Below are 144,179 nucleotides of genomic sequence, written 5' to 3'. Positions count from 1 at the left end.
GAGAGCCCATGGGTGCCGTAGGAAGTGTCACATCATGCCAGAGATCCCCTGTTTTTGTTAGAGATGATCAAGGAGGGCAAGAAATGGTCAGACAGGCCACTTCCTTTAAGGAATCTTCGCAGGTTTTTGCCTGCCATATGAGTTCTGTTATACTCACAGACACCATTCAAACAGTTTTAGAAACTTTAGGGTGTTGTCTATCCAAAACCAATAATTATATGCATATTCTAGTTACTGGGCAGGAGTAGTAACCAGATTAAATCGGGTACGTTTTTTTTATCCGGCCTTGCAAATACTGCCCCCTATCCCCAACAGGTTTTAATGTAATAACCATGTTTCAACAGACAAGCTGTCTTCATCAAGGTATAACGACTAACAGAAGTCCATCCACTTAACAAGAAAAGGAGAGCTCAGATAATGGAATAACCATGTTTCAACAGACAAGCTGTCTTCATCAAGGTATAACGACTAACAAAAGTCCATCCACTTAAGAAGAAAAGGAGAGCTCAGATAACGTAATAACCATGTTTCCACAGACAAGCTGTCTTCATCAAGGTATAACGACTAACAGAAGTCCATCCACTTAAGAAGAAAAGGAGAGCTCAGATAACGTAATAACCATGTTTCAACAGACAAGCTGTCTTCATCAAGGTATAACGACTAACAGAACTCCATACACCCTTTTGGTTCCATCCTAAATGGCACCATTTCCCCTCTATAGTCCACTACACTCTTAGGAAAAAAGGTGCCAAAAGGGTTCTTCTGCTGTCCCCAGGTAGAACCCTATTTGGTTCCAGGTAGAACCCTATTTGGTTCCAGGTAGAACCCTTTTGGTTCCAGGTAGAACCCTTTTTGGGTTCCATGTAGAACCCTTTTTGGTTCCAGGCAGAACCCTTTTTGGGTTCCAGGTAGAACCCTTTTTGGGTTCCATGTAGAACCCTCTGTGGAAAGGGTTCTTCATGGAATGCAAAAGAGTTCCACCAGTAACCAAAAAAGAGTTCTTCAAAGGGTTCTCCTGTGGGGAAAGCCCAAGAACCCTTTTAGCTTCTTGATACCATCTTTTTTTTCCTAAGAGTGTACTTTTGACCAGGATCTATAAGGTTCTTGTCAAAAGTAGTACACTAAGTAGGGAATAGGGTGCCATTTGGGACAGTGACCGTTTATACTGTACTGTACTGATCTTTCATCTTCAGATCTTTTGTCTATACCATTTCCTGTTCAAACTTCAGCCCATTCATGTCAGCGTTAAAGTGGATGCAGCCAAAAAATAAAATATAAATGTTCTTGTCAAAAAGCCAAAACATTTCTCTCTTGCTGGACGTGCAGCTCTGTGTGGATTTACAGGGCTTTACGAAGCTGTTAAACAGGGTAGAGTAGCTAGCTAGTTGCTCTTTATGACATAAAGCCCAGCACCATACTACAACATACAGCCCAGCACTATACTATAACATAAAGCCCAGCACTATACTACAACATTAAGCCCAGCCCAGCACTACACTACACCATAAAGCCCAGCACTATACTACAACATAAAGCCCAGCACTATACTACAACATAAAGCCCAGCACTATACTACAACATAAAGCCCAGCACTATACTATACTACAACATAAAGCCCAGCCCAGCACTATACTACAACATAAAGCCCAGAACTATACTACAACATAAAGCCCAGCCCAGCACTATACTACAACATAAAGCCCAGCACTATAGTACAACATAAAGCCCAGCACTATACTACAACATAAAGCCCAGCACTATACTACAACATAAAGCCCAGCACTATACTATACTACAACATAAAGCCCAGCCCAGCACTATACTACAACATAAAGCCCAGAACTATACTACAACATAAAGCCCAGCCCAGCACTATACTACAACATAAAGCCCAGCACTATAGTACAACATAAAGCCCAGCACTATACTACAACATAAAGCCCAGCACTATACTACAACATAAAGCCCAGCACTATACTATACTACAACATAAAGCCCAGCCCAGCACTATACTACAACATAAAGCCGAGAACTATACTACAACATAAAGCCCAGCCCAGCACTATACTTCAACATAAAGCCTAGCACTACACTACAACATAAAGCCCAGCACTATACTACAACATAAAGCCCAGCACTATACTACAACATAAAGTCCAGCACTATACTACAGCATAAATCCCAGCACTATACTACAACATAAATCCCAGCACCGTTGCAACGTTGAGGTGATGAACTGACCTTTAACTTGGTGTTTAACCATCATGCGGTAACCACGGCAGGAGACAGGGTGATTAATGGCTCAGTGACTCTGTGACAACCCCCTGCTCATTCCCCTGGCGTCCTCCTAGAATTCATCACAGTGCTGTGTAGTACCTCTCCTCAGTCAATCAGTCAGTCAGTCAGTCAGTCAGTCAGTCAGTCAGTCAGTCAGTCAGTCAGTCAGTCAGTCAGTCAGTCAGTCAGTCAGTCAGTCAGTCAGTCATCACAGTGCTGTGTAGTACCTCTCCTCAGTCAGTCAGTCAGTCAGTCAGTCAGTCAGTCAGTCAGTCAGTCAGTCAGCCAGATGTATTCATCACAGTGCTGTGTAGTACCTCTCCTCAGTCAGTCAGTCAGTCAGTCAGTCAGTCAGATGTATTCATCACAGTACTGTGTAGTACCTCTCCTCAGTCAGCCAGATGAATTCATCACAGTTCTGTGTAGTACCTCTCCTCAGTCAGCCAGATGTATTCATCACAGTACTGTGTAGTACCTGTCCTCAGTCAGCCAGATGTATTCATCACAGTGCTGTGTAGTACCTCTCCTCAGTCAGCCAGTCAGCCAGTCAGTCAGTCAGTCAGTCAGTCAGTCAGTCAGTCAGTCAGTCAGTCAGTCAGTCAGTCAGATGTATTCATCACAGTACTGTGTAGTACCTCTCCTCAGTCAGCCAGATGAATTCATCACAGTACTGTGTAGTACCTCTCCTCAGTCAGCCAGATGTATTCATCACAGTACTGTGTAGTACCTGTCCTCAGTCAGCCAGATGTATTCATCACAGTACTGTGTAGTATCTCTCCTCAGTCAGTCAGATGTATTCATTACAGTACTGTGTAGTACCTCTCCTCAGTCAGCCAGATGTATTCATCACAGTACTGTGTAGTACCTCTCCTCAGTCAGTCAGTCAGTCAGTCAGTCAGTCAGTCAGTCAGTCAGTCAGTCAGTCAGTCAGTCAGTCAGTCAGTCAGTCAGATGTATTCATCACAGTACTGTGTAGTACCTCTCCTCAGTCAGCCAGATGTATTCATCACAGTACTGTGTAGTACCTCTCCTCAGTCAGTCAGATATATTCATCACAGTACTGTGTAGTACCTCTCCTCAGTCAGTCAGTCAGTCAGTCAGTCAGTCAGTCAGTCAGTCAGTCAGTCAGCCAGATGTATTCATCACAGTGCTGTGTAGTACCTCTCCTCAGTCAGTCAGTCAGTCAGTCAGATGTATTCATCACAGTACTGTGTAGTACCTCTCCTCAGTCAGCAAGATGAATTCATCACAGTTCTGTGTAGTACCTCTCCTCAGTCAACCAGATGTATTCATCACAGTACTGTGTAGTACCTGTCCTCAGTCAGCCAGATGTATTCATCACAGTGCTGTGTAGTACCTCTCCTCAGTCAGTCAGCCAGTCAGCCAGTCAGTCAGTCAGTCAGTCAGTCAGTCAGTCAGTCAGTCAGTCAGTCAGATGTATTCATCACAGTACTGTGTAGTACCTCTCCTCAGTCAGCCAGATGAATTCATCACAGTACTGTGTAGTACCTCTCCTCAGTCAGCCAGATGTATTCATCACAGTACTGTGTAGTACCTGTCCTCAGTCAGCCAGATGTATTCATCACAGTACTGTGTAGTATCTCTCCTCAGTCAGTCAGATGTATTCATCACAGTACTGTGTAGTACCTCTCCTCAGTCAGTCAGATGTATTCATCACAGTACTGTGTAGTACCTCTCCTCAGTCAGTCAGTCAGTCAGTCAGTCAGTCAGTCAGTCAGTCAGTCAGTCAGTCAGTCAGTCAGTCAGTCAGATGTATTCATCACAGTACTGTGTAGTACCTCTCCTCAGTCAGCCAGATGTATTCATCACAGTACTGTGTAGTACCTCTCCTCAGTCAGTCAGATATATTCATCACAGTACTGTGTAGTACCTCTCCTCAGTCAGTCAGCCAGTCAGTCAGTCAGTCAGTCAGTCAGTCAGTCAGTCAGTCAGTCAGTCAGTCAGTCAGTCAGTCAGTCAGTCAGATGTATTCATCACAGTACTGTGTAGTACCTCTCCTCAGTCAGCCAGATGAATTCATCACAGCTCTGTGTAGTACCTCTCCTCAGTCAGCCAGATGTATTCATCACAGTACTGTGTAGTACCTGTCCTCAGTCAGCCAGATGTATTCATCACAGTGCTGTGTAGTACCTCTCCTCAGTCAGCCAGTCAGCCAGTCAGTCAGTCAGTCAGTCAGTCAGTCAGTCAGTCAGTCAGTCAGTCAGTCAGTCAGTCAGATGTATTCATCACAGTACTGTGTAGTACCTCTCCTCAGTCAGCCAGAGGAATTCATCACAGTACTGTGTAGTACCTCTCCTCAGTCAGCCAGATGTATTCATCACAGTACTGTGTAGTACCTGTCCTCAGTCAGCCAGATGTATTCATCACAGTACTGTGTAGTATCTCTCCTCAGTCAGTCAGATGTATTCATCACAGTACTGTGTAGTACCTCTCCTCAGTCAGCCAGATATATTCATCACAGTACTGTGTAGTACCTCTCCTCAGTCAGTCAGTCAGTCAGTCAGTCAGTCAGTCAGTCAGTCAGTCAGTCAGATGTATTCATCACAGTACTGTGTAGTACCTCTCCTCAGTCAGCCAGATGTATTCATCACAGTACTATGTAGTACCTCTCCTCAGTCAGTCAGATATATTCATCACAGTACTGTGTAGTACCTCTCCTCAGTCAGTCAGTCAGTCAGTCAGTCAGTCAGTCAGTCAGTCAGTCAGTCAGTCAGTCAGTCAGTCATTCAGTCAGTCAGCCAGATGTATTCATCACAGTGCTGTGTAGTACCTCTCCTCAGTCAGTCAGTCAGTCAGTCAGAAGTATTCATCACAGTACTGTGTAGTACCTCTCCTCAGTCAGCAAGATGAATTCATCACAGTTCTGTGTAGTACCTCTCCTCAGTCAGCCAGATGTATTCATCACAGTACTGTGTAGTACCTGTCCTCAGTCAGCCAGATGTATTCATCACAGTGCTGTGTAGTACCTCTCCTCAGTCAGTCAGCCAGTCAGCCAGTCAGTCAGTCAGTCAGTCAGTCAGTCAGTCAGATGTATTCATCACAGTACTGTGTAGTACCTCTCCTCAGTCAGCCAGATGAATTCATCACAGTACTGTGTAGTACCTCTCCTCAGTCAGCCAGATGTATTCATCACAGTACTGTGTAGTACCTCTCCTCAGTCAGTCAGATATATTCATCACAGTACTGTGTAGTACCTCTCCTCAGTCAGTCAGCCAGTCAGTCAGTCAGTCAGTCAGTCAGTCAGTCAGTCAGTCAGTCAGTCAGTCAGATGTATTCATCACAGTACTGTGTAGTACCTCTCCTCAGTCAGCCAGATGAATTCATCACAGTACTGTGTAGTACCTCTCCTCAGTCAGCCAGATGTATTCATCACAGTACTGTGTAGTACCTGTCCTCAGTCAGCCAGATGTATTCATCACAGTACTGTGTAGTATCTCTCCTCAGTCAGTCAGATGTATTCATCACAGTACTGTGTAGTACCTCTCCTCAGTCAGCCAGATGTATTCATCACAGTACTGTGTAGTACCTCTCCTCAATCAGTCAGTCAGTCAGTCAGTCAGTCAGTCAGTCAGTCAGTCAGTCAGTCAGTCAGTCAGTCAGTCAGTCAGTCAGTCAGTCAGTCAGTCAGATGTATTCATCACAGTACTGTGTAGTACCTCTCCTCAGTCAGCCAGATGTATTCATCACAGTACTGTGTAGTACCTCTCCTCAGTCAGTCAGATATATTCATCACAGTACTGTGTAGTACCTCTCCTCAGTCAGTCAGATGTATTCATCACAGTACTGTGTAGTACCTCTCCTCAGTCAGCCAGATGTATTCATCACAGTACTGTGTAGTACCTCTCCTCAGTCAGCCAGATGTATTCATCACAGTACTGTGTAGTACCTCTCCTCAGTCAGCCAGATTCATTCATTTCCATTGAGATGGGACAGTAAACAGTGACAGGTAGATGTCTGGAACTTGGCAGTCTGGGATTCCAACAGAACGTCCAACTTCCTGTTAAAATAGGGCCGCAGCACCAGGATAATAAAATCAGATATACGACAGCCTTCACCTACAGAGCCACGGAGCCACCAGCCCGCCGGCATTCACCCAGCCAATCGCTCACACGCATTGGTTCACCCAGCCAATCGCGCACACGCATTGGTTCACCCAGCCAATCGCTCACACGTGGGGCGCGCTCGCAGAAAGAGTTGCTGACAAAGGAATTTGCTTCTGCTACAGCCTTAGTTTTAAAGATATAAGGCGTTGAGGAGGTGACTTGTCGTTAGTACAGTCACACAGAAAAACAAGCAGCTCTGCTAAAGGTGAACGCGTCACGGTTTATTTACACTTCACCGAACCAGGAAGTCTCATTGGGGTCAGATGACCTCTTTCCCAAAGGAGACTTGGAGGGAAATATGTGTCTCTAATATGGTCATACATTTGGCAGGAGGTTAGGAAGTGCAACTCAGTTTCCACCTCATTTTTGTGGGCAGTGTTGCACATAGCCTGTCTTCGCTTGAGAGCCAGGTCTGCCTACGGCGACCTTTCTCAATAGCAAGGCTATGCTCACTGAGTCTGTACATAGTCAAAGCTTTCCTTAAGTTTGGGTCAGTCACAGTGGTCAGGTATTCTGCCACTGTGTACTCTCTGTTTAGGGCCAAATAGCATTCTAGTTTGCTCTGTTTTTTTGTTTATTCTTTCCAATGTGTCAAGTAATTATCTTTTTGTTATCTCATTATTTGGTTGAGTCTAGTTGTGTTGCTTTCCTGGGGCTCTGTGGGGTCTGTTTGTGTTTGTGAACAGAGCCCCAGGACCAGCTTGCTTAGGGGACTCTTCTCCGGGTTCATCTCTCTGTAGGTGATGGCTTTGTTATGGAAGGTTTGGGAATCGCTTCCTTTTAGGTGGTTGTAGAATTTAACAGGTCTTTTCTGGATTGTGATAATTAGTGGATATCTGTCTAATTCTGCTCTGCATGCATTATTTGGTGTTTTACATTGTACACAGAGGATATTTTTGCAGATTTCCGCATACAGTCTCAATTTGGAGTTTGTCCCATTTTGTGAAATTTTGGTTGGTGAGCGGACCCCAGACCTCACAACCATAAAGGGTGATGGGGGTGTCTCTCTCTCTCTCTCTCTCTCTCTCTCTCTCTCTCTCTCTCTCTCAAGCAACGTCAGCACAAGAACTGTTTGTCAGAAGCTTCATGAAAATGAAAGCCTAAGATCACCATGCACAATACCAAGCGTCGGCTGGAGTAGTGTAAAGCTCACAGCCATATTGGACTCTGGAGCAGTGGAAATGCGTTCTCTGGAGTGATGAATCACGCTTCACCATCTGGCAAAATCTTTGAAATTGTTGCATGTATCAAGCCTGTTTCAAAATACAACACTGCCCCTTTAAGACATAAAAAAATCTCTTTACCTGACTCACTTTTCAAAGATGTCTAGAAATGTATATGTTTTGTGGTCTTGTAGGAAATCACTCCTCTAATGTTGACTACAAATTATTTATAAATGGGCTAATAACTCACTAACTAGCAAAGGATATGAACAGAATGTGCACACGTGGCTACATGCAGCTCTCGCTTTGATCTCTAAACAAATACATCTACTCACGACCGCTCATGCTGTAAACACAGTCCAGTTCAAAGTAAATGGCACAGATCCATATATGGCAATGGTCTATTTGCATATAGGCCTACTGCAGATCTGATTGGTTATTGTGCACAGGTCTGTGTAGAGTACAGGCTGAGTAGTATGTGTCAATGCAATTGAATCCTACTCTGATGTGTTCTTCCTACAACAAAATCTCTTGTATAGTTGGTTTTTGTTTTGGAATGTTGCATTGAAAGTGGCAAATATTGTGTTGATTCGATCACAATTGCCACAGTAAAGGGAAACGTTGATAGTGCTGGCAGGGAAAACTCTAGAACAGTGGTCACCAACATTTTCAGAGTCAATATCACTTTAAATAAAAATGCAAGCTGAGATCTCAAATCAAATCACATTTTATTTGAATACAACAAGTGTTTGTTGTATTGACCTTAACGTGAAACATCAACCTGTTAGGGCTAGGGGGCAGTATTTGCACGGCTGGATAAAAAAAATGTACCCGATTTAATCTGGTTACTAATCCTACCCAGTAACTAGAATATGCATATACTTATAATATATGGATAGAAAACACTCTAAAGTTTCTAAAACTGTTTGAATGGTGTCTGTGAGTATAACAGAACTCATTTGGCAGGCAAAACCCTGAGACATTTTCTGACAGGAAGTGGATACCTGATGTGTTGTATTACCTTTAAACCTATCCCATTGAAAAACACAGGGGCTGAGGAATATTTTGGCACTTCCTATTGCTTCCACTAGATGTCACCAGCCTTTACAAAGTGTTTTGAGTCTTCTGGAGGGAGATCTGACCGAACAAGAGCCATGGAACGATGATGGCCCATTAGACACCTGGCGCGCGAGTTCATGTTGGGTACCCTCGTTCCAATACGTTATAAAAGAGTATGCATTCGTCCACCTTGAATATTATTCATGTTCTGGTTAAAAAAGGCCCTAATGATTTATGCTATACAACGTTTCACATGTTTGAACGAACGTAAATATATTTTTTCCCCTCGTTCATGACGAGAAGTCCGGCTGGCTTAGATCATGTGCTAACAAGACGGAGATTTTTGGACATAAATGATGAGCTTTTTTGAACAAAACTACATTCGTTATGGACCTGTGATACCTGGAAGTGACATCTGATGAAGAGAATCAAAGGTAATGGATTATTTACATAGTATTTTCGATTTTAGATCTCCCCAACATGACGTCTAGTCTGTATCGCAACGCGTATTTTTCTGGGCGCAGTGCTCAGATTATTGCAAAGTGTGATTTCCCAGTAAGGTTATTTTTAAATCTGGCAAGTTGATTGCGTTCAAGAGATGTAAATCTATAATTCTTTAAATGACAATATAATATTTTACCAATGTTTTCTAATTTTAATTATTTAATTTGTGACGCTGACTTGACTGCCGGTTATTGGAGGGAAACGATTTCCTCAACATCAATGCCATAGTAAAACGCTGTTTTTGGATATAAATATGAACTTGATAGAACTAAAAATGCATGCATTGTCTAACATAATGTCCTAGGAGTGTCATCTGATGGAGATTGTAAAAGGTTAGTGCATCATTTTAGCTGGTTTTATGGTTTTGGTGACCCTGTCTTTGAATTGACAAAACATTACACACAACTCTTGTAAATGTACTGTCCTAACATACTCTAAATTTATGCTTTCGCCGTAAAACCTTTTTGAAATCGTAAAACGTGGTTAGATTAAGGAGATGTTTATCTTTCAAAGGGTGTAAAATAGTTGTATGTTTGAAAAATTTGAATTTTAACATTTATTTGGATTCAAATTTGCCGCTCTTGAAATGCATCTGCTGTTGATGGAGTGCACCACGGGTGGCACGCTAGCGTCCCACCTAGCCCATAGAGGTTAAGTTACTTAACTTACTTACAAGCCCTTAACCAACAGTGCAGTTCAAGAAGAGTTAAGAAAATATTTACCAAATAAACTGAAGTAAAAAATAATAAAAAGTAACATAATAAAATAACAATAACAAGGCTATATACAGGGGGTACAGTGTCAATGTGGAGGCTATATACAGGGGGTACCGGTACAGAGTCAATGTGGAGACTATATACAGGGGGTACAGAGTCAATGTGGAGGCTATATACAGGGGGTACCGGTATAGAGTCAATGTGGAGGCTATATACAGGGGGCACCGGTACAGAGTCAATGTGGAGGCTATATACAGGGGGTACCGGTACCGAGTCAGTGTGGAGGCTATATACAGGGGGTACCGGTACCGAGTCAGTGTGGAGGCTATATACAGGGGGTACCTGTGCAGAGTCAGTGTGGAGGCTATATACAGGGGGTACCGGTACAGAGTCAATGTGGAGGCTATATACAAGGGGGTACCAGTACAGAGTCAATGTGGAGGCTATATACAGGGTGGTACCGGTACCGAGTCAGTGTGCGGGGATACAGGTTAGAGGTCATTTGTACATGTAGGTAGGGGTGAAGTGACTATGCATAGATAATAAACAGCGAGTAGCAGCAGTGTACAAAACATTGTAAGACTCCAACCATCTGTCTCCTGTGTCTGCATTTGGGTCTCGCCTTATTACTAGTGGCCATTTGATTAATTGTTCAGCAGTCTTATGGCTTGTGGGTAGAAGCTGTTAAGGAGCCTTTTGGTCCTAGACTTGGCGCTCCGGTACCGCTTGCCGTGCGGTAGCAGAGAAAACAGTCTATGACTGTGGAGGCTGGGGTCTTTGACAATTTTTAGGACCTTCCTTTGACACCGCCTGGTGTAGAGGTTCTGGATGGCAGGAAGCTTGGCCCCAGTGATGTACTGGGCCGTACGCACTACCCTCTGTGGCGCCTTACGGTCGGATGCCGAGCAGTTGCCATACCAGGCGGTGATGCAACCAGTCAGGATGCTCTCGATGGCGCACTTGTAAAACTTTTTGAGGATCTGGGGACCCATGCCAAATCTTTTCAGTCTCCTGAGGGGGAAAAGGTTATGTCATGCCCTCTTCACAACTGTCTTGGTGTGTTTGGACCATGATAGTTTGTTGGTGATGTGGACACCAAGGAACTTGAAACTCTCGACCTGCTCCACTACATCCCCATTGATGTTAATTGGGGCCTGTTCGGCTCGCCTTTTCCTGTAGTCCACGATCAGCTACTTTGTTTTGCTCACATTGAGGGAGAGGTTGTTGTCCTGGCACCACACTGCCAGTTCTCTGACCTCCTCCCTATAGGCTGTCTCACCATTGCCGGTGATCAGGCCGACCACTGTTGTGTTGTCAGAAAAATGTATGATGTTATTGGAGTCGTGTTTGGCCACGCAGTCGTGGGTGAACAAGGAATACAGGAGGGGGCTGAGCACGCACCCCTGAGGGGCCCCAGTGTTGATGATCAGCGTGGCAGATGTGTTGTTGCCTACCCTCACCACCTGGGGGTGGCCTGTCAGGAAGTCCAGGATCCAGTTGCAGAGGAAGGTGTTTTGTCCCAGGGTCCTTAGCTTAGTGATGAGCTTTGTGGGCACTATGGTGTTGAACGCTGAGCTGTAGTCAATGAACAGCATTTTCACGTAGGTGTTCCTTTTGTCCATGTGGAAGAGGGTAGTGTGGAGTGTGATTGAGATTGTGTCATCTGTGGATCTGTTGGGGCGGTATGCGAATTGGAGTGGGTCTAGGGTATCCAGGAGGATGCTGTTGATGTGAGTCGTGACCAGCCTTTCAAAGCACTTCATGGCTACTGACGTGAGTGCTACGGGGCTGTAATCATTTAGGCAGGTTACCTTCGCTTCCTTGGAAACAGGGACTATGGTGGTCTGTTTGAAACATGTTGGTATTACAGACTCAGACAGGGAGAGGTTGAAAATGTCAGTGAAGACACTTGCCAGTTGGTCCGGGCATGCTTTGAGTACACGTCCTGGTAATCCGTCTGGCCCCGCGGCTTTGTGAATGTTGACCTGTTTAACCTCTATGGGCTAGGTGGGACGCAAGCGTCCCACCCGTGGTGCACTCCATCAACAGCAGATGCATTTCAAGAGCGGCAAATTTGAATCCAAATAAATGTCAAAATTAAAAATTTTCAAACATACAACTATTTTACACCCTTTGAAAGATAAACATCTCCTTAATCTAACCACGTTTTACAATTTCAAAAAGGTTTTACGGCGAAAGCATAAATTTAGAGTATGTTAGGACAGTACATTTACAAGAGTTGTGTGTAATGTTTTGTCAATTCAAAGACAGGGTCACCAAAACCATAAAACCAGCTAAAATGATGCACTAACCTTTTACAATCTCCATCAGATGACACTCCTAGGACATTATGTTAGACAATGCATGCATTTTTAGTTCTATCAAGTTCATATTTATATCCAAAAACAGCGTTTTACTATGGCATTGATGTTGAGGAAATCATTTCCCTCCAATAACCGGCAGTCAAGTCAGCGTCACAAATTAAAAAAAATTTAAATTAGAAAACATTGGTAAAATATTATATTGTCATTTAAAGAATTATAGATTTACATCTCTTGAACGCAATCAACTTGCCAGATTTAAAAATAACCTTACTGGGAAATCACACTTTGCAATAATCTGAGCACTGCGCCCAAGAAAAATACGCGTTGCGATACAGACTAGCCGTCATGTTGGGGAGATCTAAAATCGAAAATACTATGTAAATAATCCATTACCTTTGATTCTCTTCATCAGATGTCACTTCCAGGTATCACAGGTCCATAACGAATGTAGTTTTGTTCAAAAAAGTTCATCATTTATGTCCAAAAATCTCCGTCTTGTTAGCACATGATCTAAGCCCGCCGGACTTCACTTCATGAACGAGGGGAAAAAATATATTTACGTTCGTTCAAACATGTAAAACGTTGTATAGCATAAATCATTAGGGCCTTTTTTAACCAGAACATGAATAATATTCAAGGTGGACGAATGCATTCTCTTTTATAACGTATTGGAACGAGGGTACCCAACATGAACTCGCGCGCCAGGTGTCTAATGGGCCATCATCGTTCCATGGCTCTTGTTCGGTCAGATCTCCCTCCAGAAGACTCAAAACACTTTGTAAAGGCTGGTGACATCTAGTGGAAGCAATAGGAAGTGCCAAAATATTCCTCAGCCCCTGTGTTTTTCAATGGCATAGGTTTAAAGGTAATACAACACATCAGGTATCCACTTCCTGTCAGAAAATGTCTCAGGGTTTTGCCTGCCAAATGAGTTCTGTTATACTCACAGACACCATTCAAACAGTTTTAGAAACTGTAGGGTGTTTTCTATCCATATATAATAAGTATATGCATATTCTAGTTACTGGGTAGGATTAGTAACCAGATGAAATCGGGTACATTTTTTTATCCAGCCGTGCAAATACTGCCCCCTAGCCCTAACAGGTTAAAGGTCTTGCTCACATCCGCTACCGAAAGCGTCAGTCATCCAGAACAGCTGGTGATCTCGTGCATTCTTCAGTGTTGCTTGCCTCGAAGCGAGTATAAATGGCATTTAGCTCGTCTGGTAGGCTCGTGTCATTGGGCAGCTCGCGGTTGGGTTTCCTTTTGTAGTGCATAATAGTTTTCAAACCCTGCCACATATGGCGAGCGTCAGAGCCGGTGTAGTACGATTTTGATCTTAGTCCTGTATTGGCGCTTTGCCTGTTTGATGGTCCATCGGAAGCGGGATTTCTTATAGGCATTCGGATAAGTGTCCCGCTCCATGAAAGCGGCAGCTCTAGCCTTTAGCTCGATGCGGATGATGCCTGTAATCCATGGCTTCTGGTTGGGATATGTACATACGGTCACTGTGGGGACGATGACTGAGGTGCCATTGGATGAATCCCGGAACATATTCCAGTCTGTACAGCTCAGATTTTTTTTTACATGACTTAAAAAAATGTAAGCCTATGCAACATTAACCAATTAAAAACAGTACTGAAGCAATGAGGTTTGTGCAGTAAGCTACAGGCCCAATACATTATCACCGCATACTGGCTTTGCTTGAATTGCCCTGCCAATGCATTGTTGTTTGGAACATTTAAAATAATATTTCAACATTTGTGGTAGGCTATATGATCACACCGGTAATAGATCCTTTGTTGTATTACTTGTGAAGCACAGCTGAGTGAACATACATTTAAATCATTTAATTTTTATTTTACTGAGCTGATGGTGCCTGCATCTGATGGTCAGTCTCAGCGGAGGGAGACGAGCAGCAGACTGAGGGTCCGTCTCTCAACATTTCTCCGTTCTCCCTTTCGTCCGCTGACACTGACCCAAAAGGGCCACCGTCTTCCAGCTGATGGCGAAAACTCCCTCATGCACCAATTCATATTGTTACTCCTATGAACTGAGAAAGTTAAATATTCCTCGATATTAAAAAAAAGACCCAAGCCGCTAATAACAACAACAATACAAGCCTATAGATACACTTTCCTACTCGTTCATTACTGCTGCAGTGCTTGTTGTAGCGCTGAGTGGAAATAGGAAGAACACGCATTTTATGGGTTATAAAAAGTGTTGAATACAAAGTCTTGACTGTGCTGTGTCGTGTCTTTGGGTCACCATTAAACTGAAGACATGTTTATCAATTAACTCCCTGTAATTATTATCACGCGATTAAACTGATTAATCGTTTAATTGTAATTAACTAGGAGATCGGGGCACCAAGGAAAATATTCAGATTACAAAGTTATAATTTTCCTAATATAACTTTCCTACATTATAACATTATATATTATATTCTATTATAGTATAGGCCGATTATCTTCTGGTTTAAATGGTGTATTTTACCTCGCGTCCAGTCTCATTCCAAACATCGTAAATTGTTGTATCTGCACGAACCCAGTCTTTACTAAAATCATCCATACATCAATTGTCTTAAAATCATTTATTTACTAAACTAAGTAATTCACAGAAAGCATACAAACAGTAATTATCGTCACAAAGAATTGGTAGAGTAATGTGCCCTAGTGGTCTAAACAGGCCTGGCTGGTGTCTTGTTAACAATGGGTCATAAAAAGTCAGCTGAGGAAGCACACAGAGTTCATTAATATTAACAATTGATATGCTAAACCTTTGCACATGAACGCTCACTCATTCGGGAACAATTGCAATCAATATATATTTACGCTCAGTGTGTCGTTGGGATCCTTGTTGGAGCGTCGTTCTGTTGGAGAGTTCTCTCTCTCTCTCTCTCTCTCTCTCTCGGTTAGAATGGATTTTTCAAAGCGACATTCATTAATGTCATCATAGAATGGATGTTTCGTTGGTCTTCGTGTTCAATGATATTAATTAATAGTCTGCAGCTAAAAATTATATCAAAGACTTGTTCTTATTCTGTCAGTATCAATAGTCTAAAAGTTAACCACGTGGCATAGTTCACTTTCAGTAGAGTACTTGGATGGTCAAACCTATTGGCCAACTCGCAATGGAGTGGAGGCCTGGTCTGTTAGTGTAACAGCTGTCTTCTGTAGAAATGGACCAAGGCGCAGCAGGTATGTGAATACTCATCTTTAATTAAAATAAAGAAGTAAAGCATCCACTTAACAATGCAAACAAAGTGACAACAGCTACAGTTCTGCAGGCTAGAAACGCAGTGCAAAAACAACCACCCACAACCCCAAAGAAAAACACACACACCTATATAGGACTTCCAATCAAAGGCAACTATACACACCTGCCTTCAATTGGAAGTCCCAATCATCCACCCAACATTTAACCAACACAAACATGCCACGTCCTGACCCCAAAACTAAAACACTAGCTCCATCTGCTGGTCAGGACGTGACAGTACCTCCCCCTCAAGGTGCAGACCCCGGAATGCACCTACCAACAAAAAAAACCAACACAAAACCCATAAACAATAACCCTAAAACAATAAGGGAGGGAAGGGAGGGTGGCTGCTGTCACGGACGGCACTGTGCTACACCCTCCCTCCCCAACCCACCTATCCTGGAGGTGGCTCAGGTGCAGGGCGTGGACCTTGCTCAACCGTCGGCGTAGCCCACTTCGGTGGCGCTGCTAGCTGCGCCGGGCAGATGGGCCACTTGGGCTGACCCTGGCAGACGGACCACTCGTGCTGGGCCGGAGGACAGGAGGGCCCCTCGGGCTGGGCCGGGGGACAGGAGGGCCCCTCGGGCTGGACCGGAGGGCAGGAGGGCCCCTCGGGCTGGACCGGAGGGCAGGAGGGCCCCTCGGGCTGGACCGGAGGGCAGGAGGGCCCCTCGGGCTGGACCGGAGGGCAGGAGGGCCACTCGGGCTGGACCGGAGGGCAGGAGGGCCACTCGGGCTGGACCGGAGGGCAGGAGGGCCACTCGGGCTGGGCCGGAGGGCAGGAGGGCCACTCGGGCTGGGCCGGAGGGCAGGAGGGCCACTCGGGCTGGGCCGGAGGGCAGGAGGGCCACTCGGGCTGGGCCGGAGGGCAGGAGGGCCACTCGGGCTGGGCCGGAGGGCAGGAGGGCCACTCGGGCTGGGCCGGAGGGCAGGAGGGCCACTCGGGCTGGGCCGGAGGGCAGGAGGACCACTCGGGCTGGGCCGGAGGGCAGGAGGACCACTCGGGCTGATCCTGACAGGCCGGGCACCCTGGCAGATCAGGGCAGGCGGGCACCTCTGGCAGAACAGAGCAGTCCGGCCACTCTGGCAGAACAGGGCAGTCCGGCCACTCTGGCAGAACAGGGCAGTCCGGCCACTCTGGCAGAACAGGGCAGTCCGGCCACTCTGGCAGAACAGGGCAGTCCGGCCACTCTGGCAGAACAGGGCAGTCCGGCCACTCTGGCAGAACAGTGCAGTCCGGCCACTCTGGCAGAACAGGGCAGTCCGGCCACTCTGGCAGAACAGGGCAGTCCGGCCACTCTGGCAGAACAGGGCAGTCCGGCCACTCTGGCAGATCAGGGCAGTCCGGCCACTCTGGCAGATCAGGGCAGTCCGGCCACTCTGGCAGATCAGGGCAGTCCGGCCACTCTGGCAGATCAGGGCAGTCCGGCCACTCTGGCAGATCAGGGTAGTCCGGCCACTCTGGCAGTTCAGGGCAGTGTGGCCACTCTGGCAGTTCAGGGCAGTCTGGCCACTCTGGCAGTTCAGGGCAGTCTGGCCACTCTGGCAGTTCAGGGCAGTCTGGCCACTCCGGCAGTTCAGGGCAGTCTGGCCACTCCGGCAGTTCAACGCAGTCTGGCCACTCCGGCAGTTCAACGCAGTCTGGCCACTCCGGCAGTTCAGCGCAGTCTGGCCACTCCGGCAGTTCAGCGCAGTCTGGCCACTCCGGCGACTGTTGACTGGCGGGCAGCTCCGGCGACTGTTGACTGGCGGGCAGCTCCGACGACTGTTGACTGGCGGGCAGCTCCGACGACTGTTGACTGGCGGGCAGCTCCGACGACTGTTGACTGGCGGGCAGCTCTGACGACTGTTGACTGGCGGGCAGCTCTGACGACTGTTGACTGGCGGGCAGCTCTGGTGACTGTTGACTGGCGGGCAGCTCTGATGACGACTGTTGACTGGCGGGCAGCTCTGAGGACGACTGTTGACTCCTGATGCGTGGGGCAGGTATTGGACGTACCAGCCTGGAGACACGCACCTCCATGCTAGTGTGTCTAGCGGGAAACACCGGACCGAAAGGGCGCACTGGCGGTCTTGAGTGCAGGGTTGGCATCACCCCTTCCGGCTCGATGCTCCCCTTGCCCTGGCACCTGCGGGGCGCTGGTACTGGGCGAACTGGGCTGTGCGTCCGTATAGGCGAGATGGTGCGCACCTCAGCGTAACATGACGCCCTCCACCTCGTACGCACCTCCCTGTAGTCACGGGTAGCTGGCTTACGGCTCCTCCCTGGCCTGGCCAAACTACCCGTGTGCCCCCCCTCAAAAAAATCTTGGGGCTGCCTCTCGGGTTCCCTTAGCTCCCTTAACTTGTCCGCCCAGAATTTTCTTTCGTCCTGCCAGGTCCATTCCTCCATTTTCTTCTCCTGTGGCTTCCTCCTCTTCTGCTGCTTGGTCGTTTGGTGGGTGGTTCTGTAACGGCTGTCTTCTGTAGAAATGGACCAAGGCGCAGCAGGTATGTGAATGCTCATCTTTAATTAAAATAAAGAAGTAAAGCATCCACTTAACAATGCAAACAAAGTGACAACAGCTACAGTTCTGCAGGCTAGAAACGCAGTGCAAAAACAACCACCCACAACCCCAAAGAAAAACACACACACCTATATAGGACTTCCAATCAAAGGCAACTATACACACCTGCCTTCAATTGGAAGTCCCAATCATCCACCCAACATTTAACCAACACAAACATGCCACGTCCTGACCCCAAAACTAAAACACTAGCTCCATCTGCTGGTCAGGACGTGACAGTTAGAAAGTAAATCAGGGTATGGTTTTATAGTGAACATAGAACAGGCTTGTCACATGACGCCTGGTCCTGTCTGTGTCCCTGGGGGCGTGCCGATGACTGAGTTAAGCTTGGTACAGAAATACAATTCTATCACATTAAGCTCTCTGGGCTAGGCGGGACGAATTCGTCCCACCGACGTAACAGCCACTTGCAGCCTGTGGCGCGATTTTCAAAACCTTAAAAATCCTATTACTTCAATTTCTCAAACATATGACTATTTTACAGCTATCCTGTTAGGGCTAGGGGGCAGTATTGACACGGCTGGATAAAAAACATACCCGATTTAATCTGGTTACCACTCCTACCCAGTAACTAGAATATGCATATACTTATTACATATGGATAGAAAACACCCTAAATTTTCTAAAACTGTTTGAATGGTGTCTGTAAGTATAACAGAACTCAAATGGCAGGTCAAAACCTGAGAGATTCCTTTACAGGAATCTTTACAGGAATGGCCTGTCTGACCATTTCTTGAACTTGTTTTCCATCTCTATCATTTACTAAGGATCTCTGCTCTAACGTGACACTTCCCACGTCGTCCATAGGCGCTCAGAGCCCGGGAAAAAACAGAATGTCGTCATTCCAGCCCCAGGCTGAAACACATTATCGCCTTTCTCAAGTGGCCGATCAAGGGACACTGGCTTATGCGCGTGACCCCGACCGCCCCCGCCTTTGGGATTTTTTCCTCTGTTTGCCGAAAAGGAGATTCCCTGTCGGAATATTATCGCTTTTCTACGAGAAAAATGTCGTAAAAATTTATTTTAAACAGCGGTTGACATGCTTCGAAGTACGGTAATGGAATACTTAGAATTTTATTGTCACGAATTGCGCCATTCGCGTGACACTTCTTTACTATTTCGGATAGTGTCTGGAACGCACGAACAAAACGCCGCTATTCGGATATAACGATGGATTATTTTGGACCAAACCAACATTTGTTATTGAAGTAGCAGTCCTGGGTGTGTATTCTGACGAAGACAACAAAAGGTAATCAAACTTTTATAATAGTAAATATGATTATGGTGAGTGCTAAACTTGCCGGGTGTCTAAATAGCGAGCCCGTGATGCCTGGGCTATGTACTTAGAATATTGCAAAATGTGCTTTCACCAAAAAGCTATTTTAAAATCGGACATATCGAGTGCATAGAGGAGGTCTGTATCTATAATTCTTAAAATAATTGTTATGCTTTTTGTGAACGTTTATCGTGAGTAATTTAGTAAAATGTTAGCGAATTCCCCGGAAGTTTGCGGGGGGTATGCTAGTTCTGAACGTCACATGCTAATGTAAAAAGCTGGTTTTTGATATAAATATGAACTTGATTGAACAAAACATGCATGTATTGTATAACATAATGTCCTAGGGTTATACAATACATGCATGTTTTGTTCAATCAAGTTCATATTTATATCAAAAACCAGCTTTTTACATTAGCATGTGACGTTCAGAACTAGCATACCCCCCGCAAACTTCCGGGGAATTCGCTAACATTTTACTAAATTACTCACGATAAACGTTCACAAAAAGCATAACAATTATTTTAAGAATTATTGATACAGACCTCCTCTATGCACTCGATATGTCCGATTTTAAAATAGCTTTTTGGTGAAAGCACATTTTGCAATATTCTAAGTACAAAGCCCAGGCATCACGGGCTCGCTATTTAGACACCCGGCAAGTTTAGCACTCACCATAATCATATTTACTATTATAAAAGTTTGATTACCTTTTGTTGTCTTCGTCAGAATGCACACCCAGGACTGCTACTTCAATAACAAATGTTGGTTTGGTCCAAAATAATCCATCGTTATATCCGAATAGCGGCGTTTTGTTCGTGCGTTCCAGACACTATCCGAAATAGTAAAGAAGTGTCGCGCGCATGGCGCAATTCGTGACAATAAAATTCTAAATATTCCATTACCGTACTTCGAAGCATGTCAACCGCTGTTTAAAATCAATTTTTACGACATTTTTCTCGTAGAAAAGCGATAATATTCCGACAGGGAATCTCCTTTTCAGCAAACAGAGGAAAAAATCCCAAAGGCGGGGGCGGTCGGGTCACGCGCATAAGCCCAGTGTCCCTTGATCGGCCACTTGAGAAAGGCGATAATGTGTTTCAGCCTGGGGCTGGGATGACGACATTCTGTTTTTTCCCAGGCTCTGAGCGCCTATGGACGACGTAGGAAGTGTCACGTTAGAGCAGAGATCCTTAGTAAATGATAGAGATGGAAAAGAAGTTCAAGAAATGGTCAGACAGGCCACTTCCTGTAAAGGAATCTCTCAGGTTTTGACCTGCCATTTGAGTTCTGTTATACTCACAGACACCATTCAAACAGTTTTAGAAAATTTAGGGTGTTTTCTATCCATATGTAATAAGTATATGCATATTCTAGTTACTGGGTAGGAGTGGTAACCAGATTAAATCGGGTCTGTTTTTTATCCAGCCGTGTCAATACTGCCCCCTATCCTAAACAGGTTAACATCAGTACATAGCATCTCAATGTATTACAAATAGCTTTATCCTTCTTAATACATTTTATACAACCATGTGGATGCAAGTCTCATAGCTGAGGCTATTATATAAACCGTTTTATGGTAATATGGCTATATTGTCTCTTCTGAGTATCACAAAATTGTACCAAGCGGACCAGTTCGTAGCTGGATTCTTCACCAATCTTCCATACCTTCTCCAGAAAACAAATGTCACTCGGTTCCCCAATTCTGTGAGTTGGAAGAATTTCCTGTGTCTCTCTCTATGGGCCATGTGGCCAGAGATTCTTCTCTGGAATTTTACCACTCCTTCACACAGGGACTGGGTGGGGGAAGGTAGGTTGGGGGATGGTGCAAGGGGGGAGGGGGTCAACTGTCCTCCCTGTACTCAAAGAGGCCAACGTCATGACAGCTGAGTGAGAAATTAAAACATGAACTTAGTCATAAAAACAGTATCAACTTTGCTGTATTCGTTGACAGTCTCTCCGTAGTCGTGGTTTTAAACGTTTTGAAATCTCACAGTATCAACTCTGCTGTATCTTTCTTTTATGCCAGCTACGTTACTGCAGACACGGTCATCTGAGCCATCCGATTGGCCAGCGGTAGGCCTATAGTAAGGCAGAGTTTGTTCTTTCAGACACATGAAATGCTTCAAAATGGCAACTATTTTCCTACCCGGTGCGCAGGTGCACCTACTGCCAACAGCCCCCCCCCCAAAAAAAAAATAGGAACACAAGGCTTTATCATTGTTTTTATTTTTACAGAAATGTTTGGCTATCGACTAGGAATGCCTTGGAGATGGACCAGTGGATCGTGATCGACTAAGAATGCCTTGGAGATGGACCAGTGGATCGTGATCGACCAGTTGGTGACCACTGCTCTAGAAAGTTCAGTGAAGCTCAATCTCATGCTCTTCTCTGTGGGCTGATATTTCCGCAGTTTAGAGGGAACATCGGTAGTTGGTGCCAGGCGCACCGGTTTGTGTCAAGTACTGCAACACAGCTGGATTTTTCACGCTCAACAGTTTCCTGTGTGTATTAACCTCTATGGGCTAGGTGGGACGCTAGCGTGCCACCCGTGGTGCACTCCATCAACAGCAGGTGCATTTCAAGAGCGGCAAATTTGAATCCAAATAAATGTCAAAATTCAAATTTTTCAAACATACAACTATTTTACACCCTTTGAAAGATAAACATCTCCTTAATCTAACCACGTTTTACGATTTCAAAAAGGTTTTACGGCGAAAGCATAAATTTAGAGTATGTTAGGACAGTACATTTACAAGAGTTGTGTGTAATGTTTTGTCAAGTCAAAGACAGGGTCACCAAAACCATAAAACCAGCTAAAATGATGCACTAACCTTTTACAATCTCCATCAGATGACACTCCTAGGACATTATGTTAGACAATGCATGCATTTTTAGTTCTATCAAGTTCATATTTATATCCAAAAACAGCGTTTTACTATGGCATTGATGTTGAGGAAATCGTTTCCCTCCAATAACCGGCAGTCAAGTCAGCGTCACAAATTAAATAATTAAAATTAGAAAACATTGGTAAAATATTATATTGTCATTTAAAGAATTATAGATTTACATCTCTTGAACGCAATCAACTTGCCAGATTTAAAAATAACCTTACTGGGAAATCACACTTTGCAATAATCTGAGCACTGTGCCCAGAAAAATACGCGTTGCGATACAGACTAGACTTCATGTTGGGGAGATCTAAAATCGAAAATACTATGTAAATAATCCATTACCTTTGATTCTCTTCATCAGATGTCACTTCCAGGTATCACAGGTCCATAACGAATGTAGTTTTGTTCAAAAAAGCTCATCATTTATGTCCAAAAATCTCCGTCTTGTTAGCACATGATCTAAGCCAGCCGGACTTCTCGTCATGAACGAGGGGAAAAAATATATTTCCGTTCGTTCAAACATGTCAAACGTTGTATAGCATAAATCATTAGGGCCTTTTTTAACCAGAACATGAATAATATTCAAGGTGGACGAATGCATACTCTTTTATAACGTATTGGAACGAGGGTACCCAACATGAACTCGCGCGCCAGGTGTCTAATGGGCCATCATCGTTCCATGGCTCTTGTTCGGTCAGATCTCCCTCCAGAAGACTCAAAACACTTTGTAAAGGCTGGTGACATCTAGTGGAAGCAATAGGAAGTGCCAAATCATTCCTCAGCCCCTGTGTTTTTCAATGGGATAGGTTTAAAGGTAACACAACACATCAGGTATCCACTTCCTGTCAGAAAATGTCTCAGGGTTTTGCCTGCCAAATGAGTTCTGTTATACTCACAGACACCATTCAAACAGTTTTAGAAACTTTAGAGTGTTTTCTATCCATATATAATAAGTATATGCATATTCTAGTTACTGGGTAGGATTAGTAACCAGATTAAATCGGGTAATGTTTTTTTATCCAGACGTGCAAATGCTGCCCCCTAGCCCTAACAGGTTAAACATTTTTGGGGGGGATGAGTGCAGCAGTTTCCAAATGTTTCATTGAATTTGTGATTCAATTTGAAGTTATTTTCATACAGTCTAAAGCAAGATAGCACACCTGATACACACTCCTAATGCCCCTTCCCCCTCAGGAGGCTGAAAGGATTTGGCACGGGCCCTCAGATCCTTAAAAAGTTTTACAGCTGCACCATTGAGAGCATCTTAATTGACTGCATCACCGCCTGGTATGGCAACCGCTTGGCATCCCACCGCAAGGCGCTACAAAGGGTAGTGCGTACTGACCAGTACATCACAGGGGCCAAGCTTCCTGCTCTCCTGGATCTCTATACCAGGCGGTGTCAGAGGAAGACCCTAAAAATTGTCAAAGACTGCAGCCACCCTAGTCATAGAATGTTCTCTCTGCTACCGCACGGCAAGCGGTACCGATGGACCAAGTGTGGAACCAACAGGACCCTGAACAGCTTCTACCCCCAAAGCCATAAGACTGATAAATATTTAGTTAAATAATTAACTGCCTTGCACTTTTTTGACTCATCACATACGTTGCTGCTACTGTTTAACCTGTTGGGTCTAGGGGGCAGCATTTGCACGTCTGGATAAAAAAAATGTACCCGATTTAATCTGGTTACTAATCCTACCCAGTAACTAGAATATGCATATACTTATTATATATGGATAGAAAACACTCTAAAGTTTCCAAAACTGTTTGAATGGTGTCTGTGAGTATAACAGAACTCATTTGGCAGGCAAAACCCTGAGACATTTTCTGACAGGAAGTGGATACCTGATGTGTTGTATTGAGTTTAAACCTATCCCATTGAAAAACACAGGGGTTTAGGAATATTTTGGCACTTCCTATTGCTTCCACTAGATGTCACCAGCCTTTACAAAGTGTTTTGAGTCTTCTGGAGGGAGATCTGACCGAACAAGAGCCATGGAACGGTGATGTCCCATTAGACACCTGGCGCGCTACTTCATGTTGGGTACCCTCGTTCCAATACGTTATAAAAGGCTATGCATTCGTCCACCTTGAATATTATTCATGTTCTGGTTAAAAAAGGCCCTAATGATTTATGCTATACAACGTTTGACATGTTTGAACGAACGGAAATATATTTTTTCCCCTCGTTCATGACGAGAAGTCCGGCTGGCTTACATCATGTGCTAACGAGACGGAGATTTTTGGACATAAATGATGAGCTTTTTTGAACAAAACTACATTCGTTATGGACCTGTGATACCTGGAAGTGACATCTGATGAAGAGAATCAAAGGTAATGGATTATTTACATAGTATTTTCGATTTTAGATCTCCCCAACATGACGTCTAGTCTGTATCGCAACGCGTATTTTTCTGGGCACAGTGCTCAGATTATTGCAAAGTGTGATTTCCCAGTAAGGTTATTTTTAAATCTGGCAAGTTGATTGCGTTCAAAAGATGTAAATCTATAATTCTTTAAATGACAATATAATATTTTACCAATGTTTTCTAATTTTAATTATTTAATTTGTGACGCTGACTTGACTGCCGGTTATTGGAGGGAAACGATTTCCTCAACATCAATGCCATAGTAAAACGCTGTTTTTGTATATAAATATGAACTTGATAGAACTAAAAATGCATGCATTGTCTAACATAATGTCCTAGGAGTGTCATCTGATGGAGATTGTAAAAGGTTAGTGTATCATTTTAGCTGGTTTTATGGTTTTGGTGACCCTGTCTTTGACTTGACAAAACATTACACACAACTCTTGTAAATGTACTGTCCTAACATACTCTAAATTTATGCTTTCGCCGTAAAACCTTTTTGAAATCGTAAAACGTGGTTAGATTAAGGAGATGTTTATCTTTCAAATGGTGTAACATAGTTGTATTTTTGAAAAATTTGAATTTTGACATTTATTTGGATTCAAATTTGCCGCTCTTGAAATGCACCTGCTGTTGATGGAGTGCACCACGGGTGGCACGCTAGCGTCCCACCTAGCCCCAAGAGGTTAATATCTGTCAATTTAATCCTAATTAAATGTACATATCTACCTCAATTACCTGGTAACCCTGTACATGCACTAGGTACTGGTACCGTGTGTATATAGCCATGTTATGACCTGGTACTTCCTGTATATAGCCATGTTATTACCTGGTACTTCCTGTGTATAGCCATGTTGTTATCTGGTACTTCCTGTATATAGCCATGTTATTACCTGGTACTTCCTGTATATAGCCATGTTATTACCTGGTACTTCCTGTATATAGCCATGTTATTATCTGGTACTTCCTGTATATAACCATGTTATTACCTGGTACTTCCTGTATTTAACCATGTTATTACCTGGTACTCCCTGTATATAGCCATGTTATTACCTGGTACTTCCTGTATATAGCCATGTTATTACCTGGTACTTCCTGTATATAACCGTGTTATTACCTGGTATTTCCTGTATATAGCCGTGTTATTACCTGATACTCCCTGTATATAGCCATGTTATTACCTGGTACTCCCTGTATATAGCCATGCTATTACCTGGTACTTCCTGTATATAATCATGTTACTACCTGGTACTCCCTGTATATAACCATGTTATTACCTGGTACTCCCTGTATATAGCCATGTTATTACCTGGTACTTCCTGTATATAGCCATGTTATTACCTGGTATTTCCTGTATATAGCCATGTTACTACCTGATACTCCCTGTATATAGCCATGTTATTACCTGGTACTCCCTGTATATAGCCATGTTATTACCTGGTACTTCCTGTATATAATCATGTTATTACCTGGTACTCCTTGTATATAGCCATGTTATTACCTGGTACTTCCTGTATATAGCCATGTTATTATCTGGTACTTCCTGTATATAGCCATGTTATTACCTGGTACTTCCTGTATATAGCCATTTTATTACCTGGTACGTCCTGTATATAACCATGTTATTACCTGGTACTTCCTGTATTTAACCATGTTACTACCAGGTACTCCCTGTATATAACCATGTTATTACCTGGTACTCCCTGTATATAGCCATGTTATTACCTGGTACTTCCTGTATATAGCCATGTTATTACCTGGTATTTCCTGTATATAGCCATGTTACTACCTGATACTCCCTGTATATAGCCATGTTATTACCTGGTACTCCCTGTATATAGCCATGCTATTACCTGGTACTTCCTGTATATAATCATGTTACTACCTGGTACTCCCTGTATATAACCATGTTATTACCTGGTACTCCCTGTATATAGCCATGTTATTACCTGGTACTTCCTGTATATAGCCATGTTATTACCTGGTATTTCCTGTATATAGCCATGTTACTACCTGATACTCCCTGTATATAGCCATGTTATTACCTGGTACTCCCTGTATATAGCCATGTTATTATCTGGTACTTCCTGTATATAGCCATGTTATTACCTGATACGTCCTGTATATAACCATGTTATTACATGGTACTTCCTGTATTTAGCCACGTTATTACCTGGTACTCCCTGTATATAGCCATGTTATTACCTGGTACTTCCTGTATATAGCCATGTTATTACCTGGTACTTCATATATATAGCCATGTTATTAGCTGGTACTTCCTGTATATAACCATGTTATCGTTTCTCATTGTGTATTTCTGATTATTTTTATAATTACGTGTTTTACTTCTCTATAATTGTATCTATTTTTCTTCTCTCTGCATTGTTGGTAACGGCCGGTAAGTAATAATTTCGCTGTTCTACACCTGTGGTTTACAAATCATGTCACAAATAAAAGTAATATTTTATTTTTATGGATAGTGTTTTGTGTCGTAGTTGAAAGGGCAACATCACAGAGAAGCTGATTAGTGGGCAGAATCCCAAATGGCACCCTATTTCCTATATAGTGCACTACTTTACCCTACAGCCCTATTCCTTATATAGTGAACTAATTTATACTACATTGCCTACATAGAACTCTACTGTTGACCAGAGCCCTATTCCCTATATAGAACACTACTGTTGACCAGAGCCCTATTCCCTATATAGAACACTACTGTTGACCAGAGCCCTATTCCCTATATAGACCACTACTGTTGACCAGGGCCCTATTCCCTATATAGAACACTACTTTAGACCAGGGCCCTATTCCCTATATAGTGCACTACTTTAGACCAGAGCCCTATTCCCTACATAGTGCACTACTTTAGACCAAGACCCTATTTCCAATATAGAACACTACTTTAGGCCAGAGCCCTATTCCCTGTATAGTGCACTACTTTAGACCAGAGCCCTATTCCCTATATATAGGCATATTTCAGCCATATCACGACATATCAATCCCATGGATCATCTATAAGGTAAGGCAGGTGGGGTTCTGTATGGATCATCTAAAAGGTAAGGCAGGTGGGGTGCTGTATGGATCATCTATAAGGTAAGGCAGGTGGGGTGCTGTATGGATCATCTATAAGGTAAGGCAGGTGGGGTGCTGTATGGAACATCTATAAGGTAAGGCAGGTGGGGTGCTGTATGGATCATCTATAAGGTAAGGCAGGTGGGGTGCTGTATGGATCATCTATAAGGTAAGGCAGGTGGGGTGCTGTATAGATCATCTATAAGGCAGGTGGGGTGCTGTATGGATCATCTATAAGGTAAGGCAGGTGGGGTGCTGTATGGATCATCTATAAGGTAAGGCAGGTGGGGTGCTTTATGGATCATCTATAACGCAGGTGGGGTGCTGTATGGAACATCTATAAGGTAAGGCAGGTGGGGTGCTGTATGGAACATCTATAAGGCAGGTGGGGTGCTGTATGGATCATCTATAAGGTAAGGCAGGTGGGGTGCTGTATGGATCATCTATAAGGTAAGGCAGGTGGGGTGCTGTATGGAACATCTATAAGGTAAGGCAGGTGGGGTGCTGTATGGGACATCTATAAGGTAAGGCAGATGGGGTGCTGTATGGATCATCTATAAGGTAAGGCAGGTGGGGTGCTGTATGGATCATCTATAAGGCAGGTGGGGTGCTGTATGGATCATCTATAAGGTAAGGCAGGTGGGGTGCTGTATGGATCATCTATAAGGTAAGGCAGGTGGGGTGCTTTATGGATCATCTATAAGGCAGGTGGGGTGCTGTATGGAACATCTATAAGGTAAGGCAGGTGGGGTGCTGTATGGAACATCTATAAGGCAGGTGGGGTGCTGTATGGATCATCTATAAGGTAAGGCAGGTGGGGTGCTGTATGGATCATCTATAAGGTAAGGCAGGTGGGGTGCTGTATGGAACATCTATAAGGTAAGGCAGGTGGGGTGCTGTATGGGACATCTATAAGGTAAGGCAGATGGGGTGCTGTATGGATCATCTATAAGGTAAGGCAGGTGGGGTGCTGTATGGATCATCTATAAGGTAAGGCAGGTGGGGTGCTGCCTGCGATGTCTAAATTATAATGTTCAAAACCATTCAACCTGGCCTCAGCTCTCTCTTTTGATTTCTCTCCTGTGCTGAAATAGTTTGTATCTCAAATGGCACCCCATTCCTTATATAGTGCACTACTGTTGACCAGAGCCCTATTCCCTATATAGTGCACTACTGTTGACTAGAGCCCTATTTCCTATATAGAGCACTACTGTTGACCAGGGCCCTATTCCCTATATAGAACACTACTGTTGACCAGAGCCCTATTCCCTATATAGTGCACTACTGTTGACCAGAGCCCTATTACCTACATAGTGCACTACAGTTGACCAGGGCCATAATCCATATGTATAGTGTACTACAGTTGACCGGGGCCCATAGGGAATAGGGTGCCATTTGAGACACACACTCAGCCACTAGGATTTCCGTTACCATGACAACTGCGTCACGCAGCAGGACATGGGCGAGACAGACAAGCCTTCTAGGAATGTCCAGAACAGAAAAAACATAGTTGATATGTGTACAGTGTGTCTGCTCTGACACATACCTTCCTAGCTGAGTGGAGGAAAGACAAATTAACCAGGACGGAGAGAAAGGAAAGGAAAGACGGACGACTCCAAATATTCCCTCAGCTGGAGTATGGAACATGCATGTTGTTGTGTGTTGGTGCTATAAGACTGAATCAATGAAACCCAGATTACTGGGGTTTATGGTATCACTGGGGTTATGGTATCATTGGGGTTATGGTATCACTGGGGTTATGGTATCACTGGGGTTGTGGTATCACTGGGGTTATGGTATCACTGGGGTTAGGGTATCACTGGGGTTATGGTAACACTGGGGTTAGGGTATCACTGGTGTTAGGGTATCACTGGGGTTAGGGTATCACTGGGGTTAGGCTAACTCTGGGGTTATGGTAACACTGGGGTTATGGTATCACTGGGGTTTTGGTATCACTGGGGTTTTGGCATCACTGGGGTTAGGGTATCACTGGGGTTAGGGTATCACTGGGGTTAGGGCATCACTGGGGTTATGGTATCACTGGGGTTAGGGTATCACTGGGGTTATGATAACACTGGGGTTAGGGTATCACTGGGAAGGGTTATGGTATCACTGGGAAGGGTTATGGTATCACTGGGAAGGGTTATGGTATCACTGGGAAGGATTATGGTATCGCTGGGGTTATGGTATCACTGGGGTTGTGGTATCACTGGGGTTATGGTATCACTGGGGTTAGGGTATCAATGGGGTTATGGTATCACTGTGGTTAGGGTAACACTGGGGTTATGGTATCACTGGGGTTAGGGTATCACTGGGGTCAGGGTATCACTGGGGTTATGGTATCACTGGGGTTAGGGTATCACTGGGGTTAGGGTATACTGGGTTTTATGGTATCAATGGGGTTATGGTATCACTGGGGTTAGGGTATCACTGGGGTTATGGTAACACTGGGGTTAGGGTATCACTGGGGTTAGGGTATCACTGGGGTTAGGGTATCACTGGGGTTAGGGTAACTCTGGGGTTATGGTAACACTGGGGTTATGGTATCACTGGGGTTTTGGTATCACTGGGGTTTTGGCATCACTGGGGTTAGGGTATCACTGGGGTTAGGGTATCACTGGGGTTAGGGTATCACTGGGGTTAGGGTATCACTGGGGTTATGGTATCACTGGGGTTAGGGTATAACTGGGGTTATGGTATCACTGGGGTTATGGTATCGCTGGGGTTGTGGTATCACTGGGGTTAGGGTATCACTGGGGTTATGGTAACACTGGGGTTATGGTATCACTGGGGTTAGGGTATCACTGGGGTTAGGGTATCACTGGGGTTATGGTATCACTGGGGTTATGGTATCACTGGGGTTAGGGTATCACTGGGGTTATGGTATCACTGGGGAGGGTTATGGTATCACTGGTGTTATGGTATAACTGGGGTTAGGGTATCACTGGGGTTAGGTTATCACTGGGGTTATGGTATCACTGGGGTTATGGTATCACTGCGGTTAGGGTATCACTGGGGTTATGGTAACACTGGGGTTATGGTATCACTGGGGTTAGGGTATCAATGGGGTTAGGGTATCACTGTGGTTGAGGTATAACTGGGGTTAGGGTATCATTGGGGTTATGGTATCACTGGGGTTAGGGTATCACTGGGGTTAGGGTATCACTGGGGAGGGTTATGGTATCACTGGGGAGGGTTATGGTATCACTGGTGTTATGGTATAACTGGGGTTAGGGTATCACTGGGGTTATGTTATCACTGGGGTTATGGTATCACTGGGGTTATGGTATCACTGCGGTTAGGGTATCACTGGGGTTAGGGTATCACTGGGGTTAGGGTATCACTGGGGTTGTGGTATCACTGGGGTTATGGTATCACTGGGGTTAGGGTAACACTGGGGTTATGGTATCACTGGAGTTAGGGTAACACTGGGGTTATGGTATCACTGGGGTTATGGTATCACTGGGGTTAGGGTATCACTGGGGTTAGGGTATCACTGGAGTTAGGGTAACACTGGGGTTAGGGTATCACTGGAGTTAGGGTAACACTGGGGTTAGGGTATCAATGGGGTTATGGTATTACGGGGGTTATGGTATCACGGGGGTTAGGGTATCACTGGGGTTAGGGTATCACTGGGGTTTGTGTATCACTGGGGTTATGGTATCGCTGGGGTTATGGTATCACTGGGGTTATGGTATCACTGGGGTTATGGTATCACTGGGGTTGTGGTATCACTGGGGTTATGGTATCGCTGGGGTTATGGTATCACTGGGGTTATGGTATCACTGTGGTTCTCTCTGCCATTCAGACAACATGATGGTTCTACTGTGGTTCTCTCTGCCATTCAAACAACATGATGGTTCTACTGTTGTTCTCTCTGCCATTCAGACAACATGATGTTTCTACTGTGGTTCTCTCTGCCATTCAGACAACATGAGGGTTCTACTGTGGTTCTCTCTGCCATTCAGACAACATGATGGTTCTACTGTGGTTCTCTCTGCCATTCAGACAACATGAGGGTTCTACTGTTGTTCTCTGCCATTCAGACAACATGATGGTTCTACTGTGGTTCTCTCTGCCATTCAGACAACATGATGGTACTACTGTGGTTCTCTCTGCCATTCAGACAACATGATGGTTCTACTGTTGTTCTCTCTGCCATTCAGACAACATGATGGTTCCACTGTGGTTCTCTCTGCCATTCAGACAACATGATGGTTCTACTGTGGTTCTCTCTGCCATTCAGACAACATGATGGTTCTACTGTTGTTCTCTCTGCCATTCAGACAACATGATGGTTCTACTGTGGTTCTCTCTGCCATTCAGACAACATGATGGTTCTACTGTTGTTCTCTCTGCCATTCAGACAACATGATGGTTCTACTGTTGTTCTCTCTGCCATTCAGACAACATGATGGTTCTACTGTGGTTCTCTCTGCCATTCAGACAACATGATGGTTCTACTGTTGTTATCTCTGCCATTCAGACAACATGATGGTTCTACTGTTGTTATCTCTGCCATTCAGACAACATGATGGTTCTACTGTGGTTCTCTCTGCCATTCAGACAACATGATGGTTCTACTGTGGTTCTCTCTGCCATTCAGACAACATGATGGTTCTACTGTTGTTCTCTCTGCCATTCAGACAACATGATGGTTCTACTGTTGTTCTCTCTGCCATTCAGACAACATGATGATTCTACTGTGGTTCTCTCTGCCATTCAGACAACATGATGGTTCTACTGTGGTTCTCTCTGCCATTCAGACAACATGATGGTTCTACTGTTGTTCTCTCTGCCATTCAGACAACATGATGGTTCTACTGTGGTTCTCTCTGCCATTCAGACAACATGATGGTTCTACTGTGGTTCTCTCTGCCATTCAGACAACATGATGGTTCTACTGTGGTTCTCTCTGCCATTCAGACAACATGATGGTTCTACTGTTGTTCTCTCTGCCATTCAGACAACATGATGGTTCTACTGTGGTTCTCTCTGCCATTCAGACAACATGATGGTTCTACTGTGGTTCTCTCTGCCATTCAGACAACATGATGGTTATACTGTGGTTCTCTCTGCCATTCAGACAACATGATTGTTCTACTGTGGTTCTCTCTGCCATTCAGACAACATGATGGTTCTACTATACTGTGGTTCTACTCTGACACATTTAATTTAGGAAACAATTTGAGTGTTTTGATTGACTGCCTCAGGTGAGATGTCACAGAGGGAGGGAGGGAGTTAGGGAGGGAGAGAGTGATGGAGCGAGGGAGAGAGGAGGGAGAGATGGAGGGAGGGAGGGAGGGAGGGAGAGAGGAGGGAGAGATGGAGGTAGAGAGGAGGGAGAGAGGAGGGAGAGGAAGAGATGGAGGGAGGGAGGGAGGGAGGGAGGGAGGGGAGAGAGAGATGGAGGGAGGGAGGGAGGGACGGAGGGTGCGAGAGAGTGATAGAGCAATGGATGGTGCGAGGGAGGGAGGGAGGGAGGGAGGGAAGGAGGGAGAGAGAGATGGAAGGAGGGAGGGAGGGAGAGATGGAGGGAGGGAGGGTGCGAGAGAGTGATAGAGCAAAGGAGGGAGGGAGGGAGGGAGGGAGGGAGGGAGGGAGGGAGGGAGGGAGGGAGGGAGGGAGGGAGGGAGAGATGGAGGGAGGGAGGGAGGGAGGGAGGGACCACATAGTTCAACCACCTAGAGTCTCGGACAGCAAAAGTACTGTTTTTTACATGTTTTATTTTAAATTCTCCATCCCTCACCGCTGCAGGGGCTTCAGAGTGAAATCCTAAATTAGACATGCCTGCTACCTGGCATTAAGAGTGTCTGTGTCTGCAAGGGGAGACAGGAGAAACAAGATAGGAGGGGTACTCTGGGGAGACAGGAGAGTTAAAGGAGTTAGGATGGGTACTCTGGGGAGACAGGAGAGTTAAAGGAGTTAGGAGGGGTACTCTGGGGAGACAGAGACAGGAGAGAGGAGATAGGAGGGGTACTCTGGGGAGACAGGAGCGTTAAAGGAGGTAGGAGGGGTACTCTGGGGAGACAGGAGAATTAAAGGAGTTAGGAGGGGTACTCTGGGGAGACAGAGACAGGAGAGAGGAGATAGGAGGGGTACTCTGGGGAAACAGGAGAGAGGAGATAGGAGATTTACTCTGGGGAGACAGAGAGAGTTAAAGGAGATAGGAGGGGTACTCTGGGGAGACAGGAGAGTTAAAGGAGTTAGGAGGGGTACTCTGGGGAGACAGGAGAGTTAAAGGATATAGGAGGGGTACTCTGGGGAGACAGGAGAGAGGAGATAGGAGGGGTACTCTGGGGAGACAGGAGAGAGGAGATAGGAGGGGTACTCTGGGGAGACAGAGAGAGTTAAAGGAGGTAGGAGGGGTACTCTGGGGAGACAGGAGAGTTAAAGGAGTTAGGAGGGGTACTCTGGGGAGACAGGAGAGTTAAAGGATATAGGAGGGGTACTCTGGGGAGACAGGAGAGAGGAGATAGGAGGGGTACTCTGGGGAGACATGAGAGAGGAGATAGGAGGGGTACACTGGGGAGACAGGAGAGAGGAGATAGGAGGGGTACACTGGGGAGACAGGAGAGAGGAGTTAGGAGGGGTACTCTGGGGAGACAGGAGAGAGGAGAGAGGAGATAGGAGGGGTACTCTGGGGAGACAGAGACAGGAGAGAGGAGATAGGAGGGGTACTCTGGGGAGACAGAGACAGGAGAGAGGAGATAGGAGGGGTACTCTGGGGTGACAGAGACAGGTGTTATCCTCTAAACAGCATTGGAAAACACTCCTAACAGTTTGCAGCATCGTAAATAGCGACCAGGATGGTGTCCCAAACAGCACCCCCATAAGGCTCTGGTCAAAAGTAGTGCACTATATAGGGAATAGGGTGCCATAGGGCCCTGGTCTACAGTAGTGCACTATATAGGGAATAGGGTGCCATAGAGCTCTGTTCTACAGTAGTGCACTATATAGGGAATAGGGTGCCATAGGGCCCTGGTCCACAGTAGTGCACTATATATAGGGAATAGGGTGCCATTTGATATCCATCCTAGTTTGCATTCAGTATTTTGAAGTAATGTTGGAGTTAGGGAGGCGGTCATTTGGTTGGTGACAGACTTACGTTCTACCAACGTCTCAGCGTCGACATACGGACGCACACATGCTAGCAGGCACCCACACACAAACACAAACGCACACACACACACACACACACACACACACACACACACACACACACACACACACACACACACACACACACACACACACACACACACACACACACACACACACACACACAAACACACACACATCAATAGACTACTATATCACAGAATGATAATCGTGTTATTAACAACAGCCCTCGTAGCTCTGTTCAACGTTGTTTATGATTAAGGATGTGTCATGCCCTGATCTGTTTCACTTGTCTTTGTGATTGTCTCCACCCACCATTCAGGTGTCACCCGTTTTCCCCATTAGTCCCTGGGTATTTACTCCTGTGTTCCCTGTTTGTCTTGTTGCCAGTTCGTCTTGTCTTGTCAAGTCAACCAGCGTGTTTTTTCCGTGTTCCTGTTTTTTTCTTATCTCTCTGTTTGTTAGTCCTCCCGTGTTTTGACCCTTGCCTGCCTTGACTCTGAACCCGCCTGCCCTGACCATACTGCCTGACCTGACCTCGAGCCTGCCTGACCTGACCTCGAGCATTCCTGACCTCGAGCCTGCCTGCCCTGACCTCGAGCCTGCCTGACCTGACCTCGAGCCTGCCTGACCTGACCTCGAGCCTGCCTGACCTGACCTCGAGCCTGCCTGACCTGACCTCGAGCCTGCCTGACCTGATCTCGAGCCTGCCTGCCTGCCCTGACCTCGAGCCTTCCTGCCCTGACCTCGAGCCTGCCTGACCTGACCTCGAGCCTGCCTGACCTGACCATCGAGCCTGCCTGACCTGACCATCGAGCCTTCCTGCCCTGACCATCGAGCCTTCCTGCCCTGACCTCGAGCCTTCCTGCCCTGACCTGACCTCGAGCCTGCCTGACCTGACCTCGAGCCTTCCTGACCTGACCTCGAGCCTTCCTGACCTGACCTCGAGCCTTCCTGCCCTGACCTCGAGCCTTCCTGCCCTGACCTCGAGCCTTCCTGACCTGACCTCGAGCCTTCCTGCCCTGATCTCGAGCCTGCCTGCCCTGACCTCGAGCCTGCCTGCCCTGACCTCGAGCCTTCCTGCCCTGATCTCGAGCCTTCCTGCCCTGACCTCGAGCCTGCCTGCCCTGACCTCGAGCCTGCCTGACCTGACCTCGAGCCTGCCCTGACCTCGAGCCTTCCTGCCACTCTGTACCTCCTGGACTCTGAACTTGTTATGATATTTTGCCTGTCCAAAACCATTCTCTTTCCTGCCCTTTGGATTATTAATAAATATCAGAGACTCGAACCATCTGCTTCCCATGTCTGCATCTGGGTCTCGCCCTGTGCCCTTATAGGATGTCTAAGATATTATATACAGTCCTGTAAAAACAGAGATAATCATGTTATTAACAACAGCCCTCATAGGTAGCTCTGTTCAACACTGTTCTGATTAAGGATGTCTAAGATAGTATATACAGTCCTGTAAAAACAGAGATAATCATGTTATTAACAACAGCCCTCATAGGTAGCTCTGTTCAACGCTGTTCTGATTAAGGATGTCTAAGATAGTATATACAGTCCTGTAAAAACAGAGATAATCATGTTATTAACAACAGCCCTCATAGGTAGCTCTGTTCAACGCTGTTCTGATTAAGGATGTCTAAGATATTATATACAGTCCTGTAAAAACAGAGATAATCATGTTATTAACAACAGCCCTCATAGGTAGCTCTGTTCAACACTGTTCTGATTAAGGATCTCTAAGATATTATATACAGTCCTGTAAAAACAGAGATATCCAGTGGTGGAAAAAGTACCCAATAGTCATACTTGAGTAAAAGTAAAAGTCACCCATTAAAATATTACTTTGAGTAAAAGTCTAAAAGAATTTGGTTTTAAATATACTGAAGTATTAAAAGTAAATGTAATTGCAAAAATATAATTAAGTATCAAAAATAAAAATGTAATAATGAATCATTTCAAATTCCTTAAATTAAGCAAACCAGTGGCACAATTAGCCAGGGTGCACACTCCAACACTCAGACATAATTTACAAAAGAAGCATTTGTGTTTAGTGAGTCCTCCAGATAAGAGGCAGTAGGGATGACCAGGGATGTTCTCTGTTTAGTGAGTCCTCCAGATCAGAGGCAGTAGGGATGACCAGGGATGTTCTCTGTTTAGTGAGTCCTCCAGATCAGAGGCAGTAGGGATGACCAGGGATGTTCTCTGTTTAGTAAGTCCTCCAGATCAGAGACAGTAGGGATGACCAGGGATGTTCTCTGTTTAGTGAGTCCTCCAGATCAGAGGCAGTAGGGATGACCAGGGATGTTCTCTGTTTAGTGAGTCCTCCAGATCAGAGGCAGTAGGGATGACCAGGGATGTTGTCTTGAGAAGTGCGTGAATTGGACCATTGTCCCGTCCTGCTAATCATTCAAAATGTAACGAGTACTTTTTGGTGTCAAGGGAAATGTATGGAGTAAAAAGTACATTATTTTCTTTAGGAATGTAGTGAAGTAAAAGTAAAAGTTGTCAAAAATATGAATAGTAAAGTAAAGACCAGATACCCACAAAAAACGACTTAAGTAGTACTTTAAGGTATTTTTTACTTAAATACTTTAACCACTGGAGCTATAGTAATGCTATAAAAACTATAGTGTCCAAAGGGTTCAGATTACTTCCTGGTCAGGTCCTATGGTCAGGGATAACTTTGTGCCCTAGTTATAGTGTCCACAGGGTTCAGATTACTTCCTGGTCAGGTCCTATGGTCAGGGATAACTTTGTGCCCTAGTTATAGTGTCTACGAGGTTCAGATTACTTCCTGGTCAGGTCCTATCGTGAGGGATAACTTTGTGCCCTAGTTATAGTGTCTACGAGGTTCAGATTACTTCCTGGTCAGGTCCTATGGTCAGGGATAACTTTGTGCCCTAGTTATAGTGTCTACAAGGTTCAGATTACTTCCTGGTCAGGTCCTATGGTCAGGGATAACTTTGTGCCCTAGTTATAGTGTCTACAAGGTTCAGATTACTTCCTGGTCAGGTCCTATGGTCAGGGATAACTTTGTGCCCTAGTTATAGTGTCCACAAGGTTTCAGAGTACTTCCTGGTCAGGTCCTATGGTCAGGAATAACTTTGTACCCTAGTTATAGTGTTCACAAGGTTCAGATTACTTCCTGGTCAGGTCCTATTGTAAGGGATAACTCTGTCTTCATAACTTCACTATGTAATCCAGGCAGTGTGTTGGTCCAGTGTGGTCCCCTTGCATTGCTGATTCAGGCATAGATTAGCATAGCCTGTAAAGAATTGGTGTGATCACTAATACAGGCTATACTAATTAAAGCCAGAATCATCAAACCTGTCTTCGTAATGTCTTCATCAGCAGCTCTTCTTCTTCAATGCAGATTTATTAAAATACAATGTGACTTAGATTCAAACAAATATGATATTGACATAAGTTTTTTAAAAAACTGTTTGTTTTCTGTACAAATGCTTAAGACAAAACATTAGCTGAAATAACTGGAAATATAGGCTATAGCTTTTCTATGTTTCAGAATATTGTTCTTGAACAATATATTACAGTTTATGAAACAGTACACCATATGCTACTCTTTACCCTCTCATAACAGCTCAGTTTGCCCAGTCTATTAAAATGTCAGCACCTAGATTTAAAAAATAAAGGTATTTCTACTGTTTACTCTACCCCACCTTGAACTTTTGTTTCATATTTGATTGACAGCTGAATATTATGTGTGTATATTTCTTTGGAGAAGGGTCAACAACCCCTCAGACCATAGAGACTTATTGCATTTTCTGGTAGGGGTGGGAGGAGAGAAGAGGGGGGGTAGGGGAGGAGAGAAGAGGAGGGGTAGGGATGGGAGGGGAGAAGAGGAGGGGTAGGGGTGGGAGGAGAGAAGAGGAGGGGTAGGGGTGGGAGGAGAGAAGAGGAGGGGTAGGGGTGGGAGGAGGGAAGAGGAGGGGTAGGGGTGGGAGGGGAGAAGAGAAGAGGAGGGGTAGGAGAGGGAGGAGAGAAGAGGAAGGGTAGGGGTGGGAGGAGAGAAGAGGAGGGGTAGGGGTGGGAGGAGAGAAGAGGAGGGGTAGGGGTGGGAGGGGAGAAGAGGGGGGGTAGGGGTGGGAAGGGAAAGGAAAGGAAAGGAGGGGAGAGGAGAGGAGACGAGGGGAGAGGAGACGAGAAGCAAACTAATAAGAAGTAAAGGAATGGATGAAGATGAAAATAACTTCTGCTGACAAAGCAGAATTCAACATCTAACAGGACCTGTAATGCCAAGAATCAATGGCTCCTTTTTCATCTGCCTTTCTGGGCTGCAGGCCGTGCCAACGATGGGGGCACGCAGCCTTTCTGGGCTGCAGGCTGTGCCAACGATGGGGCCACGTTGCCTTCCTGGGCTGGCCAGCACACACACACGCACACACACACACACACAATCACACACACACAGCCGCACTTCTCTCGCTGGGAAGACTGTCACACAGTCACCGGGCCACCTGTTCATTTGAATCATGAAAGAGTCTTCATAACAGCCTAACAATGAAGGGGGATGAGTTTTAAAATCCACCACAGATTGTGATGTATAATGTATTATCAACTAGCCTACTGTTGATCAGAGTCATGTACTGAATATTTAGCAGGAGAACCCTATGAACAAAAGCATTAGCCAATCATCTTTGTTGCAACCTAGTTTGTAGGACAGGATACAACAGGCATCTGCCTCTAACCCTAGGAAGCTCTTTGCCACCTTCTCCTCCCTCCTGAATCCTCCTCCCCCTCCCCCCCCCTCCTCCCTCTCTGCGGATGACTTCATCAACCATTTTGAAAAGAAGGTCGACGACATCCGATCCTCGTTTGCTAAGTCAAACGACACCGCTGGTCCTCCTCACACTGCCCTACCCTGTGCTTTGACCTCTTTCTCCCCTCTCTCTCCAGATGAAATCTTGCGTCTTGTGACGGCCGGCCGCCCAACAACCTGCCCGCTTGACCATATCCCCTCCTCTCTTCTCCAGACCATTTCCGGAGACCTTCTCCCTTACCTCACCTCGCTCATCAACTCATCCTTGACCGCTTGCTACGTCCCTTCCATCTTCAAGAGAGCGAGAGTTGCACCCCTTCTGAAAAAACCTACACTCGATCCCTCCGAAGTCAACAACTACAGACCAGTATCCCTTCTTTCTTTTCTCTCCAAAGCTCTTGAACGTGCCGTCCTTGGCCAGCTCTCCTGCTATCTCTCTCAGAATGACCTTCTTGATCCAAATCAGTCAGGTTTCAAGACTGGTCATTCAACTGAGACTGCTCTTCTCTGTGTCACGGAGGCTCTCCGCACTGCTAAAGCTAACTCTCTCTCCTCTGCTCTCATCCTCCTAGACCTATCTGCTGCCTTTGATACGGTGAACCATCAGATCCTCCTCTCCACCCTCTCCGAGTTGGGCATCTCCGGCGTGGCCCACGCTTGGATTGCGTCCTACCTGACAGGTCGCTCCTACCAGGTGGCGTGGCGAGAATCTGTCTCCGCACCACGTGCTCTCACCACTGGTGTCCCCCAGGGCTCTGTTCTAGGCCCTCTCCTATTCTCGCTATACACCAAGTCACTTGGCTCTGTCATATCCTCACATGGTCTCTCCTATCATTGCTATGCAGACGACACACAATTAATCTTCTCCTTTCCCCCTTCTGATAACCAGGTGGCGAATTGCATCTCTGCATGTCTGGCAGACATATCAGTGTGGATGACGGATCACCACCTCAAGCTGAACCTCGGCAAGACGGAGCTGCTCTTCCTCCCGGGGAAGGACTGCCCGTTTCATGATCTCGCCATCACGGTTGACAACTCCATTGTGTCCTCCTCCCAGAGTGCTAAGAACCTTGGCATGACCCTGGACAACACCCTGTTGTTCTCTACTAACATCAAGGCGGTGACCCGATCCTGTAGGTTCATGCTCTACAACATTCGCAGAGTACGACCCTGCCTCACACAGGAAGCGGCGCAGGTCCTAATCCAGGCACTTGTCATCTCCCGTCTGGATTACTGCAACTCGCTGTTGGCTGGGCTCCCTGCCTGTGCCATTAAACCCCTACAACTCATCCAGAACGCCGCAGCCCGTCTGGTGTTCAACCTTCCCAAGTTCTCTCATGTCACCCCGCTCCTCCACTCTCTCCACTGGCTTCCTGTTGAAGCTCGCATCCGCTACAAGACCATGGTGCTTGCCTATGGAGCTGTGAGGGGAACGGCACCTCCGTACCTTCAGGCTCTGATCAGGCCCTACACCCAAACAAGGGCACTGCGTTCATCCACCTCTGGCCTGCTCGCCTCCCTACCTCTGAGGAAGCACAGTTCCCGCTCAGCCCAGTCAAAACTGTTCGCTGCTCTGGCACCCCAATGGTGGAACAAGCTCCCTCACGACGCCAGGACAGCGGAGTCAATCACCACCTTCCGGAGACACCTGAAACCCCACCTCTTTAAGGAATATCTAGGATAGGATAAAGTAATCCTTCTAACCCCGCCCCCTTAAAAGATTTAGATGCACTATTGTAAAGTGGTTGTTCCACTGGATATCATAAGGTGAATCCACCAATTTGTAAGTCGCTCTGGATAAGAGCGTCTGCTAAATGATTTAAATGTAATGTAAATGTAAATGTATGCGGATACAACAGGTATTGTAGTTTATAGGCGAGGCTACAACAGGTATTGTAGTTTATAGGTGAGGATACAACAGGTATTGTAGTCTGTAGGTGAGGATACAACAGGTATTGTAGTTTATAGGACAGGATACAACAGGTATTGTAGTTTATAGGTGAGGATACAACAGGTATTGTAGTTTGTAGGTGAGGATACAACAGGTATTGTAGTTTGTAGGTGAGGATACAACAGGTATTGTAGTTTGTAGGTGAGGATACAACAGGTATTGTAGTTTGTTGGTGAGGATACAACAGGTATTGTAGTTTATAGGTGAGGATACTACAGGTATTGTAGTTTATAGGTGAGTATAAACAGGTATTGTAGTTTATAGGTGAGGATACAACAGGTATTGTAGTTTATAGGCGAGGATACAACAGGTATTGCAGTTTATAGGTGAGGATACAACAGGTATTGTAGTCTGTAGGTGAGGATACAACAGGTATTGTAGTTTTAGGTGAGGATACAAAATGTATTGTAGTTTATAGGTGAGGATACAACAGGTATTGTAGTTTGTAGGTGAGGATACTACAGGTATTGTAGTTTACAGGTCAGGATACAACAGGTATTGTAGTCTGTAGGTGAGGATACAACAGGTATTGTAGTCTGTAGGTGAGGATACAACAGGTATTGTAGTTTATAGGTGAGGGTACAACAGGTATTGTAGTTTATAGGTGAGGATACTACAGGTATTGTAGTTTATAGAACAGGATACAACAGATATTGTAGTTTATAGGTGAGGATACAACAGGTATTGTAGTCTGTAGGTGAGGATACTACAGGTATTGTAGTTTATAGGGGAGGATACTACAGGTATTGTCTATGAACAACCTAGTTGATAGGTGAGGATACAACAGGTATTGTAGTTTATAGGTGAGGATACTACAGGTATTGTAGTTTGTAGGTGAGGATACTACAGGTATTGTAGTTTATCGGTGAGGATACAACAGGTATTGTAGTTTGTAGGTGAGGATACAACAGGTATTGTAGTTTGTAAGTGAGGATACTACAGGTATTGTAATTTATAGGTGGGGATACAACAGGTATTGAAGTTTATAGGTGAGAATACAACAGGTATTGTAGTTTATAGGTGAGGATACAACAGGTATTGTAGTCTATAGGTGAGGATACAACAGGTATTGTAGTTTATAGGGGAGGATACTACAGGTATTGTCTATGAACAACCTAGTTGATAGGTGAGGATACAACAGGTATTGTAGTTTATAGGTGAGGATACTACAGGTATTGTAGTTTGTAGGTGAGGATACTACAGGTATTGTAGTTTATCGGTGAGGATACAACAGGTATTGTAGTTTGTAGGTGAGGATACAACAGGTATTGTAGTTTGTAAGTGAGGATACTACAGGTATTGTAATTTATAGGTGGGGATACAACAGGTATTGAAGTTTATAGGTGAGAATACAACAGGTATTGTAGTTTATAGGTGAGGATACAACAGGTATTGTAGTCTATAGGTGAGGATACAACAGGTATTGTAGTTTATAGGTGAGGATACAACAGGTATTGTAGTTTATAGGTGAGGATACAACAGGTATTGAAGTTTATAGGACAGGATACAACAGGTATTGTAATTTGTAGGTGAATATACAACAGGTATTGTAGTTTATAGGTGCTGATACTACAGGTATTGCAGTTTATAGGTGAGGATACAACAGGTATTGTAGTTTATAGGTGAGGATACAACAGGTATTGTAGTTTATAGTTGAGGACACTACAGGTATTGTAGTTTATTAGTGAGGATACAACAGGTATTGTAGTTTATAGGACAGGATAGAACAGGTATTGTTGTTTGTAGGTGAGGATACAACAGGTATTGTAGTTTATAGGTGAGGATACTACAGGTATTGCAGTTTATAGGTGAGGATACAACAGGTATTGTAGTTTATAGGTGAGCATACAACAGGTATTGTAGTCTGTAGGTGAGGATACAACAGGTATTGTAGTCTGTAGGTGAGGATACAAAAGGTAGTGTAGTCTGTAGGTGAGGATACAACAGGTATTGTAGTTCATAGGTGAGGATACTACAGGTATTGTAGTCTGTAGGTGAGGATACAAAAGGTATTGTAGACTGTAGGTGAGGATACAACAGGTATTGTAGTTTGTAGGTGAGGATACTACAGGTATTGTAGTCTGTAGGTGAGGATACAACAGGTATTGTAGTTTATATGTGAGGATACAACAGGTATTGTAGTTTATAGAACAGGATACAACAGGTATTGTAGTTTGTAGGTGAGGATACAACAGGTATTGTAGTTTATAGGTGAGGATACAACAGGTATTGTAGTCTGTAAGTGAGGATAGAACAGGTATTGTAGTTTAGAGGTGAGGATACTACGGGTATTGTAGTCTGTAGGTGAGGATAAAACAGGTATTGTAGTTTATAGGTGAAGATACAACAGGTATTGTAGTGTGTAGATGAGGATATAACAGGAATTGTAGTTTATAGGTGAGGATACATTTACATTTACATTTTAGTCATTTAGCAGACGCTCTTATCCAGAGCGACTTACAAATTGGTGCATTCACCTATAATATCCAGTGGAACAACCACTTTACAATAGTGCATCTAAATCTTTTAAGGGGGGGGTTAGAAGGATTACTTTATCCTATCCAGGGTATTCCTTGAAGAGGTGGGGTTTCAGGTGTCTCCGGAAGGTGGTGATTGACTCCGCTGTCCTGGCGTCGTGAGGGAGCTTGTTCCACCATTGGGGTGCCAGAGCAGCGAACAGTTTTGACTGGGCTGAGCGGGAACTGTGCTTCCTCAGAGGTAGGGAGGCGAGCAGGCCAGAGGTGGATGAACGCAGTGCCCTTGTTTGGGTGTAGGGCCTGATCAGAGCCTGAAGGTACGGAGGTGCCGTTCCCCTCACAGCTCCGTAGGCAAGCACCATGGTCTTGTAGCGGATGCGAGCTTCGACTGGAAGCCAGTGGAGAGAGCGGAGGAGCGGGGTGACGTGAGAGAACTTGGGAAGGTTGAACACCAGACGGGCTGCGGCGTTCTGGATGAGTTGTAGGGGTTTAATGGCACAGGCAGGGAGCCCAGCCAACAGCGAGTTGCAGTAATCCAGACGGGAGATGACAAGTGCCTGGATTAGGACCTGCGCCGCTTCCTGTGTGAGGCAGGGTCGTACTCTGCGAATGTTGTAGAGCATGAACCTACAGGATCGGGTCACCGCCTTGATGTTGGTGGAGAACGACAGGGTGTTGTCCAGGGTCACGCCAAGGCTCTTAGCACTCTGGGAGGAGGACACAAGGGAGTTGTCAACCGTGATGGCGAGATCATGGAACGGGCAGTCCTTCCCCGGGAGGAAGAGCAGCTCCGTCTTGCCGAGGTTCAGCTTGAGGTGGTGATCCGTCATCCACACTGATATGTCTGCCAGACATGCAGAGATGCGATTCGCCACCTGGTTGTCAGAAGGGGGAAAGGAGAAGATTAATTGTGTGTCACCTGCATTGCAATGATATGAGAGACCATGTGAGGATATGACAGAGCCAAGTGACTTGGTGTATAGCGAGAATAGGAGTGGGCCAAGAACAGAGCCCTGGGGGACACCAGTGGTGAGAGCACGTGGTGCGGAGACAGATTCTCGCCACGCCACCTGGTAGGAGCGACCTGTCAGGTAGGACGCAATCCAAGCGTGCGCGGTGCCGGAGATGCCCAGCTCGGAGAGGGTGGAGAGGAGGATCTGATGGTTCACGGTATCAAAGGCAGCAGATAGGTCTAGAAGGATGAGAGCAGAGGAGAGAGAGTTAGCTTTAGCAGTGCGGAGAGCCTCCGTGACACAGAGAAGAGCAGTCTCAGTTGAATGCCCAGTCTTGAAACCTGACTGATTAGGATCAAGAAGGTCATTCTGAGAGAGATAGCAAGAGAGCTGGCCAAGCACGGCGCGTTCAAGAGTTTTGGAGAGAAAGGAAAGAAGGGATACTGGCCTGTAGTTGTTGACATCGGAGGGATCGAGTGTAGGTTTTTTCAGAAGGGGTGCAACTCTCGCTCTCTTGAAGACGGAAGGGACGTAGCCAGCGGTCAAGGATGCGTTGATGAGCGAGGTGAGGTAGGGGAGAAGGTCTCCGGAAATGGTCTGGAGAAGAGAGGAGGGGATAGGGTCAAGTGGGCAGGTTGTTGGGCGGCCGGCCGTCACAAGACGCGAGAGTTCATCTGGAGAGAGAGGGGAGAAAGAGGTCAAAGCACAGGGTAGGGCAGTGTGAGCAGGACCAGCAGTGTCGTTTGACTTAGCAAACGAGGATCGGATGTCGTCAACCTTCTTTTCAAAATGGTTGACGAAGTCATCCGCAGAGAGGGAGGAGGGGGGGGGGAGGGGGAGGAGGATTCAGGAGGGAGGAGAAGGTAGCAAAGAGCTTCCTAGGGTTAGAGGCAGATGCTTGGAGTTTAGAGTGGTAGAAAGTGGCTTTAGCAGCAGAGACAGAAGAGGAAAATGTAGAGAGGAGGGAGTGAAAGGATGCCAGGTCCGCAGGGAGGCGAGTTTTCCTCCATTTCCGCTCGGCTGCCCGGAGCCCTGTTCTGTGAGCTCGCAGTGAGTCGTCGAGCCACGGAGCAGGAGGGGAGGACCGAGCCGGCCTGGAGGATAGGGGACAGAGGAAGTCAAAGGATGCAGAGAGGGAGGAGAGGAGGGTTGAGGAGGCAGAATCAGGAGATAGGTTGGAGAAGGTTTGAGCAGAGGGAAGAGATGATAGGATGGAAGAGGAGAGAGTAGCGGGAGAGAGAGAGCGAAGGTTGGGACGGCGCAATACCATCCGAGTAGGGGGAGAGTGAGAAGTGTTGGATGAGAGCGAGAGGGAAAAGGATACAAGGTAGTGGTCGGAGACTTGGAGGGGAGTTGCAATGAGATTAGTGGAAGAACAGCATCTAGTAAAGATGAGGTCAAGCGTATTGCCTGCCTTGTGAGTAGGGGGGGAAGGTGAGAGGGTGAGGTCGAAAGAGGAGAGGAGTGGAAAGAAGGAGGCAGAGAGGAATGAGTCGAAGGTAGACGTGGGGAGGTTAAAGTCACCCAGAACTGTGAGAGGTGAGCCATCCTCAGGAAAGGAACTTATCAAGGCGTCAAGCTCATTGATGAACTCTCCAAGGGAACCTGGAGGGCGATAAATGATAAGGATGTTAAGCTTGAAAGGGCTGGTAACTGTGACAGCATGGAATTCAAATGAGGAGATAGACAGATGGGTCAGGGGAGAAAGAGAGAATGTCCACTTGGGAGAGATGAGGATTCCAGTGCCACCACCCCGCTGGCTCGATGCTCTAGGGGTATGCGAGAACACGTAGTCAGACGAGGAGAGAGCAGTAGGAGTAGCAGTGTTATCTGTGGTGATCCATGTTTCCGTCAGCGCCAGGAAGTCTAGGGACTGGAGGGTAGCATAGGCTGAGATGAACTCAGCCTTGTTGGCCGCAGACCGGCAGTTCCAGAGGCTGCCGGAGACCTGGAACTCCACGTGGGTCGTGCGCGCTGGGACCACCAGGTTAGAGCGGCAGCGGCCACGCGGTGTGGAGCGTTTGTATGGCCTGTGCAGAGGAGAGAGAACAGGGATAGGCAGACACATAGTAGACAAGCTACAGAAGAGGCTACGCTAATGCAAATGAGATTGGAGTGACAAGTGGACTACACGTCTCGAATGTTCAGGAAGTTAAGCTTACGTTGCAAAAATGTTATTGACTAAAATGATACAGTACAGCTGGCTGGTGGAGTAGGCTAGCTAGCAGTGGCTGCGTTGTTGACTTTGAACGTGTAGCTGGCTAGGTAACCTCGGTAGTTTCAGTACTACACCTTGTCATGATACAAAGCAACTTTGTAGCTAGCTAGCTAACATAACACTAATCAAGACGTTCCTTGTAGTGTATTTAGTTTCAACAATGCTGCTCGTCGGTAATAGTTGGCTAGGTTAGGAAAAAAAGGCGTCGCGGGGGACGGAAATAGCTGGCTAGCTAACCTCGATGGCTGGCTAGCTAACAATTATCAATTAACAATTATCAAGCTATGACAAAGACAACTAGGTAGCTCGCTAGGTAACACTGCACTAGTCAAATCGTTCCGTTGTGAAGTATTAGTAACTACAGCGCTGCTAGTCGGTAACGGATGGCTATCTGGCAGTGGGTTAATGATGACTAGGTGTGTTGAGTAAGTCTGGCGCCGCGTCGCGGCTGGCTAGCACACCTCGATAATACTCAAACTCAAACTACACAATTATCTTAGATACAGAGACAGCACAGACAACTATGTAGCTGGCTAACTAACACTAACACCACACTAATCAAGTCGTTGCGTTGTAATGTAATAGTTTCTGCGGTGCTGTTAGTCGGTAGAAGTTGGCTAGCTAACAGTGATGACTAGCTAGCTAGCAGCTAGCAGTGTTGACTACGTTAGGAGGACGAAGATAGCTAGCCTCGATAATTACTCAGTTACTCTAAACTACACAATTATCTTTGATACAAAGACGGCTATGTAGCTAGCTAAGAAGAATTGCTCAGATCAAACAAATCAAGCCGTTGTAATGTAGCGAAGTGGAATATTACATGTGGAGCGAAGCGTGGTGCGACTACGCTTCGATACAACAGGTATTGTAGTTTATAAGACAGGATACAACAGGTATTGTAGTTTATAGGTGAGGATATAACAGGTATTGTAGTCTGTAGGTGAGGATACTACAGGTATTGTAGTTTATAGGTTAGGATACTACAGGCATTGTCTATGAACAACCTAGTTGATAGTTGAGGATACAACAGGTATTGTAGTTTATAGGTGAGGATAATACAGATATTGTAGTTTGTAGGTGAGGATACAACATGTATTTTAGTTTATAGGTGAGGATACAACAGGTATTGTAGTCTGTAGGTGAGGTTACAACAGGTATTGTAGTTTATAGGTGAGGGTACAACAGGTATTGTAGTTTATAGGTGAGGATACAACAGGTATTGTTGTTTATAGAACAGGATACAACAGGTATTGTAGTTTATAGGTGAGGATACAACAGCTATTGTACTCTGTAGGTGAGGATACTACAGGTATTGTAGTTTATAGGTGAGGATAGAAAACAGGTATTGTAGTTTGTAGGTGAGGATACAACAGGTATTGTAGTTTGTAAGTGAGGATACTACAGGTATTGTAATTTATAGGTGGGGATACAACAGGTATTGAAGTTTATTGGTGAGAATACAACAGGTATTGTAGTTTATAGGTGAGGATACAACAGGTATTGTAGTTTATAGGTGAGGATACAACAGGTATTGTAGTCTGTAGGTGAGGATACTACAGGTATTGTACTTTATAGGTGAGGATACAACAGGTATTGTAGTCTGTAGGACAGGATACAACAGCTATTGTAGTTTATAGGTGTGGATACCACAGGTATTGTAGTCTGTAGGTGAGGATACAACAGGTATTGTAGTTTATAGGTGAGGATACAACAGGTATTGTAGTTTATTAGTGAGGATACAACAGGTATTGTAGTTTATAGGACAGGATACAACAGGTATTGTAATTTGTAAGTGAGTATACAACAGGTATTGTAGTTTATAGGTGAGGATACTACAGGTATTGCAGTTTATAGGTGAGGATACAACAGGTATTGTAGTATATAGGTGAGGATACAACAGGTATTGTAGTTTATAGGTGAGGATACTACAGGTATTGCAGTTTATAGGTGAGGATACAACAGGTATTGTAGTTTATAGGTGAGGATACAACAGGTATTGTAGTCTGTAGGTGAGGATACAACAGGTATTGTAGTCTGTAGGTGAGGATACAACAGGTAGTGTAGTCTGTAGGTGAGGATACAACAGGTATTGTAGTTCATAGGTGAGGATACTACAGGTATTGTAGTCTGTAGGTGAGGATACAAAAGGTATTGTAGACTGGAGGTGAGGATACAACAGGTATTGTAGTTTATTCGTGAGGATACTACAGGTATTGTAGTCTGTAGGTGAGGATACAACAGGTATTGTAGTTTATAGGTGAGGATACTACAGGTATTGTAGTTTATAGGTGAGGATACAACAGGTATTGTAGTCTGTAAGTGAGGATACAACAGGTATTGTAGTTTAGAGGTGAGGATACTACAGGTATTGTAGTCTGTAGGTGAGGATAAAACAGGTATTGTAGTTTATAGCTGAAGATACAACAGGTATTGTAGTGTGTAGATGAGGATATAACAGGAATTGTAGTTTATAGGTGAGGATACAACAGGTATTGTAGTTTATAAGACAGGATACAACAGGTATTGTAGTTTATAGGTGAGGATATAACAGGTATTGTAGTCTGTAGGTGAGGATACAACAGGTATTGTAGTTTATAGGTGAGGATACAACAGGTATTGTAGTCTGTAGGTGAGGATATAACAAGTATTTTAGTTTATAGGTGAGGATACAACAGGTATTGTAGTCTGTAGGTGAGGATACTACAGGTATTGTACTTTATAGGTGAGGATACAACAGGTATTGTAGTCTGTAGGACAGGATACAACAGCTATTGTAGTTTATAGGTGAGGATACCACAGGTATTGTAGTCTGTAGGTGAGGATACAACAGGTATTGTAGTTTATAGGTGAGGATACAACAGGTATTGTAGTTTATAGGTGAGGATACAACAGGTATTGTAGTTTATAGATGAGGATACAACAGGTATTGTAGTTTATAGGTGAAGATACAACAGGTATTGTAGTTTATAGGTGAGGATACAACAGGTATTGTAGTTTATAGGTGAGGATACAACAGGTATTGTAGTTTATAGAACAGGATACAACAGGTATTGTAGTTTATAGGTGAGGATACAACAGGTATTGTAGTCTGTAGGTGAGGATACTACAGGTATTGTAGTTTATAGGTGAGGATACTACAGGTATTGTCTATGAACAACCTAGTTGATAGGTGAGGATACAACAGGTATTGTAGTTTATAGGTGAGGATACTACAGGTATTGTACTTTATAGGTGAGGATACAACAGGTATTGTAGTCTGTAGGACAGGATACAACAGCTATTGTAGTTTATAGGTGTGGATACCACAGGTATTGTAGTCTGTAGGTGAGGATACAACAGGTATTGTAGTTTATAGGTGAGGATACAACAGGTATTGTAGTTTATAGGTGAGGATACAACAGGTATTGTAGTTTATAGGTGAGGATACAACAGGTATTGTAGTTTATAGGTGAGGATACAACAGGTATTGTAGTTTATAGGTGAGGATACTACAGGTATTGTAGTTTATTAGTGAGGATACAACAGGTATTGTAGTTTATAGGACAGGATACAACAGGTATTGTAATTTGTAGGTGAGTATACAACAGGTATTGTAGTTTATAGGTGAAGATACTACAGGTATTGCAGTTTATAGGTGAGGATACAACAGGTATTGTAGTATATAGGTGAGGATACAACAGGTATTGTAGTTTATAGGTGAGGATACTACAGGTATTGCAGTTTATAGGTGAGGATACAACAGGTATTGTAGTTTATAGGTGAGGATACAACAGGTATTGTAGTCTGTAGGTGAGGATACAACAGGTATTGTAGTCTGTAGGTGAGGATACAACAGGTAGTGTAGTCTGTAGGTGAGGATACAACAGGTATTGTAGTTCATAGGTGAGGATACTACAGGTATTGTAGTCTGTAGGTGAGGATACAAAAGGTATTGTAGACTGGAGGTGAGGATACAACAGGTATTGTAGTTTGTAGGTGAGGATACTACAGGTATTGTAGTCTGTAGGTGAGGATACAACAGGTATTGTAGTTTATAGGTGAGGATACTACAGGTATTGTAGTTTATAGGTGAGGATACAACAGGTATTGTAGTCTGTAAGTGAGGATACAACAGGTATTGTAGTTTAGAGGTGAGGATACTACAGGTATTGTAGTCTGTAGGTGAGGATAAAACAGGTATTGTAGTTTATAGCTGAAGATACAACAGGTATTGTAGTGTGTAGATGAGGATATAACAGGAATTGTAGTTTATAGGTGAGGATACAACAGGTATTGTAGTTTATAAGACAGGATACAACAGGTATTGTAGTTTATAGGTGAGGATATAACAAGTATTTTAGTTTATAGGTGAGGATACAACAGGTATTGTAGTCTGTAGGTGAGGATACTACAGGTATTGTACTTTATAGGTGAGGATACAACAGGTATTGTAGTCTGTAGGACAGGATACAACAGCTATTGTAGTTTATAGGTGAGGATACCACAGGTATTGTAGTCTGTAGGTGAGGATACAACAGGTATTGTAGTTTATAGGTGAGGATACAACAGGTATTGTAGTTTATAGGTGAGGATACAACAGGTGTTGTAGTCTGTAGGTGAGGATATAACAAGTATTTTAGTTTATAGGTGAGGATACAACAGGTATTGTAGTCTGTATGTGAGGATACTACAGGTATTGTACTTTATAGGTGAGGATACAACAGGTATTGTAGTCTGTAGGACAGGATACAACAGCTATTGTAGTTTATAGGTGAGGATACCACAGGTATTGTAGTCTGTAGGTGAGGATACAACAGGTATTGTAGTTTATAGGTGAGGATACAACAGGTATTGTAGTTTATAGGTGAGGATACAACAGGTATTGTAGTTTATAGATGAGGATACAACAGGTATTGTAGTTTATAGGTGAAGATACAACAGGTATTGTAGTTTATAGGTGAGGATACAACAGGTATTGTAGTTTATAGGTGAGGATACAACAGGTATTGTAGTTTATAGAACAGGATACAACAGGTATTGTAGTTTATAGGTGAGGATACAACAGGTATTGTAGTCTGTAGGTGAGGATACTACAGGTATTGTAGTTTATAGGTGAGGATACTACAGGTATTGTCTATGAACAACCTAGTTGATAGGTGAGGATACAACAGGTATTGTAGTTTATAGGTGAGGATACTACAGGTATTGTACTTTATAGGTGAGGATACAACAGGTATTGTAGTCTGTAGGACAGGATACAACAGCTATTGTAGTTTATAGGTGTGGATACCACAGGTATTGTAGTCTGTAGGTGAGGATACAACAGGTATTGTAGTTTATAGGTGAGGATACAACAGGTATTGTAGTTTATAGGTGAGGATACAACAGGTATTGTAGTTTATAGGTGAGGATACAACAGGTATTGTAGTTTATAGGTGAGGATACTACAGGTATTGTAGTTTATTAGTGAGGATACAACAGGTATTGTAGTTTATAGGACAGGATACAACAGGTATTGTAATTTGTAGGTGAGTATACAACAGGTATTGTAGTTTATAGGTGAAGATACTACAGGTATTGCAGTTTATAGGTGAGGATACAACAGGTATTGTAGTATATAGGTGAGGATACAACAGGTATTGTAGTTTATAGGTGAGGATACTACAGGTATTGCAGTTTATAGGTGAGGATACAACAGGTATTGTAGTTTATAGGTGAGGATACAACAGGTATTGTAGTCTGTAGGTGAGGATACAACAGGTATTGTAGTCTGTAGGTGAGGATACAACAGGTAGTGTAGTCTGTAGGTGAGGATACAACAGGTATTGTAGTTCATAGGTGAGGATACTACAGGTATTGTAGTCTGTAGGTGAGGATACAAAAGGTATTGTAGACTGGAGGTGAGGATACAACAGGTATTGTAGTTTGTAGGTGAGGATACTACAGGTATTGTAGTCTGTAGGTGAGGATACAACAGGTATTGTAGTTTATAGGTGAGGATACTACAGGTATTGTAGTTTATAGGTGAGGATACAACAGGTATTGTAGTCTGTAAGTGAGGATACAACAGGTATTGTAGTTTAGAGGTGAGGATACTACAGGTATTGTAGTCTGTAGGTGAGGATAAAACAGGTATTGTAGTTTATAGCTGAAGATACAACAGGTATTGTAGTGTGTAGATGAGGATATAACAGGAATTGTAGTTTATAGGTGAGGATACAACAGGTATTGCAGTTTATAAGAGAGGATACAACAGGTATTGTAGTTTATAGGTGAGGATATAACAGGTATTGTAGTCTGTAGGTGAGGATACAACAGGTATTGTAGTTTATAGGTGAGGATACAACAGGTATTGTAGTCTGTAGGTGAGGATATAACAAGTATTTTAGTTTATAGGTGAGGATACAACAGGTATTGTAGTCTGTAGGTGAGGATACTACAGGTATTGTACTTTATAGGTGAGGATACAACAGGTATTGTAGTCTGTAGGACAGGATACAACAGCTATTGTAGTTTATAGGTGAGGATACCACAGGTATTGTAGTCTGTAGGTGAGGATACAACAGGTATTGTAGTTTATAGGTGAGGATACAACAGGTATTGTAGTTTATAGGTGAGGATACAACAGGTATTGTAGTTTATAGATGAGGATACAACATGTATTGTAGTTTATAGGTGAAGATACAACAGGTATTGTAGTTTATAGGTGAGGATACAACAGGTATTGTAGTTTATAGGTGAGGATACAACAGGTATTGTAGTTTATAGAACAGGATACAACAGGTATTGTAGTTTATAGGTGAGGATACAACAGGTATTGTAGTCTGTAGGTGAGGATACTACAGGTATTGTAGTTTATAGGTGAGGATACTACAGGTATTGTCTATGAACAACCTAGTTGATAGGTGAGGATACAACAGGTATTGTAGTTTATAGGTGAGGATACTACAGGTATTGTACTTTATAGGTGAGGATACAACAGGTATTGTAGTCTGTAGGACAGGATACAACAGCTATTGTAGTTTATAGGTGTGGATACCACAGGTATTGTAGTCTGTAGGTGAGGATACAACAGGTATTGTAGTTTATAGGTGAGGATACAACAGGTATTGTAGTTTATAGGTGAGGATACAACAGGTATTGTAGTTTATAGGTGAGGATACAACAGGTATTGTAGTTTATAGGTGAGGATACAACAGGTATTGTAGTTTATAGGTGAGGATACTACAGGTATTGTAGTTTATTAGTGAGGATACAACAGGTATTGTAGTTTATAGGACAGGATACAACAGGTATTGTAATTTGTAGGTGAGTATACAACAGGTATTGTAGTTTATAGGTGAAGATACTACAGGTATTGCAGTTTATAGGTGAGGATACAACAGGTATTGTAGTATATAGGTGAGAATACAACAGGTATTGTAGTTTATAGGTGAGGATACTACAGGTATTGCAGTTTATAGGTGAGGATACAACAGGTATTGTAGTTTATAGGTGAGGATACAACAGGTATTGTAGTCTGTAGGTGAGGATACAACAGGTATTGTAGTCTGTAGGTGAGGATACAACAGGTAGTGTAGTCTGTAGGTGAGGATACAACAGGTATTGTAGTTCATAGGTGAGGATACTACAGGTATTGTAGTCTGTAGGTGAGGATACAAAAGGTATTGTAGACTGGAGGTGAGGATACAACAGGTATTGTAGTTTGTAGGTGAGGATACTACAGGTATTGTAGTCTGTAGGTGAGGATACAACAGGTATTGTAGTTTATAGGTGAGGATACTACAGGTATTGTAGTTTATAGGTGAGGATACAACAGGTATTGTAGTCTGTAAGTGAGGATACAACAGGTATTGTAGTTTATAGGTGAGGATACAACAGGTATTGTAGTCTGTAGGTGAGGATATAACAAGTATTTTAGTTTATAGGTGAGGATACAACAGGTATTGTAGTCTGTAGGTGAGGATACTACAGGTATTGTACTTTATAGGTGAGGATACAACAGGTATTGTAGTCTGTAGGACAGGATACAACAGCTATTGTAGTTTATAGGTGAGGATACCACAGGTATTGTAGTCTGTAGGTGAGGATACAACAGGTATTGTAGTTTATAGGTGAGGATACAACAGGTATTGAGTTTATAGGTGAGGATACAACAGGTATTGTAGTTTATAGATGAGGATACAACAGGTATTGTAGTTTATAGGTGAAGATACAACAGGTATTGTAGTTTATAGGTGAGGATACAACAGGTATTGTAGTTTATAGGTGAGGATACAACAGGTATTGTAGTTTATAGAACAGGATACAACAGGTATTGTAGTTTATAGGTGAGGATACAACAGGTATTGTAGTCTGTAGGTGAGGATACTACAGGTATTGTAGTTTATAGGTGAGGATACTACAGGTATTGTCTATGAACAACCTAGTTGATAGGTGAGGATACAACAGGTATTGTAGTTTATAGGTGAGGATACTACAGGTATTGTAGTTTGTAGGTGAGGATACTACAGGTATTGTAGTTTATCGGTGAGGATACAACAGGTATTGTAGTTTGTAGGTGAGGATACAACAGGTATTGTAGTTTATAGGTGAGGATACAACAGGTATTGTAGTTTATAGGTGAAGATACAACAGGTATTGTAGTTTATAGGTGAGGGTACAACAGGTATTGTAGTTTATATGTGAGGATACAACAGGTATTGTAGTTTATAGAACAGGATACAACAGGTATTGTAGTTTATAGGTGAGGATACAACAGGTATTGTAGTCTGTAGGTGAGGATACTACAGGTATTGTAGTTTATAGGTGAGGATACTACAGGTATTGTCTATGAACAACCTAGTTGATAGGTGAGGATACAACAGGTATTGTAGTTTATAGGTGAGGATACTACAGGTAATGTAGTTTGTAGGTGAGGATACTACAGGTATTGTAGTTTATCGGTGAGGATACAACAGGTATTGTAGTTTATTGGTGAGGATACTACAGGTATTGTAGTCTGTAGGTGAGGATACAACAGGTATTGTAGTTTATAGGTGAGGATACTACAGGTATTGTAGTTTATAGGTGAGGATACAACAGGTATTGTAGTCTGTAAGTGAGGATACAACAGGTATTGTAGTTTAGAGGTGAGGATACTACAGGTATTGTAGTCTGTAGGTGAGGATAAAACAGGTATTGTAGTTTATAGCTGAAGATACAACAGGTATTGTAGTGTGTAGATGAGGATATAACAGGAATTGTAGTTTATAGGTGAGGATACAACAGGTATTGTAGTTTATAAGACAGGATACAACAGGTATTGTAGTTTATAGGTGAGGATATAACAGGTATTGTAGTCTGTAGGTGAGGATACAACAGGTATTGTAGTTTATAGGTGAGGATACAACAGGTATTGTAGTCTGTAGGTGAGGATATAACAAGTATTTTAGTTTATAGGTGAGGATACAACAGGTATTGTAGTCTGTAGGTGAGGATACTACAGGTATTGTACTTTATAGGTGAGGATACAACAGGTATTGTAGTCTGTAGGACAGGATACAACAGCTATTGTAGTTTATAGGTGAGGATACCACAGGTATTGTAGTCTGTAGGTGAGGATACAACAGGTATTGTAGTTTATAGGTGAGGATACAACAGGTATTGTAGTTTATAGGTGAGGATACAACAGGTATTGTAGTTTATAGATGAGGATACAACAGGTATTGTAGTTTATAGGTGAAGATACAACAGGTATTGTAGTTTATAGGTGAGGATACAACAGGTATTGTAGTTTATAGGTGAGGATACAACAGGTATTGTAGTTTATAGAACAGGATACAACAGGTATTGTAGTTTATAGGTGAGGATACAACAGGTATTGTAGTCTGTAGGTGAGGATACTACAGGTATTGTAGTTTATAGGTGAGGATACTACAGGTATTGTCTATGAACAACCTAGTTGATAGGTGAGGATACAACAGGTATTGTAGTTTATAGGTGAGGATACTACAGGTATTGTACTTTATAGGTGAGGATACAACAGGTATTGTAGTCTGTAGGACAGGATACAACAGCTATTGTAGTTTATAGGTGTGGATACCACAGGTATTGTAGTCTGTAGGTGAGGATACAACAGGTATTGTAGTTTATAGGTGAGGATACAACAGGTATTGTAGTTTATAGGTGAGGATACAACAGGTATTGTAGTTTATAGGTGAGGATACAACAGGTATTGTAGTTTATAGGTGAGGATACAACAGGTATTGTAGTTTATAGGTGAGGATACTACAGGTATTGTAGTTTATTAGTGAGGATACAACAGGTATTGTAGTTTATAGGACAGGATACAACAGGTATTGTAATTTGTAGGTGAGTATACAACAGGTATTGTAGTTTATAGGTGAAGATACTACAGGTATTGCAGTTTATAGGTGAGGATACAACAGGTATTGTAGTATATAGGTGAGGATACAACAGGTATTGTAGTTTATAGGTGAGGATACTACAGGTATTGCAGTTTATAGGTGAGGATACAACAGGTATTGTAGTTTATAGGTGAGGATACAACAGGTATTGTAGTCTGTAGGTGAGGATACAACAGGTATTGTAGTCTGTAGGTGAGGATACAACAGGTAGTGTAGTCTGTAGGTGAGGATACAACAGGTATTGTAGTTCATAGGTGAGGATACTACAGGTATTGTAGTCTGTAGGTGAGGATACAAAAGGTATTGTAGACTGGAGGTGAGGATACAACAGGTATTGTAGTTTGTAGGTGAGGATACTACAGGTATTGTAGTCTGTAGGTGAGGATACAACAGGTATTGTAGTTTATAGGTGAGGATACTACAGGTATTGTAGTTTATAGGTGAGGATACAACAGGTATTGTAGTCTGTAAGTGAGGATACAACAGGTATTGTAGTTTAGAGGTGAGGATACTACAGGTATTGTAGTCTGTAGGTGAGGATAAAACAGGTATTGTAGTTTATAGCTGAAGATACAACAGGTATTGTAGTGTGTAGATGAGGATATAACAGGAATTGTAGTTTATAGGTGAGGATACAACAGGTATTGTAGTTTATAAGACAGGATACAACAGGTATTGTAGTTTATAGGTGAGGATATAACAAGTATTTTAGTTTATAGGTGAGGATACAACAGGTATTGTAGTCTGTAGGTGAGGATACTACAGGTATTGTACTTTATAGGTGAGGATACAACAGGTATTGTAGTCTGTAGGACAGGATACAACAGCTATTGTAGTTTATAGGTGAGGATACCACAGGTATTGTAGTCTGTAGGTGAGGATACAACAGGTATTGTAGTTTATAGGTGAGGATACAACAGGTATTGTAGTTTATAGGTGAGGATACAACAGGTATTGTAGTCTGTAGGTGAGGATATAACAAGTATTTTAGTTTATAGGTGAGGATACAACAGGTATTGTAGTCTGTATGTGAGGATACTACAGGTATTGTACTTTATAGGTGAGGATACAACAGGTATTGTAGTCTGTAGGACAGGATACAACAGCTATTGTAGTTTATAGGTGAGGATACCACAGGTATTGTAGTCTGTAGGTGAGGATACAACAGGTATTGTAGTTTATAGGTGAGGATACAACAGGTATTGTAGTTTATAGGTGAGGATACAACAGGTATTGTAGTTTATAGATGAGGATACAACAGGTATTGTAGTTTATAGGTGAAGATACAACAGGTATTGTAGTTTATAGGTGAGGATACAACAGGTATTGTAGTTTATAGGTGAGGATACAACAGGTATTGTAGTTTATAGAACAGGATACAACAGGTATTGTAGTTTATAGGTGAGGATACAACAGGTATTGTAGTCTGTAGGTGAGGATACTACAGGTATTGTAGTTTATAGGTGAGGATACTACAGGTATTGTCTATGAACAACCTAGTTGATAGGTGAGGATACAACAGGTATTGTAGTTTATAGGTGAGGATACTACAGGTATTGTACTTTATAGGTGAGGATACAACAGGTATTGTAGTCTGTAGGACAGGATACAACAGCTATTGTAGTTTATAGGTGTGGATACCACAGGTATTGTAGTCTGTAGGTGAGGATACAACAGGTATTGTAGTTTATAGGTGAGGATACAACAGGTATTGTAGTTTATAGGTGAGGATACAACAGGTATTGTAGTTTATAGGTGAGGATACAACAGGTATTGTAGTTTATAGGTGAGGATACTACAGGTATTGTAGTTTATTAGTGAGGATACAACAGGTATTGTAGTTTATAGGACAGGATACAACAGGTATTGTAATTTGTAGGTGAGTATACAACAGGTATTGTAGTTTATAGGTGAAGATACTACAGGTATTGCAGTTTATAGGTGAGGATACAACAGGTATTGTAGTATATAGGTGAGGATACAACAGGTATTGTAGTTTATAGGTGAGGATACTACAGGTATTGCAGTTTATAGGTGAGGATACAACAGGTATTGTAGTTTATAGGTGAGGATACAACAGGTATTGTAGTCTGTAGGTGAGGATACAACAGGTATTGTAGTCTGTAGGTGAGGATACAACAGGTAGTGTAGTCTGTAGGTGAGGATACAACAGGTATTGTAGTTCATAGGTGAGGATACTACAGGTATTGTAGTCTGTAGGTGAGGATACAAAAGGTATTGTAGACTGGAGGTGAGGATACAACAGGTATTGTAGTTTGTAGGTGAGGATACTACAGGTATTGTAGTCTGTAGGTGAGGATACAACAGGTATTGTAGTTTATAGGTGAGGATACTACAGGTATTGTAGTTTATAGGTGAGGATACAACAGGTATTGTAGTCTGTAAGTGAGGATACAACAGGTATTGTAGTTTAGAGGTGAGGATACTACAGGTATTGTAGTCTGTAGGTGAGGATAAAACAGGTATTGTAGTTTATAGCTGAAGATACAACAGGTATTGTAGTGTGTAGATGAGGATATAACAGGAATTGTAGTTTATAGGTGAGGATACAACAGGTATTGTAGTTTATAAGAGAGGATACAACAGGTATTGTAGTTTATAGGTGAGGATATAACAGGTATTGTAGTCTGTAGGTGAGGATACAACAGGTATTGTAGTTTATAGGTGAGGATACAACAGGTATTGTAGTCTGTAGGTGAGGATATAACAAGTATTTTAGTTTATAGGTGAGGATACAACAGGTATTGTAGTCTGTAGGTGAGGATACTACAGGTATTGTACTTTATAGGTGAGGATACAACAGGTATTGTAGTCTGTAGGACAGGATACAACAGCTATTGTAGTTTATAGGTGAGGATACCACAGGTATTGTAGTCTGTAGGTGAGGATACAACAGGTATTGTAGTTTATAGGTGAGGATACAACAGGTATTGTAGTTTATAGGTGAGGATACAACAGGTATTGTAGTTTATAGATGAGGATACAACAGGTATTGTAGTTTATAGGTGAAGATACAACAGGTATTGTAGTTTATAGGTGAGGATACAACAGGTATTGTAGTTTATAGGTGAGGATACAACAGGTATTGTAGTTTATAGAACAGGATACAACAGGTATTGTAGTTTATAGGTGAGGATACAACAGGTATTGTAGTCTGTAGGTGAGGATACTACAGGTATTGTAGTTTATAGGTGAGGATACTACAGGTATTGTCTATGAACAACCTAGTTGATAGGTGAGGATACAACAGGTATTGTAGTTTATAGGTGAGGATACTACAGGTATTGTACTTTATAGGTGAGGATACAACAGGTATTGTAGTCTGTAGGACAGGATACAACAGCTATTGTAGTTTATAGGTGTGGATACCACAGGTATTGTAGTCTGTAGGTGAGGATACAACAGGTATTGTAGTTTATAGGTGAGGATACAACAGGTATTGTAGTTTATAGGTGAGGATACAACAGGTATTGTAGTTTATAGGTGAGGATACAACAGGTATTGTAGTTTATAGGTGAGGATACAACAGGTATTGTAGTTTATAGGTGAGGATACTACAGGTATTGTAGTTTATTAGTGAGGATACAACAGGTATTGTAGTTTATAGGACAGGATACAACAGGTATTGTAATTTGTAGGTGAGTATACAACAGGTATTGTAGTTTATAGGTGAAGATACTACAGGTATTGCAGTTTATAGGTGAGGATACAACAGGTATTGTAGTATATAGGTGAGAATACAACAGGTATTGTAGTTTATAGGTGAGGATACTACAGGTATTGCAGTTTATAGGTGAGGATACAACAGGTATTGTAGTTTATAGGTGAGGATACAACAGGTATTGTAGTCTGTAGGTGAGGATACAACAGGTATTGTAGTCTGTAGGTGAGGATACAACAGGTAGTGTAGTCTGTAGGTGAGGATACAACAGGTATTGTAGTTCATAGGTGAGGATACTACAGGTATTGTAGTCTGTAGGTGAGGATACAAAAGGTATTGTAGACTGGAGGTGAGGATACAACAGGTATTGTAGTTTGTAGGTGAGGATACTACAGGTATTGTAGTCTGTAGGTGAGGATACAACAGGTATTGTAGTTTATAGGTGAGGATACTACAGGTATTGTAGTTTATAGGTGAGGATACAACAGGTATTGTAGTTTATAGGTGAGGATACAACAGGTATTGTAGTTTATAGGTGAGGATACAACAGGTATTGTAGTCTGTAGGTGAGGATATAACAAGTATTTTAGTTTATAGGTGAGGATACAACAGGTATTGTAGTCTGTAGGTGAGGATACTACAGGTATTGTACTTTATAGGTGAGGATACAACAGGTATTGTAGTCTGTAGGACAGGATACAACAGCTATTGTAGTTTATAGGTGAGGATACCACAGGTATTGTAGTCTGTAGGTGAGGATACAACAGGTATTGTAGTTTATAGGTGAGGATACAACAGGTATTTAGTTTATAGGTGAGGATACAACAGGTATTGTAGTTTATAGATGAGGATACAACAGGTATTGTAGTTTATAGGTGAAGATACAACAGGTATTGTAGTTTATAGGTGAGGATACAACAGGTATTGTAGTTTATAGGTGAGGATACAACAGGTATTGTAGTTTATAGAACAGGATACAACAGGTATTGTAGTTTATAGGTGAGGATACAACAGGTATTGTAGTCTGTAGGTGAGGATACTACAGGTATTGTAGTTTATAGGTGAGGATACTACAGGTATTGTCTATGAACAACCTAGTTGATAGGTGAGGATACAACAGGTATTGTAGTTTATAGGTGAGGATACTACAGGTATTGTAGTTTGTAGGTGAGGATACTACAGGTATTGTAGTTTATCGGTGAGGATACAACAGGTATTGTAGTTTGTAGGTGAGGATACAACAGGTATTGTAGTTTATAGGTGAGGATACAACAGGTATTGTAGTTTATAGGTGAAGATACAACAGGTATTGTAGTTTATAGGTGAGGGTACAACAGGTATTGTAGTTTATATGTGAGGATACAACAGGTATTGTAGTTTATAGAACAGGATACAACAGGTATTGTAGTTTATAGGTGAGGATACAACAGGTATTGTAGTCTGTAGGTGAGGATACTACAGGTATTGTAGTTTATAGGTGAGGATACTACAGGTATTGTCTATGAACAACCTAGTTGATAGGTGAGGATACAACAGGTATTGTAGTTTATAGGTGAGGATACTACAGGTAATGTAGTTTGTAGGTGAGGATACTACAGGTATTGTAGTTTATCGGTGAGGATACAACAGGTATTGTAGTTTGTAGGTGAGGATACAACAGGTATTGTAGTTTGTAAGTGAGGATACTACAGGTATTGTAATTTATAGGTGGGGATACAACAGGTATTGAAGTTTATAGGTGAGAATACAACAGGTATTGTAGTTTATAGGTGAGGATACAACAGGTATTGTAGTTTATAGGTGAGGATAGAACAAGTATTGTAGTCTGTAGGTGAGGATACAAAAGGTATTGTAGTTTATACGTGAGGGTACAACAGGTATTGTAGTCTATAGGTGAGGATACAACAGGTATTGTAGTCTGTAGGTGAGGATACAACAGGTATTGTAGTTTATAGGTGAGGATACAACAGGTATTGTAGTTTATAGGTGAGGATACAACAGGTATTGTAGTTTATAGGACAGGATACAACAGGTATTGTAATTTGTAGGTGAATATACAACAGGTATTGTAGTTTATAGGTGCGGATACTACAGGTATTGCAGTTTATAGGTGAGGATACAACAGGTATTGTATTTTATAGGTGAGGATACAAAAGGTATTGTAGTTTATAGTTGAGGATACTACAGGTATTGTAGTTTATTAGTGAGGATACAACAGGTATTGTAGTTTATAGGACAGGATAGAACAGGTATTGTTGTTTGTAGGTGAGGATACAACAGGTATTGTAGTTTATAGGTGAGGATACAACAGGTATTGTAGTCTGTAAGTGAGGATAGAACAGGTATTGTAGTTTAGAGGTGAGGATACTACGGGTATTGTAGTCTGTAGGTGAGGATAAAACAGGTATTGTAGTTTATAGGTGAAGATACAACAGGTATTGTAGTGTGTAGATGAGGATATAACAGGAATTGTAGTTTATAGGTGAGGATACAACAGGTATTGTAGTCTGTAGGTGAGGATACAACAGGTATTGTAGTTTATATGTGAGGATACAACAGGTATTGTAGTTTATAGAACAGGATACAACAGGTATTGTAGTTTGTAGGTGAGGATACAACAGGTATTGTAGTTTATAGGTGAGGATACAACAGGTATTGTAGTCTGTAAGTGAGGATAGAACAGGTATTGTAGTTTAGAGGTGAGGATACTACGGGTATTGTAGTCTGTAGGTGAGGATAAAACAGGTATTGTAGTTTATAGGTGAAGATACAACAGGTATTGTAGTGTGTAGATGAGGATATAACAGGAATTGTAGTTTATAGGTGAGGATACAACAGGTATTGTAGTTTATAAGACAGGATACAACAGGTATTGTAGTTTATAGGTGAGGATATAACAGGTATTGTAGTCTGTAGGTGAGGATACTACAGGTATTGTAGTTTATAGGTTAAGATACTACAGGCATTGTCTATGAACAACCTAGTTGATAGGTGAGGATACAACAGGTATTGTAGTTTATAGGTGAGGATAATACAGATATTGTAGTTTGTAGGTGAGGATACAACATGTATTTTAGTTTATAGGTGAGGATACAACAGGTATTGTAGTCTGTAGGTGAGGTTACAACAGGTATTGTAGTTTATAGGTGAGGGTACAACAGGTATTGTAGTTTATAGGTGAGGATACAACAGGTATTGTAGTTTATAGAACAGGATACAACAGGTATTGTAGTTTATAGGTGAGGATACAACAGCTATTGTACTCTGTAGGTGAGGATACTACAGGTATTGTAGTTTATAGGTGAGGATAGAAAACAGGTATTGTAGTTTGTAGGTGAGGATACAACAGGTATTGTAGTTTGTAAGTGAGGATACTACAGGTATTGTAATTTATAGGTGGGGATACAACAGGTATTGAAGTTTATTGGTGAGAATACAACAGTTATTGTAGTTTATAGGTGAGGATACAACAGGTATTGTAGTTTATAGGTGAGGATACAACAGGTATTGTAGTCTGTAGGTGAGGATACTACAGGTATTGTACTTTATAGGTGAGGATACAACAGGTATTGTAGTCTGTAGGACAGGATACAACAGCTATTGTAGTTTATAGGTGTGGATACCACAGGTATTGTAGTCTGTAGGTGAGGATACAACAGGTATTGTAGTTTATAGGTGAGGATACAACAGGTATTGTAGTTTATAGGTGAGGATACAACAGGTATTGTAGTTTATAGGTGAGGATACAACAGGTATTGTAGTTTATAGGTGAGGATACAACAGGTATTGTAGTTTATAGGTGAGGATACTACAGGTATTGTTGTTTATTAGTGAGGATACAACAGGTATTGTAGTTTATAGGACAGGATACAACAGGTATTGTAATTTGTAGGTGAGTATACAACAGGTATTGTAGTTTATAGGTGAGGATACTACAGGTATTGCAGTTTATAGGTGAGGATACAACAGGTATTGTAGTATATAGGTGAGGATACAACAGGTATTGTAGTTTATAGGTGAGGATACTACAGGTATTGCAGTTTATAGGTGAGGATACAACAGGTATTGTAGTTTATAGGTGAGGATACAACAGGTATTGTAGTCTGTAGGTGAGGATACAACAGGTATTGTAGTCTGTAGGTTAGGATACAACAGGTAGTGTAGTCTGTAGGTGAGGATACAACAGGTATTGTAGTTCATAGGTGAGGATACTACAGGTATTGTAGTCTGTAGGTGAGGATACAAAAGGTATTGTAGACTGGAGGTGAGGATACAACAGGTATTGTAGTTTGTAGGTGAGGATACTACACGTATTGTAGTCTGTAGGTGAGGATACAACAGGTATTGTAGTTTATAGGTGAGGATACTACAGGTATTGTAGTTTATAGGTGAGGATACAACAGGTATTGTAGTTTAGAGGTGAGGATACTACAGGTATTGTAGTCTGTAGGTGAGGATAAAACAGGTATTGTAGTTTATAGCTGAAGATACAACAGGTATTGTAGTGTGTAGATGAGGATATAACAGGAATTGTAGTTTATAGGTGAGGATACAACAGGTATTGTAGTTTATAAGAGAGGATACAACAGGTATTGTAGTTTATAGGTGAGGATATAACAGGTATTGTAGTCTGTAGGTGAGGATACAACAGGTATTGTAGTTTATAGGTGAGGATACAACAGGTATTGTAGTCTGTAGGTGAGGATATAACAAGTATTTTAGTTTATAGGTGAGGATACAACAGGTATTGTAGTCTGTAGGTGAGGATACTACAGGTATTGTACTTTATAGGTGAGGATACAACAGGTATTGTAGTCTGTAGGACAGGCTACAACAGCTATTGTAGTTTATAGGTGAGGATACCACAGGTATTGTAGTCTGTAGGTGAGGATACAACAGGTATTGTAGTTTATAGGTGAGGATACAACAGGTATTGTAGTTTATAGGTGAGGATACAACAGGTATTGTAGTTTATAGATGAGGATACAACAGGTATTGTAGTTTATAGGTGAAGATACAACAGGTATTGTAGTTTATAGGTGAGGATACAACAGGTATTGTAGTTTATAGGTGAGGATACAACAGGTATTGTAGTTTATAGAACAGGATACAACAGGTATTGTAGTTTATAGGTGAGGATACAACAGGTATTGTAGTCTGTAGGTGAGGATACTACAGGTATTGTAGTTTATAGGTGAGGATACTACAGGTATTGTCTATGAACAACCTAGTTGATAGGTGAGGATACAACAGGTATTGTAGTTTATAGGTGAGGATACTACAGGTATTGTACTTTATAGGTGAGGATACAACAGGTATTGTAGTCTGTAGGACAGGATACAACAGCTATTGTAGTTTATAGGTGTGGATACCACAGGTATTGTAGTCTGTAGGTGAGGATACAACAGGTATTGTAGTTTATAGGTGAGGATACAACAGGTATTGTAGTTTATAGGTGAGGATACAACAGGTATTGTAGTTTATAGGTGAGGATACAACAGGTATTGTAGTTTATAGGTGAGGATACAACAGGTATTGTAGTTTATAGGTGAGGATACTACAGGTATTGTAGTTTATTAGTGAGGATACAACAGGTATTGTAGTTTATAGGACAAGATACAACAGGTATTGTAATTTGTAGGTGAGTATACAACAGGTATTGTAGTTTATAGGTGAAGATACTACAGGTATTGCAGTTTATAGGTGAGGATACAACAGTATTGTAGTATATAGGTGAGGATACAACAGGTATTGTAGTTTATAGGTGAGGATACTACAGGTATTGCAGTTTATAGGTGAGGATACAACAGGTATTGTAGTTTATAGGTGAGGATACAACAGGTATTGTAGTCTGTAGGTGAGGATACAACAGGTATTGTAGTCTGTAGGTGAGGATACAACAGGTAGTGTAGTCTGTAGGTGAGGATACAACAGGTATTGTAGTTCATAGGTGAGGATACTACAGGTATTGTAGTCTGTAGGTGAGGATACAAAAGGTATTGTAGACTGGAGGTGAGGATACAACAGGTATTGTAGTTTGTAGGTGAGGATACTACAGGTATTGTAGTCTGTAGGTGAGGATACAACAGGTATTGTAGTTTATAGGTGAGGATACTACAGGTATTGTAGTTTATAGGTGAGGATACAACAGGTATTGTAGTCTGTAAGTGAGGATACAACAGGTATTGTAGTTTAGAGGTGAGGATACTACAGGTATTGTAGTCTGTAGGTGAGGATAAAACAGGTATTGTAATTTATAGCTGAAGATACAACAGGTATTGTAGTGTGTAGATGAGGATATAACAGGAATTGTAGTTTATAGGTGAGTATACAACAGGTATTGTAGTTTATAAGACAGGATACAACAGGTATTGTAGTTTATAGGTGAGGATATAACAGGTATTGTAGTCTGTAGGTGAGGATACAACAGGTATTGTAGTTTATAGGTGAGGATACAACAGGTATTGTAGTCTGTAGGTGAGGATATAACAAGTATTTTAGTTTATAGGTGAGGATACAACAGGTATTGTAGTCTGTAGGTGAGGATACTACAGGTATTGTAGTTCATAGGTGAGGATACTACAGGTATTGTAGTCTGTAGGTGAGGATACAAAAGGTATTGTAGACTGGAGGTGAGGATACAACAGGTATTGTAGTTTGTAGGTGAGGATACTACAGGTATTGTAGTCTGTAGGTGAGGATACAACAGGTATTGTAGTTTATAGGTGAGGATACTACAGGTATTGTAGTTTATAGGTGAGGATACAACAGGTATTGTAGTCTGTAAGTGAGGATACAACAGGTATTGTAGTTTAGAGGTGAGGATACTACAGGTATTGTAGTCTGTAGGTGAGGATAAAACAGGTATTGTAGTTTATAGCTGAAGATACAACAGGTATTGTAGTGTGTAGATGAGGATATAACAGGAATTGTAGTTTATAGGTGAGGATACAACAGGTATTGTAGTTTATAAGACAGGATACAACAGGTATTGTAGTTTATAGGTGAGGATATAACAGGTATTGTAGTCTGTAGGTGAGGATACAACAGGTATTGTAGTTTATAGGTGAGGATACAACAGGTATTGTAGTCTGTAGGTGAGGATATAACAAGTATTTTAGTTTATAGGTGAGGATACAACAGGTATTGTAGTCTGTAGGTGAGGATACTACAGGTATTGTACTTTATAGGTGAGGATACAACAGGTATTGTAGTCTGTAGGACAGGATACAACAGTTATTGTAGTTTATAGGTGAGGATACCACAGGTATTGTAGTCTGTAGGTGAGGATACAACAGGTATTGTAGTTTATAGGTGAGGATACAACAGGTATTGTAGTTTATAGGTGAGGATACAACAGGTATTGTAGTTTATAGATGAGGATACAACAGGTGTTGTAGTTTATAGGTGAAGATACAACAGGTATTGTAGTTTATAGGTGAGGATACAACAGGTATTGTAGTTTATAGGTGAGGATACAACAGGTATTGTAGTTTATAGAACAGGATACAACAGGTATTGTAGTTTATAGGTGAGGATACAACAGGTATTGTAGTCTGTAGGTTAGGATACTACAGGTATTGTAGTTTATAGGTGAGGATACTACAGGTATTGTCTATGAACAACCTAGTTGATAGGTGAGGATACAACAGGTATTGTAGTTTATAGGTGAGGATACTACAGGTATTGTAGTTTGTAGGTGAGGATACTACAGGTATTGTAGTTTATCGGTGAGGATACAACAGGTATTGTAGTTTGTAGGTGAGGATACAACAGGTATTGTAGTTTATAGGTGAGGATACAACAGGTATTGTAGTTTATAGGTGAAGATACAACAGGTATTGTAGTTTATAGGTGAGGGTACAACAGGTATTGTAGTTTATAGGTGAGGATACAACAGGTATTGTAGTTTATAGAACAGGATACAACAGGTATTGTAGTTTATAGGTGAGGATACAACAGGTATTGTAGTTTATAGATGAGGATACAACAGGTATTGTAGTTTATAGGTGAAGATACAACAGGTATTGTAGTTTATAGGTGAGGATACAACAGGTATTGTAGTTTATAGGTGAGGATACAACAGGTATTGTAGTTTATAGAACAGGATACAACAGGTATTGTAGTTTATAGGTGAGGATACAACAGGTATTGTAGTCTGTAGGTGAGGATACTACAGGTATTGTAGTTTATAGGTGAGGATACTACAGGTATTGTCTATGAACAACCTAGTTGATAGGTGAGGATACAACAGGTATTGTAGTTTATAGGTGAGGATACTACAGGTATTGTAGTTTGTAGGTGAGGATACTACAGGTATTGTAGTTTATCGGTGAGGATACAACAGGTATTGTAGTTTGTAGGTGAGGATACAACAGGTATTGTAGTTTATAGGTGAGGATACAACAGGTATTGTAGTTTATAGGTGAAGATACAACAGGTATTGTAGTTTATAGGTGAGGATACTACAGGTATTGTAGTTTATAGGTGAGGATACAAAAGGTATTGTAGTCTGTAGGTGAGGTTACAACAGGTATTGTAGTTTATAGGTGAGGATACAACAGGTATTGTAGTTTTTAGGTGAGGATACAACAGGTATTGTATTCTGTAGGTGAGGATACAACAGGTATTGTAGCTTATAGGTGAGGATACAACAGGTATTGTAGTTTATAGGTGAGGATAAAACAGGTAATGTAGTTTATAAGACAGGATACAACAGGTATTGTAATTTATAGGTGAGGATACAACAGGTATTGTAGTCTGTAGGTGAGGATACTACAGGTATTGTAGTTTATAGGTGAGGATAGAACAGCTCTTGTAGTTTATAGGTGAGGATACAACAGGTATTGTAGTTTATAGGTGAGTATACAACAGGTATTGTAGTTTATAGGTGAGGATACAACAGGTATTGTAGTTTATAGGTGAGGATAGAACAGGTATTGTAGTTTATATGTGAGGATACAAAAGGTATTGTAGTTTGTAGGTGAGGATACAACAGGTATTATTGTTTGTAAGTGAGGATACTACAGGTATTGTAATTTATAGGTGAGGATACAACAGGTATTGTAGTTTATAGGTGAGGATACAACAGGTATTGTAGTTTATAGGTGAGGATACAACAGGTATTGTAGTTTATAGTTGAGGATACAACAGGTATTGTAGCCTGTAGGTGAGGATACTACAGGTATTGTAGTTTATAGGTGAGGATACTACAGGTATTGTCTATGAACAACCTAGTTGATAGGTGAGGATACAACAGGTATTGTAGTTTATAGGTGAGGATACTACAGGTATTGTAGTTTGTAGGTGAGGATACTACAGGTATTGTAGTTTATAGGTGAGGATACAATAGGTATTGTAGTTTGTAGGTGAGGATACAACAGATATTGTAGTTTGTAAGTGATGATACTACAGGTATTGTAGTTTATAGGTGAGGATACAACAGGTATTGTAGTTTATAGGTGAGGATACAACAGGTATTGTAGTTTATAGGTGAGGATACAACAGGTATTGTAGTTTATAGGTGAGGATACAACAGGTATTGTAGTTTGTAGCTGAGGATACAACAGGTATTGTAGTTTGTAGCTGAGGATACAACAGGTATTGTAGTCTATAGGTGAGAATACAACAGGTATTGTAGTTTATAGGTGAGGATACAACAGGTATTGTAGTCTGTAGGTGAGGATACAACAGGTATTGTAGTCTGTAGGTGAGGATACAACAGGTATTGTAGTTTGTAGGTGCGGATACAAAAGGTATTGTAGTCTGTAGGTGAGGTTACAACAGGTATTGTAGTTTATAGGTGAGGATACAACAGGTATTGTAGTTTGTAGGTGAGGATACAACAGGTATTGTATTCTGTAGGTGAGGATACAACAGGTATTGTAGCTTATAGGTGAGGATACAACAGGTATTGTAGTTTATAGGTGAGGATAAAACAGGTAATGTAGTTTATAAGACAGGATACAACAGGTATTGTAATTTATAGGTGAGGATACAACAGGTATTGTAGTCTGTAGGTGAGGATACTACAGGTATTGTAGTTTATAGGTGAGGATAGAACAGCTCTTGTAGTTTATAGGTGAGGATACAACAGGTATTGTAGTTTATAGGTGAGTATACAACAGGTATTGTAGTTTATAGGTGAGGATACAACAGGTATTGTAGTTTATAGGTGAGGATAGAACAGCTCTTGTAGTTTATAGGTGAGGATACAACAGGTATTGTAGTTTATAGGTTAGGATACTACAGGTATTGTCTATGAACAACCTAGTTGATAGGTGAGGATACAACAGGTATTGTAGTTTATAGGTGATGATACAAGAGGTATTGTAGTTTGTAGGTGAGGATACTACAGGTATTGTAGTTTATAGGTGAGGATACAACAGGTATTGTAGTTTGTAGGTGCGGATACAACAGGTATTGTAGTTTGTAAGTGAGGATACTACAGGTATTGTAGTTTATAGGTGAGGATACTACAGGTATTGTAGTTTATAGGTGAGGATACAACAGGTATTGTAGTTTATAGGTGAGGATACTACATGTATTGTAGTCTGTAGGTGAGGATACAACAGGTATTGTAGACTGTAGGTGAAGATACACCAGGTATTGTAGTTTGTAGGTGAGGATACTACAGGTAATGTAGTCTGTAGGTGAGGATACAACAGGTATTGTAGTTTATAGAACAGGATAAAACAGTTATTGTAGTTTGTAGGTGAGGATACAACAGGTATTGTAGTTTATAGGTGAGGATACAACAGGTATTGTAGTCTGTAGGTGAGGATACTACAGGTATTGTAGTTTATAGGTGAGGATACTACAGGTATTGTCGATGACCAACCTAGTTGATAGGTGAGGATACAACAGGTATTGTAGTTTATAGGTGAGGATACTACAGGTATTGTAGTTTATAGGTGAGGATACTACAGGTATTGTAGTTTATAGGTGAGGATACAACAGGTATTGTAGTTTGTAGGTGAGGATACAACAGGTATTGTAGTACGTAAGTGAGGATACTACAGGTATTGTAATTTTTAGGTGAGGATACAACAGGTATTGTAGTTTATAGGTGAGTATACAACAGGTATTGTAGTTTATAGGTGAGGATACAACAGGTATTGTTGTTTATAGGTGAGGATAGAACAGCTCTTGTAGTTTATAGGTGAGGATACAACAGGTATTGTAGTTTATAGGTGAGGATACAACAGGTATTGTAGTCTGTAGGTGAGTATACAACAGGTATTGTAGTTTGTAGGTGAGGATACAACAGGTATTGTAGTTTATAGGTGAGGATACAACAGGAATTGTAGTTTATAGGTGAGGATAAAACAGGTAATGTAGTTTATAAGACAGGATACAACAGGTATTGTAGTTTATAGGTGAGGATACAACAGGTATTGTAGTCTGTAGGTGAGGATACTACAGGTATTGTAGTTTATAGGTGAGGATAGAACAGCTCTTGTAGTTTATAGGTGAGGATACAACAGGTATTGTAGTTTATAGGTGAGGATACAACAGGTATTGTAGTTTATAGGTGAGGATACAACAGGTATTGTAGTTTATAGGTGAGGATAGAACAGCTCTTGTAATTTATAGGTGAGGATACAACAGGTATTGTAGTTTATAGGTGAGGATACTACAGGTATTGTAGTTTACAGAACAGGATACAACAGGTATTGTAGTTTGTAGGTGAGGATACAACAGGTATTGTAGTTTATAGGTGAGGATACAACAGGAATTGTAGTTTATAGGTGAGGATAAAACAGGTAATGTAGTTTATAAGACAGGATACAACAGGTATTGTAGTTTATAGGTGAGGATACAACAGGTATTGTAGTCTGTAGGTGAGGATACTACAGGTATTGTAGTTTATAGGTGAGGATACTACAGGTATTGTCTATGAACAACCAAGTTGATAGATGAGGATACAACAGGTATTGTAGTTTATAGGTGATGATACAAGAGGTATTGTAGTTTGTAGGTGAGGATACTACAGGTATTGTAGTTTATAGGTGAGGATACAACAGGTATTGTAGTTTGTAGGTGCGGATACAACAGGTATTGTAGTTTGTAAGTGAGGATACTACAGGTATTGTAATTTATAGGTGAGGATACAACAGGTATTGTAGTTTATAGGTGAGTATACAACAGGTATTGTAGTTTATAGGTGAGGATACAACAGGTATTGTAGTTTATAGGTGAGGATAGAACAGCTCTTGTAGTTTATAGGTGAGGATACAACAAGTATTGTAGTCTGTAGGTGAGGATACAACAGGTATTGTAGACTGTAGGTGAAGATACAACAGGTATTGTAGTTTGTAGGTGAGGATTCTACAGGTAATGTAGTCTGTAGGTGAGGATACAACAGGTATTGTAGTTTATAGGTGAGGATACAACAGGTATTATAGTTTATAGAACAGGATAAAACAGGTATTGTAGTTTATAGGTGAGGATACTACAGGTATTGTAGTTTGTAGGTGAGGATACAACAGGTATTGTAGTTTATAGGTGAGGATACAACAGGTATTGTAGTCTGTAGGTGAGGATACTACAGGTATTGTAGTTTATAGGTGAGGATACTACAGGTATTGTCTATGACCAACCTAGTTGATAGGTGAGGATACAACAGGTATTGTAGTTTATAGGTGAGGATACTACAGGTATTGTAGTTTATAGGTGAGGATACTACAGGTATTGTAGTTTATAGGTGAGGATACAACAGGTATTGTAGTTTGTAGGTGAGGATACAACAGGTATTGTAGTACGTAAGTGAGGATACTACAGGTATTGTAATTTATAGGTGAGGATACAACAGGTATTGTAGTTTATATGTGAGGATACAACAGGTATTGTAGTTTATAGGTGAGGATACAACAGGTATTGTAGTTTATAGGTGAGGATACAACAGGTATTGTAGTTTATAGAACAGGATACAACAGGTATTGTAGTTTATAGGTGAGGATACAACAGGTATTGTAGTTTATAGGTGAGGATACAACAGGTATTGTAGTGTGTAGATGAGGATACAACAGGTATTGCAGTTTATAGGTGAGGATACTACAGGTATTGTAGTCTGTAGGTGAGGATACAACAGGTATTGTAGTTCATAGGTGAGGATACAACAGGTATTGTAGTGTGTAGGTGAGGATACAACAGGAATTGTGGTTTATAGGTGAGGATACAACAGGTATTGTAGTTTATAGAACAGGATACAACAGGTATTGTAGTTTATAGGTGAGGATACAACAGGTATTGTAGTTTATAGGTGAGGATACAACAGGTATTGCAGTTTATAGGTGAGGATACTACAGGTATTGTAGTCTGTAGGTGAGGATACAACAGGTATTGTAGTTCATAGGTGAGGATACAACAGGTATTGTAGTGTGTAGGTGAGGATACAACAGGAATTGTGGTTTATAGGTGAGTATAAAACAGGTATTGTAGTTTATAAGACAGGATACAACAGGTATTGTAGTTTATAGGAGAGGATACAACAGGTATTGTAGTCTGTAGGTGAGGATACTACAGGTATTGTCTATGAAGAACCTAGTTGATAGGTGAGGATACAACAGGTATTGTAGTTTATAGGTGAGGATACTACAAGTATTGTAGTTTGTAGGTGAGGATACAACTGGTATTGTAGTTTGTAAGTGAGGATACTACAGGTATTGTAATTTATAGGTGAAGATACAACAGGTATTGTAGTTTATAGGTGAGGATACAACAGGTATTGTAGTTTATAGGTGAGGATACAACAGGTATTGTAGTTTATAGGTGAGGATACAACAGCTCTTGTAGTTTATAGGTGAGGATACAACAAGTATTGTAGTCTGTAGGTGAGGATACAACAGGTATTGTAGTTTATAGGTGAGGATACAACAGGTATTGTAGTTTATAGGTGAGGATACAACAGGTATTGTAGTCTGTAGGTGAGTATACAACAGGTATTGTAGTTTATAGGTGAGGATACAACAGGTATTGTAGTCTGTAGGTGAGGATACTACAGGTATTGTAGTTTATAGGTGAGGATACAACAGGCATTGTAGTCTGTAGGAAAGGATACAACAGGTATTGTAGTTTATAGGTGAGGATACAACAGGTATTGTAGTGTGTAGGTGAGGATACAAGAGGATTTGTAGTTTATATGTGAGGATACAACAGGAATTGTACTTTATAAGACAGGATACAACAGGTATTGTAGTTTATAGTTGAGGATACAACAGGTATTGTAGCCTGTAGGTGAGGATACTACAGGTATTGTAGTTTATAGGTGAGGATACTACAGGTATTGTCTATGAACAACCTAGTTGATAAGTGAGGATACAACAGGTATTGTAGTTTATAGGTGAGGATACTACAGGTATTGTAGTTTGTAGGTGAGGATACTACAGGTATTGTAGTTTATAGGTGAGGATACAATAGGTATTGTAGTTTGTAGGTGAGGATACAACAGATATTGTAGTTTGTAAGTGATGATACTACAGGTATTGTAGTTTATAGGTGAGGATACAACAGGTATTGTAGTTTATAGGTGAGGATACAACAGGTATTGTAGTTTATAGGTGAGGATACAACAGGTATTGTAGTTTATAGGTGAAGATACAACAGGTATTGTAGTTTGTAGCTGAGGATACAACAGGTATTGTAGTTTGTAGCTAAGGATACAACAGGTATTGTAGTCTATAGGTGAGAATACAACAGGTGTTGTAGTTTATAGGTGAGGATACAACAGGTATTGTAGTCTGTAGGTGAGGATACAACAGGTATTGTAGTAAGTAGGTGAGGATACAACAGGTATTGTAGTTTGTAGGTGCGGATACAAAAGGTATTGTAGTCTGTAGGTGAGGTTACAACAGGTATTGTAGTTTATAGGTGAGGATACAACAGGTATTGTAGTTTGTAGGTGAGGATACAACAGGTATTGTATTCTGTAGGTGAGGATACAACAGGTATTGTAGTTTATAGGTGAGGATACAACAGGTATTGTAGTTTATAGGTGAGGATACAACAGGTATTGTAGTTTGTAGGTGAGGATACAACAGGTATTGTTGTTTGTAAGTGAGGATACTACAAGTATTGTAATTTATAGGTGAGGATACAACAGGTATTGTAGTTTATAGGTGAGGATACAACAGGTATTGTAGTTTATAGGTGAGGATACAACAGGTATTGTAGTTTATAGGTGAGGATACAACAGCTCTTGTAGTTTATAGGTGAGGATACAACAGGTATTGTAGTTTGTAGGTGAGGATACAACAGGTATTGTATTCTGTAGGTGAGGATACAACAGGTATTGTAGTTTATAGGTGAGGATACAACAGGTATTGTAGTTTATATGTGAGGATACAACAGGTATTGTAGTTTGTAGGTGAGGATACAACAGGTATTGTTGTTTGTAAGTGAGGATACTACAGGTATTGTAATTTATAGGTGAGGATACAACAGGTATTGTAGTTTATAGGTGAGGATACAACAGGTATTGTAGTTTATAGGTGAGGATACTACAGGTATTGTCTATGAACAACCTAGTTGATAGGTGAGGATACAACAGGTATTGTAGTTTATAGGTGATGATACAAGAGGTATTGTAGTTTGTAGGTGAGGATACTACAGGTATTGTAGTTTATAGGTGAGGATACAATAGGTATTGTAGTTTGTAGGTGAGGATACAACAGATATTGTAGTTTGTAAGTGATGATACTACAGGTATTGTAGTTTATAGGTGAGGATACAACAGGTATTGTAGTTTGTAGGTGAGGATACAACAGGTATTGTATTCTGTAGGTGAGGATACAACAGGTATTGTAGTTTATAGGTGAGGATACAACAGGTATTGTAGTTTATAGGTGAGGATACAACAGGTATTGTAGTTTGTAGGTGAGGATACAACAGGTATTGTTGTTTGTAAGTGAGGATACTACAAGTATTGTAATTTATAGGTGAGGATACAACAGGTATTGCAGTTTATAGGTGAGGATACAACAGGTATTGTAGTTTATAGGTGAGGATACAACAGGTATTGTAGTTTATAGGTGAGGATACAACAGCTCTTGTAGTTTATAGGTGAGGATACAACAGGTATTGTAGTTTGTAGGTGAGGATACAACAGGTATTGTATTCTGTAGGTGAGGATACAACAGGTATTGTAGTTTATAGGTGACGATACAACAGGTATTGTAGTTTATATGTGAGGATACAACAGGTATTGTAGTTTGTAGGTGAGGATACAACAGGTATTGTTGTTTGTAAGTGAGGATACTACAGGTATTGTAATTTATAGGTGAGGATACAACAGGTATTGTAGTTTATAGGTGAGGATACAACAGGTATTGTAGTTTATAGGTGAGGATACTACAGGTATTGTCTATGAACAACCTAGTTGATAGGTGAGGATACAACAGGTATTGTAGTTTATAGGTGATGATACAAGAGGTATTGTAGTTTGTAGGTGAGGATACTACAGGTATTGTAGTTTATAGGTGAGGATAAAATAGGTATTGTAGTTTGTAGGTGAGGATACAACAGATATTGTAGTTTGCAAGTGATGATACTACAGGTATTGTAGTTTATAGGTGAGGATACAACAGGTATTGTAGTTTATAGGTGAGGATACAACAGGTATTGTAGTTTATAGGTGAGGATACAACAGGTATTGTAGTTTATAGGTGAGGATACAACAGGTATTGTAGTTTGTAGCTGAGGATACAACAGGTATTGTAGTTTGTAGCTAAGGATACAACAGGTATTGTAGTCTATAGGTGAGAATACAACAGGTATTGTAGTTTATAGGTGAGGATACAACAGGTATTGTAGTCTGTAGGTGAGGATACAACAGGTATTGTAGTTTGTAGGTGCGGATACAAAAGGTATTGTAGTCTGTAGGTGAGGTTACAACAGGTATTGTAGTTTATAGGTGAGGATACAACAGGTATTGTAGTTTGTAGGTTAGGATACAACAGGTATTGTATTCTGTAGGTGAGGATACAACAGGTATTGTAGTTTATAGGTGAGGATACAACAGGTATTGTAGTTTATAGGTGAGGATACAACAGGTATTGTAGTTTGTAGGTGAGGATACAACAGGTATTGTTGTTTGTAAGTGAGGATACTACAGGTATTGTAATTTATAGGTGAGGATACAACAGGTATTGTAGTTTATAGGTGAGGATACAACAGGTATTGTAGTTTATAGGTGAGGATACAACAGGTATTGTAGTTTATAGGTGAGGATACAACAGCTCTTGTAGGTTATAGGTGAGGATACAACAGGTATTGTAGTTTGTAGGTGAGGATACAACAGGTATTGTATTCTGTAGGTGAGGATACAACAGGTATTGTAGTTTATAGGTGAGGATACAACAGGTATTGTAGTTTATATGTGAGGATACAACAGGTATTGTAGTTTGTAGGTGAGGATACAACAGGTATTGTTGTTTGTAAGTGAGGATACTACAGGTATTGTAATTTATAGGTGAGGATACAACAGGTATTGTAGTTTATAGGTGAGGATACAACAGGTATTGTAGTTTATAGGTGAGGATACAACAGGTATTGTAGTTTATAGGTGAGGATACAACAGCTCTTGTAGTTTATAGGTGAGGATACAACAAGTATTGTAGTCTGTAGGTGAGGATACAACAGGTATTGTAGTTTATAGGTGAGGATACAACAGGTATTGTAGTTTGTAGGTGAGGATACAACTGGTATTGTAGTTTGTAAGTGAGGATACTACAGGTATTGTAATTTATAGGTGAAGATACAACAGGTATTGTAGTTTATAGGTGAGGATACAACAGGTATTGTAGTTTATAGGTGAGGATACAACAGGTATTGTAGTTTATAGGTGAGGATACAACAGCTCTTGTAGTTTATAGGTGAGGATACAACAAGTATTGTAGTCTGTAGGTGAGGATACAACAGGTATTGTAGTTTATAGGTGACGATACAACAGGTATTGTAGTTTATATGTGAGGATACAACAGGTATTGTATTCTGTAGGTGAGGATACAACAGGTATTGTAGTTTATAGGTGAGGATACAACAGGTATTGTAGTTTATAGGTGAGGATACAACAGGTATTGTAGTTTGTAGGTGAGGATACAACAGGTATTGTTGTTTGTAAGTGAGGATACTACAAGTATTGTAATTTATAGGTGAGGATACAACAGGTATTGCAGTTTATAGGTGAGGATACAACAGGTATTGTAGTTTATAGGTGAGGATACAACAGGTATTGTAGTTTATAGGTGAGGATACAACAGCTCTTGTAGTTTATAGGTGAGGATACAACAGGTATTGTAGTTTGTAGGTGAGGATACAACAGGTATTGTATTCTGTAGGTGAGGATACAACAGGTATTGTAGTTTATAGGTGACGATACAACAGGTATTGTAGTTTATATGTGAGGATACAACAGGTATTGTAGTTTGTAGGTGAGGATACAACAGGTATTGTTGTTTGTAAGTGAGGATACTACAGGTATTGTAATTTATAGGTGAGGATACAACAGGTATTGTAGTTTATAGGTGAGGATACAACAGGTATTGTAGTTTATAGGTGAGGATACTACAGGTATTGTCTATGAACAACCTAGTTGATAGGTGAGGATACAACAGGTATTGTAGTTTATAGGTGATGATACAAGAGGTATTGTAGTTTGTAGGTGAGGATACTACAGGTATTGTAGTTTATAGGTGAGGATAAAATAGGTATTGTAGTTTGTAGGTGAGGATACAACAGATATTGTAGTTTGCAAGTGATGATACTACAGGTATTGTAGTTTATAGGTGAGGATACAACAGGTATTGTAGTTTATAGGTGAGGATACAACAGGTATTGTAGTTTATAGGTGAGGATACAACAGGTATTGTAGTTTATAGGTGAGGATACAACAGGTATTGTAGTTTGTAGCTGAGGATACAACAGGTATTGTAGTTTGTAGCTAAGGATACAACAGGTATTGTAGTCTATAGGTGAGAATACAACAGGTATTGTAGTTTATAGGTGAGGATACAACAGGTATTGTAGTCTGTAGGTGAGGATACAACAGGTATTGTAGTTTGTAGGTGCGGATACAAAAGGTATTGTAGTCTGTAGGTGAGGTTACAACAGGTATTGTAGTTTATAGGTGAGGATACAACAGGTATTGTAGTTTGTAGGTTAGGATACAACAGGTATTGTATTCTGTAGGTGAGGATACAACAGGTATTGTAGTTTATAGGTGAGGATACAACAGGTATTGTAGTTTATAGGTGAGGATACAACAGGTATTGTAGTTTGTAGGTGAGGATACAACAGGTATTGTTGTTTGTAAGTGAGGATACTACAGGTATTGTAATTTATAGGTGAGGATACAACAGGTATTGTAGTTTATAGGTGAGGATACAACAGGTATTGTAGTTTATAGGTGAGGATACAACAGGTATTGTAGTTTATAGGTGAGGATACAACAGCTCTTGTAGGTTATAGGTGAGGATACAACAGGTATTGTAGTTTGTAGGTGAGGATACAACAGGTATTGTATTCTGTAGGTGAGGATACAACAGGTATTGTAGTTTATAGGTGAGGATACAACAGGTATTGTAGTTTATATGTGAGGATACAACAGGTATTGTAGTTTGTAGGTGAGGATACAACAGGTATTGTTGTTTGTAAGTGAGGATACTACAGGTATTGTAATTTATAGGTGAGGATACAACAGGTATTGTAGTTTATAGGTGAGGATACAACAGGTATTGTAGTTTATAGGTGAGGATACAACAGGTATTGTAGTTTATAGGTGAGGATACAACAGCTCTTGTAGTTTATAGGTGAGGATACAACAAGTATTGTAGTCTGTAGGTGAGGATACAACAGGTATTGTAGTTTATAGGTGAGGATACAACAGGTATTGTAGTTTGTAGGTGAGGATACAACTGGTATTGTAGTTTGTAAGTGAGGATACTACAGGTATTGTAATTTATAGGTGAAGATACAACAGGTATTGTAGTTTATAGGTGAGGATACAACAGGTATTGTAGTTTATAGGTGAGGATACAACAGGTATTGTAGTTTATAGGTGAGGATACAACAGCTCTTGTAGTTTATAGGTGAGGATACAACAAGTATTGTAGTCTGTAGGTGAGGATACAACAGGTATTGTAGTTTATAGGTGAGGATACAACAGGTATTGTAGTTTATAGGTGAGGATACAACAGGTATTGTAGTCTGTAGGTGAGTATACAACAGGTATTGTAGTTTATAGGTGAGGATACAACAGGTATTGTAGTCTGTAGGTGAGGATACTACAGGTATTGTAGTTTATAGGTGAGGATACAACAGGCATTTTAGTCTGTAGGACAGGATACAACAGGTATTGTAGTTTATAGGTGAGGATACAACAGGTATTGTAGTGTGTAGGTGAGGATACAAGAGGATTTGTAGTTTATATGTGAGGATACAACAGGTATTGTACTTTATAAGACAGGATACAACAGGTATTGTAGTTTATAGTTGAGGATACAACAGGTATTGTAGTTTATAGGTGAGGATACAACAGGTATTGTAGTTTGTAGGTGAGGATACAACTGGTATTGTAGTTTGTAAGTGAGGATACTACAGGTATTGTAATTTATAGGTGAAGATACAACAGGTATTGTAGTTTATAGGTGAGGATACAACAGGTATTGTAGTTTATAGGTGAGGATACAACAGGTATTGTAGTTTATAGGTGAGGATACAACAGCTCTTGTAGTTTATAGGTGAGGATACAACAAGTATTGTAGTCTGTAGGTGAGGATACAACAGGTATTGTAGTTTATAGGTGAGGATACAACAGGTATTGTAGTTTATAGGTGAGGATACAACAGGTATTGTAGTCTGTAGGTGAGTATACAACAGGTATTGTAGTTTATAGGTGAGGATACAACAGGTATTGTAGTCTGTAGGTGAGGATACTACAGGTATTGTAGTTTATAGGTGAGGATACAACAGGCATTTTAGTCTGTAGGACAGGATACAACAGGTATTGTAGTTTATAGGTGAGGATACAACAGGTATTGTAGTGTGTAGGTGAGGATACAAGAGGATTTGTAGTTTATATGTGAGGATACAACAGGTATTGTACTTTATAAGACAGGATACAACAGGTATTGTAGTTTATAGTTGAGGATACAACAGGTATTGTAGCCTGTAGGTGAGGATACTACAGGTTTTGTAGTTTATAGGTGAGGATACTACAGGTATTGTCTATGAACAACCTAGTTGATAGGTGAGGATACAACAGGTATTGTAGTTTATAGGTGAGGATACTACAGGTATTGTAGTTTGTATTTGAGGATACTACAGGTATTGTAGTTTATAGGTGAGGATACAATAGGTATTGTAGTTTGTAGGTGAGGATACAACAGATATTGTAGTTTGTAAGTGATGATACTACAGGTATTGTACTTTATAGGTGAGGATACAACAGGTATTGTAGTTTATAGGTGAGGATACAAGAGGTATTGTAGTTTATAGGTGAGGATACAACAGGTATTGTAGTTTATAGGTGAGGATACAACAGGTATTGTAGTTTGTAGCTGAGGATACAACAGGTATTGTAGTTTGTAGCTGAGGATACAACAGGTATTGTAGTCTATAGGTGAGAATACAACAGGTATTGTAGTTTATAGGTGAGGATACAACAGGTATTGTAGTCTGTAGGTGAGGATACAACAGGTATTGTAGTCTGTAGGTGAGGATACAACAGGTATTGTAGTTTGTAGGTGCGGATACAAAAGGTATTGTAGTCTGTATTTGAGGTTACAACAGGTATTGTAGTTTATAGATGAGGATACAACAGGTATTGTAGTTTGTAGGTGAGGATACAACAGGTATTGTATTCTGTAGGTGAGGATACAACAGGTATTGTAGTTTATAGGTGAGGATACAACAGGTATTGTAGTTTATAGGTGAGGATACAACAGGTATTGTAGTTTGTAGGTGAGGATACAACAGGTATTGTTGTTTGTAAGTGAGGATACTAGAGGTATTGTAATTTATAGGTGAGGATACAACAGGTATTGTAGTTTATAGGTGAGGATACAACAGGTATTGTAGTTTATAGGTGAGGATACAACAGGTATTGTAGTTTATATGTGAGGATACAACAGCTCTTGTAGTTTATAGGTGAGGATACAACAGGTATTGTAGTCTGTAGGTGAGTATACAACAGGTATTGTAGTTTATAGGTGAGGATACTACAGGTATTGTAGTTTATAGAACAGGATACAACAGGTATTGTAGTTTGTAGGTGAGGATACAACAGGTATTGTAGTTTATTGGTGAGGATACAACAGGAATTGTAGTTTATAGGTGAGGATAAAACAGGTATTGTAGTTTATAAGACAGGATACAACAGGTATTGTAGTTTATAGGTGAGGATACAACAGGTATTGTAGTCTGTAGGTGAGGATACAACAGGTATTGTAGTTTATAGGTGAGGATACAACAGGTATTGTAGTTTATAGGTGAGGATACAACAGGTATTGTAGTTTGTAGGTGAGGATACAACAGGTATTGTTGTTTGTAAGTGAGGATACTACAGGTATTGTAATTTATAGGTGAGGATACAACAGGTATTGTAGTTTATAGGTGAGGATACAACAGGTATTGTAGTTTATAGGTGAGGATACAACAGGTATTGTAGTTTATAGGTGAGGATACAACAGCTCTTGTAGTTTATAGGTGAGGATACAACAGGTATTGTAGTTTGTAGGTGAGGATACAACAGGTATTGTATTCTGTAGGTGAGGATACAACAGGTATTGTAGTTTATAGGTGAGGATACAACAGGTATTGTAGTTTATATGTGAGGATACAACAGGTATTGTAGTTTGTAGGTGAGGATACAACAGGTATTGTTGTTTGTAAGTGAGGATACTACAGGTATTGTAATTTATAGGTGAGGATACAACAGGTATTGTAGTTTATAGGTGAGGATACAACAGGTATTGTAGTTTATAGGTGAGGATACAACAGGTATTGTAGTTTATAGGTGAGGATACAACAGCTCTTGTAGTTTATAGGTGAGGATACAACAAGTATTGTAGTCTGTAGGTGAGGATACAACTGGTATTGTAGTTTGTAAGTGAGGATACTACAGGTATTGTAATTTATAGGTGAAGATACAACAGGTATTGAAGTTTATAGGTGAGGATACAACAGGTATTGTAGTTTATAGGTGAGGATACAACAGGTATTGTAGTTTATAGGTGAGGATACAACAGCTCTTGTAGTTTATAGGTGAGGATACAACAAGTATTGTAGTCTGTAGGTGAGGATACAACAGGTATTGTAGTTTATAGGTGAGGATACAACAGGTATTGTAGTTTATAGGTGAGGATACAACAGGTATTGTAGTCTGTAGGTGAGTATACAACAGGTATTGTAGTTTATAGGTGAGGATACAACAGGTATTGTAGTCTGTAGGTGAGGATACTACAGGAATTGTAGTTTATAGGTGAGGATACAACAGGCATTGTAGTCTGTAGGACAGGATACAACAGGTATTGTAGTTTATAGGTGAGGATACAACAGGTATTGTAGTGTGTAGGTGAGGATACAAGAGGATTTGTAGTTTATATGTGAGGATACAACAGGTATTGTACTTTATAAGACAGGATACAACAGGTATTGTAGTTTATAGTTGAGGATACAACAGGTATTGTAGCCTGTAGGTGAGGATACTACAGGTATTGTAGTTTATAGGTGAGGATACTACAGGTATTGTCTATGAACAACCTAGTTGATAGGTGAGGATACAACAGGTATTGTAGTTTATAGGTGAGGATACTACAGGTATTGTAGTTTGTATTTGAGGATACTACAGGTATTGTAGTTTATAGGTGAGGATACAATAGGTATTGTAGTTTGTAGGTGAGGATACAACAGATATTGTAGTTTGTAAGTGATGATACTACAGGTATTGTACTTTATAGGTGAGGATACAACAGGTATTGTAGTTTATAGGTGAGGATACAACAGGTATTGTAGTTTATAGGTGAGGATACAACAGGTATTGTAGTTTATAGGTGAGGATACAACAGGTATTGTAGTTTGTAGCTGAGGATACAACAGGTATTGTAGTTTGTAGCTGAGGATACAACAGGTATTGTAGTCTATAGGTGAGAATACAACAGGTATTGTAGTTTATAGGTGAGGATACAACAGGTATTGTAGTCTGTAGGTGAGGATACAACAGGTATTGTAGTCTGTAGGTGAGGATACAACAGGTATTGTAGTTTGTAGGTGCAGATACAAAAGGTATTGTAGTCTGTAGGTGAGGTTACAACAGGTATTGTAGTTTATAGGTGAGGATACAACAGGTATTGTAGTTTGTAGGTGAGGATACAACAGGTATTGTATTCTGTAGGTGAGGATACAACAGGTATTGTAGTTTATAGGTGAGGATACAACAGGTATTGTAGTTTATAGGTGAGGATACAACAGGTATTGTAGTTTGTAGGTGAGGATACAACAGGTATTGTTGTTTGTAAGTGAGGATACTACAGGTATTGTAATTTATAGGTGAGGATACAACAGGTATTGTAGTTTATAGGTGAGGATACAACAGGTATTGTAGTTTATAGGTGAGGATACAACAGGTATTGTAGTTTATATGTGAGGATACAACAGCTCTTGTAGTTTATAGGTGAGGATACAACAGGTATTGTAGTATGTAGGTGAGTATACAACAGGTATTGTAGTTTATAGGTGAGGATACTACAGGTATTGTAGTTTATAGAACAGGATACAACAGGTATTGTAGTTTGTAGGTGAGGATACAACAGGTATTGTAGTTTATAGGTGAGGATACAACAGGAATTGTAGTTTATAGGTGAGGATACAACAGGTATTGTAGTTTGTAGGTGAGGATACAACAGGTATTGTTGTTTGTAAGTGAGGATACTACAGGTATTGTAATTTATAGGTGAGGATACAACAGGTATTGTAGTTTATAGGTGAGGATACAACAGGTATTGTAGTTTATAGGTGAGGATACAACAGGTATTGTAGTTTATAGGTGAGGATACAACAGCTCTTGTAGTTTATAGGTGAGGATACAACAGGTATTGTTGTTTGTAAGTGAGGATACTACAGGTATTGTAATTTATAGGTGAGGATACAACAGGTATTGTAGTTTATAGGTGAGGATACAACAGGTATTGTAGTTTATAGGTGAGGATACAACAGGTATTGTAGTTTATAGGTGAGGATACAACAGCTCTTGTAGTTTATAGGTGAGGATACAACAAGTATTGTAGTCTGTAGGTGAGGATACAACAGGTATTGTATTTTATAGGTGAGGATACAACAGGTATTGTAGTTTGTAGGTGAGGATACAACTGGTATTGTAGTTTGTAAGTGAGGATACTACAGGTATTGTAATTTATAGGTGAAGATACAACAGGTATTGTAGTTTATAGGTGAGGATACAACAGGTATTGTAGTTTATAGGTGAGGATACAACAGGTATTTTAGTTTATAGGTGAGGATACAACAGCTCTTGTAGTTTATAGGTGAGGATACAACAAGTATTGTAGTCTGTAGGTGAGGATACAACAGGTATTGTAGTTTATAGGTGAGGATACAACAGGTATTGTAGTTTATAGGTGAGGATACAACAGGTATTGTAGTTTGTAGGTGAGGATACAACAGGTATTGTATTCTGTAGGTGAGGATACAACAGGTATTGTAGTTTATAGGTGAGGATACAACAGGTATTGTAGTTTATATGTGAGGATACAACAGGTATTGTAGTTTGTAGGTGAGGATACAACAGGTATTGTTGTTTGTAAGTGAGGATACTACAGGTATTGTAATTTATAGGTGAGGATACAACAGGTATTGTAGTTTATAGGTGAGGATACAACAGGTATTGTAGTTTATAGGTGAGGATACAACAGGTATTGTAGTTTATAGGTGAGGATACAACAGCTCTTGTAGTTTATAGGTGAGGATACAACAAGTATTGTAGTCTGTAGGTGAGGATACAACTGGTATTGTAGTTTGTAAGTGAGGATACTACAGGTATTGTAATTTATAGGTGAAGATACAACAGGTATTGAAGTTTATAGGTGAGGATACAACAGGTATTGTAGTTTATAGGTGAGGATACAACAGGTATTGTAGTTTATAGGTGAGGATACAACAGCTCTTGTAGTTTATAGGTGAGGATACAACAAGTATTGTAGTCTGTAGGTGAGGATACAACAGGTATTGTAGTTTATAGGTGAGGATACAACAGGTATTGTAGTTTATAGGTGAGGATACAACAGGTATTGTAGTCTGTAGGTGAGTATACAACAGGTATTGTAGTTTATAGGTGAGGATACAACAGGTATTGTAGTCTGTAGGTGAGGATACTACAGGAATTGTAGTTTATAGGTGAGGATACAACAGGCATTGTAGTCTGTAGGACAGGAAACAACAGGTATTGTAGTTTATAGGTGAGGATACAACAGGTATTGTAGTGTGTAGGTGAGGATACAAGAGGATTTGTAGTTTATATGTGAGGATACAACAGGTATTGTACTTTATAAGACAGGATACAACAGGTATTGTAGTTTATAGTTGAGGATACAACAGGTATTGTAGCCTGTAGGTGAGGATACTACAGGTATTGTAGTTTATAGGTGAGGATACTACAGGTATTGTCTATGAACAACCTAGTTGATAGGTGAGGATACAACAGGTATTGTAGTTTATAGGTGAGGATACTACAGGTATTGTAGTTTGTATTTGAGGATACTACAGGTATTGTAGTTTATAGGTGAGGATACAATAGGTATTGTAGTTTGTAGGTGAGGATACAACAGATATTGTAGTTTGTAAGTGATGATACTACAGGTATTGTACTTTATAGGTGAGGATACAACAGGTATTGTAGTTTATAGGTGAGGATACAACAGGTATTGTAGTTTATAGGTGAGGATACAACAGGTATTGTAGTTTATAGGTGAGGATACAACAGGTATTGTAGTTTGTAGCTGAGGATACAACAGGTATTGTAGTTTGTAGCTGAGGATACAACAGGTATTGTAGTCTATAGGTGAGAATACAACAGGTATTGTAGTTTATAGGTGAGGATACAACAGGTATTGTAGTCTGTAGGTGAGGATACAACAGGTATTGTAGTCTGTAGGTGAGGATACAACAGGTATTGTAGTTTGTAGGTGCAGATACAAAAGGTATTGTAGTCTGTAGGTGAGGTTACAACAGGTATTGTAGTTTATAGGTGAGGATACAACAGGTATTGTAGTTTGTAGGTGAGGATACAACAGGTATTGTATTCTGTAGGTGAGGATACAACAGGTATTGTAGTTTATAGGTGAGGATACAACAGGTATTGTAGTTTATAGGTGAGGATACAACAGGTATTGTAGTTTGTAGGTGAGGATACAACAGGTATTGTTGTTTGTAAGTGAGGATACTACAGGTATTGTAATTTATAGGTGAGGATACAACAGGTATTGTAGTTTATAGGTGAGGATACAACAGGTATTGTAGTTTATAGGTGAGGATACAACAGGTATTGTAGTTTATATGTGAGGATACAACAGCTCTTGTAGTTTATAGGTGAGGATACAACAGGTATTGTAGTATGTAGGTGAGTATACAACAGGTATTGTAGTTTATAGGTGAGGATACTACAGGTATTGTAGTTTATAGAACAGGATACAACAGGTATTGTAGTTTGTAGGTGAGGATACAACAGGTATTGTAGTTTATAGGTGAGGATACAACAGGAATTGTAGTTTATAGGTGAGGATAAAACAGGTATTGTAGTTTATAAGACAGGATACAACAGGTATTGTAGTTTATAGGTGAGGATACAACAGGTATTGTAGTCTGTAGGTGAGGATACAACAGGTATTGTAGTTTATAGGTGAGGATACAACAGGTATTGTAGTTTATAGGTGAGGATACAACAGGTATTGTAGTTTGTAGGTGAGGATACAACAGGTATTGTTGTTTGTAAGTGAGGATACTACAGTTATTGTAATTTATAGGTGAGGATACAACAGGTATTGTAGTTTATAGGTGAGGATACAACAGGTATTGTAGTTTATAGGTGAGGATACAACAGGTATTGTAGTTTATAGGTGAGGATACAACAGGTATTGTAGTTTGTAGGTGAGGATACAACAGGTATTGTTGTTTGTAAGTGAGGATACTACAGTTATTGTAATTTATAGGTGAGGATACAACAGGTATTGTAGTTTATAGGTGAGGATACAACAGGTATTGTAGTTTATAGGTGAGGATACAACAGGTATTGTAGTTTATAGGTGAGGATACAACAGCTCTTGTAGTTTATAGGTGAGGATACAACAGGTATTGTTGTTTGTAAGTGAGGATACTACAGGTATTGTAATTTATAGGTGAGGATACAATAGGTATTGTAGTTTATAGGTGAGGATACAACAGGTATTGTAGATTATAGGTGAGGATACAACAGGTATTGTAGTTTATAGGTGAGGATACAACAGCTCTTGTAGTTTATAGGTGAGGATACAACAAGTATTGTAGTCTGTAGGTGAGGATACAACAGGTATTGTAGTTTATAGGTGAGGATACAACAGGTATTGTAGTTTGTAGGTGAGGATACAACTGGTATTGTAGTTTGTAAGTGAGGATACTACAGGTATTGTAATTTATAGGTGAAGATACAACAGGTATTGTAGTTTATAGGTGAGGATACAACAGGTATTGTAGTTTATAGGTGAGGATACAACAGGTATTTTAGTTTATAGGTGAGGATACAACAGCTCTTGTAGTTTATAGGTGAGGATACAACAAGTATTGTAGTCTGTAGGTGAGGATACAACAGGTATTGTAGTTTATAGGTGAAGATACAACAGGTATTGTAGTTTATAGGTGAGGATACAACAGGTATTGTAGTCTGTAGGTGAGTATACAACAGGTAATGTAGTTTATAGGTGAGGATACAACAGGTATTGTAGTCTGTAGGTGAGGATACTACAGGTATTGTAGTTTATAGGTGAGGATACAACAGGTATTGTAGTCTGTAGGTGAGGATACAACAGGTATTGTAGTCTGTAGGTGAGGATACAACAGGTATTGTAGTTTGTAGGTGCAGATACAAAAGGTATTGTAGTCTGTAGGTGAGGTTACAACAGGTATTGTAGTTTATAGGTGAGGATACAACAGGTATTGTAGTTTGTAGGTGAGGATACAACAGGTATTGTATTCTGTAGGTGAGGATACAACAGGTATTGTAGTTTATAGGTGAGGATACAACAGGTATTGTAGTTTATAGGTGAGGATACAACAGGTATTGTAGTTTGTAGGTGAGGATACAACAGGTATTGTTGTTTGTAAGTGAGGATACTACAGGTATTGTAATTTATAGGTGAGGATACAACAGGTATTGTAGTTTATAGGTGAGGATACAACAGGTATTGTAGTTTATAGGTGAGGATACAACAGGTATTGTAGTTTATATGTGAGGATACAACAGCTCTTGTAGTTTATAGGTGAGGATACAACAGGTATTGTAGTATGTAGGTGAGTATACAACAGGTATTGTAGTTTATAGGTGAGGATACTACAGGTATTGTAGTTTATAGAACAGGATACAACAGGTATTGTAGTTTGTAGGTGAGGATACAACAGGTATTGTAGTTTATAGGTGAGGATACAACAGGAATTGTAGTTTATAGGTGAGGATAAAACAGGTATTGTAGTTTATAAGACAGGATACAACAGGTATTGTAGTTTATAGGTGAGGATACAACAGGTATTGTAGTCTGTAGGTGAGGATACAACAGGTATTGTAGTTTATAGGTGAGGATACAACAGGTATTGTAGTTTATAGGTGAGTATACAACAGGTATTGTAGTTTGTAGGTGAGGATACAACAGGTATTGTTGTTTGTAAGTGAGGATACTACAGGTATTGTAATTTATAGGTGAGGATACAACAGGTATTGTAGTTTATAGGTGAGGATACAACAGGTATTGTAGTTTATAGGTGAGGATACAACAGGTATTGTAGTTTATAGGTGAGGATACAACAGCTCTTGTAGTTTATAGGTGAGGATACAACAGGTATTGTTGTTTGTAAGTGAGGATACTACAGGTATTGTAATTTATAGGTGAGGATACAACAGGTATTGTAGTTTATAGGTGAGGATACAACAGGTATTGTAGTTTATAGGTGAGGATACAACAGGTATTGTAGTTTATAGGTGAGGATACAACAGCTCTTGTAGTTTATAGGTGAGGATACAACAAGTATTGTAGTCTGTAGGTGAGGATACAACAGGTATTGTAGTTTATAGGTGAGGATACAACAGGTATTGTAGTTTGTAGGTGAGGATACAACTGGTATTGTAGTTTGTAAGTGAGGATACTACAGGTATTGTAATTTATAGGTGAAGATACAACAGGTATTGTAGTTTATAGGTGAGGATACAACAGGTATTGTAGTTTATAGGTGAGGATACAACAGGTATTGTAGTTTATAGGTGAGGATACAACAGCTCTTGTAGTTTATAGGTGAGGATACAACAAGTATTGTAGTCTGTAGGTGAGGATACAACAGGTATTGTAGTTTATAGGTGAGGATACAACAGGTATTGTAGTTTATAGGTGAGGATACAACAGGTATTGTAGTCTGTAGGTGAGTATACAACAGGTAATGTAGTTTATAGGTGAGGATACAACAGGTATTGTAGTCTGTAGGTGAGGATACTACAGGTATTGTAGTTTATAGGTGAGGATACAACAGGCATTGTAGTCTGTAGGACAGGATACAACAGGTATTGTAGTTTATAGGTGAGGATACAACAGGTATTGTAGTGTGTAGGTGAGGATACAAGAGGATTTGTAGTTTATATGTGAGGATACAACAGGTATTGTACTTTATAAGACAGGATACAACAGGTATTGTAGTTTATAGTTGAGGATACAACAGGTATTGTAGCCTGTAGGTGAGGATACTACAGGTATTGTAGTTTATAGGTGAGGATACTACAGGTATTGTCTATGAACAACCTAGTTGATAGGTGAGGATACAACAGGTATTGTAGTTTATAGGTGAGGATACTACAGGTATTGTAGTTTGTATTTGAGGATACTACAGGTATTGTAGTTTATAGGTGAGGATACAATAGGTATTGTAGTTTGTAGGTGAGGATACAACAGATATTGTAGTTTGTAAGTGATGATACTACAGGTATTGTACTTTATAGGTGAGGATACAACAGGTACTGTAGTTTATAGGTGAGGATACAACAGGTATTGTAGTTTATAGGTGAGGATACAACAGGTATTGTAGTTTATAGGTGAGGATACAACAGGTATTGTAGTTTGTAGCTGAGGATACAACAGGTATTGTAGTTTGTAGCTGAGGATACAACAGGTATTGTAGTCTATAGGTGAGAATACAACAGGTATTGTAGTTTATAGGTGAGGATACAACAGGTATTGTAGTCTGTAGGTGAGGATACAACAGGTATTGTAGTCTGTAGGTGAGGATACAACAGGTATTGTAGTTTGTAGGTGCGGATACAAAAGGTATTGTAGTCTGTAGGTGAGGTTACAACAGGTATTGTAGTTTATAGGTGAGGATACAACAGGTATTGTAGTTTGTAGGTGAGGATACAACAGGTATTGTATTCTGTAGGTGAGGATACAACAGGTATTGTAGTTTATAGGTGAGGATACAACAGGTATTGTAGTTTATAGGTGAGGATACAACAGGTATTGTAGTTTGTAGGTGAGGATACAACAGGTATTGTTGTTTGTAAGTGAGGATACTACAGGTATTGTAATTTATAGGTGAGGATACAACAGGTATTGTAGTTTATAGGTGAGGATACAACAGGTATTGTAGTTTATAGGTGAGGATACAACAGGTATTGTAGTTTATATGTGAGGATACAACAGCTCTTGTAGTTTATAGGTGAGGATACAACAGGTATTGTAGTCTGTAGGTGAGTATACAACAGGTATTGTAGTTTATAGGTGAGGATACTACAGGTATTGTAGTTTATAGAACAGGATACAACAGGTATTGTAGTTTGTAGGTGAGGATACAACAGGTATTGTAGTTTATAGGTGAGGATACAACAGGAATTGTAGTTTATAGGTGAGGATAAAACAGGTATTGTAGTTTATAGGTGAGGATACAACAGGTATTGTAGTCTGTAGGTGAGGATACTACAGTTATTGTAGTTTATAGGTGAGGATACTACAGGTATTGTCTATGAACAACCTAGTTGATAGATGAGGATACAACAGGTATTGTAGTATATAGGTGATGATACAAGAGGTATTGTAGTTTGTAGGTGAGGATAGTACAGGTATTGTAGTTTATAGGTGAGGATACAACAGGTATTGTAGTTTATAGGTGAGGATACTACAGGTATTGTAATTTATAGGTGAGGATACAACAGGTATTGTAGTTTGTAGGTGAGGATACAACAGGTATTGTTGTTTGTAAGTGAGGATACTACAGGTATTGTAATTTATAGGTGAGGATACAACAGGTATTGTAGTTTATAGGTGAGGATACAACAGGTATTGTAGTTTATAGGTGAGGATACAACAGGTATTGTAGTCTGTAGGTGAGGATACAACAGGTATTGTAGTTTATAGGTGATTATACAACAGGTATTGTAGTTTATAGGTGAGGATACAACAGGTATTGTAGTCTGTAGGTGAGTATACAACAGGTATTGTAGTTTATAGGTGAGGATACTACAGGTATTGTCTATGAACAACCTAGTTGATAGGTGAGGATACAACAGGTATTGTAGTTTATAGGTGATGATACAAGAGGTATTGTAGTTTGTAGGTGAGGATACTACAGGTATTGTAGTTTATAGGTGAGGATACAACAGGTATTGTAGTTTATAGGTGAGGATACAACAGGTATTGTAGTCTGTAGGTGAGGATACAACAGGTATTGTAGTTTATAGGTGATTATACAACAGGTATTGTAGTTTATTGGTGAGGATACAACAGGTATTGTAGTCTGTAGGTGAGTATACAACAGGTATTGTAGTTTATAGGTGAGGATACTACAGGTATTGTCTATGAACAACCTAGTTGATAGGTGAGGATACAACAGGTATTGTAGTTTATAGGTGATGATACAAGAGGTATTGTAGTTTGTAGGTGAGGATACTACAGGTATTGTAGTTTATAGGTGAGGATACAACAGGTATTGTAGTTTGTAGGTGTGGATACAACAGGTATTGTAGTTTGTAGGTGAGGATACTACAGGTATTGTAGTTTATAGGTGAGGATACAACAGGTATTGTAGTTTATAGGTGAGGATACAACAGGTATTGTAGTCTATAGGTGAGGATACTACAGGTATTGTCTATGAACAACCTAGTTTATAGGTGAGGATACAACAGGTATTGTAGTTTATAGGTGATGATACAAGAGGTATTGTAGTTTGTAGGTGAGGATACTACAGGTATTGTAGTTTATAGGTGAGGATACAACAGGTATTGTAGTTTGTAGGTGCGGATACAACAGGTATTGTAGTTTGTAGGTCAGGATACTACAGGTATTGTAGTTTATAGGTGAGGATACAACAGGTATTGTAGTTTGTAGGTGAGTATACAACAGGTATTGTAGTTTATAGGTGAGGATACAACAGGTATTGTAGTTTATAGGTGAGGATAGAACAGCTCTTGTAGTTTATAGTTTATGATACAACAGGTATTGTAGTTCATAGGTGAGGATACAACAGGTATTGTAGTCTGTAGGTGAGTATACAACAGGTATTGTAGTTTATAGGTGAGGATACTACAGGTATTGTAGTTTATAGGTGAGGATAAAACAGGTATTGTAGTTTATAATACAGGATACAACAGGTATTGTAGTTTATAGGTGAGGATACAACAGGTATTGTAGTCTGTAGGTGAGTATACAACAGGTATTGTAGTTTATAGGTGAGGATACTACAGGTATTGTAGTTTATAGGTGAGGATAAAACAGGTATTGTAGTTTATAAGTCAGGATACAACAGGTATTGTAGTTTATAGGTGAGGATACAACAGGTATTGTAGTTTATAGGTGAGGATACAACAGGTTTTGTAGTTTATAGGTGAGGATACAACAGGTATTGTAGTTTATAGGTGAGGATACAACAGGTATTGTAGTTTGTAGCTGAGGATACAACAGGTATTGTAGTTTGTAGCTGAGGATACAACAGGTATTGTAGTCTATAGGTGAGAATACAACAGGTATTGTAGTTTATAGGTGAGGATACAACAGGTATTGTAGTCTGTAGGTGAGGATACAACAGGTATTGTAGTCTGTAGGTGAGGATACAACAGGTATTGTAGTTTGTAGGTGCGGATACAAAAGGTATTGTAGTCTGTAGGTGAGGTTACAACAGGTATTGTAGTTTATAGGTGAGGATACAACAGGTATTGTAGTTTGTAGGTGAGGATACAACAGGTATTGTATTCTGTAGGTGAGGATACAACAGGTATTGTAGTTTATAGGTGAGGATACAACAGGTATTGTAGTTTATAGGTGAGGATACAACAGGTATTGTAGTTTGTAGGTGAGGATACAACAGGTATTGTTGTTTGTAAGTGAGGATACTACAGGTATTGTAATTTATAGGTGAGGATACAACAGGTATTGTAGTTTATAGGTGAGGATACAACAGGTATTGTAGTTTATAGGTGAGGATACAACAGGTATTGTAGTTTATATGTGAGGATACAACAGCTCTTGTAGTTTATAGGTGAGGATACAACAGGTATTGTAGTCTGTAGGTGAGTATACAACAGGTATTGTAGTTTATAGGTGAGGATACAACAGGAATTGTAGGTTATAGGTGAGGATAAAACAGGTATTGTAGTTTATAAGACAGGATACAACAGGTATTGTAGTTTATAGGTGAGGATACAACAGGTATTGTAGTCTGTAGGTGAGGATACTACAGTTATTGTAGTTAATAGGTGAGGATACTACAGGTATTGTCTATGAACAACCTAGTTGATAGGTGAGGATACAACAGGTATTGTAGTTCATAGGTGATGATACAAGAGGTATTGTAGTTTGTAGGTGAGGATACTACAGGTATTGTAGTTTATAGGTGAGGATACAACAGGTATTGTAGTTTATAGGTGAGGATACTACAGGTATTGTAATTTATAGGTGAGGATACAACAGGTATTGTAGTCTGTAGGTGAGTATACAACAGGTATTGTAGTTTATAGGTGAGGATACTACAGGTATTGTCTATGAACAACCTAGTTGATAGGTGAGGATACAACAGGTATTGTAGTTTATAGGTGATGATACAAGAGGTATTGTAGTTTGTAGGTGAGGATACTACAGGTATTGTAGTTTATAGGTGAGGATACAACAGGTATTGTAGTTTATAGGTGAGGATACAACAGGTATTGTAGTCTGTAGGTGAGGATACAACAGGTATTGTAGTTTATAGGTGATTATACAACAGGTATTGTAGTTTATAGGTGAGGATACAACAGGTATTGTAGTCTGTAGGTGAGTATACAACAGGTATTGTAGTTTATAGGTGAGGATACTACAGGTATTGTCTATGAACAACCTAGTTGATAGGTGAGGATACAACAGGTATTGTAGTTTATAGGTGATGATACAAGAGGTATTGTAGTTTGTAGGTGAGGATACTACAGGTATTGTAGTTTATAGGTGAGGATACAACAGGTATTGTAGTTTGTAGGTGCGGATACAACAGGTATTGTAGTTTGTAGGTGAGGATACTACAGGTATTGTAGTTTATAGGTGAGGATACAACAGGTATTGTAGTTTATAGGTGAGGATACAACAGGTATTGTAGTCTATAGGTGAGGATACTACAGGTATTGTCTATGAACAACCTAGTTGATAGGTGAGGATACAACAGGTATTGTAGTTTATAGGTGATGATACAAGAGGTATTGTAGTTTGTAGGTGAGGATACTACAGGTATTGTAGTTTATAGGTGAGGATACAACAGGTATTGTAGTTTTTAGGTGCGGATACAACAGGTATTGTAGTTTGTAGGTCAGGATACTACAGGTATTGTAGTTTATAGGTGAGGATACAACAGGTATTGTAGTTTGTAGGTGAGTATACAACAGGTATTGTAGTTTATAGGTGAGGATACAACAGGTATTGTAGTTTATAGGTGAGGATAGAACAGCTCTTGTAGTTTATAGTTTAGGATACAACAGGTATTGTAGTTCATAGGTGAGGATACAACAGGTATTGTAGTCTGTAGGTGAGTATACAACAGGTATTGTAGTTTATAGGTGAGGATACTACAGGTATTGTAGTTTATAGGTGAGGATAAAACAGGTATTGTAGTTTATAATACAGGATACAACAGGTATTGTAGTTTATAGGTGAGGATACAACAGGTATTGTAGTCTGTAGGTGAGTATACAACAGGTATTGTAGTTTATAGGTGAGGATACTACAGGTATTGTAGTTTATAGGTGAGGATAAAACAGGTATTGTAGTTTATAAGTCAGGATACAACAGGTATTGTAGTTTATAGGTGAGGATACAACAGGTATTGTAGTTTATAGGTGAGGATACAACAGGTTTTGTAGTTTATAGGTGAGGATACAACAGGTATTGTAGTTTATAGGTGAGGATACAACAGGTATTGTAGTTTGTAGCTGAGGATACAACAGGTATTGTAGTTTGTAGCTGAGGATACAACAGGTATTGTAGTCTATAGGTGAGAATACAACAGGTATTGTAGTTTATAGGTGAGGATACAACAGGTATTGTAGTCTGTAGGTGAGGATACAACAGGTATTGTAGTCTGTAGGTGAGGATACAACAGGTATTGTAGTTTGTAGGTGCGGATACAAAAGGTATTGTAGTCTGTAGGTGAGGTTACAACAGGTATTGTAGTTTATAGGTGAGGATACAACAGGTATTGTAGTTTGTAGGTGAGGATACAACAGGTATTGTATTCTGTAGGTGAGGATACAACAGGTATTGTAGTTTATAGGTGAGGATACAACAGGTATTGTAGTTTATAGGTGAGGATACAACAGGTATTGTAGTTTGTAGGTGAGGATACAACAGGTATTGTTGTTTGTAAGTGAGGATACTACAGGTATTGTAATTTATAGGTGAGGATACAACAGGTATTGTAGTTTATAGGTGAGGATACAACAGGTATTGTAGTTTATAGGTGAGGATACAACAGGTATTGTAGTTTATATGTGAGGATACAACAGCTCTTGTAGTTTATAGGTGAGGATACAACAGGTATTGTAGTATGTAGGTGAGTATACAAAAGGTATTGTAGTTTATAGGTGAGGATACAACAGGAATTGTAGGTTATAGGTGAGGATAAAACAGGTATTGTAGTTTATAAGACAGGATACAACAGGTATTGTAGTTTATAGGTGAGGATACAACAGGTATTGTAGTCTGTAGGTGAGGATACTACAGTTATTGTAGTTTATAGGTGAGGATACTACAGGTATTGTCTATGAACAACCTAGTTGATAGGTGAGGATACAACAGGTATTGTAGTTTATAGGTGATGATACAAGAGGTATTGTAGTTTGTAGGTGAGGATACAACAGGTATTGTAGTCTATAGGTGAGAATACAACAGGTATTGTAGTTTATAGGTGAGGATACAACAGGTATTGTAGTCTGTAGGTGAGGATACAACAGGTATTGTAGTCTGTAGGTGAGGATACAACAGGTATTGTAGTTTGTAGGTGCGGATACAAAAGGTATTGTAGTCTGTAGGTGAGGTTACAACAGGTATTGTAGTTTATAGGTGAGGATACAACAGGTATTGTAGTTTGTAGGTGAGGATACAACAGGTATTGTATTCTGTAGGTGAGGATACAACAGGTATTGTAGTTTATAGGTGAGGATACAACAGGTATTGTAGTTTATAGGTGAGGATACAACAGGTATTGTAGTTTGTAGGTGAGGATACAACAGGTATTGTTGTTTGTAAGTGAGGATACTACAGGTATTGTAATTTATAGGTGAGGATACAACAGGTATTGTAGTTTATAGGTGAGGATACAACAGGTATTGTAGTTTATAGGTGAGGATACAACAGGTATTGTAGTTTATATGTGAGGATACAACAGCTCTTGTAGTTTATAGGTGAGGATACAACAGGTATTGTAGTATGTAGGTGAGTATACAACAGGTATTGTAGTTTATAGGTGAGGATACAACAGGAATTGTAGGTTATAGGTGAGGATAAAACAGGTATTGTAGTTTATAAGACAGGATACAACAGGTATTGTAGTTTATAGGTGAGGATACAACAGGTATTGTAGTCTGTAGGTGAGGATACTACAGTTATTGTAGTTTATAGGTGAGGATACTACAGGTATTGTCTATGAACAACCTAGTTGATAGGTGAGGATACAACAGGTATTGTAGTTTATAGGTGATGATACAAGAGGTATTGTAGTTTGTAGGTGAGGATACTACAGGTATTGTAGTTTATAGGTGAGGATACAACAGGTATTGTAGTTTATAGGTGAGGATACTACAGGTATTGTAATTTATAGGTGAGGATACAACAGGTATTGTAGTTTGTAGGTGAGGATACAACAGGTATTGTTGTTTGTAAGTGAGGATACTACAGGTATTGTAATTTATAGGTGAGGATACAACAGGTATTGTAGTTTATAGGTGAGGATACAACAGGTATTGTAGTTTATAGGTGAGGATACAACAGGTATTGTAGTTTATAGGTGAGGATACAACAGCTCTTGCAGTTTATAGGTGAGGATACAACAGGTATTATATTCTGTAGGTGAGGATACAACAGGTATTGTAGTTTATAGGTGAGGATACTACAGGTATTGTAGTTTATAGAACAGGATACAACAGGTATTGTAGTTTGTAGGTGAGGATACAACAGGTATTGTAGTTTATAGGTGAGGATACAACAGGAATTGTAGTTTATAGGTGAGGATACTACAGGTATTGTCTATGAACAACCTAGTTGATAGGTGAGGATACAACAGGTATTGTAGTTTATAGGTGATGATACAAGAGGTATTGTAGTTTGTAGGTGAGGATACAATAGGTATTGTAGTCTATAGGTGAGAATACAACAGGTATTGTAGTTTATAGGTGAGGATACAACAGGTATTGTAGTCTGTAGGTGAGGATACAACAGGTATTGTAGTCTGTAGGTGAGGATACAACAGGTATTGTAGTTTGTAGGTGCGGATACAAAAGGTATTGTAGTCTGTAGGTGAGGTTACAACAGGTATTGTAGTTTATAGGTGAGGATACAACAGGTATTGTAGTTTGTAGGTGAGGATACAACAGGTATTGTATTCTGTAGGTGAGGATACAACAGGTATTGTAGTTTATAGGTGAGGATACAACAGGTATTGTAGTTTATAGGTGAGGATACAACAGGTATTGTAGTTTGTAGGTGAGGATACAACAGGTATTGTTGTTTGTAAGTGAGGATACTACAGGTATTGTAATTTATAGGTGAGGATACAACAGGTATTGTAGTTTATAGGTGAGGATACAACAGGTATTGTAGTTTATAGGTGAGGATACAACAGGTATTGTAGTTTATATGTGAGGATACAACAGCTCTTGTAGTTTATAGGTGAGGATACAACAGGTATTGTAGTATGTAGGTGAGTATACAACAGGTATTGTAGTTTATAGGTGAGGATACAACAGGAATTGTAGGTTATAGGTGAGGATAAAACAGGTATTGTAGTTTATAAGACAGGATACAACAGGTATTGTAGTTTATAGGTGAGGATACAACAGGTATTGTAGTCTGTAGGTGAGGATACTACAGTTATTGTAGTTTATAGGTGAGGATACTACAGGTATTGTCTATGAACAACCTAGTTGATAGGTGAGGATACAACAGGTATTGTAGTTTATAGGTGAGGATACAACAGGTATTGTAGTTTATAGGTGAGGATACAACAGGTATTGTAGTTTATAGGTGAGGATACAACAGCTCTTGCAGTTTATAGGTGAGGATACAACAGGTATTATATTCTTTAGGTGAGGATACAACAGGTATTGTAGTTTATAGGTGAGGATACTACAGGTATTGTAGTTTATAGAACAGGATACAACAGGTATTGTAGTTTGTAGGTGAGGATACAACAGGTATTGTAGTTTATAGGTGAGGATACAACAGGAATTGTAGTTTATAGGTGAGGATACTACAGGTATTGTCTATGAACAACCTAGTTGATAGGTGAGGATACAACAGGTATTGTAGTTTATAGGTGATGATACAAGAGGTATTGTAGTTTGTAGGTGAGGATACTACAGGTATTGTAGTTTATAGGTGAGGATACAACAGGTATTGTAGTTTATAGGTGAGGATACTACAGGTATTGTAATTTATAGGTGAGGATACAACAGGTATTGTAGTCTGTAGGTGAGTATACAACAGGTATTGTAGTTTATAGGTGAGGATACTACAGGTATTGTCTATGAACAACCTAGTTGATAGGTGAGGATACAACAGGTATTGTAGTTTATAGGTGATGATACAAGAGGTATTGTAGTTTGTAGGTGAGGATACTACAGGTATTGTAGTTTATAGGTGAGGATACAACAGGTATTGTAGTTTATAGGTGAGGATACAACAGGTATTGTAGTCTGTAGGTGAGGATACAACAGGTATTGTAGTTTATAGGTGATTATACAACAGGTATTGTAGTTTATAGGTGAGGATACAACAGGTATTGTAGTCTGTAGGTGAGTATACAACAGGTATTGTAGTTCATAGGTGAGGATACTACAGGTATTGTCTATGAACAACCTAGTTGATAGGTGAGGATACAACAGGTATTGTAGTTTATAGGTGATGATACAAGAGGTATTGTAGTTTGTAGGTGAGGATACTACAGGTATTGTAGTTTATAGGTGAGGATACAACAGGTATTGTAGTTTGTAGGTGCGGATACAACAGGTATTGTAGTTTGTAGGTGAGGATACTACAGGTATTGTAGTTTATAGGTGAGGATACAACAGGTATTGTAGTTTATAGGTGAGGATACAACAGGTATTGTAGTCTATAGGTGAGGATACTACAGGTATTGTCTATGAACAACCTAGTTGATAGGTGAGGATACAACAGGTATTGTAGTTTATAGGTGATGATACAAGAGGTATTGTAGTTTGTAGGTGAGGATACTACAGGTATTGTAGTTTATAGGTGAGGATACAACAGGTATTGTAGTTTGTAGGTGCGGATACAACAGGTATTGTAGTTTGTAGGTCAGGATACTACAGGTATTGTAGTTTATAGGTGAGGATACAACAGGTATTGTAGTTTGTAGGTGAGTATACAACAGGTATTGTAGTTTATAGGTGAGGATACAACAGGTATTGTAGTTTATAGGTGAGGATAGAACAGCTCTTGTAGTTTATATTTTAGGATACAACAGGTATTGTAGTTCATAGGTGAGGATACAACAGGTATTGTAGTCTGTAGGTGAGTATACAACAGGTATTGTAGTTTATAGGTGAGGATACTACAGGTATTGTAGTTTATAGGTGAGGATAAAACAGGTATTGTAGTTTATAATACAGGATACAACAGGTATTGTAGTTTATAGGTGAGGATACAACAGGTATTGTAGTCTGTAGGTGAGTATACAACAGGTATTGTAGTTTATAGGTGAGGATAATACAGGTATTGTAGTTTATAGGTGAGGATAAAACAGGTATTGTAGTTTATAAGTCAGGATACAACAGGTATTGTAGTTTATAGGTGAGGATACAACAGGTATTGTAGTTTATAGGTGAGGATACAACAGGTTTTGTAGTTTATAGGTGAGGATACAACAGGTATTGTAGTTTATAGGTGAGGATACAACAGGTATTGTAGTTTGTAGCTGAGGATACAACAGGTATTGTAGTTTGTAGCTGAGGATACAACAGGTATTGTAGTCTATAGGTGAGAATACAACAGGTATTGTAGTTTATAGGTGAGGATACAACAGGTATTGTAGTCTGTAGGTGAGGATACAACAGGTATTGTAGTCTGTAGGTGAGGATACAACAGGTATTGTAGTTTGTAGGTGCGGATACAAAAGGTATTGTAGTCTGTAGGTGAGGTTACAACAGGTATTGTAGTTTATAGGTGAGGATACAACAGGTATTGTAGTTTGTAGGTGAGGATACAACAGGTATTGTATTCTGTAGGTGAGGATACAACAGGTATTGTAGTTTATAGGTGAGGATACAACAGGTATTGTAGTTTATAGGTGAGGATACAACAGGTATTGTAGTTTGTAGGTGAGTATACAACAGGTATTGTTGTTTGTAAGTGAGGATACTACAGGTATTGTAATTTATAGGTGAGGATACAACAGGTATTGTAGTTTATAGGTGAGGATACAACAGGTATTGTAGTTTATAGGTGAGGATACAACAGGTATTGTAGTTTATATGTGAGGATACAACAGCTCTTGTAGTTTATAGGTGAGGATACAACAGGTATTGTAGTCTGTAGGTGAGTATACAACAGGTATTGTAGTTTATAGGTGAGGATACAACAGGAATTGTAGGTTATAGGTGAGGATAAAACAGGTATTGTAGTTTATAAGACAGGATACAACAGGTATTGTAGTTTATAGGTGAGGATACAACAGGTATTGTAGTCTGTAGGTGAGGATACTACAGTTATTGTAGTTTATAGATGAGGATACTACAGGTATTGTCTATGAACAACCTAGTTGATAGGTGAGGATACAACAGGTATTGTAGTTTATAGGTGATGATACAAGAGGTATTGTAGTTTGTAGGTGAGGATACTACAGGTATTGTAGTTTATAGGTGAGGATACAACAGGTATTGTAGTTTATAGGTGAGGATACTACAGGTATTGTAATTTATAGGTGAGGATACAACAGGTATTGTAGTTTGTAGGTGAGGATACAACAGGTATTGTTGTTTGTAAGTGAGGATACTACAGGTATTGTAATTTATAGGTGAGGATACAACAGGTATTGTAGTTTATAGGTGAGGATACAACAGGTATTGTAGTTTATAGGTGAGGATACAACAGGTATTGTAGTTTATAGGTGAGGATACAACAGCTCTTGCAGTTTATAGGTGAGGATACAACAGGTATTATATTCTGTAGGTGAGGATACAACAGGTATTGTAGTTTATAGGTGAGGATACTACAGGTATTGTAGTTTATAGAACAGGATACAACAGGTATTGTAGTTTGTAGGTGAGGATACAACAGGTATTGTAGTTTATAGGTGAGGATACAACAGGAATTGTAGTTTATAGGTGAGGATACTACAGGTATTGTCTATGAACAACCTAGTTGATAGGTGAGGATACAACAGGTATTGTAGTTTATAGGTGATGATACAAGAGGTATTGTAGTTTGTAGGTGAGGATACTACAGGTATTGTAGTTTATAGGTGAGGATACAACAGGTATTGTAGTTTATAGGTGAGGATACTACAGGTATTGTAATTTATAGGTGAGGATACAACAGGTATTGTAGTTTATAGGTGATTATACAACAGGTATTGTAGTTTATAGGTGAGGATACAACAGGTATTGTAGTTTATAGGTGAGGATACAACAGGTATTGTAGTCTGTAGGTGAGGATACAACAGGTATTGTAGTTTATAGGTGATTATACAACAGGTATTGTAGTTTATAGGTGAGGATACAACAGGTATTGTAGTCTGTAGGTGAGTATACAACAGGTATTGTAGTTTATAGGTGAGGATACTACAGGTATTGTCTATGAACAACCTAGTTGATAGGTGAGGATACAACAGGTATTGTAGTTTATAGGTGATGATACAAGAGGTATTGTAGTTTGTAGGTGAGGATACTACAGGTATTGTAGTTTATAGGTGAGGATACAACAGGTATTGTAGTTTGTAGGTGCGGATACAACAGGTATTGTAGTTTGTAGGTCAGGATACTACAGGTATTGTAGTTTATAGGTGAGGATACAACAGGTATTGTAGTTTGTAGGTGAGTATACAACAGGTATTGTAGTTTATAGGTGAGGATACAACAGGTATTGTAGTTTATAGGTGAGGATAGAACAGCTCTTGTAGTTTATAGTTTAGGATACAACAGGTATTGTAGTTCATAGGTGAGGATACAACAGGTATTGTAGTCTGTAGGTGAGTATACAACAGGTATTGTAGTTTATAGGTGAGGATACTACAGGTATTGTAGTTTATAGGTGAGGATAAAACAGGTATTGTAGTTTATAATACAGGATACAACAGGTATTGTAGTTTATAGGTGAGGATACAACAGGTATTGTAGTCTGTAGGTGAGTATACAACAGGTATTGTAGTTTATAGGTGAGGATACTACAGGTATTGTAGTTTATAGGTGAGGATAAAACAGGTATTGTAGTTTATAAGTCAGGATACAACAGGTATTGTAGTTTATAGGTGAGGATACAACAGGTATTGTAGTTTATAGGTGAGGATACAACAGGTTTTGTAGTTTATAGGTGAGGATACAACAGGTATTGTAGTTTATAGGTGAGGATACAACAGGTATTGTAGTTTGTAGCTGAGGATACAACAGGTATTGTAGTTTGTAGCTGAGGATACAACAGGTATTGTAGTCTATAGGTGAGAATACAACAGGTATTGTAGTTTATAGGTGAGGATACAACAGGTATTGTAGTCTGTAGGTGAGGATACAACAGGTATTGTAGTCTGTAGGTGAGGATACAACAGGTATTGTAGTTTGTAGGTGCGGATACAAAAGGTATTGTAGTCTGTAGGTGAGGTTACAACAGGTATTGTAGTTTATAGGTGAGGATACAACAGGTATTGTAGTTTGTAGGTGAGGATACAACAGGTATTGTATTCTGTAGGTGAGGATACAACAGGTATTGTAGTTTATAGGTGAGGATACAACAGGTATTGTAGTTTATAGGTGAGGATACAACAGGTATTGTAGTTTGTAGGTGAGGATACAACAGGTATTGTTGTTTGTAAGTGAGGATACTACAGGTATTGTAATTTATAGGTGAGGATACAACAGGTATTGTAGTTTATAGGTGAGGATACAACAGGTATTGTAGTTTATAGGTGAGGATACAACAGGTATTGTAGTTTATATGTGAGGATACAACAGCTCTTGTAGTTTATAGGTGAGGATACAACAGGTATTGTAGTCTGTAGGTGAGTATACAACAGGTATTGTAGTTTATAGGTGAGGATACAACAGGAATTGTAGGTTATAGGTGAGGATAAAACAGGTATTGTAGTTTATAAGACAGGATACAACAGGTATTGTAGTTTATAGGTGAGGATACAACAGGTATTGTAGTCTGTAGGTGAGGATACTACAGTTATTGTAGTTTATAGGTGAGGATACTACAGGTATTGTCTATGAACAACCTAGTTGATAGGTGAGGATACAACAGGTATTGTAGTTTATAGGTGATGATACAAGAGGTATTGTAGTTTGTAGGTGAGGATACTACAGGTATTGTAGTTTATAGGTGAGGATACAACAGGTATTGTAGTTTATAGGTGAGGATACTACAGGTATTGTAATTTATAGGTGAGGATACAACAGGTATTGTAGTTTGTAGGTGAGGATACAACAGGTATTGTTGTTTGTAAGTGAGGATACTACAGGTATTGTAATTTATAGGTGAGGATACAACAGGTATTGTAGTTTATAGGTGAGGATACAACAGGTATTGTAGTTTATAGGTGAGGATACAACAGGTATTGTAGTTTATAGGTGAGGATACAACAGCTCTTGCAGTTTATAGGTGAGGATACAACAGGTATTATATTCTGTAGGTGAGGATACAACAGGTATTGTAGTTTATAGGTGAGGATACTACAGGTATTGTAGTTTATAGAACAGGATACAACAGGTATTGTAGTTTGTAGGTGAGGATACAACAGGTATTGTAGTTTATAGGTGAGGATACAACAGGAATTGTAGTTTATAGGTGAGGATACTACAGGTATTGTCTATGAACAACCTAGTTGATAGGTGAGGATACAACAGGTATTGTAGTTTATAGGTGATGATACAAGAGGTATTGTAGTTTGTAGGTGAGGATACTACAGGTATTGTAGTTTATAGGTGAGGATACAACAGGTATTGTAGTTTGTAGGTGCGGATACAACAGGTATTGTAGTTTGTAGGTGAGGATACTACAGGTATTGTAGTTTATAGGTGAGGATACAACAGGTATTGTAGTTTATAGGTGAGGAAACAACAGGTATTGTAGTTTATAGGTGAGGATACTACAGGTATTGTCTATGAACAACCTAGTTGATAGGTGAGGATACAACAGGTATTGTAGTTTATAGGTGATGATACAAGAGGTATTGTAGTTTGTAGGTGAGGATACTACAGGTATTGTAGTTTATAGGTGAGGATACAACAGGTATTGTAGTTTGTAGGTGCGGATACAACAGGTATTGTAGTTTGTAGGTGAGGATACTACAGGTATTGTAGTTTATAGGTGAAATACAACAGGTATTGTAGTTTGTAGGTGAGTATACAACAGGTATTGTAGTTTATAGGTGAGGATACAACAGGTATTGTAGTTTATAGGTGAGGATAGAACAGCTCTTGTAGTTTATAGGTTAGGATACAACAGGTATTGTAGTTCATAGGTGAGGATAAAACAGGTATTGTAGTCTGTAGGTGAGTATACAACAGGTATTGTAGTTTATAGGTGAGGATACTACAGGTATTGTAGTTTATAGGTGAGGATAAAACAGGTATTGTAGTTTATAATACAGGATACAACAGGTATTGTAGTTTATAGGTGAGGATACAACAGGTATTGTAGTCTGTAGGTGAGTATACAACAGGTATTGTAGTTTATAGGTGAGGATACTACAGGTATTGTAGTTTATAGGTGAGGATAAAACAGGTATTGTAGTTTATAAGACAGGATACAACAGGTATTGTAGTTTATAGGTGAGGATACAACAGGTATTGTAGTTTATAGGTGAGGATACAACAGGTTTTGTAGTTTATAGGTGAGGATACAACAGGTATTGTAGTTTATAGGTGAGGATACAACAGGTATTGTAGTTTGTAGCTGAGGATACAACAGGTATTGTAGTTTGTAGCTGAGGATACAACAGGTATTGTAGTCTATAGGTGAGAATACAACAGGTATTGTAGTTTATAGGTGAGGATACAACAGGTATTGTAGTCTGTAGGTGAGGATACAACAGGTATTGTAGTCTGTAGGTGAGGATACAACAGGTATTGTAGTTTGTAGGTGCGGATACAAAAGGTATTGTAGTCTGTAGGTGAGGTTACAACAGGTATTGTAGTTTATAGGTGAGGATACAACAGGTATTGTAGTTTGTAGGTGAGGATACAACAGGTATTGTATTCTGTAGGTGAGGATACAACAGGTATTGTAGTTTATAGGTGAGGATACAACAGGTATTGTAGTTTATAGGTGAGGATACAACAGGTATTGTAGTTTGTAGGTGAGGATACAACAGGTATTGTTGTTTGTAAGTGAGGATACTACAGGTATTGTAATTTATAGGTGAGGATACAACAGGTATTGTAGTTTATAGGTGAGGATACAACAGGTATTGTAGTTTATAGGTGAGGATACAACAGGTATTGTAGTTTATAGGTGAGGATACAACAGCTCTTGTAGTTTATAGGTGAGGATACAACAAGTATTGTAGTCTGTAGGTGAGTATACAACAGAAATTGTAGTTTATAGGTGAGGATACTACAGGTATTGTAGTTTATAGAACAGGATACAACAGGTATTGTAGTTTGTAGGTGAGGATACAACAGGTATTGTAGTTTATAGGTGAGGATACAACAGGAATTGTAGTTTATAGGTGAGGATAAAACAGGTATTGTAGTTTATAAGACAGGATACAACAGGTATTGTAGTTTATAGGTGAGGATACAACAGGTATTGTAGTCTGTAGGTGAGGATACAACAGGAATTGTAGTTTATAGGTGAGGATACTACAGGTATTGTAGTTTATAGGTGAGGATAAAACAGGTATTGTAGTTTATAAGACAGGATACAACAGGTATTGTAGTTTATAGGTGAGGATACAACAGGTATTGTAGTTTTTAGGTGAGGATACAACAGGTTTTGTAGTTTATAGGTGAGGATACAACAGGTATTGTAGTTTGTAGCTGAGGATACAACAGGTATTGTAGTTTGTAGCTGAGGATACAACAGGTATTGTAGTCTATAGGTGAGAATACAACAGGTATTGTAGTTTATAGGTGAGGATACAACAGGTATTGTAGTCTGTAGGTGAGGATACAACAGGTATTGTAGTTTGTAGGTGCGGATACAAAAGGTATTGTAGTCTGTAGGTGAGGATACAACAGGTATTGTAGTCTGTAGGTGAGGATACAACAGGTATTGTAGTTTGTAGGTGCGGATACAAAAGGTATTGTAGTCTGTAGGTGAGGTTACAACAGGTATTGTAGTTTATAGGTGAGGATACAACAGGTATTGTAGTTTGTAGGTGAGGATACAACAGGTATTGTATTCCGTAGGTGAGGATACAACAGGTATTGTAGTTTATAGGTGAGGATACAACAGGTATTGTAGTTTATAGGTGAGGATACTACAGGTATTGTAGTTTATAGGTGAGGATACAACAGGTATTGTAGTTTATAGGTGAGGAATCAACAGGTATTGTAGTTTATAGGTGAGGATACTACAGGTATTGTCTATGAACAACCTAGTTGATAGGTGAGGATACAACAGGTATTGTAGTTTATAGGTGATGATACAAGAGGTATTGTAGTTTGTAGGTGAGGATACTACAGGTATTGTAGTTTATAGGTGAGGATACAACAGGTATTGTAGTTTGTAGGTGCGGATACAACAGGTATTGTAGTTTGTAGGTGAGGATACTACAGGTATTGTAGTTTATAGGTATGGATACAACAGGTATTGTAGTTTGTAGGTGAGTATACAACAGGTATTGTAGTTTATAGGTGAGGATACAACAGGTATTGTAGTTTATAGGTGAGGATAGAACAGCTCTTGTAGTTTATAGGTTAGGATACAACAGGTATTGTAGTTCATAGGTGAGGATAAAACAGGTATTGTAGTCTGTAGGTGAGTATACAACAGGTATTGTAGTTTATAGGTGAGGATACTACAGGTATTGTAGTTTATAGGTGAGGATAAAACAGGTATTGTAGTTTATAATACAGGATACAACAGGTATTGTAGTTTATAGGTGAGGATACAACAGGTATTGTAGTCTGTAGGTGAGTATACAACAGGTATTGTAGTTTATAGGTGAGGATACTACAGGTATTGTAGTTTATAGGTGAGGATAAAACAGGTATTGTAGTTTATAAGACAGGATACAACAGGTATTGTAGTTTATAGGTGAGGATACAACAGGTATTGTAGTTTATAGGTGAGGATACAACAGGTATTGTAGTTTATAGGTGAGGATACAACAGCTCTTGTAGTTTATAGGTGAGGATACAACAAGTATTGTAGTCTGTAGGTGAGTATACAACAGAAATTGTAGTTTATAGGTGAGGATACTACAGGTATTGTAGTTTATAGAACAGGATACAACAGGTATTGTAGTTTGTAGGTGAGGATACAACAGGTATTGTAGTTTATAGGTGAGGATACAACAGGAATTGTAGTTTATAGGTGAGGATAAAACAGGTATTGTAGTTTATAAGACAGGATACAACAGGTATTGTAGTTTATAGGTGAGGATACAACAGGTATTGTAGTCTGTAGGTGAGGATACAACAGGAATTGTAGTTTATAGGTGAGGATACTACAGGTATTGTAGTTTATAGGTGAGGATAAAACAGGTATTGTAGTTTATAAGACAGGATACAACAGGTATTGTAGTTTATAGGTGAGGATACAACAGGTATTGTAGTTTTTAGGTGAGGATACAACAGGTTTCGTAGTTTATAGGTGAGGATACAACAGGTATTGTAGTTTGTAGCTGAGGATACAACAGGTATTGTAGTTTGTAGCTGAGGATACAACAGGTATTGTAGTCTATAGGTGAGAATACAACAGGTATTGTAGTTTATAGGTGAGGATACAACAGGTATTGTAGTCTGTAGGTGAGGATACAACAGGTATTGTAGTTTGTAGGTGCGGATACAAAAGGTATTGTAGTCTGTAGGTGAGGATACAACAGGTATTGTAGTCTGTAGGTGAGGATACAACAGGTATTGTAGTTTGTAGGTGCGGATACAAAAGGTATTGTAGTCTGTAGGTGAGGTTACAACAGGTATTGTAGTTTATAGGTGAGGATACAACAGGTATTGTAGTTTGTAGGTGAGGATACAACAGGTATTGTATTCCGTAGGTGAGGATACAACAGGTATTGTAGTTTATAGGTGAGGATACAACAGGTATTGTAGTTTATAGGTGAGGATACTACAGGTATTGTAGTTTATAGGTGAGGATACAACAGGTATTGTAGTTTATAGGTGAGGAATCAACAGGTATTGTAGTTTATAGGTGAGGATACTACAGGTATTGTCTATGAACAACCTAGTTGATAGGTGAGGATACAACAGGTATTGTAGTTTATAGGTGATGATACAAGAGGTATTGTAGTTTGTAGGTGAGGATACTACAGGTATTGTAGTTTATAGGTGAGGATACAACAGGTATTGTAGTTTGTAGGTGCGGATACAACAGGTATTGTAGTTTGTAGGTGAGGATACTACAGGTATTGTAGTTTATAGGTATGGATACAACAGGTATTGTAGTTTGTAGGTGAGTATACAACAGGTATTGTAGTTTATAGGTGAGGATACAACAGGTATTGTAGTTTATAGGTGAGGATAGAACAGCTCTTGTAGTTTATAGGTTAGGATACAACAGGTATTGTAGTTCATAGGTGAGGATAAAACAGGTATTGTAGTCTGTAGGTGAGTATACAACAGGTATTGTAGTTTATAGGTGAGGATACTACAGGTATTGTAGTTTATAGGTGAGGATAAAACAGGTATTGTAGTTTATAATACAGTATACAACAGGTATTGTAGTTTATAGGTGAGGATACAACAGGTATTGTAGTCTGTAGGTGAGTATACAACAGGTATTGTAGTTTATAGGTGAGGATACTACAGGTATTGTAGTTTATAGGTGAGGATAAAACAGGTATTGTAGTTTATAAGACAGGATACAACAGGTATTGTAGTTTATAGGTGAGGATACAACAGGTATTGTAGTTTATAGGTGAGGATACAACAGGTTTTGTAGTTTATAGGTGAGGATACAACAGGTATTGTAGTTTATAGGTGAGGATACAACGGGTATTGTAGTTTGTAGCTGAGGATACAACAGGTATTGTAGTTTGTAGCTGAGGATACAACAGGTATTGTAGTCTATAGGTGAGAATACAACAGGTATTGTAGTTTATAGGTGAGGATACAACAGGTATTGTAGTCTGTAGGTGAGGATACAACAGGTATTGTAGTCTGTAGGTGAGGATACAACAGGTATTGTAGTTTGTAGGTGCGGATACAAAAGGTATTGTAGTCTGTAGGTGAGGTTACAACAGGTATTGTAGTTTATAGGTGAGGATACAACAGGTATTGTAGTTTGTAGGTGAGGATACAACAGGTATTGTATTCTGTAGGTGAGGATACAACAGGTATTGTAGTTTATAGGTGAGGATACAACAGGTATTGTAGTTTATAGGTGAGGATACAACAGGTATTGTAGTTTGTAGGTGAGGATACAACAGGTATTGTTGTTTGTAAGTGAGGATACTACAGGTATTGTAATTTATAGGTGAGGATACAAAAGGTATTGTAGTTTATAGGTGAGGATACAACAGGTATTGTAGTTTATAGGTGAGGATACAACAGGTATTGTAGTTTATAGGTGAGGATACAACAGCTCTTGTAGTTTATAGGTGAGGATACAACAAGTATTGTAGTCTGTAGGTGAGGATACAACAGGTATTGTAGTTTATAGGTGAGGATACAACAGGTATTGTAGTTTATAGGTGAGGATACAACAGGTATTGTAGTCTGTAGGTGAGTATACAACAGAAATTGTAGTTTATAGGTGAGGATACTACAGGTATTGTAGTTTATAGAACAGGATACAACAGGTATTGTAGTTTGTAGGTGAGGATACAACAGGTATTGTAGTTTATAGGTGAGGATACAACAGGAATTGTAGTTTATAGGTGAGGATAAAACAGGTATTGTAGTTTATAGGTGAGGATACAACAGGTATTGTAGTCTGTAGGTGAGGATACAACAGGAATTGTAGTTTATAGGTGAGGATACTACAGGTATTGTAGTTTATAGGTGAGGATAAAACAGGTATTGTAGTTTATAAGACAGGATACAACAGGTATTGTAGTTTATAGGTGAGGATACAACAGGTATTGTAGTTTATAGGTGAGGATACAACAGGTATTGTAGTTTGTAGCTGAGGATACAACAGGTATTGTAGTTTGTAGCTGAGGATACAACAGGTATTGTTGTCTATAGGTGAGAATACAACAGGTATTGTAGTTTATAGGTGAGGATACAACAGGTATTGTAGTCTGTAGGTGAGGATACAACAGGTATTGTAGTTTGTAGGTGCGGATACAAAAGGTATTGTAGTCTGTAGGTGAGGTTACAACAGGTATTGTAGTTTATAGGTGAGGATACAACAGGTATTGTAGTTTGTAGGTGAGGATACAACAGGTATTGTATTCTGTAGGTGAGGATACAACAGGTATTGTAGTTTATAGGTGAGGATACAACAGGTATTGTAGTTTATAGGTGAGGATACAACAGGTATTGTAGTTTATAGGTGAGGATACAACAGCTCTTGTAGTTTATAGGTGAGGATACAACAAGTATTGTAGTCTGTAGGTGAGGATACAACAGGTATTGTAGTTTATAGGTGAGGATACAACAGGTATTGTAGTTTATAGGTGAGGATACAACAGGTATTGTAGTCTGTAGGTGAGTATACAACAGGTATTGTAGTTTATAGGTGAGGATACTACAGGTATTGTAGTTTATAGAACAGGATACAACAGGTATTGTAGTTTGTAGGTGAGGATACAACAGGTATTGTAGTTTATAGGTGAGGATACAACAGGAATTGTAGTTTATAGGTGAGGATAAAACAGGTATTGTAGTTTATAAGACAGGATACAACAGGTATTGTAGTTTATAGGTGAGGATACAACAGGTATTGTAGTTTGTAGCTGAGGATACAACAGGTATTGGAGTTTGTAGCTGAGGATACAACAGGTATTGTAGTCTATAGGTGAGAATACAACAGGTATTGTAGTTTATAGGTGAGGATACAACAGGTATTGTAGTCTGTAGGTGAGGATACAACAGGTATTGTAGTCTGTAGGTGAGGATACAACAGGTATTGTAGTTTGTAGGTGCGGATACAAAAGGTATTGTAGTCTGTAGGTGAGGTTACAACAGGTATTGTAGTTTATAGGTGAGGATACAACAGGTATTGTAGTTTGTAGGTGAGGATACAACAGGTATTGTATTCTGTAGGTGAGGATACAACAGGTATTGTAGTTTATAGGTGAGGATACAACAGGTATTGTAGTTTATAGGTGAGGATACAACAGGTATTGTAGTTTGTAGGTGAGGATACAACAGGTATTGTAATTTATAGGTGAGGATACAAAAGGTATTGTAGTTTATAGGTGAGGATACAACAGGTATTGTAGTTTATAGGTGAGGATACAACAGGTATTGTAGTTTATAGGTGAGGATACAACAGCTCTTGTAGTTTATAGGTGAGGATACAACAAGTATTGTAGTCTGTAGGTGAGGATACAACAGGTATTGTAGTTTATAGGTGAGGATACAACAGGTATTGTAGTTTATAGGTGAGGATACAACAGGTATTGTAGTCTGTAGGTGAGTATACAACAGAAATTGTAGTTTATAGGTGAGGATACTACAGGTATTGTAGTTTATAGAACAGGATACAACAGGTATTGTAGTTTGTAGGTGAGGATACAACAGGTATTGTAGTTTATAGGTGAGGATACAACAGGAATTGTAGTTTATAGGTGAGGATAAAACAGGTATTGTAGTTTATAGGTGAGGATACAACAGGTATTGTAGTCTGTAGGTGAGGATACAACAGGAATTGTAGTTTATAGGTGAGGATACTACAGGTATTGTAGTTTATAGGTGAGGATAAAACAGGTATTGTAGTTTATAAGACAGGATACAACAGGTATTGTAGTTTATAGGTGAGGATACAACAGGTATTGTAGTTTATAGGTGAGGATACAACAGGTATTGTAGTCTGTAGGTGAGGATACAACAGGTATTGTAGTTTGTAGGTGCGGATACAAAAGGTATTGTAGTCTGTAGGTGAGGTTACAACAGGTATTGTAGTTTATAGGTGAGGATACAACAGGTATTGTAGTTTGTAGGTGAGGATACAACAGGTATTGTATTCTGTAGGTGAGGATACAACAGGTATTGTAGTTTATAGGTGAGGATACAACAGGTATTGTAGTTTATAGGTGAGGATACAACAGGTATTGTAGTTTGTAGGTGAGGATACAACAGGTATTGTAATTTATAGGTGAGGATACAAAAGGTATTGTAGTTTATAGGTGAGGATACAACAGGTATTGTAGTTTATAGGTGAGGATACAACAGGTATTGTAGTTTATAGGTGAGGATACAACAGCTCTTGTAGTTTATAGGTGAGGATACAACAAGTATTGTAGTCTGTAGGTGAGGATACAACAGGTATTGTAGTTTATAGGTGAGGATACAACAGGTATTGTAGTTTATAGGTGAGGATACAACAGGTATTGTAGTCTGTAGGTGAGTATACAACAGAAATTGTAGTTTATAGGTGAGGATACTACAGGTATTGTAGTTTATAGAACAGGATACAACAGGTATTGTAGTTTGTAGGTGAGGATACAACAGGTATTGTAGTTTATAGGTGAGGATACAACAGGAATTGTAGTTTATAGGTGAGGATAAAACAGGTATTGTAGTTTATAGGTGAGGATACAACAGGTATTGTAGTCTGTAGGTGAGGATACAACAGGAATTGTAGTTTATAGGTGAGGATACTACAGGTATTGTAGTTTATAGGTGAGGATAAAACAGGTATTGTAGTTTATAAGACAGGATACAACAGGTATTGTAGTTTATAGGTGAGGATACAACAGGTATTGTAGTTTATAGGTGAGGATACAACAGGTATTGTAGTTTGTAGCTGAGGATACAACAGGTATTGTAGTTTGTAGCTGAGGATACAACAGGTATTGTTGTCTATAGGTGAGAATACAACAGGTATTGTAGTTTATAGGTGAGGATACAACAGGTATTGTAGTCTGTAGGTGAGGATACAACAGGTATTGTAGTTTGTAGGTGCGGATACAAAAGGTATTGTAGTCTGTAGGTGAGGTTACAACAGGTATTGTAGTTTATAGGTGAGGATACAACAGGTATTGTAGTTTGTAGGTGAGGATACAACAGGTATTGTATTCTGTAGGTGAGGATACAACAGGTATTGTAGTTTATAGGTGAGGATACAACAGGTATTTTAGTTTATAGGTGAGGATACAACAGGTATTGTAGTTTATAGGTGAGGATACAACAGCTCTTGTAGTTTATAGGTGAGGATACAACAAGTATTGTAGTCTGTAGGTGAGGATACAACAGGTATTGTAGTTTATAGGTGAGGATACAACAGGTATTCTAGTTTATAGGTGAGGATACAACAGGTATTGTAGTCTGTAGGTGAGTATACAACAGGTATTGTAGTTTATAGGTGAGGATACTACAGGTATTGTAGTTTATAGAACAGGATACAACAGGTATTGTAGTTTGTAGGTGAGGATACAACAGGTATTGTAGTTTATAGGTGAGGATACAACAGGAATTGTAGTTTATAGGTGAGGATAAAACAGGTATTGTAGTTTATAAGACAGGATACAACAGGTATTGTAGTTTATAGGTGAGGATACAACAGGTATTGTAGTCTGTAGGTGAGGATACAACAGGAATTGTAGTTTATAGGTGAGGATACTACAGGTATTGTCTATGAACAACCTAGTTGATAGGTGAGGATACAACAGGTATTGTAGTTTATAGGTGATGATACAAGAGGTATTGTAGTTTGTAGGTGAGGATACTACAGGTATTGTAGTTTATAGGTGAGGATACAACAGGTATTGTAGTTTGTAGGTGCGGATACAACAGGTATTGTAGTTTGTAGGTGAGGATACTACAGGTTTTGTAGTTTATAGGTGAGGATACAACAGGTATTGTAGTTTATAGGTGAGGATACAACAGGTATTGTAGTTTATATGTGAGGATACTACAGGTATTGTCTATGAACAACCTAGTTGATAGGTGAGGATACAACAGGTATTGTAGTTTATAGGTGATGATACAAGAGGTATTGTAGTTTGTAGGTGAGGATACTACAGGTATTGTAGTTTATAGGTGAGGATACAACAGGTATTGTAGTTTATAGGTGAGGATACAACAGGTATTGTAGTTTGTAGGTGAGTATACAACAGGTATTGTAGTTTATAGGTGAGGATACAACAGGTATTGTAGTTTATAGGTGAGGATAGAACAGCTCTTGTAGTTTATAGGTTAGGATACAACAGGTATTGTAGTTTATAGGTGAGGATACAACAGGTATTGTACTCTGTAGGTGAGTATACAACAGGTATTGTAGTTTATAGGTGAGGATACTACAGGTATTGTAGTTTATAGGTGAGGATAAAACAGGTATTGTAGTTTATAAGACAGGATACAACAGGTATTGTAGTTTATAGGTGAGGATACAACAGGTATTGTAGTCTGTAGGTGAGGATACTACAGGTATTGTAGTTTATAGGTGAGGATACTACAGGTATTGTCTATGAACAACCTAGTTGATAGGTGAGGATACAACAGGTATTGTAGTTTATAGGTGATGATACAAGAGGTATTGTAGTTTGTAGGTGAGGATACTACAGGTATTGTAGTTTATAGGTGAGGATACAACAGGTATTGTAGTTTATAGAACAGGATACAACAGGTATTGTAGTTTGTAGGTGAGGATACAACAGGTATTGTAGTTTATAGGTGAGGATACAACAGGAATTGTAGTTTATAGGTGAGGATAAAACAGGTATTGTAGTTTATAAGACAGGATACAACAGGTATTGTAGTTTATAGGTGAGGATACAACAGGTATTGTAGTCTGTAGGTGAGGATACAACAGGAATTGTAGTTTATAGGTGAGGATACTACAGGTATTGTAGTTTATAGGTGAGGATAAAACAGGTATTGTAGTTTATAAGACAGGATACAACAGGTATTGTAGTTTGTAGCTGAGGATACAACAGGTATTGTAGTTTGTAGCTGAGGATACAACAGGTATTGTTGTCTATAGGTGAGAATACAACAGGTATTGTAGTTTATAGGTGAGGATACAACAGGTATTGTAGTCTGTAGGTGAGGATACAACAGGTATTGTAGTTTGTAGGTGCGGATACAAAAGGTATTGTAGTCTGTAGGTGAGGTTACAACAGGTATTGTAGTTTATAGGTGAGGATACAACAGGTATTGTAGTTTGTAGGTGAGGATACAACAGGTATTGTATTCTGTAGGTGAGGATACAACAGGTATTGTAGTTTATAGGTGAGGATACAACAGGTATTTTAGTTTATAGGTGAGGATACAACAGGTATTGTAGTTTATAGGTGAGGATACAACAGCTCTTGTAGTTTATAGGTGAGGATACAACAAGTATTGTAGTCTGTAGGTGAGGATACAACAGGTATTGTAATTTATAGGTGAGGATACAACAGGTATTGTAGTTTATAGGTGAGGATACAACAGGTATTGTAGTCTGTAGGTGAGTATACAACAGGTATTGTAGTTTATAGGTGAGGATACTACAGGTATTGTAGTTTATAGAACAGGATACAACAGGTATTGTAGTTTGTAGGTGAGGATACAACAGGTATTGTAGTTTATAGGTGAGGATACAACAGGAATTGTAGTTTATAGGTGAGGATAAAACAGGTATTGTAGTTTATAAGACAGGATACAACAGGTATTGTAGTTTATAGGTGAGGATACAACAGGTATTGTAGTCTGTAGGTGAGGATACAACAGGAATTGTAGTTTATAGGTGAGGATACTACAGGTATTGTCTATGAACAACCTAGTTGATAGGTGAGGATACAACAGGTATTGTAGTTTATAGGTGATGATACAAGAGGTATTGTAGTTTGTAGGTGAGGATACTACAGGTATTGTAGTTTATAGGTGAGGATACAACAGGTATTGTAGTTTGTAGGTGCGGATACAACAGGTATTGTAGTTTGTAGGTGAGGATACTACAGGTTTTGTAGTTTATAGGTGAGGATACAACAGGTATTGTAGTTTATAGGTGAGGATACAACAGGTATTGTAGTTTATATGTGAGGATACTACAGGTATTGTCTATGAACAACCTAGTTGATAGGTGAGGATACAACAGGTATTGTAGTTTATAGGTGATGATACAAGAGGTATTGTAGTTTGTAGGTGAGGATACTACAGGTATTGTAGTTTATAGGTGAGGATACAACAGGTATTGTAGTTTATAGGTGAGGATACAACAGGTATTGTAGTTTGTAGGTGAGTATACAACAGGTATTGTAGTTTATAGGTGAGGATACAACAGGTATTGTAGTTTATAGGTGAGGATAGAACAGCTCTTGTAGTTTATAGGTTAGGATACAACAGGTATTGTAGTTTATAGGTGAGGATACAACAGGTATTGTACTCTGTAGGTGAGTATACAACAGGTATTGTAGTTTATAGGTGAGGATACTACAGGTATTGTAGTTTATAGGTGAGGATAAAACAGGTATTGTAGTTTATAAGACAGGATACAACAGGTATTGTAGTTTATAGGTGAGGATACAACAGGTATTGTAGTCTGTAGGTGAGGATACTACAGGTATTGTAGTTTATAGGTGAGGATACTACAGGTATTGTCTATGAACAACCTAGTTGATAGGTGAGGATACAACAGGTATTGTAGTTTATAGGTGATGATACAAGAGGTATTGTAGTTTGTAGGTGAGGATACTACAGGTATTGTAGTTTATAGGTGAGGATACAACAGCTCTTGTAGTTTATAGGTGAGGATACAACAAGTATTGTAGTCTGTAGGTGAGGATACAACAGGTATTGTAGTTTATAGGTGAGGATACAACAGGTATTGTAGTTTATAGGTGAGGATACAACAGGTATTGTAGTTTATAGAACAGGATACAACAGGTATTGTAGTTTGTAGGTGAGGATACAACAGGTATTGTAGTTTATAGGTGAGGATACAACAGGAATTGTAGTTTATAGGTGAGGATAAAACAGGTATTGTAGATTATAAGACAGGATACAACAGGTATTGTAGTTTATAGGTGAGGATACAACAGGTATTGTAGTCTGTAGGTGAGGATACAACAGGTATTGTACTCTGTAGGTGAGTATACAACAGGTATTGTAGTTTATAGGTGAGGATACTACAGGTATTGTAGTTTATAGGTGAGGATAAAACAGGTATTGTAGTTTATAAGACAGGATACAACAGGTATTGTAGTTTATAGGTGAGGATACAACAGGTATTGTAGTCTGTAGGTGAGGATACTACAGGTATTGTAGTTTATAGGTGAGGATACTACAGGTATTGTCTATGAACAACCTAGTTGATAGGTGAGGATACAACAGGTATTGTAGTTTATAGGTGATGATACAAGAGGTATTGTAGTTTGTAGGTGAGGATACTACAGGTATTGTAGTTTATAGGTGAGGATACAACAGCTCTTGTAGTTTATAGGTGAGGATACAACAAGTATTGTAGTCTGTAGGTGAGGATACAACAGGTATTGTAGTTTATAGGTGAGGATACAACAGGTATTGTAGTTTATAGGTGAGGATACAACAGGTATTGTAGTTTATAGAACAGGATACAACAGGTATTGTAGTTTGTAGGTGAGGATACAACAGGTATTGTAGTTTATAGGTGAGGATACAACAGGAATTGTAGTTTATAGGTGAGGATAAAACAGGTATTGTAGTTTATAAGACAGGATACAACAGGTATTGTAGTTTATAGGTGAGGATACAACAGGTATTGTAGTCTGTAGGTGAGGATACAACAGGAATTGTAGTTTATAGGTGAGGATACTACAGGTATTGTAGTTTATAGGTGAGGATAAAACAGGTATTGTAGTTTATAAGACAGGATACAACAGGTATTGTAGTTTATAGGTGAGGATACAACAGGTATTGTAGTTTATAGGTGAGGATACAACAGGTTTTGTAGTTTATAGGTGAGGATACAACAGGTATTGTAGTTTGTAGCTGAGGATACAACAGGTATTGTAGTTTGTAGCTGAGGATACAACAGGTATTGTTGTCTATAGGTGAGAATACAACAGGTATTGTAGTTTATAGGTGAGGATACAACAGGTATTGTAGTCTGTAGGTGAGGATACAACAGGTATTGTAGTTTGTAGGTGCGGATACAAAAGGTATTGTAGTCTGTAGGTGAGGATACAACAGGTATTGTAGTCTGTAGGTGAGGATACAACAGGTATTGTAGTTTGTAGGTGCGGATACAAAAGGTATTGTAGTCTGTAGGTGAGGTTACAACAGGTATTGTAGTTTATAGGTGAGGATACAACAGGTATTGTAGTTTGTAGGTGAGGATACAACAGGTATTGTATTCTGTAGGTGAGGATACAACAGGTATTGTAGTTTATAGGTGAGGATACAACAGGTATTGTAGTTTATAGGTGAGGATACAACAGGTATTGTAGTTTATAGGTGAGGATACAACAGCTCTTGTAGTTTATAGGTGAGGATACAACAAGTATTGTAGTCTGTAGGTGAGAATACAACAGGTATTGTAGTTTATAGGTGAGGATACAACAGGTATTGTAGTTTATAGGTGAGGATACAACAGGTATTGTAGTCTGTAGGTGAGTATACAACAGGTATTGTAGTTTATAGGTGAGGATACTACAGGTATTGTAGTTTATAGAACAGGATACAACAGGTATTGTAGTTTGTAGGTGAGGATACAACAGGTATTGTAGTTTATAGGTGAGGATACAACAGGAATTGTAGTTTATAGGTGAGGATAAAACAGGTATTGTAGTTTATAAGACAGGATACAACAGGTATTGTAGTTTATAGGTGAGGATACAACAGGTATTGTAGTCTGTAGGTGAGGATACAACAGGAATTGTAGTTTATAGGTGAGGATACTACAGGTATTGTCTATGAACAACCTAGTTGATAGGTGAGGATACAACAGGTATTGTAGTTTATAGGTGATGATACAAGAGGTATTGTAGTTTGTAGGTGAGGATACTACAGGTATTGTAGTTTATAGGTGAGGATACAACAGGTATTGTAGTTTGTAGGTGCGGATACAACAGGTATTGTAGTTTGTAGGTGAGGATACTACAGGTATTGTAGTTTATAGGTGAGGATACAACAGGTATTGTAGTTTATAGGTGAGGATACAACAGGTATTGTAGTTTATATGTGAGGATACTACAGGTATTGTCTATGAACAACCTAGTTGATAGGTGAGGATACAACAGGTATTGTAGTTTATAGGTGATGATACAAGAGGTATTGTAGTTTGTAGGTGAGGATACTACAGGTATTGTAGTTTATAGGTGAGGATACAACAGGTTTTGTAGTTTATAGGTGAGGATACAACAGGTATTGTAGTTTGTAGGTGAGTATACAACAGGTATTGTAGTTTATAGGTGAGGATACAACAGGTATTGTAGTTTATAGGTGAGGATAGAACAGCTCTTGTAGTTTATAGGTTAGGATACAACAGGTATTGTAGTTTATAGGTGAGGATACAACAGGTATTGTACTCTGTAGGTGAGTATACAACAGGTATTGTAGTTTATAGGTGAGGATACTACAGGTATTGTAGTTTATAGGTGAGGATAAAACAGGTATTGTAGTTTATAAGACAGGATACAACAGGTATTGTAGTTTATAGGTGAGGATACAACAGGTATTGTAGTCTGTAGGTGAGGATACTACAGGTATTGTAGTTTATAGGTGAGGATACTACAGGTATTGTCTATGAACAACCTAGTTGATAGGTGAGGATACAACAGGTATTGTAGTTTATAGGTGATGATACAAGAGGTATTGTAGTTTGTAGGTGAGGATACTACAGGTATTGTAGTTTATAGGTGAGGATACAACAGCTCTTGTAGTTTATAGGTGAGGATACAACAAGTATTGTAGTCTGTAGGTGAGGATACAACAGGTATTGTAGTTTATAGGTGAGGATACAACAGGTATTGTAGTTTATAGGTGAGGATACAACAGGTATTGTAGTTTATAGGTGAGGATACTACAGGTATTGTAGTTTATAGGTGAGGATAGAACAGGTATTGTAGTTTATAGGTGAGGATACTACATGTATTGTAGTCTGTAGGTGAAGATACAACAGGTATTGTAGTTTGTAGGTGAGGATACTACAGGTAATGTAGTCTGTAGGTGAGGATACAACAGGTATTGTAGTTTTTAGGTGAGGATACAACAGGTATTGTAGTTTATAGAACAGGATACATATGTATTGTAGTTTGTAGGTGAGGATACAACAGGTATTGTAGTTTATAGGTGAGGATACAACAGGTATTGTAGTCTGTAGGTGAGGATACTACTGGTATTGTAGTTTATAGGTGAGGATACTACAGGTATTGTCTATGACCAACCTAGTTGATAGGTGAGGATACAACAGGTATTGTAGTTTATAGGTGAGGATACTACAGGTATTGTAGTTTGTAGGTGAGGATACTACAGGTATTGTAGTTTATAGGTGAGGATACAACAGGTATTGTAGTTTGTAGGTGAGGATACAACAGGTATTGTAGTACGTAAGTGAGGATACTACAGGTATTGTAATTTATAGGTGAGGATACAACAGGTATTGTAGTTTATAGGTGAGGATACAACAGGTATTGTAGTTTATAGGTGAGGATACAACAGGTATTGTAGTTTATAGGTGAGGATACAACAGGTAATGTAGTTTATAGGTGAGGATACAACAGGTATTGTAGTTTATAGGTGAGGATACAACAGGTATTGTAGTTTATAGAACAAGATACAGCAGGTATTGTAGTTTATAAGACAGGATACAACAGGTATTGTAGTTTATAGGTGAGGATACAACAGGTAATGTAGTTTATAGGTGAGGATACAACAGGTATTGTAGTTTATAGGTGAGGATACAACAGGTATTGTAGTTTATAGAACAGGCTACATATGTATTGTAGTTTGTAGGTGAGGATACAACAGGTATTGTAGTTTATAGGTGAGGATACAACAGGTATTGTAGTCTGTAGGTGAGGATACTACTGGTATTGTAGTTTATAGGTGAGGATACTACAGGTATTGTCTATGACCAACCTAGTTGATAGGTGAGGATACAACAGGTATTGTAGTTTATAGGTGAGGATACTACAGGTATTGTAGTTTGTAGGTGAGGATACTACAGGTATTGTAGTTTATAGGTGAGGATACAACAGGTATTGTAGTTTGTAGGTGAGGATACAACAGGTATTGTAGTACGTAAGTGAGGATACTACAGGTATTGTAATTTATAGGTGAGGATACAACAGGTATTGTAGTTTATAGGTGAGGATACAACAGGTATTGTAGTTTATAGGTGAGGATACAACAGGTATTGTAGTTTATAGGTGAGGATACAACAGGTAATGTAGTTTATAGGTGAGGATACAACAGGTATTGTAGTTTATAGGTGAGGATACAACAGGTATTGTAGTTTATAGAACAAGATACAGCAGGTATTGTAGTTTATAAGACAGGATACAACAGGTAATGTAGTTTATAGGTGAGGATACTACAGGTATTGTAGTCTGTAGGTGAGTATACAACAGGTATTGTAGTTTATAGGTGAGGATACAACAGGAATTGTAGTTTATAGGTGAGGATAAAACAGGTATTGTAGTTTATAAGACAGGATACAACAGGTATTGTAGTTTATAGGTGAGGATACAACAGGTATTGTAGTCTAGGTGAGGATACTACAGTTATTGTAGTTTATAGGTGAGGATACTACAGGTATTGTCTATGAACAACCTAGTTGATAGGTGAGGATACAACAGGTAGTGTAGTTTATAGGTGATGATACAAGAGGTATTGTAGTTTGTAGGTGAGGATACTACAGGTATTGTAGTTTATAGGTGAGGATACAACAGGTATTGTAGTTTATAGGTGAGGATACTACAGGTATTGTAATTTATAGGTGAGGATACAACAGGTATTGTAGTTTGTAGGTGAGGATACAACAGGTATTGTTGTTTGTAAGTGAGGATACTACAGGTATTGTAATGTATAGGTGAGGATACAACAGGTATTGTAGTTTATAGGTGAGGATACAACAGGTATTGTAGTTTATAGGTGAGGATACAACAGGTATTGTAGTTTATAGGTGAGGATACAACAGCTCTTGCAGTTTATAGGTGAGGATACAACAGGTATTGTAGTCTGTAGGTGAGGATACAACAGGTATTGTAGTTTATAGGTGAGGATACTACAGGTATTGTAGTTTATAGAACAGGATACAACAGGTATTGTAGTTTGTAGGTGAGGATACAACAGGTGTTGTAGTTTATAGGTGAGGATACAACAGGAATTGTAGTTTATAGGTGAGGATACTACAGGTATTGTCTATGAACAACCTAGTTGATAGGTGAGGATACAACAGGTATTGTAGTTTATAGGTGATGATACAAGAGGTATTGTAGTTTGTAGGTGAGGATACTACAGGTATTGTAGTTTATAGGTGAGGATACAACAGGTATTGTAGTTTGTAGGTGCGGATACAACAGGTATTGTAGTTTGTAGGTGAGGATACTACAGGTATTGTAGTTTATAGGTGAGGATACAACAGGTATTGTAGTTTATAGGTGAGGAAACAACAGGTATTGTAGTTTATAGGTGAGGATACTACAGGTATTGTCTATGAACAACCTAGTTGATAGGTGAGGATACAACAGGTATTGTAGTTTATAGGTGATGATACAAGAGGTATTGTAGTTTGTAGGTGAGGATACTACAGGTATTGTAGTTTATAGGTGAGGATACAACAGGTATTGTAGTTTGTAGGTGCGGATACAACAGGTATTGTAGTTTGTAGGTGAGGATACTACAGGTATTGTAGTTTATAGGTGAGGATACAACAGGTATTGTAGTTTGTAGGTGAGTATACAACAGGTATTGTAGTTTATAGGTGAGGATACAACAGGTATTGTAGTTTATAGGTGAGGATAGAACAGCTCTTGTAGTTTATAGGTTAGGATACAACAGGTATTGTAGTTCATAGGTGAGGATAAAACAGGTATTGTAGTCTGTAGGTGAGTATACAACAGGTATTGTAGTTTATAGGTGAGGATACTACAGGTATTGTAGTTTATAGGTGAGGATAAAACAGGTATTGTAGTTTATAATACAGGATACAACAGGTATTGTAGTTTATAGGTGAGGATACAACAGGTATTGTAGTCTGTAGGTGAGTATACAACAGGTATTGTAGTTTATAGGTGAGGATACTACAGGTATTGTAGTTTATAGGTGAGGATAAAACAGGTATTGTAGTTTATAAGACAGGATACAACAGGTATTGTAGTTTATAGGTGAGGATACAACAGGTATTGTAGTTTATAGGTGAGGATACAACAGGTTTTGTAGTTTATAGGTGAGGATACAACAGGTATTGTAGTTTATAGGTGAGGATACAACAGGTATTGTAGTTTGTAGCTGAGGATACAACAGGTATTGTAGTTTGTAGCTGAGGATACAACAGGTATTGTAGTCTATAGGTGAGAATACAACAGGTATTGTAGTTTATAGGTGAGGATACAACAGGTATTGTAGTCTGTAGGTGAGGATACAACAGGTATTGTAGTCTGTAGGTGAGGATACAACAGGTATTGTAGTTTGTAGGTGCGGATACAAAAGGTATTGTAGTCTGTAGGTGAGGTTACAACAGGTATTGTAGTTTATAGGTGAGGATACAACAGGTATTGTAGTTTGTAGGTGAGGATACAACAGGTATTGTATTCTGTAGGTGAGGATACAACAGGTATTGTAGTTTATAGGTGAGGATACAACAGGTATTGTAGTTTATAGGTGAGGATACAACAGGTATTGTAGTTTATAGGTGAGGATACAACAGGTATTGTAGTTTCTAGGTGAGGATACAACAGCTCTTGTAGTTTATAGGTGAGGATACAGCAAGTATTGTAGTCTGTAGGTGAGGATACAACAGGTATTGTAGTTTATAGGTGAGGATACAACAGGTATTGTAGTTTATAGGTGAGGATACAACAGGTATTGTAGTCTGTAGGTGAGTATACAACAGGTATTGTAGTTTATAGGTGAGGATACTACAGGTATTGTAGTTTATAGAACAGGATACAACAGGTATTGTAGTTTGTAGGTGAGGATACAACAGGTATTGTAGTTTATAGGTGAGGATACAACAGGAATTGTAGTTTATAGGTGAGGATAAAACAGGTATTGTAGTTTATAAGACAGGATACAACAGGTATTGTAGTTTATAGGTGAGGATACAACAGGTATTGTAGTCTGTAGGTGAGGATACAACAGGAATTGTAGTTTATAGGTGAGGATACTACAGGTATTGTAGTTTATAGGTGAGGATAAAACAGGTATTGTAGTTTATAAGACAGGATACAACAGGTATTGTAGTTTATAGGTGAGGATACAACAGGTATTGTAGTTTATAGGTGAGGATACAACAGGTATTGTAGTTTATAGGTGAGGATACAACAGGTATTGTAGTTTGTAGGTGAGGATACAACAGATATTGTAGTCTGTAGGTGAGGATACAACAGGTATTGTAGTTTGTAGGTGCGGATACAAAAGGTATTGTAGTCTGTAGGTGAGGTTACAACAGGTATTGTAGTTTATAGGTGAGGATACAACAGGTATTGTAGTTTGTAGGTGAGGATACAACAGGTATTGTATTCTGTAGGTGAGGATACAACAGGTATTGTAGTTTATAGGTGAGGATACAACAGGTATTGTAGTTTATAGGTGAGGATACAACAGGTATTGTAGTTTGTAGGTGAGGATACAACAGGTATTGTTGTTTGTAAGTGAGGATACTACAGGTATTGTAATTTATAGGTGAGGATACAACAGGTATTGTAGTTTATAGGTGAGGATACAACAGGTATTGTAGTTTATAGGTGAGGATACAACAGGTATTGTAGTTTATAGGTGAGGATACAACAGCTCTTGTAGTTTATAGGTGAGGATACAACAAGTATTGTAGTCTGTAGGTGAGGATACAACAGGTATTGTAGTTTATAGGTGAGGATAGAACAGCTCTTGTAGTTTATAGGTGATGATACAAGAGGTATTGTAGTTTGTAGGTGAGGATACTACAGGTATTGTAGTTTATAGGTGAGGATAAAACAGGTATTGTAGTCTGTAGGTGAGTATACAACAGGTATTGTAGTTTATAGGTGAGGATACTACAGGTATTGTAGTTTATAGGTGAGGATAAAACAGGTATTGTAGTTTATAATACAGGATACAACAGGTATTGTAGTTTATAGGTGAGGATACAACAGGTATTGTAGTCTGTAGGTGAGTATACAACAGGTATTGTAGTTTATAGGTGAGGATACTACAGGTATTGTAGTTCATAGGTGAGGATAAAACAGGTATTGTAGTTTATAAGACAGGATACAACAGGTATTGTAGTTTATAGGTGAGGATACAACAGGTATTGTAGTTTATAGGTGAGGATACAACAGGTTTTGTAGTTTATAGGTGAGGATACAACAGGTATTGTAGTTTATAGGTGAGGATACAACAGCTCTTGTAGTTTATAGGTGAGGATACAGCAAGTATTGTAGTCTGTAGGTGAGGATACAACAGGTATTGTAGTTTATAGGTGAGGATACAACAGGTATTGTAGTTTATAGGTGAGGATACAACAGGTATTGTAGTCTGTAGGTGAGTATACAACAGGTATTGTAGTTTATAGGTGAGGATACTACAGGTATTGTAGTTTATAGAACAGGATACAACAGGTATTGTAGTTTGTAGGTGAGGATACAACAGGTATTGTAGTTTATAGGTGAGGATACAACAGGAATTGTAGTTTATAGGTGAGGATAAAACAGGTATTGTAGTTTATAAGACAGGATACAACAGGTATTGTAGTTTATAGGTGAGGATACAACAGGTATTGTAGTCTGTAGGTGAGGATACAACAGGAATTGTAGTTTATAGGTGAGGATACTACAGGTATTGTAGTTTATAGGTGAGGATAAAACAGGTATTGTAGTTTATAAGACAGGATACAACAGGTATTGTAGTTTATAGGTGAGGATACAACAGGTATTGTAGTTTATAGGTGAGGATACAACAGGTATTGTAGTTTATAGGTGAGGATACAACAGGTATTGTAGTTTGTAGGTGAGGATACAACAGGTATTGTAGTCTGTAGGTGAGGATACAACAGGTATTGTAGTTTGTAGGTGCGGATACAAAAGGTATTGTAGTCTGTAGGTGAGGTTACAACAGGTATTGTAGTTTATAGGTGAGGATACAACAGGTATTGTAGTTTGTAGGTGAGGATACAACAGGTATTGTATTCTGTAGGTGAGGATACAACAGGTATTGTAGTTTATAGGTGAGGATACAACAGGTATTGTAGTTTATAGGTGAGGATACAACAGGTATTGTAGTTTGTAGGTGAGGATACAACAGGTATTGTTGTTTGTAAGTGAGGATACTACAGGTATTGTAATTTATAGGTGAGGATACAACAGGTATTGTAGTTTATAGGTGAGGATACAACAGGTATTGTAGTTTATAGGTGAGGATACAACAGGTATTGTAGTTTATAGGTGAGGATACAACAGCTCTTGTAGTTTATAGGTGAGGATACAACAAGTATTGTAGACTGTAGGTGAGGATACAACAGGTATTGTAGTTTATAGGTGAGGATAGAACAGCTCTTGTAGTTTATAGGTGATGATACAAGAGGTATTGTAGTTTGTAGGTGAGGATACTACAGGTATTGTAGTTTATAGGTGAGGATAAAACAGGTATTGTAGTCTGTAGGTGAGTATACAACAGGTATTGTAGTTTATAGGTGAGGATACTACAGGTATTGTAGTTTATAGGTGAGGATAAAACAGGTATTGTAGTTTATAGGTGAGGATACAACAGGTATTGTAGTTTATAGGTGAGGATACTACAGGTATTGTAGTTTATAGGTGAGGATAGAACAGGTATTGTAGTTTATAGGTGAGGATACTACATGTATTGTAGTCTGTAGGTGAAGATACAACAGGTATTGTAGTTTGTAGGTGAGGATACTACAGGTAATGTAGTCTGTAGGTGAGGATACAACAGGTATTGTAGTTTTTAGGTGAGGATACAACAGGTATTGTAGTTTATAGAACAGGATACATATGTATTGTAGTTTGTAGGTGAGGATACAACAGGTATTGTAGTTTATAGGTGAGGATACAACAGGTATTGTAGTCTGTAGGTGAGGATACTACTGGTATTGTAGTTTATAGGTGAGGATACTACAGGTATTGTCTATGACCAACCTAGTTGATAGGTGAGGATACAACAGGTATTGTAGTTTATAGGTGAGGATACTACAGGTATTGTAGTTTGTAGGTGAGGATACTACAGGTATTGTAGTTTATAGGTGAGGATACAACAGGTATTGTAGTTTGTAGGTGAGGATACAACAGGTATTGTAGTACGTAAGTGAGGATACTACAGGTATTGTAATTTATAGGTGAGGATACAACAGGTATTGTAGTTTATAGGTGAGGATACAACAGGTATTGTAGTTTATAGGTGAGGATACAACAGGTATTGTAGTTTATAGGTGAGGATACAACAGGTAATGTAGTTTATAGGTGAGGATACAACAGGTATTGTAGTTTATAGGTGAGGATACAACAGGTATTGTAGTTTATAGAACAAGATACAGCAGGTATTGTAGTTTATAAGACAGGATACAACAGGTATTGTAGTTTATAGGTGAGGATACAACAGGTAATGTAGTTTATAGGTGAGGATACAACAGGTATTGTAGTTTATAGGTGAGGATACAACAGGTATTGTAGTTTATAGAACAGGATACATATGTATTGTAGTTTGTAGGTGAGGATACAACAGGTATTGTAGTTTATAGGTGAGGATACAACAGGTATTGTAGTCTGTAGGTGAGGATACTACTGGTATTGTAGTTTATAGGTGAGGATACTACAGGTATTGTCTATGACCAACCTAGTTGATAGGTGAGGATACAACAGGTATTGTAGTTTATAGGTGAGGATACTACAGGTATTGTAGTTTGTAGGTGAGGATACTACAGGTATTGTAGTTTATAGGTGAGGATACAACAGGTATTGTAGTTTGTAGGTGAGGATACAACAGGTATTGTAGTACGTAAGTGAGGATACTACAGGTATTGTAATTTATAGGTGAGGATACAACAGGTATTGTAGTTTATAGGTGAGGATACAACAGGTATTGTAGTTTATAGGTGAGGATACAACAGGTATTGTAGTTTATAGGTGAGGATACAACAGGTAATGTAGTTTATAGGTGAGGATACAACAGGTATTGTAGTTTATAGGTGAGGATACAACAGGTATTGTAGTTTATAGAACAAGATACAGCAGGTATTGTAGTTTATAAGACAGGATACAACAGGTAATGTAGTTTATAGGTGAGGATACTACAGGTATTGTAGTCTGTAGGTGAGTATACAACAGGTATTGTAGTTTATAGGTGAGGATACAACAGGAATTGTAGTTTATAGGTGAGGATAAAACAGGTATTGTAGTTTATAAGACAGGATACAACAGGTATTGTAGTTTATAGGTGAGGATACAACAGGTATTGTAGTCTAGGTGAGGATACTACAGTTATTGTAGTTTATAGGTGAGGATACTACAGGTATTGTCTATGAACAACCTAGTTGATAGGTGAGGATACAACAGGTATTGTAGTTTATAGGTGATGATACAAGAGGTATTGTAGTTTGTAGGTGAGGATACTACAGGTATTGTAGTTTATAGGTGAGGATACAACAGGTATTGTAGTTTATAGGTGAGGATACTACAGGTATTGTAATTTATAGGTGAGGATACAACAGGTATTGTAGTTTGTAGGTGAGGATACAACAGGTATTGTTGTTTGTAAGTGAGGATACTACAGGTATTGTAATGTATAGGTGAGGATACAACAGGTATTGTAGTTTATAGGTGAGGATACAACAGGTATTGTAGTTTATAGGTGAGGATACAACAGGTATTGTAGTTTATAGGTGAGGATACAACAGCTCTTGCAGTTTATAGGTGAGGATACAACAGGTATTGTAGTCTGTAGGTGAGGATACAACAGGTATTGTAGTTTATAGGTGAGGATACTACAGGTATTGTAGTTTATAGAACAGGATACAACAGGTATTGTAGTTTGTAGGTGAGGATACAACAGGTATTGTAGTTTATAGGTGAGGATACAACAGGAATTGTAGTTTATAGGTGAGGATACTACAGGTATTGTCTATGAACAACCTAGTTGATAGGTGAGGATACAACAGGTATTGTAGTTTATAGGTGATGATACAAGAGGTATTGTAGTTTGTAGGTGAGGATACTACAGGTATTGTAGTTTATAGGTGAGGATACAACAGGTATTGTAGTTTGTAGGTGCGGATACAACAGGTATTGTAGTTTGTAGGTGAGGATACTACAGGTATTGTAGTTTATAGGTGAGGATACAACAGGTATTGTAGTTTATAGGTGAGGAAACAACAGGTATTGTAGTTTATAGGTGAGGATACTACAGGTATTGTCTATGAACAACCTAGTTGATAGGTGAGGATACAACAGGTATTGTAGTTTATAGGTGATGATACAAGAGGTATTGTAGTTTGTAGGTGAGGATACTACAGGTATTGTAGTTTATAGGTGAGGATACAACAGGTATTGTAGTTTGTAGGTGCGGATACAACAGGTATTGTAGTTTGTAGGTGAGGATACTACAGGTATTGTAGTTTATAGTTGAGGATACAACAGGTATTGTAGTTTGTAGGTGAGTATACAACAGGTATTGTAGTTTATAGGTGAGGATACAACAGGTATTGTAGTTTATAGGTGAGGATAGAACAGCTCTTGTAGTTTATAGGTTAGGATACAACAGGTATTGTAGTTCATAGGTGAGGATAAAACAGGTATTGTAGTCTGTAGGTGAGTATACAACAGGTATTGTAGTTTATAGGTGAGGATACTACAGGTATTGTAGTTTATAGGTGAGGATAAAACAGGTATTGTAGTTTATAATACAGGATACAACAGGTATTGTAGTTTATAGGTGAGGATACAACAGGTATTGTAGTCTGTAGGTGAGTATACAACAGGTATTGTAGTTTATAGGTGAGGATACTACAGGTATTGTAGTTTATAGGTGAGGATAAAACAGGTATTGTAGTTTATAAGACAGGATACAACAGGTATTGTAGTTTGTAGGTGCGGATACAACAGGTATTGTAGTTTGTAGGTGAGGATACTACAGGTATTGTAGTTTATAGGTGAGGATACAACAGGTATTGTAGTTTATAGGTGAGGAAACAACAGGTATTGTAGTTTATAGGTGAGGATACTACAGGTATTGTCTATGAACAACCTAGTTGATAGGTGAGGATACAACAGGTATTGTAGTTTATAGGTGATGATACAAGAGGTATTGTAGTTTGTAGGTGAGGATACTACAGGTATTGTAGTTTATAGGTGAGGATACAACAGGTATTGTAGTTTGTAGGTGCGGATACAACAGGTATTGTAGTTTGTAGGTGAGGATACTACAGGTATTGTAGTTTATAGTTGAGGATACAACAGGTATTGTAGTTTGTAGGTGAGTATACAACAGGTATTGTAGTTTATAGGTGAGGATACAACAGGTATTGTAGTTTATAGGTGAGGATAGAACAGCTCTTGTAGTTTATAGGTTAGGATACAACAGGTATTGTAGTTCATAGGTGAGGATAAAACAGGTATTGTAGTCTGTAGGTGAGTATACAACAGGTATTGTAGTTTATAGGTGAGGATACTACAGGTATTGTAGTTTATAGGTGAGGATAAAACAGGTATTGTAGTTTATAATACAGGATACAACAGGTATTGTAGTTTATAGGTGAGGATACAACAGGTATTGTAGTCTGTAGGTGAGTATACAACAGGTATTGTAGTTTATAGGTGAGGATACTACAGGTATTGTAGTTTATAGGTGAGGATAAAACAGGTATTGTAGTTTATAAGACAGGATACAACAGGTATTGTAGTTTATAGGTGAGGATACAACAGGTATTGTAGTTTATAGGTGAGGATACAACAGGTTTTGTAGTTTATAGGTGAGGATACAACAGGTATTGTAGTTTATAGGTGAGGATACAACAGGTATTGTAGTTTGTAGCTGAGGATACAACAGGTATTGTAGTTTGTAGCTGAGGATACAACAGGTATTGTAGTCTATAGGTGAGAATACAACAGGTATTGTAGTTTATAGGTGAGGATACAACAGGTATTGTAGTCTGTAGGTGAGGATACAACAGGTATTGTAGTCTGTAGGTGAGGATACAACAGGTATTGTAGTTTGTAGGTGCGGATACAAAAGGTATTGTAGTCTGTAGGTGAGGTTACAACAGGTATTGTAGTTTATAGGTGAGGATACAACAGGTATTGTAGTTTGTAGGTGAGGATACAACAGGTATTGTATTCTGTAGGTGAGGATACAACAGGTATTGTAGTTTATAGGTGAGGATACAACAGGTATTGTAGTTTATAGGTGAGGATACAACAGGTATTGTAGTTTATAGGTGAGGATACAACAGGTATTGTAGTTTCTAGGTGAGGATACAACAGCTCTTGTAGTTTATAGGTGAGGATACAGCAAGTATTGTAGTCTGTAGGTGAGGATACAACAGGTATTGTAGTTTATAGGTGAGGATACAACAGGTATTGTAGTTTATAGGTGAGGATACAACAGGTATTGTAGTCTGTAGGTGAGTATACAACAGGTATTGTAGTTTATAGGTGAGGATACTACAGGTATTGTAGTTTATAGAACAGGATACAACAGGTATTGTAGTTTGTAGGTGAGGATACAACAGGTATTGTAGTTTATAGGTGAGGATACAACAGGAATTGTAGTTTATAGGTGAGGATAAAACAGGTATTGTAGTTTATAAGACAGGATACAACAGGTATTGTAGTTTATAGGTGAGGATACAACAGGTATTGTAGTCTGTAGGTGAGGATACAACAGGAATTGTAGTTTATAGGTGAGGATACTACAGGTATTGTAGTTTATAGGTGAGGATAAAACAGGTATTGTAGTTTATAAGACAGGATACAACAGGTATTGTAGTTTATAGGTGAGGATACAACAGGTATTGTAGTTTATAGGTGAGGATACAACAGGTATTGTAGTTTATAGGTGAGGATACAACAGGTATTGTAGTTTGTAGGTGAGGATACAACAGATATTGTAGTCTGTAGGTGAGGATACAACAGGTATTGTAGTTTGTAGGTGCGGATACAAAAGGTATTGTAGTCTGTAGGTGAGGTTACAACAGGTATTGTAGTTTATAGGTGAGGATACAACAGGTATTGTAGTTTGTAGGTGAGGATACAACAGGTATTGTATTCTGTAGGTGAGGATACAACAGGTATTGTAGTTTATAGGTGAGGATACAACAGGTATTGTAGTTTATAGGTGAGGATACAACAGGTATTGTAGTTTGTAGGTGAGGATACAACAGGTATTGTTGTTTGTAAGTGAGGATACTACAGGTATTGTAATTTATAGGTGAGGATACAACAGGTATTGTAGTTTATAGGTGAGGATACAACAGGTATTGTAGTTTATAGGTGAGGATACAACAGGTATTGTAGTTTATAGGTGAGGATACAACAGCTCTTGTAGTTTATAGGTGAGGATACAACAAGTATTGTAGTCTGTAGGTGAGGATACAACAGGTATTGTAGTTTATAGGTGAGGATAGAACAGCTCTTGTAGTTTATAGGTGATGATACAAGAGGTATTGTAGTTTGTAGGTGAGGATACTACAGGTATTGTAGTTTATAGGTGAGGATAAAACAGGTATTGTAGTCTGTAGGTGAGTATACAACAGGTATTGTAGTTTATAGGTGAGGATACTACAGGTATTGTAGTTTATAGGTGAGGATAAAACAGGTATTGTAGTTTATAATACAGGATACAACAGGTATTGTAGTTTATAGGTGAGGATACAACAGGTATTGTAGTCTGTAGGTGAGTATACAACAGGTATTGTAGTTTATAGGTGAGGATACTACAGGTATTGTAGTTCATAGGTGAGGATAAAACAGGTATTGTAGTTTATAAGACAGGATACAACAGGTATTGTAGTTTATAGGTGAGGATACAACAGGTATTGTAGTTTATAGGTGAGGATACAACAGGTTTTGTAGTTTATAGGTGAGGATACAACAGGTATTGTAGTTTATAGGTGAGGATACAACAGCTCTTGTAGTTTATAGGTGAGGATACAGCAAGTATTGTAGTCTGTAGGTGAGGATACAACAGGTATTGTAGTTTATAGGTGAGGATACAACAGGTATTGTAGTTTATAGGTGAGGATACAACAGGTATTGTAGTCTGTAGGTGAGTATACAACAGGTATTGTAGTTTATAGGTGAGGATACTACAGGTATTGTAGTTTATAGAACAGGATACAACAGGTATTGTAGTTTGTAGGTGAGGATACAACAGGTATTGTAGTTTATAGGTGAGGATACAACAGGAATTGTAGTTTATAGGTGAGGATAAAACAGGTATTGTAGTTTATAAGACAGGATACAACAGGTATTGTAGTTTATAGGTGAGGATACAACAGGTATTGTAGTCTGTAGGTGAGGATACAACAGGAATTGTAGTTTATAGGTGAGGATACTACAGGTATTGTAGTTTATAGGTGAGGATAAAACAGGTATTGTAGTTTATAAGACAGGATACAACAGGTATTGTAGTTTATAGGTGAGGATACAACAGGTATTGTAGTTTATAGGTGAGGATACAACAGGTATTGTAGTTTATAGGTGAGGATACAACAGGTATTGTAGTTTGTAGGTGAGGATACAACAGGTATTGTAGTCTGTAGGTGAGGATACAACAGGTATTGTAGTTTGTAGGTGCGGATACAAAAGGTATTGTAGTCTGTAGGTGAGGTTACAACAGGTATTGTAGTTTATAGGTGAGGATACAACAGGTATTGTAGTTTGTAGGTGAGGATACAACAGGTATTGTATTCTGTAGGTGAGGATACAACAGGTATTGTAGTTTATAGGTGAGGATACAACAGGTATTGTAGTTTATAGGTGAGGATACAACAGGTATTGTAGTTTGTAGGTGAGGATACAACAGGTATTGTAGTTTATAGGTGAGGATACAACAGCTCTTGTAGTTTATAGGTGAGGATACAGCAAGTATTGTAGTCTGTAGGTGAGGATACAACAGGTATTGTAGTTTATAGGTGAGGATACAACAGGTATTGTAGTTTATAGGTGAGGATACAACAGGTATTGTAGTCTGTAGGTGAGTATACAACAGGTATTGTAGTTTATAGGTGAGGATACTACAGGTATTGTAGTTTATAGAACAGGATACAACAGGTATTGTAGTTTGTAGGTGAGGATACAACAGGTATTGTAGTTTATAGGTGAGGATACAACAGGAATTGTAGTTTATAGGTGAGGATAAAACAGGTATTGTAGTTTATAAGACAGGATACAACAGGTATTGTAGTTTATAGGTGAGGATACAACAGGTATTGTAGTCTGTAGGTGAGGATACAACAGGAATTGTAGTTTATAGGTGAGGATACTACAGGTATTGTAGTTTATAGGTGAGGATAAAACAGGTATTGTAGTTTATAAGACAGGATACAACAGGTATTGTAGTTTATAGGTGAGGATACAACAGGTATTGTAGTTTATAGGTGAGGATACAACAGGTATTGTAGTTTATAGGTGAGGATACAACAGGTATTGTAGTTTGTAGGTGAGGATACAACAGGTATTGTAGTCTGTAGGTGAGGATACAACAGGTATTGTAGTTTGTAGGTGCGGATACAAAAGGTATTGTAGTCTGTAGGTGAGGTTACAACAGGTATTGTAGTTTATAGGTGAGGATACAACAGGTATTGTAGTTTGTAGGTGAGGATACAACAGGTATTGTATTCTGTAGGTGAGGATACAACAGGTATTGTAGTTTATAGGTGAGGATACAACAGGTATTGTAGTTTATAGGTGAGGATACAACAGGTATTGTAGTTTGTAGGTGAGGATACAACAGGTATTGTTGTTTGTAAGTGAGGATACTACAGGTATTGTAATTTATAGGTGAGGATACAACAGGTATTGTAGTTTATAGGTGAGGATACAACAGGTATTGTAGTTTATAGGTGAGGATACAACAGGTATTGTAGTTTATAGGTGAGGATACAACAGCTCTTGTAGTTTATAGGTGAGGATACAACAAGTATTGTAGACTGTAGGTGAGGATACAACAGGTATTGTAGTTTATAGGTGAGGATAGAACAGCTCTTGTAGTTTATAGGTGATGATACAAGAGGTATTGTAGTTTGTAGGTGAGGATACTACAGGTATTGTAGTTTATAGGTGAGGATAAAACAGGTATTGTAGTCTGTAGGTGAGTATACAACAGGTATTGTAGTTTATAGGTGAGGATACTACAGGTATTGTAGTTTATAGGTGAGGATAAAACAGGTATTGTAGTTTATAGGTGAGGATACAACAGGTATTGTAGTTTATAGGTGAGGATACTACAGGTATTGTAGTTTATAGGTGAGGATAAAACAGGTATTGTAGTTTATAAGACAGGATACAACAGGTATTGTAGTTTATAGGTGAGGATACAACAGGTATTGTAGTTTATAGGTGAGGATACAACAGGTTTTGTAGTTTATAGGTGAGGATACAACAGGTATTGTAGTTTAAAGGTGAGGATACAACAGGTATTGTAGTTTGTAGCTGAGGATACAACAGGTATTGTAGTTTGTAGGTGAGGATACAACAGGTATTGTAGTCTATAGGTGAGAATACAACAGGTATTGTAGTTTATAGGTGAGGATACAACAGGTATTGTAGTCTGTAGGTGAGGATACAACAGGTATTGTAGTCTGTAGGTGAGGATACAACAGGTATTGTAGTTTGTAGGTGCGGATACAAAAGGTATTGTAGTCTGTAGGTGAGGTTACAACAGGTATTGTAGTTTATAGGTGAGGATACAACAGGTATTGTAGTTTGTAGGTGAGGATACAACAGGTATTGTATTCTGTAGGTGAGGATACAACAGGTATTGTAGTTTATAGGTGAGGATACAACAGGTATTGTAGTTTATAGGTGAGGATACAACAGGTATTGTAGTTTGTAGGTGAGGATACAACAGGTATTGTAGTCTGTAGGTGAGGATACAACAGGTATTGTAGTTTGTAGGTGCGGATACAAAAGGTATTGTAGTCTGTAGGTGAGGTTACAACAGGTATTGTAGTTTATAGGTGAGGATACAACAGGTATTGTAGTTTGTAGGTGAGGATACAACAGGTATTGTATTCTGTAGGTGAGGATACAACAGGTATTGTAGTTTATAGGTGAGGATACAACAGGTATTGTAGTTTATAGGTGAGGATACAACAGGTATTGTAGTTTGTAGGTGAGGATACAACAGGTATTGTTGTTTGTAAGTGAGGATACTACAGGTATTGTAATTTATAGGTGAGGATACAACAGGTATTGTAGTTTATAGGTGAGGATACAACAGGTATTGTAGTTTATAGGTGAGGATACAACAGGTATTGTAGTTTATAGGTGAGGATACAACAGCTCTTGTAGTTTATAGGTGAGGATACAACAAGTATTGTAGACTGTAGGTGAGGATACAACAGGTATTGTAGTTTATAGGTGAGGATAGAACAGCTCTTGTAGTTTATAGGTGATGATACAAGAGGTATTGTAGTTTGTAGGTGAGGATACTACAGGTATTGTAGTTTATAGGTGAGGATAAAACAGGTATTGTAGTCTGTAGGTGAGTATACAACAGGTATTGTAGTTTATAGGTGAGGATACTACAGGTATTGTAGTTTATAGGTGAGGATAAAACAGGTATTGTAGTTTATAGGTGAGGATACAACAGGTATTGTAGTTTATAGGTGAGGATACTACAGGTATTGTAGTTTATAGGTGAGGATAAAACAGGTATTGTAGTTTATAAGACAGGATACAACAGGTATTGTAGTTTATAGGTGAGGATACAACAGGTATTGTAGTTTATAGGTGAGGATACAACAGGTTTTGTAGTTTATAGGTGAGGATACAACAGGTATTGTAGTTTAAAGGTGAGGATACAACAGGTATTGTAGTTTGTAGCTGAGGATACAACAGGTATTGTAGTTTGTAGGTGAGGATACAACAGGTATTGTAGTCTATAGGTGAGAATACAACAGGTATTGTAGTTTATAGGTGAGGATACAACAGGTATTGTAGTCTGTAGGTGAGGATACAACAGGTATTGTAGTCTGTAGGTGAGGATACAACAGGTATTGTAGTTTGTAGGTGCGGATACAAAAGGTATTGTAGTCTGTAGGTGAGGTTACAACAGGTATTGTAGTTTATAGGTGAGGATACAACAGGTATTGTAGTTTGTAGGTGAGGATACAACAGGTATTGTATTCTGTAGGTGAGGATACAACAGGTATTGTAGTTTATAGGTGAGGATACAACAGGTATTGTAGTTTATAGGTGAGGATACAACAGGTATTGTAGTTCGTAGGTGAGGATACAACAGGTATTGTTGTTTGTAAGTGAGGATACTACAGGTATTGTAATTTATAGGTGAGGATACAACAGGTATTGTAGTTTATAGGTGAGGATACAACAGGTATTGTAGTTTATAGGTGAGGATACAACAGGTATTGTAGTTTATAGGTGAGGATACAACAGCTCTTGTAGTTTATAGGTGAGGATACAGCAAGTATTGTAGTCTGTAGGTGAGGATACAACAGGTATTGTAGTTTATAGGTGAGGATACAACAGGTATTGTAGTTTATAGGTGAGGATACAACAGGTATTGTAGTCTGTAGGTGAGTATACAACAGGTATTGTAGTTTATAGGTGAGGATACTACAGGTATTGTAGTTTATAGAACAGGATACAACAGGTATTGTAGTTTGTAGGTGAGGATACAACAGGTATTGTAGTTTATAGGTGAGGATACAACAGGAATTGTAGTTTATAGGTGAGGATAAAACAGGTATTGTAGTTTATAAGACAGGATACAACAGGTATTGTAGTTTATAGGTGAGGATACAACAGGTATTGTAGTCTGTAGGTGAGGATACAACAGGAATTGTAGTTTATAGGTGAGGATACTACAGGTATTGTAGTTTATAGGTGAGGATAAAACAGGTATTGTAGTTTATAAGACAGGATACAACAGGTATTGTAGTTCATAGGTGAGGATACAACAGGTATTGTAGTTTATAGGTGAGGATACAACAGGTATTGTAGTTTATAGGTGAGGATACAACAGGTATTGTAGTTTGTAGGTGAGGATACAACAGGTATTGTAGTCTGTAGGTGAGGATACAACAGGTATTGTAGTTTGTAGGTGCGGATACAAAAGGTATTGTAGACTGTAGGTGAGGTTACAACAGGTATTGTAGTTTATAGGTGAGGATACAACAGGTATTGTAGTTTGTAGGTGAGGATACAACAGGTATTGTATTCTGTAGGTGAGGATACAACAGGTATTGTAGTTTATAGGTGAGGATACAACAGGTATTGTAGTTTATAGGTGAGGATACAACAGGTATTGTAGTTTGTAGGTGAGGATACAACAGGTATTGTTGTTTGTAAGTGAGGATACTACAGGTATTGTAATTTATAGGTGAGGATACAACAGGTATTGTAGTTTATAGGTGAGGATACAACAGGTAGTGTAGTTTATAGGTGAGGATACAACAGGTATTGTAGTTTATAGGTGAGGATACAACAGCTCTTGTAGTTTATAGGTGAGGATACAACAAGTATTGTAGTCTGTAGGTGAGGATACAACAGGTATTGTAGTTTATATTTGAGGATAGAACAGCTCTTGTAGTTTATAGGTGATGATACAAGAGGTATTGTAGTTTGTAGGTGAGGATACTACAGGTATTGTAGTTTATAGGTGAGGATAAAACAGGTATTGTAGTCTGTAGGTGAGTATACAACAGGTATTGTAGTTTATAGGTGAGGATACTACAGGTATTGTAGTTTATAGGTGAGGATAAAACAGGTATTGTAGTTTATAATACAGGATACAACAGGTATTGTAGTTTATAGGTGAGGATACAACAGGTATTGTAGTCTGTAGGTGAGTAAACAACAGGTATTGTAGTTTATAGGTGAGGATACTACAGGTATTGTAGTTTATAGGTGAGGATAAAAAAGGTATTGTAGTTTATAAGACAGGATACAACAGGTATTGTAGTTTATAGGTGAGGATACAACAGGTATTGTAGTTTATAGGTGAGGATACAACAGGTTTTGTAGTTTATAGGTGAGGATACAACAGGTATTGTAGTTTATAGGTGAGGATACAACAGGTATTGTAGTTTGTAGCTGAGGATACAACAGGTATTGTAGTTTGTAGCTGAGGATACAACAGGTATTGTAGTCTATAGGTGAGAATACAACAGGTATTGTAGTTTATAGGTGAGGATACAACAGGTATTGTAGTCTGTAGGTGAGGATACAACAGGTATTGTAGTCTGTAGGTGAGGATACAACAGGTATTGTAGTTTGTAGGTGCGGATACAAAAGGTATTGTAGTCTGTAGGTGAGGTTACAACAGGTATTGTAGTTTATAGGTGAGGATACAACAGGTATTGTAGTTTGTAGGTGAGGATACAACAGGTATTGTATTCTGTAGGTGAGGATACAACAGGTATTGTAGTTTATAGGTGAGGATACAACAGGTATTGTAGTTTATAGGTGAGGATACAACAGGTATTGTAGTTTGTAGGTGAGGATACAACAGGTATTGTTGTTTGTAAGTGAGGATACTACAGGTATTGTAATTTATAGGTGAGGATACAACAGGTATTGTAGTTTATAGGTGACGATACAACAGGTATTGTAGTTTATAGGTGAGGATACAACAGGTATTGTAGTTTATAGGTGAGGATACAACAGCTCTTGTAGTTTATAGGTGAGGATACAGCAAGTATTGTAGTCTGTAGGTGAGGATACAACAGGTATTGTAGTTTATAGGTGAGGATACAACAGGTATTGTAGTTTATAGGTGAGGATACAACAGGTATTGTAGTCTGTAGGTGAGTATACAACAGGTATTGTAGTTTATAGGTGAGGATACTACAGGTATTGTAGTTTATAGAACAGGATACAACAGGTATTGTAGTTTGTAGGTGAGGATACAACAGGTATTGTAGTTTATAGGTGAGGATACAACAGGAATTGTAGTTTATAGGTGAGGATAAAACAGGTATTGTAGTTTATAAGACAGGATACAACAGGTATTGTAGTTTATAGGTGAGGATACAACAGGTATTGTAGTCTGTAGGTGAGGATACAACAGGAATTGTAGTTTATAGGTGAGGATACTACAGGTATTGTAGTTTATAGGTGAGGACAAAACAGGTATTGTAGTTTATAAGACAGGATACAACAGGTATTGTAGTTTATAGGTTAGGATACAACAGGTATTGTAGTTTATAGGTGAGGATACAACAGGTATTGTAGTTTATAGGTGAGGATACAACAGGTTTTGTAGTTTATAGGTGAGG

Source organism: Salmo salar, chromosome 01 (assembly GCF_965601325.2).
Source record: "Salmo salar chromosome 01, fSalSal1, whole genome shotgun sequence".
Taxonomy (NCBI): domain Eukaryota; kingdom Metazoa; phylum Chordata; class Actinopteri; order Salmoniformes; family Salmonidae; genus Salmo; species Salmo salar.
The sequence above is the reverse complement of the archived record's forward strand: the minus strand, read 5'-3'. Positions refer to the sequence as shown.